Source organism: Barbus barbus (assembly GCF_936440315.1).
Source record: "Barbus barbus genome assembly, chromosome: 6".
NCBI lineage: Eukaryota > Metazoa > Chordata > Actinopteri > Cypriniformes > Cyprinidae > Barbus > Barbus barbus.
The window spans coordinates 9,349,252-9,473,695 of record NC_136734.1 but is presented as its reverse complement, the minus strand read 5'-3'; the positions used below and the strand labels follow the sequence as shown (position 1 = coordinate 9,473,695).

General features: G+C 37.5%; 8 protein-coding genes across 12 annotated transcripts; 2 read left to right on the top strand and 6 right to left on the bottom strand.

Moving 5' to 3' along the window:
- Positions 1-4,761: 4,761 nt before the first annotated feature.
- b4galt4 (UDP-Gal:betaGlcNAc beta 1,4- galactosyltransferase, polypeptide 4) lies at positions 4,762-22,688 on the bottom strand. 3 transcript variants are annotated; one of them, XM_079418290.1, is made up of 7 exons: positions 21,785-22,688; positions 20,865-21,323; positions 18,761-18,993; positions 15,944-16,131; positions 14,353-14,475; positions 14,070-14,174; positions 4,762-6,431 (listed from the first exon to the last, which is right to left on the bottom strand). In XM_079418290.1, the coding sequence occupies exons 2-7, from the start codon at positions 21,121-21,123 to the stop codon at positions 6,290-6,292; spliced, it is 1,050 nt and encodes a 349-aa protein (XP_079274416.1). In that variant the 5' UTR covers positions 21,124-21,323; positions 21,785-22,688; the 3' UTR covers positions 4,762-6,289. The 3 variants fall into 3 exon arrangements, with proteins under 3 accessions (XP_079274416.1, XP_079274415.1, XP_079274417.1); XM_079418289.1 differs by having other exon boundaries at positions 22,540-22,625; XM_079418291.1 differs by having other exon boundaries at positions 20,865-21,182; positions 22,540-22,620.
- A 1,577-nt stretch (positions 22,689-24,265) lies between these two features.
- Positions 24,266-32,281, bottom strand: casr (calcium-sensing receptor; the record flags this gene model as incomplete). The annotated part of the gene is made up of 6 exons (XM_079419041.1): positions 31,683-32,281; positions 30,396-30,702; positions 28,837-29,676; positions 28,464-28,694; positions 28,152-28,275; positions 24,266-25,410 (listed from the first exon to the last, which is right to left on the bottom strand). Exons 1-6 carry the CDS (start codon positions 31,877-31,879, stop codon positions 24,266-24,268), a joined length of 2,844 nt encoding a protein of 947 aa, XP_079275167.1. The 5' UTR covers positions 31,880-32,281.
- A 4,428-nt stretch (positions 32,282-36,709) lies between these two features.
- On the bottom strand, positions 36,710-41,876 carry eif4e1b (eukaryotic translation initiation factor 4E family member 1B). 2 transcript variants are annotated; one of them, XM_079419039.1, is made up of 7 exons: positions 41,652-41,876; positions 41,364-41,455; positions 41,164-41,259; positions 39,397-39,460; positions 38,712-38,825; positions 38,419-38,558; positions 36,710-37,618 (listed from the first exon to the last, which is right to left on the bottom strand). In XM_079419039.1, exons 1-7 carry the CDS (start codon positions 41,673-41,675, stop codon positions 37,504-37,506), a joined length of 645 nt encoding a protein of 214 aa, XP_079275165.1. In that variant the 5' UTR covers positions 41,676-41,876; the 3' UTR covers positions 36,710-37,503. The 2 variants fall into 2 exon arrangements, with proteins under 2 accessions (XP_079275165.1, XP_079275166.1); XM_079419040.1 differs by having other exon boundaries at positions 36,714-38,045; positions 41,652-41,832.
- A 7,697-nt stretch (positions 41,877-49,573) lies between these two features.
- On the top strand, positions 49,574-64,550 carry LOC306871689 (cationic amino acid transporter 2; the record flags this gene model as incomplete). The annotated part of the gene is made up of 11 exons (XM_079419784.1): positions 49,574-49,943; positions 50,700-50,855; positions 50,961-51,123; positions 51,323-51,459; positions 52,745-52,967; positions 53,474-53,610; positions 53,774-53,876; positions 54,822-54,949; positions 63,075-63,241; positions 63,901-64,009; positions 64,393-64,550. The coding sequence occupies 11 exons, from the start codon at positions 49,574-49,576 to the stop codon at positions 64,548-64,550; spliced, it is 1,851 nt and encodes a 616-aa protein (XP_079275910.1).
- A 4,671-nt stretch (positions 64,551-69,221) lies between these two features.
- LOC306871990 (uncharacterized protein) lies at positions 69,222-89,377 on the top strand. Its single transcript, XM_079420299.1, has 19 exons — positions 69,222-69,303; positions 71,537-72,077; positions 72,628-72,709; positions 73,472-73,518; positions 73,606-73,722; positions 76,003-76,128; positions 76,239-76,406; positions 77,678-77,799; positions 79,256-79,595; positions 81,984-82,062; positions 82,254-82,270; positions 82,387-82,509; positions 83,821-83,946; positions 84,544-84,687; positions 85,938-86,068; positions 87,515-87,626; positions 88,207-88,336; positions 88,594-88,715; positions 89,056-89,377. The coding sequence occupies exons 2-19, from the start codon at positions 71,544-71,546 to the stop codon at positions 89,104-89,106; spliced, it is 2,571 nt and encodes an 856-aa protein (XP_079276425.1). The 5' UTR covers positions 69,222-69,303; positions 71,537-71,543; the 3' UTR covers positions 89,107-89,377.
- Positions 89,160-103,010, bottom strand: tagln3a (transgelin 3a). The gene is made up of 5 exons (XM_079420300.1): positions 102,872-103,010; positions 102,154-102,383; positions 101,174-101,348; positions 96,745-96,847; positions 89,160-92,410 (listed from the first exon to the last, which is right to left on the bottom strand). Exons 2-5 carry the CDS (start codon positions 102,331-102,333, stop codon positions 92,227-92,229), a joined length of 642 nt encoding a protein of 213 aa, XP_079276426.1. The 5' UTR covers positions 102,334-102,383; positions 102,872-103,010; the 3' UTR covers positions 89,160-92,226.
- A 301-nt stretch (positions 103,011-103,311) lies between these two features.
- LOC306870840 (uncharacterized protein C3orf85-like) lies at positions 103,312-108,648 on the bottom strand. Its single transcript, XM_079418272.1, has 5 exons — positions 108,539-108,648; positions 108,041-108,124; positions 107,783-107,907; positions 104,442-104,527; positions 103,312-104,355 (listed from the first exon to the last, which is right to left on the bottom strand). Exons 2-5 carry the CDS (start codon positions 108,084-108,086, stop codon positions 104,280-104,282), a joined length of 333 nt encoding a protein of 110 aa, XP_079274398.1. The 5' UTR covers positions 108,087-108,124; positions 108,539-108,648; the 3' UTR covers positions 103,312-104,279.
- Positions 108,649-110,871: 2,223 nt separating this feature from the next.
- Positions 110,872-121,273, bottom strand: abhd10a (abhydrolase domain containing 10, depalmitoylase a). 2 transcript variants are annotated; one of them, XM_079418270.1, is made up of 5 exons: positions 121,123-121,273; positions 120,309-120,492; positions 118,087-118,198; positions 117,492-117,629; positions 110,872-113,300 (listed from the first exon to the last, which is right to left on the bottom strand). In XM_079418270.1, exons 1-5 carry the CDS (start codon positions 121,205-121,207, stop codon positions 112,959-112,961), a joined length of 861 nt encoding a protein of 286 aa, XP_079274396.1. In that variant the 5' UTR covers positions 121,208-121,273; the 3' UTR covers positions 110,872-112,958. The 2 variants fall into 2 exon arrangements, with proteins under 2 accessions (XP_079274396.1, XP_079274397.1); XM_079418271.1 differs by lacking the exon at positions 121,123-121,273 and adding an exon at positions 120,790-121,034.
- Positions 121,274-124,444: the final 3,171 nt, after the last annotated feature.

The window sequence follows — 124,444 nt, the reverse complement described above, 5'->3', positions numbered from 1 at the left end:
TTTTAAATAACTGTTCTCTATTTTAATATGTAATTTATTCCTTCAATACAAAGTTGAATTTTCAGCATCTTTAGTGTCACATAATCCTTCAGCAATTATTCTTATTTCCTGTTTTAAACATTTATTATTATTATTATTATTATCACAGTTGAAAATGGTTGTGCTGTGTAAAATTTCGTGGAAACCACAATACATTCTTTTCCCCCATCAGGATTCTTTGATAAATAGAAAGTTCAAAAGAACATTTAGTGTTTACTGTTACTTTTGATCAATTTAATGTACAGTGGGGAAAAACATTATTTGATCCTGTGCTGATTTTGTGCGTTTGCCCGCTGACAAAGAAATTATCAGTCTATTATTTTAATGGTAGGTTTATTTGAACAGTGAGAGACAGAATAACAACAACAAAAATCCAAAAAAACGCATTAAAAAAAATTATAAATTGATTTGCATTTTAATGAGTCAAAGTATTTGACCCCTTCGCAAAACAAGACTTAGTACTTGTTGGCAATCACAGAGGTCAGCTGTTTCTTGTAGGTGGTCACCAGGTTTGCACACATCTCAGGAGGGATTTTGTCCCACTCCTCTTTCCAGATCCTCTCCAAGTCATCAAGGTTTCGAGGCTGACGTTTGGCAACTTGAACCTTCAGCTCCCTCCACAGATTTTCTATGGGATTAAGGTCTGGAGACTGGCTAGGCCACTCCAGGACCTTAATGTGCTTCTTCTTGAGCCTCTCCTTTGTTGCCTTGGCCGTGTGTTGTCATGCTGGAATACCCATCCATGACCCATTTTCAATGCCCTGGCCCTGACGGTACATGGCCCCCTCCATCGTCCCTTTGATGCGGTGCAGTTGTCTTGTCCCCTTAGCAGAAAAACACCCCCGAAACATTATGTTTCCACCTCCATGTTTGACAGTGGGGATGGTGTTCTTGGGGTCATAGGCAGCATTCCTCCTCCTCCAAACACGGCGAGTTGAGTTGATGCCAAAAAGCTTGATTTTGGTCTTATCTAACCACAACACTTTCACCCAGTTCTCCTCTGAATCATTGGCAAACTTCAGACGGGCCTGTGCATGTGCTTTCTTGAGCAGGGGGACCTTGTGGGCGCTGCAGGTTTTTAGTCCTTCACGGTATAGTGTGTTACCAATTGTTTTCTTGCTGACTATGGTCTCAGCTGCCTTGAGATCATTGACAAGATCCTCCCATGTACTTCTGGGCTGATTCCTCACCATTCTCATGATCACTGAAACTCCACGAGGTGAGATCTTGCATGGAGCCCCAGTCCGAGGGAGATTGACAGTTATTTTGTGTTTCTTCCATTTGCGAATAATCGCACCAAATGTTGTCACCTTCTCACCAAGCTGCTTAGCGATGGTCTTCCAGTCTTGTGTAGGTCTACAATCTTGTCCCTGACATCCTTGGACAGCTCTTTGGTCTTGGCCATAGTGGAGAGTTTGGAATCTGATTGATTGATTGATTACTTCTGCAGACAGGTTGTCTTTTATACAGGTAACAAACTGAGATTAGGAGCTCTCCCTTTAAGAGAATGCTCCTAATCTCAGCTCCTTACCTGTATAAAAGACCCCTGGGAGCCAGAAATCTTGCTGATTGATAGGGGATCAAATACTTATTTGACTCATTAAAATGCAAATCAATTTAAAACTTTTTTGTTGTTGTTGTTATTCTGTCTCTCACTGTTCAAATAAACCTACCATTAAAATTATAGACTGATTATTTCTTTGTCAGTGGGCAAACGTACAAAATCAGCAGGGGATCAAATAATGTTTTCCCCACTGTATCTTTGCTGAATAAAATAAAATTACTTAAAATCTTACTTGATTGTTAAATGAATTGAAGTGAATGAATAATCATTGTAAAATAATACCAATGTTAATAAATAACAATGTAAAAAATGAAACTATGCTTCTATCTGTCCTTGATACATTACAAATGCTGTTTTACCAGTAATCCACATTTCTTCTAATGGCTTGTCCTAGCACACACAGCAATTATTAGTATCGACAGAAAGAAAAAGGGATCCTTTCAAATAAGACATAAAAAAGTCAGATCACTGATTAAAGTGTTTAGAGCATTAGAACAGACACTTTTTTGTGTCTAGTCACCATGTGCTAGAGGTTGTTCTTCTTTCTATAGGAGAATCCTGCATCATGTGACAGAAGCCAACAAAGGGCTAATTCAATCGAATGCCTGTCAGACAATCTCAGTCCATGATGTAATAGAGTGCAAAACTGCCCACTTTTTCAGTGGCCTTGGTTCCATAAGTGTTTTCCCATTTATTTTCTCCATGGGAATTTAATAACAAACTCTTAAGAGTGCAGAGAGACTGGGGAGCTTTATAGAAGCGGACAATCACAGCTACAATATACTCTTTTGCCGAATTCCAGTAATCAAACGCAAGTACAGAGGATGCATGAAATAACCTGAATGTGTTTTTGATACTGAGAAACCTTGTGCTCTGTTTGAAATCACTCACTATATCCCCTACATAGTGCACATTATAGGGTGTCAGACATTTTGTAGTGGTGTCCGATCTTGGTTTGGGGGGATGATGCCTCTCGGTTAAAAAGTGCAAAAGAACAGCAATTATATGAAATAGAAAGCTTTACAAGAAATGTAGAAGAAAGAAGAAATGAAAGATATTAATACTTTTATTTAGCAAGGATGCATTTAAATGATCAAAAGTGACTGTTCTTTTGAACTTTTTATTCATCAAAGAATCCTGAGAACAATTGTACACATTAGTTTTCAACATTGATAATAATAATAAATGTTAGTTGAGCATCAAATCAGATTTTTGAAGAATCATGTTACAAATTACATGAAAAAATTCAATTAGAAAACATTTATTCAATGCATGACATCTTAGTGTATTGAAAGTAAACTAAAAAAAACTAATGTTTTCCTCAAGGGACGGATTAGAATCCATTTTTCTACAAACAAACAGACACATTATTCCATTTTTTTTTTAACAAGACTTTTTACAGAATACACATTCTTTATTCCTTCCTATCTTGATAATACAATATTTAATAGGGTATAATCTATGAATTATTCAGTGAAACTTAGCCTACCTTAAATATGATCATTTTATATATTCCATATTAATATTACAATAAATGACAGTAGGGGGAGTAGTATTGCGCTGCAAATAAATCTAACATTTTTTGCCAGGGCTCGAGATGATGGAAACTGGAACCATCTCAATCCATAGTATAAGTTTTGCTGCTCGATACTGAAAATTTGTCTTAATTATGAACACACTGGATTGTAGCGCAAACAGTTTTACCATTTACTGCATTGTTATTCTTCTCGTTATTTCCCTAGTGGCTAATGAACCGGAAGTCCTGCCCATAGGCTTACTTCCGCGTTGAAGAAACAGGTGTGTAAAATAATTTTGATTTCCCCATCTATTTTAAGTTTGACAACAGAGCTAGATTCATATTTTCTTTTCTAATGTATGGAAGTATTTTCCCCCATTTTCTAACAATTTCTTTCTTTCATTATCCTTCCATACAAAGGCTTCCATTGTAGTATATCCAACATGTTATCAGATTAGGTCTGCAGAAGATAGTTGGATAATTTAATCAATGATTATCCTATTTTTTTCCTCTAATCAGCATTTTCCTTACCATTTTTATAGCTATTAATCTCAACTGTGTTCTTTTATTAGCTCCCGTAGCCTGTTTCTATACAGGCTTTACTCCAGTGTAGAAAACCACTGAAGAACCACGCTGTCTGCAACAGCACAGCAAAGATCACAGTAATGACCAGAGACAGGAGGGGATGGAAAGGGGACAGAGCCATCCATCGGGAGAAGAATGACTTGTTTTGAGCCCAGACCGAACATGTTTATGAACTGGCGGCCACCGAAAGTGATGACAAGCGGCTGCCAGTGCAGTGAGAGGCATAGCTCTGCTTGAATATTGTATTATTATTATTGTTCTGGGGTCTCAGTTTGGTTCTTTTGGTCCTAAATGATGAACAATGTCTACATCCATTGCCAATCTGGCTTTGTTCAGTTTATCTTCAAAGTACTTTACCTTTCATTTGTTTCTCATGTTTTCACAACTTTTATATCAGTTTTGTTTAAGTCTGTTGTTGGGCATTTTAAAATGTAAATAATACTGACAGTGTTATTCTTGACAATTTTCTCCAGACCATCAGCTCTTGTTTATATTATCTGACTTGCAATGTTGTTTTGAATATCAAGAAATGGGCTCTTTTTTTGCCTGGACGTTGGGCTTCTCAGTGGCGTCAGGTAGAAGGGTCAACTGTTTGTCCTCTGTTCTTGCAGATATTTCACTAGTCAGTTAGAAAATGAGGCAACACCGTTTGCTCCGTGATGCAGTAGCTTCACAATAACGTTACCAATAGTTTCCAAACAATGCAAAAATTAGTGTACCGTATATAATTTTAAGTGTTGTATTTAAGTCAATAAGATGAAATTTCCTGTGGTGTCTGGCACAATGACAGCAGATCCTTCAAGTCGTGCAAGTTGTGAGGTGAGGCCTTCGTGGATCGGATTTGTTGATCCAGCACATCCCATAGATCCTCAATTGGATTGAGATCTGGGAAAATGAACTTGTCATGTTGTCTTTGAGATACAGATCAGTTATTTAAATCATGGCCTTCCACAAAACTAGTGCCTGTGGTGACTAGTAAATATGCTTGGATCATATATTACAGCCAAAAAAAACTGCAATATTTCTGACAAAAGAAAAAAAGCTACCATATATGTTTAATGTCATTCTTTATTGCAGTATTAGCATCAATAAACTGGCATTTTCTCAATAGCCGACACACACAGGTTCAACACTGTATCAGGCACTTTCCATGAAAAGGGTACAAAACCTCTCGCAAAAGTTTCTTTTTCAACAAAGATTCATCAAACTGGAGTACTTAACCAAAAACCTCAAGATGTCAAACTACATATTATATTAGCATTTTCTTTTTTTTTAAATCACAATTTCAGGGGAGCTGGCTCAGATAAGAGCTATTCAGTGTTTTTAAAAGTAAATACTTCTCATGTGGTAATCTTAGGGTAAGAGTTTTTCTATTCCACAGAACGTGGGATTTCTACCCTTTGATTGCTTTACAAAAACCAGTGGGATACTTAGGTGTACCCTATTCATGCAAAATTCTCATTAATATTCACAAACCTTTGTCCATTATTTCTGCACTGTATAAAATACATCAAATGTTCAGTTACAACACCCAAATCATTTTTACAGCTGAGGAAAGAAGGGAGGGGGGGGGGGGGGGGGGGGGGGGATCAAATCATGATCATAGAAAATGTCACTTAATAGATCTTAATAGGCCATGCTGTGTTGCAATTAGTCCAGATCAATTTCTAGTCAAACTTTGTTTCTGAAAAGCTTCTGTATTATATGAATTGTACTAAAAGTTTATAAACTGAAGCAGACTCCAGTCTGTAATGTACTTTATCAGAATTTAAAGTGATCCATAAAATACAGTAGTGACAATACGTGAGCTTTTAAAAATGGAAAGGATCATGACAATAAGATGATATTATCCCAAGTAAACAAAAGTCTATTTTCTCTGACCTCTGAAAAAAAGCTAACACCACCCAGTTTTATGAGTGAACTGCCATTCTGTCTGAACAATGTAAAAACTTAACATAATTAACCCATCTACAGCTACATTTCACTGAAATGAATCTGAACTGATTAAACCAAATCATTGGACCCAAATACCTACTACAATATCTACAATTTTCCACCAGACCGATATTATAAGCATGTTCAGCTGGAATCATCAATCACAGAACATGCAGACTTGCTATAAAGACTCAAATAAACCTCCTCTGCCCATATACAATCATATCTATATCAATATTTAAGTCTACAGCATACATACCCATTAACCTGTCAGGTGGAGCTCTTTTGTGTTCCATTACTCCCAGCTGTTGTGCCATATTCTAACAACCTTAAACGAATACAAGTCATACAGAATACATTATATAAACCCATAACTTCGCAACTAGAGGTAATGAATATTGAATTTGTTTTAATTTCAACCCTGAAAGGTTTACATGATCAGACTAATTCAATTCTACTTGATTATTGTAATACTTAAAAGTAGTGTTTGATCAGAATTCTGGCCTTATTATCTTGCAGGGCCATAAAGAGTTAAGTTGGACAGATCCACAGTGCAACCTGTACACCTAGTACTGGATCTGCCAGGCACTGGTGAATGCTGGGTTTTTAATGCTAACTGTCTCTTGAATTTCAGTGTCCAAAAGCCCAGCTCAATGAGCATGCTCTGGCTGGCCAATGTCCGCGGTGATGTTGATGAAGAGTGGCGCACCGTGGACAGACAGAATCTTGTAGGAACAGGAGTTCAAACCATCAGTCTTCCATGCCTGATGAGTACGGCGTAGCAATTGCATCCTGTGTTGGGCAAAGTGAATCAAACATCAGATGCCACACTGAAAATACACTTTTAAATTTTAAAGTATAACATTCGCATATTCTTGATTTTTAAAAGGGTCATGAATTGAGAAATCAAATTTTCCTTGATCCTTTGACAGTTTTCTTTGACAAAGGCATTGTAAGCCTAAGTTGATCATAGCTCCATTGGTTTCAATGGGTCTACGATGTACGTGAGTGTTTTGAGTGAGACTTCTCTGTAAACGCCCACGATTGGCTAAAGCTTACGTTAAAGCTTACGATGCTTTTGAGAAACTCAAACCTTCCACGTTAGTCCAAAAACAGTTTTTATTGATACCAAGTACAGAAAATGGCAGATTTTGTCACATTATGATGTCATAGTAATAATTAGTTACATTTATATAGCGCTTTTCTGGGTACTCAAAGCGCTTTACATGGAAGGGGGGAGTCTCCTCTAGTGATCGACCGATATTGATTTTTTTTTATAACCGATACCAATTATTTGCATGCTTATGTGCCCGATAACCGATATGCTGAACCGATATTTATTTACGGTTATAAAGTAAATAAATGACTGCGTGAAGTAAGTCCATACTTCACTTTGGTTTTTCCTCCTTTCAGTCATCTTAACAAAAAATGTTTTGAGAATTAGCAGTCTTTCATGCAGGGCTCTAGACTAACTTTCTCAGTTGGTCGCACGAGCACATCATTTGGTTGCAATTTGTTTTTGCACATTTGATTAATCAATGCATGCTGATGAACTTTTATCATAGTTTATAGTTATATGGTAACGAAGGTGTTCAACATTCAACTCGTTCTTTTTCATTGCTATTATTTGTGATTTAAATTTTGTGAATTCCTTTTTTCGTGAGCTTTCACTTTCAAATTTGCGATCTTGACCTCACATTTTACAAGAAAAGATAATTGTCTGTTTTGCTTATATCTTTACACCCTTCATTTTTTAAGACCAAAACAAAAGATGGATTCATTGTTATTCTTAATTAAAAAGCACAACAACAATAAAACAGTACGTTGACAATGACAAACTAGCTTACATAACATTTATTTACATTTATTCATTTAGCTGACGCTTTTATCCAAAATTTATCAACAAAAACGAATAAGACGAGGCATGGCACAGGACACATCACATGCTGTCTTATATACCGAGTATATTACAGAATGTTTAGCAAACTCGGAGGAAGCAAATAAATATTAATATTTTTTAAATTAAGGAAAGCCTCCATAGCATAACGTGAAGTAAACAGCAAAGATAACAAGCTTCTCAAAACGAAAAGAAAAAGTAAAACTAAACTGGCTGTCGCTGACAGGACTTGCATGTTTTTTCTACAAGAACACCAGCATGTTCACCTTCTCTGGTTTAAGAAGCGTATTTTACTTTAGTTTGAAAACAAAATCCTCCGTTGCGCTCCGTCCGCGACGCGCCCCTTCGCGCTCCTGCTGACGCGGCGAGTATAAACCAGGCTCTACTGACGCGCTCGCGCTGAAGCACGTCCTGATATTGCCGAGTTAGACGTGTTCCTGGGTCAACATATTTTGTTGACCCTGGAGCAACATTTTAATCCAAAAATATAATCTTAACCATACACCTAAACCTAACCTTACCCATGAGTAATCCCTAAAATGGGGGTGGTGATGGCGCAGTGGATAAGACACATGCCTTTGGTGTGAGAGACCCGGGTTCGAATCCAGTGTGAGACACCAATGTGTCCCTGAGCAAGACACTTAACCCCCTAGTTGCTCCAGAGGCGTGCGACCTCTGACATATATAGCAAAAAGTCGCTTTGGATAAATGAATGATTGTCTTTGGATAAATGAAAGATGTTGACCCAGGAACATGTCGCACTCAGCAATATCAGGTTGTATATTGTGCGCTAAATGAATAAATGTAAATGTATATTGTGCGCTGTTAGCACCTCTCTTCACGTGATCAGTGAAATCTGACTCCTGCTATAATGTGCTGTGGCTGGCAGTGCGCGCTGTATGAAGCAGACGCTTTGGAGCAGCGCAGACCAGGCACTCGTACAAATGCGACCACGTCAAATTTTAACTCGCAAAAAATTACCATTTTGGTCGCAATCTAGAGCCCTGTCATGTAAATTTAATCTTCGCATTACAACAATAAAAAACATTTTATTTATAAATAGCTTTAGCAGCAACACTAATATTAGCAGTAAGCAAAATAAACGTAGAATGTCTAATGTTTTCAAATGGAGAAAATAAATAAAAAGGACAGGAGTCATATCAACTTCATTTTTAACTACAGTTTTAGTAGGTTTATAAGCTGTTTAATAGGCTAAAGAGTGAAGAATAATTCACTGGATAATGTTAATTCACGGAATAATATTCTCTGGAATATAACAAGCATTGTATTTTATTGCATTTCTCAACTGGCATGCTCTAAATTATGCTGCTGACAGCGCGGTTTATCTATGCATTTACACAGAACTATAGGCTACTCAAACTGCCATCGATTGCAGAGAATTTCCATAGTATTATGTTGTATTAATTTAGAGGTTTATAAACGAAATAATGGTTATATAGTAAGTGTTAATGCAATTTAGGCTGCTTCAAAAAAGTGAATCTTGTTAAAAGTTACATGCGGTGTCCGAGCTGGAGCATTTCTTGAGCATCAACCGCTGAGTGAACTGCAATATGAACGCGGCTTCACGAGACTATGATGAGCATATAGACAACAGAGAGAGAATTAAATTCAATGCTTTTATTCCCAACATGCAATCATTCATGGCTGTATTATTTAATTCATGCAAAGTTACGTCTTTATTTGGAGAGGACTTGACGGATTATCTACATGACTGCGACTTCACGAGACTAATAGACCACAGAGAGAGAATTCAATTTGCTTTTATTTCCAACATGCGCTAATTCATGGCTGTGCCAGGCAAAGTTATATCTTTATAGGCACAGGGCTTGACAGAGTATCTTATTTATCATATTTCTTAGAGCCAAGTTGCATAAACTACATATCAGGCATTTATGTAATACATCAAATTTGGGCATTAATGACTGTAATATTAAATAGTTTACTAACTACAGCAAATCAAGTACCTGCACGCCGTTGTTGTTGTCTCGTCTCCCCTCAGATGCGCTGCAATTGTGATCCTGCGCGCAATTCTCACAACGTCCACAAGATGGCGGTGTTTATCGGTGAATCCGATATACGATTATGGGAAAATGCTTAAATATCGGGAAATTGATATATCGGTCGATCTCTAGTCTCCTCATCCATCCACCACCAATGTGCAGCATCCACCTGGATGATGCGACAGCAGCCATATTGCGCCAGAATACCCACCACACACCACCTTATTGGTGGAGAAGAGACAGAGTGATGCAGCCAATAAGTGTATGGGGATGATTAGGAGGCCATGATGGTCAGATCAATGGGCGAATTTGACCAGGATGCCGGGTTACACCCCTACTCTTTTTCGAAGGACATCCTGGGATTTTTAATGACCACTGAGAGTCAGGACCTCGGTTTAACGTCTCATTTGAAAGATGGTGCTTTTGACAGTATAGTGTCCCCATCACTATAATGGGGCATTAGGACCCATGCAGACTGTAGGGTGAGCACCCCCTGCTGGCCTCACGAACACCTCTTCTGGCAACAACCTAGTTTTCCCAGGAGGTCTCCTATCCAGGTACTGACCAGGCTCAACCCTGCTTAGCTTCGGTGGGTAACCAGTCTTGGGCTGCAGGGTGATATGGCTGCCCATAGTGCTACAAAAGCCTGCATCAGCAGAATCAGATCAACGCCTACTTCTGCATCATTGCATCTTTGGCCCTACCCACTGGAGCGTTAGTGAGATAAGGAGAAATCAATACAGCATGACTGGATTAAAAATAACAATACCTTCCAAAAGGTATTTAGGTGCCATGCAAAGCACGCAATTTCATGAATTCAAATCAACACTATTCATGATTAGTTAATCTAAATATAGCTATAATAGTAAAAACGTTGTAAGTTTCCGAGAGCTCCAAATGTAACACTGATTATTTCGGTAACACTTTAGAATAGGGAACACATATTTACTATTAATTTAGAGTTTTCCCTCAAACTCCTAACTTGCTGCTTATTGATAGTTAGTAAGGTAGTTGTTAGTGTAGGTATGGGGTCGGATTAAAGGATCTAAAATATGGTCATGCAAAATAAGACATTAATATGTGCTTTATAAGTACAAAAAAAATGCTAATAAGCAACTATTTAATAGCGAGAACTGGCCCTTAAAATAAAGTGTTACCCTTATTTCATATGCACAGATGTTAGCCAATCGTGGGCATTTACAGAGAAGTCTCACTCAAAACACTCAGTTTTGGAGTGGTTTCCCCTTTAAGACTTTAGAATATAATCTTAAGAATAACATCTTTACATATATACTCTTAAATTAAGCATCAATGACCACAGTATTGCACATGAGGATCTGTTTTAAAAAGTCTAGATGATGACAAACTAGAAGAAAAAAAAACAACAACAATGAAACACTTAACATTTTCAGAGAGGTGTTTGTGTTGGACATCACAGAATATAACTCTAGCATGTGTCAAATTTATTTGAGGAGAAAACTGGTTAATTTTGAGCTTTCCTATTTAAAATCCTCATTGTTTCAATGTCACAGAATGCAACATTTTCTCACACCTACAGTACACTGATGACTCCTCTGTGTCTCGTAATTATTCATAAGAATGCATGTGCTCATTCTATAACACACTTCTCTTCATTATTCATGACATTTGTTCATTTCCTTTGACAGACACTTCAAACTGCGAGATCTCACAGTACACGAGAAACAGGTTTATGTTTTTTCAAGGCTTTTCTCTACTTTGTAAGAGTTTCTGCATAACATAAATGTTTCTATCTATGACAGAAACGTGATTCATATATACCATGAGTGTAACCGGTCTTTACACCTCCTTGATATAAAAGCTGCAAAATTACATTAATAAAGGGTTAATAAATAAGCAACAGTGTATTCATATACATTTTTGGTGCAGAGTACAAATGCAAACAGCTGTGCATTTATTTCGGTTCATTAATTCATAGCTGTCATGATAGGTATTTGTGGAATGTATGGCGAGATACAAAACCATGTCAAGTCACCTTTATTTATAATCAAAATAGGAAAATAGTCAATAATGTAAAAAAACAAAAACAAAGTCAGATTGTCTCTGCATGTATAATATCTTCATTTTAATAATGATGCTTTTAACTTAATGAGACTGAAATAAAACTGGCTGCATCAAAACAGTAGTGTCACAACTTGCTTACGTGTTGTGACATTACTGTCGGGTCCAATCATGCACAACGACTGGTTTACAAATTAATCCACGGTGAAACGCGCTGAACAAACATAATGCTCTACTGATGTGATTAGGCACATAAGCTTCAGACATTATTTTCTAATGTTGAGGCGAAAGAGATTCAAACTGCACAACAGCACATCTCAATCACCATCCACATACCAGTTAGTGAGCCAAAGTAGTGATGATGATAAGATAGTCTAATCTGTCACTGTGGAAGCGAACTTAAACTGAATTATTCAACCATGTGATGTCACAAAAAAGTTAACACTTCAAATGTAAAACACTAAATTGTTCCGTTTTCAAGTGTAATTATAAATCAAGAAAAAAAGACAGTAAAGCACTATACACATGGTAGAGAGATTTGATGAAAGAGAACATAGGCTACTTAGTGATGTGCAGATTGCTTTTTTAACATGTAATTGTGTAAACCACTTATTTTTAAATAGACTCACAAAAAAAATAAAAAAAATAAAAAAATAATTGTGAATGGTGCAATCCTTAGTAGACCACATGAGTAGATCAGTTTGGATGTTTTTATACATGTAAACCTCACTCTAGTGTTTTAATGTAAATTATCTTGCTATATAACTTCTCTGCTTGTTTTGTATTGTTTTTTAACCAAAGAAAAACTGTTCGCTATTAACATCTGCAAAATCTTCTAGGAAGTGATAGAGCATTCGGTGGGAAAACAACACCACAAGCATCAATAGAATTGCATTAGCAATAGAATTTATGAATTCAGTCATGTTTTGTTTCATCCTGTTTGAACAACTTACAGAAATCGGTTTGATAATACTGATTTCGGGGGAGTCGTGGCCTAATGGTTAGCCTAATGGCCTAACGGGGGAAGTGGCCTAATGGCCTAACGGGGGAAGTCGTTGCCTAATGGTTAGAGAGTCGGACTTGTAATCCAAAGGTTGCGGGTTCGAGTCCCCGGCCGGCAGGAATTGTAGGTGGGGGAGTAAATGTCCAGCGCTCTCTCCACCCTCAATACCACGACTGAGGTGCCCTTGAGCAAGGCACCGAACCCCCAACTGCTCCCCGGGCGCTGCAGCATAAAATGGCTGCCCACTGCTCCGGGTGTATGTTCACGGTGTGTGTGTGTTCACTGCTGTGTGTGTGCACGTTGGATGGGTTAAATGCAGAGCACGAATTCCGAGTATGGGTCACCATACTTGGCTGAATGTCACTTCACAATACCAATATCTCATAGTTAAAAATTCGAAAATCAAGTAAGATGGCACTGTAAGCTAACTTCCTAATCGCTCAATGAGTAACGCTATTAACTCAGTAGTCAATTTGGCAGGTTATGATTCATAAATTCACTTTGAATGCCATTGCTATCTTCTCTAGCACACTTCATTGAAGACAAGAGGCCAATTTTTCCTTTACATTTAATCATTTCGCAGATGCATTTATCCAAAGTGACTTACAAATGAGGACAATATATGCAACCAAACCAAGTGTCAATTGTTTTTTTTTTTTCAAATTTGTATTTTTCAATTTTCAACCCGCTGTCACTCCCTAGGCACCCGTGAAAAGCTGCATATCCAATATTTCGGCATATCAGATGCCAAAAGCACCCTGTTTGGGTCATGATTTTCATATTGGACTTGGGATTGAAAACGGGCTAGTTTTTTTAATGCCTGTCAATGGAGGAAAGGCTTCCATACAAGTGAACTGACCTTTGTGAGGAAACATCTGATCACTTAATTAATAGACTGCCTGTCCACTGATCTTCACTATTTTTCCATTAAACATTCATTTTGGAATGACCTTTGTGTTATATAACTGCTGTTTTACAACAGATGGCACAGAGAATTGTGTGACAGATAGGATTAAGTTTATGGCACTACTCTAAATTTATGGTGCAAACATCATCTTAAAACTCGTAAAAACCGAAAGCGATTCAATTATTCAATTGATGTGATTGATTCAATTATATATTAATCTAAATTGTGGATTTGTTAATATGGTTTATTTCTGATAATTCTGTTATGGATTCTTAATGGCTGGTAAATTCAGTAGCAGAACTGTACGAATGGAGTGCTCACATTAAAATTCAGTTAAGCTATAGTTTCCACAGTTTTAGAATTAGATTTTTTACTGTATTCATCTAACTCATATTTTTTAGTATGATGCTAAATACTAAGTAAGAAGTTATCACTGGATATATTGAGCTCATTTCCTTAAATTAATTGGGATTTGACAATGCATGCTCTCAAAATTGTTCCTCACCTTAGTTATGATATCTAATAACGCTAATAACACTTTAACATTCACACTTAAACTTACCTGTCTTTATTGATTTGATTGCCGCTGTCCCTCTTGTGAAAGACCATGGTGTAGCGTGCCACTTCCGGGGATGGACGGATTATTGACATTTTCTGCAGTGTCACCCTGAAAAAGATGGTTCTGTTAAAATCCTTAACAATGAGAAGACAGCAATGTTCTAACATGGACGATACTACATCAGAAATTTAAATCCATCATTTTAAAGATTAGCCATTTTGTGCAAGTCACCCACAGGTACTTGTGCACATCCTAAACCATCGTACCCGGCCTAAGTTCCTCTTACCTTATTCTCAGGTCGTCGTCCTCTCCACCCCAGCCCCAGTAGGAGTTTGGGAAGCCATTCACCTTGTGAAACTGATCCCTCGTCATGGCCGAAACTCCTCCAAAGTAACCTTTGTATCTGAGTCTGGACAAAAAGTGACAAAAGTATTTAACAAGTATTTACAAAGAACTATAGTATATAATTTTACAAAACAAATTGAAGAAATTACTTGGGGTATGTCATATTCAGTTTAGCTGAATGGCAATGGAACACGGAGAAGCTCTAAAACTGTAGAATGTCAAGGAACAAGCTACTTAAGTTTAAGATTTAAGTTTTACATGCAGAACAAAAACTGTTGCATACAGGGGGAAGATCATCTCCATAATGCTTGATACAACCCACCTGCAAACTATCTTAAAAACGGTGCTCAACAGTTAGAATGTGTAAATTGTTTCATTTAATTTGTTACCGCTTTAAATTATTATCTGAATCAAAGCAGTTTGTAATGGCATAAAGCTGTATCAAATTAATTTGGATATAAAAAAAAAAATATATATTTTCAAAACTTACACCACCGTGATGTGGAATTTTAGTAAGTTTGTAAGATCAGTAGTAACATTTAGTAAAGTAGTCTTGACATGCATGCAGCACCTACTTGCAGACTAAAGCAAAATATATAAAGAATCGTCACAAAATGTATAAAGAATTGTCATGCAGAATTTAAAGCAAAAATAAAGCAAACTTATTTTCCACAGATTTGCAGATTTTCTGCATACATGTTAACCATAAAGGGGTATAAGCAATATTAGCTTGTCAAAATCCATAATTCATAGCACAAACAAATTAATCAATAAGTTTCCACCTGTCCTGCCGCGCATTGCTGTAAACTGTATTATAAAGTGGAGAGGGATGAACCTGCTATTTTGGGCAGTGCACCAGGACTTTGACACTGTCAGATTTATTTACAAGTGCTTTAACAGTTCTGACATGAGGCCCATTTGGGCAACAGCGAAGGTAATATTTCATATTTGATTTGACGCATCATTCCTTTACAACCTACACTTGTCTGTCTTTTCAAGCTGCAAATAAGCACAAAAGACTCACTTTATTTTTACTTTGGACAAAATTAATGTTTTCCAGAGATTTAATGACACTACTAAAAATACAAAATATAATGTTTATTAGGGTGAAATATTTGTAAGTCCTAATAATTCCTGATTTCACCAGTAAATTATATTTACATAAATACATTAATTTACTGGATTTGCACTTTAATATTTTGAAAGAATGCAATCACTGATGATACTATTAGAATTATCTAATTACTTTTGCTCCGATATACAGTCTGGCACAGTCTTTGTTATTTAAAACGAAAAATATTTGAACCACTAAATCACACCACTGAAAAATGTTAAATGTAGTTAAACTAGTAGTGTCACTGCTTTTATTTACTCCAAGCACTTCTGTTGCTTTAGTATTTTAGAGAGAAACAGTACTGCTAATTGATTGACGTATTGTACATCTAACCCGGATGTTGTCTGTTCCAACAATGTATTGTAACTTGCCCTGGATAAGAATGTGTTTGTTCAATGAAGAAGACTACATTACTCACTTGTACCCAGTGGAATTTCTCCCCACTACCAAGTGCTTAGGCTGATCCTCACACATGTATAAATTATGATCATTCTCAGGAACTAGATCAACATCATGGAAGATGAAACAGTCCCAGCTGTGGTCTTTCAGAGCCTCGAGGTAGCCAACATTTAATAACTTTGCCCTGTTAAATGTAGCATCTCCAGCCTACAAGACAAACAGACACATATATTATACACACAGTAAAGGCTTGCAAATCTTCTACGTTGTGAGTTCCTGTAGATCACCAGGTCTTTTCCAACATTTATTTCATGACTTCAAAGATCAAAAAAGAACAATATTTTTTTAGGCGTATATAGGTGTTACAGTGACATGAAGAGCTGGAGAGAATTTATGGTTTTTGTAATGCTTATTTTCTTAAAAAATAAAATAATTTAATTATAAGATCTGAATCTGACCTTAACCGTTTCTACCAACAGAAAAACTGGCAGAACTTAAATGGGAACACCTTCATAACATGAAAAGAAAAGCATGCATATCTTTCACAACACCTTGAGCCCACCGTTTTTACTTTACCTAACCGTACATTTCCTCAAAATGAAAATTGTACAACTTAAAATATTCATATTACCAACATCGGCTGTTGGCACTTTTCTCCACTGTGTTGTTGAATGTGTCATAGGAAAAAAATGTTGCTGATTTTTGTTTTATAGTTAATTGTAAAATGAAACCAATTGAGAAATAATGTTGAATGAAGCTGAAGACTTCCTCTACAGTCCAAAAGACTCATAACCGCCCACATTTACTTTCAAAAATGGTAATTCACTAGTCAGAAACTCGGCTTACTCTGTCACTGTAATAATGAGAAGAAAATAATATACTATTGTTGAAGACAACAATTCTCTGTTAAATTGTTTTTATACAAGTAAAGAACAAAAAGAGTGTCCTTCCAAATGAACTCAATGTTAGGGATCAGAGTTTAATATTTGCAGTCATTTCAGTTTGGTCTTACCTAGGGCTGCAACTAACGATTATTTTGATAATCGATTAGTTGGCCGATTATTCTTTCGATTAATCGATTAATCGGATTAAAAAAATATTGACCAAAAAAAACACTATTCCACATTCTGCCCAATGTCCTTCAAACAAACGTGACAACTGAATGCTATGAAAACATACAGTGCTTAATTTATTAGACCACTTATCATAATAAAGAGAAAACATATTTTAGAAATTTGTCAAAAATTTGTTTAAATTTAAAAATGTTATTGTCATTTATTAGACATAATAATAAAAAATGGCCTCATAACAGCTTGCATTCTTGCTGGTATTGTTTATGTACTTTTTGACTGCAATTGGGTATCGCGAAAAAAAAATACTCAAAAAATACAAGAAAAAATAAGTGCTCTGGTTCTCTTTCATAGATAACAGCAATAATGATATTATAGCATTAAAAATAGCCTACTACTGTTACTAAAGAGCTTACACATATTGGAGTACTAACCAGTACAGAAAGCCGAAAAATGATTTTGGTTATCACCAATACTGTTACTTTAGAGCAGCAGTGGCACAAACCTTACATAAACACATTGTTAAAAAACTTACATAAATTTGTTAAGCATTGTAAAAATTGAATATAGTTTAAACCTCTATTAAAAATTAAAATAATAAAGATAATAATAAAGACGAATAAAAACACAAACTCAGTGTTAACCAACAGGTAAGAGTAATGTTCTGCAGGAACTACTTTGATCACAGTCACCTCGTCATTTCTTTATCCTGTAAAAGGCCGTTATGGAGCGTCTCATGTTTATATTCAGACAGACAATTACACGCTGTTATCCCTTTAAAGTTCCTACTCTCATAAAATATTCGCACTGCATGTTGACATTTAAACCTTAAATTAACTTTCAACAACAGATAATTCAGCACAGTGGATATGTTTGCGCTGAAAAGCCTATTAATTGTCTCCCTCTCTACTGTGTTCTGTCCGTCTGACGCGCGTGCGCGCGCCCGCCGCGCCGGCGCTCATTCGGTATTTTAAACTTAACAGACTGTCAGGACGGACCTTTATGCAAAAATGGAAATGCTCGCGTGAATTTGTGGCATTTATAGATAAGGATATGACCGTAAACTGAACGTTTTTGCGCTGAGGACGCACACGCATCTGTCAAAGCGCCTGACAGGGCAAGCCATTACTCTTATGCATTAACTTAAAGCTTAAAATAAATAATTATCATGTTTTGGGCAGCTTGGATCACGTGCTTCTCCGGCAGAATCTCATTCTGTTCCCTCCACTATTTTTAGATGCATTTTGTCCATAGAAATGCATTATTCAGTGCCGTAATTTGACTAACCAGCTGAAGTTGGACGTGCACTGTGGGCAGACCCGATTAATCGATAATGAGAATCGTTGTCGATGATTTTCATAATCGATAATAATCGATTTTATCGATTAGTTGTTGCAGCCCTAGTCTTACCAGTTTTTGCAGAATAGACTGTTTGGTGAATGTGTAACAATGTATTGCAGGCTTTGCAAACAGGCTGCTGTTTAAGGAAGGGCAATGCAAACTATAATGGAACCAGGAGCAAAGTCATAAGCAAACACTTATGCATTTCACATTTGAAGGGGGCATTTATTAAAAGGTATAGAAGTAATAAAAGTCCCTTTTTAAAGTCAGAGAGAAACTAGGAAATGCTCAAAAAAACAAAATTGTGTTTGTGGTACAAGAAACCCTTACTAACATAAAAAATGAAGACTGGACCCTCTGAAAATGACAACAAGGATCATATGACTGCAAAAACTCCTGCCAGGGCTAATGGGAGTCTTGCCCACCTGGTGAATGACATAGATGGCGTAGTGAAGCTGCTGCCTCTGTAAGAACGGGTGAAGGTGGTAGAGGAGGTAGAGCAGGTGCTTCTCTCTGTTTCTGTGAGGGATAAGGATGGCCACACTCTGCCTGGCCGTACAGTCATAGGGGTTATATTGACCCTCCACGACCTCCCCGTTTTCACTCTCTACCTGCCCTATCGTCAGCGAGGGATCAAATGACAGCTTGAAAGGGCCTCCTGTGAACAGAAACAGTCAGAAATAAATAAACATGTACACAGGCCCACAAGTAAGTGAAAGGCCCATGGACCAGGTGCAGTCCTTAAATACAGCACCAGCTGGGGCCCACATTAATTACAGGGCCCCATCTTTGGAAACAAGACCGAATTAGCAAACAGCTGTGGAAGGAAAAAAAACAGTGATGTGTAAACATTGACATTCACATAGAGGTGGTTGCGAGATTCCCACGTTTCTCTGTTCCAGTTTCATGGTTCAGATCTTCATCCAGTATTATCAGCTCATTTTGCAAAGACCTAAGGTTTTAAGTGTTATTGTTATGTTTCAAAATTACTAATATGCACACATACATACATATATATACACACACATACATACATATAAATAAACAAATATATAAATAAATAACAGTTCACCCAAAAGTTGTAAATGAAAATCATATTTAGGTCATGACTCCAAGTCATTTGTGAACTTATTTCCTGCTGGAAAATGGTGAGCTGTTTAAAATGCTTCAGTTCTAAAATGTTTTGCTCTGTGTGTGTGATGTCTATTTTTCTGTTGTATGTATGCCATTTGTCACCACACATTTCTATTTTTCTTCATTTTTCAAAACTTTATGGTATATTTTGTTATATGCTGGAATTAAGAGCAACTAGATTATTAGGTGGCACTTTAGATTAGGCAACACTATTCACTAGTTGCTTTATTAGCATGCATATTATTGGCATATTGGCCATTTACTACTTATAAAGCACATATGAAGGCTTTATTCTGCATGACCATATTTTAGATCCCTTAACCCTACCCAGTACCTAAACAACTACCTTACTTCATCAATAAACATCGAATTAGGAGTACGTTGAAAAACTCTCCGTTTTCCTAATCTAAAGTGTTACCGACTATTAAAAAGCTTAATGATCAAATAAATATATTGAAGCTTGAAGGAGTATAATTTTGTAATAAAATATTTGCACATCGGTACATGATCATATCTTCATCTAGGCTACTAATATTTCTTATTGTAGGAGGAGTATATTAAATAGCAGAAAAAATAAACATGGTACATCAGTCTGTACTTTTAATACTTTCACGAGGTAATTTTTGACCATAAACACTACAAGTGTGACTATTTTTAAGATCATTTAGCCTTTTGAATCATAGCCACTGCTTTTGTGCATGCGTAGCTAAATAGCAAGTGCCATGAAATTGATGAAGTTTTGTACTATTCTAATAGATAAAGTAAAAACATTCATAATTTTTCAGTCTAAAATGACTGAACAACAAAAAGTACTTTTACTGGTGTAATATTTTAGTGTATCTGTACTTTTACTCAGGAAGTTTGCATTTCATTCACCACTGAGGAGATGTAGATGTTGCAGCCAAGTTCCAAAGTGCACTGCAAATGTACCATAATGTAGTCCATAAGACTATAATCCAAGTCTTATAAAGTCATACGGTAGGCTTGTGTGAGGAGCACGCTACAATTTAAGTTCTGTGACATTATTATTATTAGAACAAATTATATTTCAGACTATAAAATAAATCATGCATTTTCCCTGGATAGACAACAGGCTGGAACGTTCTGCCTTTTGCATTTTACACTCTCAAAAACAAAGGAAAGCTAGGTACACATTTGTACCTACAGGGTTCAAACTGGTACCTTATAGGTACATATTAGCACCCAAAAAGGTACAAAAGTGTGCCTTTTGAAAAGGTAATTTCCCAGTGACAGCTCTCCTACCTTTATTTCTGAGTATATACAGAAGAAACGTTTCTACAGAAGAAAGCATTGACCACAACCTGTACTTCAAGCATAACATTTAATTAAGACCAACCCACAAAAAAATAAAAGATGAAATCAGACAACACTCACGGAGCAGGGGTGAATGCTCTGGACAGCTCTCTTTGGCAGACTGCTCTTCGATGCTCTGCATAATTTCTGATTCCAGCTCCAGCTTAGCAAACCCCTCAACGCTCTTATCTTCAGGAGGATTTGATCCCTCCTGTACAGGCTTAACTGTGTCATCATTTGACAACGTTGCTATCCATGCTACAACGCAAAGACACAACAGTAGAAGAAACAGACACTTCCCCTTCCGCATGAGCTTGGACATGGCTGGAAAGAGGCCCATGAGTGAAGCTTAGTTTGAGGTGAAATCCAGAGAAAAGCAAGCAGGAGACATCTGATCATCTGCTTGAAAATAAACAATCACTCTTAAAGCTGACAAGAGTTCCTCCAAAAGTCTCTTTCATTTGTTTTTTCATTCATTTTTTCACATGAGGGGAAATAACACATCAGCTGAAGTAAATTGTGAGAAGTCTTATGAAAAATCTGAAACGCAAAAAGAAAAAAATGCATTAGGGTGATATTACATGTTAAATATAACTTTTCTTGGCCATATATTTCTTGAAAGAGTACATGGATTATTGATATTTATAAACATGCATTTTGTCACACTGCAGTGCTATTGAAGGGAACAGAAAACACACTAAATAGTTGTTATAAACCACAAGAACGGACAAAATGTAATCAGTAGCGCATAGAAGAGTCAAAGCATGGTAAATAAATAAATCAAAACTTCATCTCTTTATATATTTTAAGTTTCCTCCAAACACACTTTGTCTGTACTACAGCTCTTCACACTCTTAGCATTCACTTATACTTCATATGCACCTGAGAAGCTTTGTTAACAAAAAACATGTTTGTTTTTTACAATCACAATTATAACACATGACACACACACACACACACAAACAAAATCTCTCGCTACTGCCCTTGCTGGCAAATGTTACCTGTTAGTCACATTCTTCTGGTTTTTCACCGGGAGAAATGCTGTTCTTTTTTCTTCTTACAGAGTTTGTCACCTCTATGCCCTTCTTCTCATGTTTCATGTTGACACACTTCACAACTTTAAGTCTTTTGTGTGCATTTCATCATTTGTTTTCTTTGTAACAGGACCTTATATTGTCCTTGCCACGTCAAACTATTTATTAAGTGTTTTTTGTTTGTTTTTGGCTAGTGTTTGCTAATGTGCTGCTGAAGGACCTGTTTTCAAATTATGTCGAATCAGTCACTTTTCGTTTGTTACGTATTACTTTATAGAGGAAAAAAATAACATTTAATATTATGGCTAGGTGGGGGTAAAAAGGATGACAACCCCGGGTCTGTAGTATAAGATAATTGCGATAATGTATACATTATCCCTTAATGACTGTCACTTGAAAAATGTCATTTGAAATCGGTTCAAAATTAGCATTTACGACATGCGCTTTATTACGACGTCTTGAGATCATATTTAAAATATTAATTATTTTGTTTTTATTTCAAATGAAAAGAAAGCGAAGACTATGCGGTACTTTAACTTAAATTAGTAATGTTGCATCTAGTAATGGGACTCTTTGACAGCGTGGTTTAGGTATATGGTCGCACATTCGACAAAAACAAATCTAGCGACTCAACTAACCCTGGTTTTCACTGCGCACTTCTTATCGGTTTGAAGACAACACAGACAATATAGGGAAAGTAAATAAATTTTTAAACGACTTACGGCTGTGAAAGCAGCTGCACTCTCAGCACAAGCCCCACCACTGCACTAAAAGACAGCATTTCCGCAAATAAAGACGCAAGTGGGACGTGATTGGCTGGAGACTGGTGAGCACCTGCCGGCAGATGCAGTAACTACACCATTCCGCCCCCAAACCCGATTTTCCGAGTTGGGGGCGTGTCAGTGAGAAAACGTGTCGGACGCAAAGACTAAAATTGTTGAAATTAATAAAATGATTAATTTTTTGTAATGTAAAATAAAATGAGTTTCAAATACACAATATTGAAATATACTACATTTTATACAAATTATATTTAATATCCAATTAAATTAATTTGCACTGCAATTTTACAATTTTCTTTTACAGCTCACTATTTCGGGGCACGTGAGTACCTGAACATGATGAATGATGGCATATGCTTAGCTTGAAATACTGCTCAGAATAGTGTGGATTTAGTGTGCATTACGCAGTCCTGGGACAGTCTCGTGTACTTCCTGTCGCATTCACGCATTCTCAAGTGGCCAAGACTGCAAATGTGGGTACTGGGACAGGCCCAATGCTGCAAGCAATTACAGAAGGATGTCCCCTGACCTTTAATTTTCCTTCCGAACATAATTGTTATTAAATCTCATTTCAACACATGCATTGAATGATTATGCTTTTATTAATCTTGACATCAGTGTTTGTGAGATTTATGCCATCTGAATTTAAGTTAGCTGATCCACTTGATTAAACAGAGCAAACATGCATTTGTGTTGTATACTTCGTCTGTTGTGAAGTAATTTTCCATATGCAATCATCTCTCAATATGTAACAATTTAGTAACAAATAATCCAGCAATTGTTTTATATTATATATCACACTGCTCGTCCAAAAAAAAGTCACCACCTGGATTTAACTAAGCAAAGAGGTAAGATCCTCCCATTGGATAATTACTGCACGGATGACTGTGTAGAGCAGGGGTGCCCAACCCTGTTCCTGACGATCGACTGTCCTGCAAAGTTTAGCTCCAACTCTAATCAAACACACCGGAAGCAACTAATTAAGGTCTTCAGGATCGCGTGAAAATTAAAGGCAGGTGTGATTTGGAGCTGGTTGGAGTTAAATTGTGAAGAGCTGTGGCCTTCCAGGAATTGAGTTTGAGACCAATGGCGTAGTAGAGCTTGTAATCAGTAGGTATCTTACCTGCTTGTTGAGCAAGAAAGCTAATCTCTGAGTCCGTTTCAAATCCTTTGCATTCTTGGAGTTGTCACCATCTCAAAAACCCAGTCCCGTGTTGTATTACAGGCTCTGTCACTTTCCCTTTTTGCTTGTAAGCAAACTATTAAAACTATTTTCATGGGACTAGAAATCACATGAGACATAAATCAAGTGTTTTTGTTTTATTTAACTGCTTCTGTTACATTTAAGGCATTTTGCAGATGTCTTAAACAGAGTGACATAAAAAGTGTCTATAAATGAATGCTGTGGTAAATGGCTCGCACACAAATGAGTCTTTTGTGTCAGTGAGTTATGGCAGGTCTAAGTTTTGTTGACAGAAATTAGTCCGTGCCTGAAGACTGGGAGGGGTTCTGGCTGTTCTCATATTCAGTAGAGGTTGCTTTGGGGAAAATGATAGATATAACTAATGTGATACCACCACCATGATGCCAAAACCAACCTACTTTAATCAAAAAGAAGATTTAAATTACAGTGGAAGTTCAATTATTCACAAACCAGTTTGTGCACTCATTTGACCGAGTTCTTTCTCGCTTCCTCGAAGCTTAAGGAGAAACTGACTGTTCCACTTCCAAAGCTCACCCTTGGTTTCTGACTATGTCTCCGTGTAGAGGGGGACTCCATTTCATTCCCATTGGTCTTCATGCTGATTGAGGAAGAGGGCGAGGAGGCAGAGGACCCACCCACACTGCTTGACCTCTTCCTGGAGGCAGAACTGTGTCGTAGCGTCGCTTTTGCTGCTGCTTTGAAAGCATGAGCTGCTGTGCTACAGCGAACCTCCTCAATTGTGTTCCTGGATGGTTTTAGGAGAATGATGTACACCTTATTGAAAAAGATACAGGCTAGCAAACTGAAGCTGGAGGCCAGAATGGCAATAACTTCAACCGCTGAGACAAATTTGCCATACGTGCTGAAGTATGCTGGGATGAAGGAGATCCAAACAATGAAAAAAATCAGCATACTAAATGTTATGAACTTGGCCTCTGTGAAGTTTTCAGGAAGTTTCCGAGACTTGAATGCAAAGAAGAAACAAACAGCTGCCAGCAGGCACGTATAACCGATGAGGAAGCCCAGTGCCATCATGGAGCCCTCGTTACAGGTGATAAAGATGATCTCATCAATGTCATAGTTCTTGTAACTCCCTGGTGGAGCATTGTACAACCAAACCACACAGATCATCACTTGCACAAATGTGAACAGGAACACCAGTAAGAACTGCAGGTTCAGTCCCCACCATTTACGGTGGAGACTGGTGGGGATTTTGGCTTCAAACACCAGTAGGACACGATTGGTTTTAACTAGAATGCAAGAGATGCATAACACAAAGCTGATTCCAAAAGCTGGTTGCCGTACACGGCACGTCCAGTCCTGTGGTTCACCTATGAATATAAGAGAGCTAGAGAAACAACAGATGAGTGAGAAAAGCAAAAGAAATGACAGCTCTCGGTTCGATGCTTTCACAATTGGAGTGTCACGGAATTGCACAAAAACACCCAATACAAAAGCTGTTAACAGAACCCCAAGAACTGCAAATAAGGCCAAAGCAATCCCAAATGGTTCAGTCCAGGAGAGAAACTCAATCTCCTTCATAAAGCAGGATGTGTGATTGCCGTTAGACCAGGAGTTGTTTGGGCATTTAGAGCAAACACTGGCATCTGTGGAGAAAAGAAAAGAATCAGGAAAAAATACAATATTCACACTGTTGTGATAATTACAGTAACACTCAATCGTACAATTATTCAATTGTTAAAGGGATCATCGGATGCCCATTTTGCACAAGTTGATATGATTCTTCAGGGTCTAAATGAAAAATCTATAACATCCTTTGGTTAAAATTTCTCAATGGTAGCGTAAAAAACTCTTTTCACAGCAACCCATTTTGTTGCATTTCTCTTTAAATGCTAATGAGCTCTGCTCACCCCCCCCCCCCCCTTCTGTGGGGTGATGAGATGTTTACTTTAGCTGCATTTAGCCACGAAACGTGCTACCTAGCACATTATTAGGAAAAGTGATTTACAAAGATTCATGAAAAACCCTTATACTCATTTCATCTGTAAGTGAAGCTGGATTACGAATAATTCACTCAAACATAGGCGCATTTTGGTAGATCGGAAGGTGCATTCCCTTCAAAAACGAAAGTAACGTTAATCCTCTGCAGCTTCAGCAGCTCAGATATCGGGAGTAAATGACGACTGCTATGTTCATTATTACAACCAACAACAAAACACCTCAATCGCTTAGGAGCCATTCTTGTCTACGTCCATGCTCCAGTGTCGAAACAATGGCAGACTGATGACATTTTACTCAGGGTGGGTCTAAGTTAAAACACCAGTGTCAATCAACTATTGTGAAAAAACATAGTCATAGTCACACAGCCAAGAAGCTGAGAACGGCTTGATTTTAAAAAGGGGATATTACTTATAGAGATTTAAAAAATACCACTGGGTGGATTGGTATTATTATTCATAGTTTTCAGTCACGTGACCGGCTCGAAGACTTGGAGGGCAAAACATCCATAAAACTGCAGCACAAGTGTCTCAATTGTTCATCTGTTTCCCAGCCACAAATATTTTGATCACCTCTCAAAAGAATAAAACAAAGGTATGTGAACTAAATGCAAGTTTTAGCCATTTGCAATCCATATTAAGCAATATTTCAATCATAAATAGTGCGACAAAACGTTGTAAAAACACAAAGTGCCGTAATATATTTAAAACAGTACAGTTAAAAGATCAAATTGAGTATTCACAATATTAATGAAGCATAGTTTACACAAGCAAACAGATGAGGCCGGAAACATGAACGCAATCCACTTAACGGTTCAGTGTTTTCCTTATAATGGTTTTCTATGGGAAACCTTTTAATGTGAAACTTTGCACATTGCGTTTATATGCGTTTATATTCTGGGTTCATCTGCTTGCCTGTACAAAATATATATCATCAATAAGGTGTTTACTGAATTTCGCCTTTTAATATCTGCGTTTTACTACATTATTACTTGATGCAATCTGCGTAAAAATAGCTGGCGGTCAGTGGAGCAAAGCTTCTTTTTGTGATATAATGTGATTTCTAGGGTGTGATATCACATGAAAACTATCAATAGGGTGGTTGTGTACACACTGTCAACACATTTATGTTCAAACAACATGTAAAAGTTAGTTTTGCATCTGATGACCCCTTTAACATTAATTTATGCTTCAGTTAACAATGAGGAATATATATATGACCCATGTTTTCGATGTAAAATGCAGAAACGTTAATTCATGCGTTCATGACCTCAAGGTTAGATTTTAGATTATTATAATGCTTTATTGGGTGGTTTCTCTGTACACTTAATAAACAAGCTCCAGTTGGTCCAAAATGTAGCAACTACAGTTCTTGCTAGAACCAGGAAGTATGATCATAGTAGCCCGGTTCTGTCAACGCTGCATTGGCTCCCTATTAAACATAGTATACAGTTTAAAATCTGGCTAATTACTTATAAAGCCCTGAATGGTTTAGCACCTCAGTACTTGAGTGAGCTCTTATCACATTATAGTCCTTCACGTTCGTTACGATCTCAAAATGCTGGCCATTTGATAATACCTAGAATATCAAAATCAACTGCGGGTGGCAGATCCTTTTCCTATTTTCCTATTATTCCTAATATTATTCTGTTTCATTCTTATTCTGAGGTTGCCATAGCCACCCAGATCCAGTCTGTATGCAGATCCGATGGCCACTGCAGTCACCCAGTTCCAGTCTATGTCCAGTCCAGATGGTGGATCAGCACCTAGATGTGACCTCTACAGCCCTGAATGTCAGCGGAGACCATGTCAACTAGATGAGCTCCAGAGACAGATCCCCAGCAAAGACCTCGTCACCTAAACCACAGGAACCAGAGTCCTCTGCTCTATCTTACTTTGCTGCAGCCTGGAATTAAACTGCTAGTTTCATCTGGCCAGAGGAGAACTGGCCCCCAACTACTGAGCCCGGTTTCTCCCAAGGTTTTTTTTTTCTCTCCATTTCTGTCACCAATGGAGTTTTGGTTCTTTGCCGCTGTCACCTCTGGCTTGCTTAGTTGGGACACTTAATTTCCAGTCAATTTGATTGCGCAGATACTATTTGAACTGAACTGAGCTGGACAATGAATACCTATAATACATTGCACAGTCTACAGGACATTTGCCCTCCAGGAACAGGATTGGACACTCCTGCATTATACCCTTGACATCACTGAATTGCTGTTAAGAGTTGTACAAAAGGATACCGGAAAGAAGAAAGAGAAGTGCAGTAATCCTGTTTAATTAGGACTAGAGATAAACTCTGCTCTACCATTGTTGCTTCCACCAGCAAAGAAAGTGTTGACAGTCTTCTAAAGTTCTATATAAAGTTGCTAATTCCTAAATTTGCTAACCTTTATGATCACTGTACTCCCCATCTGAGCACTCTGTACACTCGAAGCAGCATGTGGGCTTGCCATCAATAATCCCTTTTCTGGTTCCAGGTTCACACTCATCACTACAGTTGGAAAATGGTACCTGGGAGAGAAAAGAGAAGCAATATATTGTCTCAAGCTACAGGTCTATACAACAAGTCACATTTGTTGCTGTAACTGACTGAATAACGATGTGATCCTTTGGGTACTCCATTAGTTAATGAACCCTAGGCGAAATAAATAATCTAAGAGGCAAGAAAACTAGGAACTGTATGTTCTATGCTTACTCACCTCAGTTAGATGGCCGTTCCACAGTATCATAGTCTTGTCAATGGAAAGTTTGGCCCCATTCTTGTTATGTATACTGTAATAACCAACCTCCTTAAATACAACAGAACCATCCTCAGGTGATCGATGCCAGTTTATGATCGTATAATTTGCTGAGAGCTCACTGCCATTGTCAAAGCGCACCTTCTCCCCTATGCTGTTTATAAAGTTGAGGTGTCTCAGTTGTTTCAGAACCTTTTAGAATAAAAAGAGGCATGTGAATATCATTCTGTTACTATCTTAGAAAGAGGAGAGCAGAAGGGAACCTTCTGGAATACTGCAACAGAAAATTCTTGTGCAGCTCAAAAATATAAATGTAGCATGATAAGTAACCCACCTGCCAAGCTTCAACTTTCCTAATGTCTGCACAAGAACCATTAGCAAACAATCCTTTTCCAGGTGTGCAGGTTAATATGTCCTGAAGTGCCTGTGCTATGGCATAAACAGCCACATACACATTATAAGAAATTCTTAGGTGTGTGTAGTCCAGGTACGGCGTCTCCACACTTGCGATATCTTCTTCACCGGTGCACAGTGGTCTGAAACTTGTACTGCCATTTTCACTATCCTCATTCCTTGGACTATCTTCTAAGTAACAGTTAAAAGTCTCCTCCCAAAATTCTCTCACAAACTCATTATGGCTGGACTTCTTTGGATGCACTTGTTGTAGGAATTCTTTAAAGCCTGGTATATGGCCAGCCCTCAGTGCAAAGCCAATAGTTCCTCCCATGACATCAAGGTACTCTGGCTTGGCAACCAGGCTAGAGCTGGCCCACGCCTCGCTTGCCAACCAGATACGGTCTGTGACGTTTCTCCTCACCATCTCTTTAATGAGTGGCTCAATATCTGGTCCACTAGCAAACACGGCAATAACTTTAGCGGTTGAGTTTTCGATGCGGTCCGCCAGGCGGCGAATCTCAGCTTCATCAATGTATTGTGAAATTAAAACATTAAGATCGATGCAGATGTCCCTGTGAAACATTTCGTTCTCAAACTTTTCAATACCCGGACGGCCATATTCATCGTCAGAGGCTATAGCAATCACCCAGTTCCACTGGAAGTGGTCAATGATGGCAGCCATGGCAATAGCCTGATACTCATCTGTGGGGATAGTTCTCATGAAGGATTTGTACTGATTCTTGTTGCTTAAAAGTCGACTGGATGAAGCATAGCTGATCTGAAAAACAGAAGAGGAGAGGGACAATTTTAAGACAATTTAGTTCTTATTTTTAGTGTATTTATTCATGCAGCATTTTTTTTAAATAAAATGACAGCTCATATTGACCATACCTGTCAAGTAAAGAAAAAAAAAAAAAAACAAGTAGCATGTATAATACCTCATTTTGACAAAATTGTCCTTTTGTGTTCCACATAAAAAATGGTTTAGAATGATGTAATAGTGAGTCATTTGTAAGGCAAGACACTAAACCATTGTTTGTTCATGCACTGACCACTTTTGAGATTTTAAACTAGTTTTAGATTCCAGCTTGGAAACATCCAAAAAATAAAAAAATAAATTAAGTGCACTTTATTTAATTGTGTCTGTACATTAGATTTTAATTACAATATATATTTTATAGGCAGTTTTCCAAAATGAGTTTTTTTTTTTTTTTTTTTTTACTTTAAGTTAGATGCAGTTTTATCTAACTCTTAACCTGGCTTTATGCAATGTCCAAACTTCTATTCTGGAAATGTATGCAAATTAGAGTGTATTTAATTAAAACATCTAATCTGCATATTATTCATAACATTTCAGAAAACTTGTAATATAAAACTATACTGTAATATGTTTTTTATTTACCTGCATTTAACAAGCATATTTCTTACTTCTTGTAATTGTTCACAAAAACTATTCTAATTAAACACTTAGAGATGGTTTGGAAATTGCAAAACAACCTGAGGAATGTAGAAGAGGCCCAGAAGGTCAGCCACTGCTGTAGATACTGCAGATCCAGATGCCCCAACCACTGCAATGGTTGATGGGATGTTCCCTGTGCAGTTACAGAACTCATCCAAGTTGAGTGAATCAATCTTGTTCTGTGCAACAAAGCTTAGCGATGCCTCAAGACCTTTCGAGACAGTGTTACATGTGTCAAATATACGGTAGCCAAGCGTGATGTTTGGAAGAAGAGTAGAGCTGTTGTTGATTTCTTCTATAGCAAAGATCATAGATTGTAGCCAACGGAATCCACGAAAATTATATCTGAAAAAGAAAGTAGCCTATATTTCTACAGCATAAAGACTGATACTTTGGGCCACGTTTATTTTTTAGGTAAACAGCAAGGACTAGTACTTGGTTAGAACTGACAAAAAATATTTAATATGACATGACAAAAGCAAGGCTTTTAGAAAAAGACAAACACTGTAAAATTGTTAAGTTCTAAATAAAATAAAGATTAGACAGTGGCTATTTGCACTAAGTACAAATAGCAATAGATTCTACACTAAGTGAAAACAGCAGTATCTTTTTAGCGATATGCTATTTTACACTAAGTGCAAATAGCTATAGATTCTATTCACACTGTTAAAACTATACTACTTATTGGAAATAATGGCAATTATCTGCATCTCATTATTGTAATACATTATAAAACAGTATGCAATAATGACGTATTGATTGTAAATTATCATTTTAATTCAAGTTATTAAATAGATGCCACCTTATTGGGACAATAAATCCCTCCCTGCACCTAACCTAACCCTACCCGATACTTTATTTAGAATTTTTGGATTATTTCATTAATTTTTATTGAAAATAAATGCCTACAAATTGATATGCGATTTGAAAAGTGAGAGAGAAAAAAAGCCACTGAATCCGTTGTTGCATAAGCATCTTTTGTAATGTTAACTAGCCCAATCACACGTTGGTGGGCGGAGTTAGTGTCAATTAAGTGTCAGTAGCTTCAATGTGTTACTTAACGTTTCTTTGTTATTATTTGTGAAATTTACTAGTAATTTCTGAGTGAAATTGCGTCTACACCAAATTTGCTTGAGTGTAGGTTGTTCTGTTGTTAAGCTAACAAAACACTGGAAAGTTGTCTTTCCAAACAAACTTGTAGTGACTTAAAACAGGACAACCTATTGAACGGACCTCAAATTAAATATGGCTTTCTAAGCTGACTGAAATCCTTAAGAGTATCTGAAAATCAAAGATTGGAGAAGCTGATCATGTTGTGTTTATACCTGACACACTCAGTTGACTCGGGCCTCGCTGCAAGATCCTGGTCTTTGGATGCCACTCCAAAGTGTATTGGGAAAAGCCCCCCTAGCAGTATGTCACCTGTCTTCTGGGCCCTCTGGTGTGGGCCATAGATAGAAATTACACCGCTGAAACCCAGCAGAACCAGGTAGTGCCAGTAAAACTTCAGATGAAACCTCATTGCTTCAGTTGGTTTCTGAAGCGGTCTTCATGGGGCAAGGTAGACGTTGGCAGAGCGTCACGTTTTGGAATTTCCACTAGTTTCGTCAATTGCGTCTTCTGTCAAAAATTATTTTAAAATGCTCTTCTCTTAGTTGATGAAATCAACAGACAATATGCATAGAGCGTCAGACGGACCAACACATTCTTGAGCGGGGAAGGAGCTGAGAAGTCCACCCGCATCGCTGATCATAGATGGGTCTATTTGCAGAGATGAAGATTCTTTTGTTCCTTTCTCCAGTAAATGTCTCTCCTGTTCATTATGTGACGGATGGGGGAAAACACAGCCCATGAAAGTAACTTAAAGTAGCTAGTGTTTGATTTTTGATTCACCACACAGTATTTGGTTGAATGCTGGACATTCCTGGACAAAAAAACATAAAAGGGAAACTTAGTAACATGAACAAAACAGTAAAAACAAAGAATGTTTATATTTATACAACAGTTACAGTAGTTCCGGTCTTTGAATTTGATTGGCCGAGCACATAGAGTGCAACAGTGCCCACTCACTTTTTCAGATGCCTATATACACACACACACACACACACACCACAAAAAGCATAGGGCATACAAGCATACAATGTCATTTGTAGTAGACCTTCATATGAGTGTGTGGCCACTAAAGTGCTCTTTTGCTTGTCATGATTCTCTGATTGGTGGAGATGTTTGCATAGACGATATAGATTATCATCAGGAATTTCACTGCTGAACATGATTATTCTTTCCAAAAAAATGCTGAAACATATTCATTCCATCACTCGACATCCTCATAGCTCACAGTAGGTCTGTCTTTAAAGGTTTATATATAATCATTCAAAATCAATTCCCCTATGGAGAAAATTAAGACTTTTTCTTCCAGAACCCAGCAATTGAACTCTACCATTGCACGAGTATTGATATTTTGCCCGCAGATACTTAGCACTGGAACTTTTCACCATTTGCACCTTCTAGACAGGCTGTTAGTCTGTGCAACAGTGGTGTGGATTTTCAGTGACTCTTTCTGCTGTCTTGCTTGTGAGCTTTTGCCAAAATATCACTAAATATGTACATTTCAGAGCATTACATTGTGGGATATAATACTCTGGATAGTCTGCTCTGTTTTATACAACACTTTTTAGCAAATGTAGTTGTCACAATCATTGCAGGAGTGCCTGAGGAAAAGATAAAATCCAAAACAGAGTTTAATAAAGATCCACACAGTGATCCGCAGCAGGTACAGAAACAATACAACTTCCAAAAACAAGACCGGACACAAAACTCAAGTAAAGGTTGAACTTAAATACATTAACAAATGACACACAACTGAACAGAATGAACAAATGACATTAGTAACCATGGCAACACAAAGAGAAGTGGGAAAAGAACTAAGACAACTGTGAAACTAAAGAAAACAAACTAAAAGTCCTACTAACTAATATATTCGTGATGTGGTGTGCCAGCCAGGGGCCTGTTTCATAAAACAAGTTTACCAAATAAGCCAGGTTTATTTCAGTCCGACTTGGTTCAAAATAAGTCAGAATTAATATGTATGAAAACTTGCTTTATATAGTGGTTCCCACAGCCTATATGGGCCGGAATTGGAAAAAAAAATCTTGGTCTTGGAAAATAAAAATTGTATTGTATGCAAATTGTATGATATCCAAGGTAAACATTTCTAGTAATTGTGCAGTTAATTCTCATGTTGTATTTTCAGAAAGTGTTGTAATATTTGTCAAATAAATTTGTCAATCACACTGATTTCAAAGGATTCATTAGTTTGAATATACATTGATCCAAAAAGATAGCATCTTAGTTGACAATTCAGTATACTTTATTTCTGACAAAACATCCCATGTTTCGGTAATGACAGCACATTTTTGGTAGTGACAGTAACGCTTTGGTAGCAACCACATCACGTTACAGAATTTTACTAAAACACTACTACAACATACTAAAATACAAAACATAACTGTACTAAAATTGTTTATTTTCACCAAATAAAGGATTATGTGTTCCATTTTGTCACTACTGAAACAATGATATAAAAACTAAATATTATGGAATAAAAAAAAGTGTGCTTAATTGCAGAAAAATGGTGTTTAATAGTGACATTCCTTGAAGTTATAACCACAGATTTTCAGACTTTTGAAAACAATTTACCTCAAAATGATGAGACCTATCTACTCACACCTTGTAGCTAGAGAGTGGGACACAGGAATATTTCCTGATCATAAATTTAGTTCAAATCAGTCTCGGCCAATACACTAAAACATACACCGTTTCGTAGTGACATGAAAAATGCGGGACTTTTTTTTTTTTTTTTTTTACATAAAGTTTGATCATTTACAAATAATTTTTTTTAATGTCACTTTTTAAAAGAATCAAAAACATACTTTTAAAAACAACAATGGAAATTTTTTTTTTTTTTATTATTTCAATATTTTCATAACAAAATTTAGGGGTTAGGGTTCGGGACAGCCACCTCCCAATTGAAAGTACCCAAAAAATTATGATTGTACTGCATGTATGTATATATACTGTATATATATATATATATATATATATATATAAAGCTTACTAATATTTCAAATATTATTGTAGGTTTCAATAATACTTGGTTTTTAAATGGGTTTTTTTTTTTTTTGGTTGTGGGACAGCAGTTTGGACCAATTCTGTAGAATGGTCCAGATACTTTAGCCTTTGATTCAAACCATTAGCTCCACAGCAGAAAAATGTATTAGCTAAATTGAACTGACCCTTGTGGCCAAAACCACTCCCTATTTTATTCCCTATATACTATTTCAAGTGTCAGCCATTTTGTAGTTGTGCCCAGATTCTAAGTGAACAACTTCACTCACTAAATTCATTCATTCTGCATGAGAAAGCAAATATGAACAAGAGATGCAGTCTGACTTTATTTTACTCCTGTTTTTAACATTTATTTTACACTAGCTCTAGTTTATGTTTATATATATGTATATATATACACACACACATTTTTCATTAATCATTCACAAATACTTAATTAATAGCATTCAAATGAATAGACAAATTCTATTGACAAATTTTTTAATTAAATTAAATGGATAAGGTAATAAATGAACTGTTGTTTCATAAGCATTAACTCCGCTTATGCCAAGTGTTTCACTAATTAATTCACAAGACTGTAAGGAAGAAATTATAATCTGGTGTAACTATTCTTTGTAATGTTTTCAAAGCAATACAGTCTAAGGGCGCAATCACCATCTTATCTGATCACAAAATGCTTGAAAAGCAGATATTCATAATACTATTTATTTTAACTTAAGGTCAGTTCCACCATGTTGGTGGGAATCACACTTTTGTTCAAACTAGCCCCATGGTTTTTCTTAAGTTGTAAGTTAGAGAGACAAATCCACATGGAGTTCCACATGGCTAACCTTCCCACTGCTGGATCTGTGTGATACTATGGCCAGTTTAGACTCACTTCCCAGGTGTAGCGTTTTAGAATCCAGCTAATTAACTCTGGAAATATGCTCCAGCAGGACCTGGCTATTCCACAAAACACTGGTCATGTCCCTGGAAAAAAGGTTAAGGGTGGTTTATGTAAGAGAATGAGGTGCATGAGCTGCGCATACAGAGCACACTGAATAAAAGTTTCAGTTAAGTTTGATGATAAAAATGTAGGTTTTTGTACAGCGTCTCTTAGAATCTAATTGTGTATTAATTAAAATACAATGGGTCTTCGCGAAACTGAAGTACTGCAACAAATCATTTGTCCGCAAATTGTTGGACTGTTGTAATAACGGACTTTAAGAAGGGTTTTACAAACTTACACAAAGTTTCATGAATGAGGCCAAAGGACAACGCAGATGATTTCATTAAAAACCTCTAAATATAAGACATGCCAGACTTTGTGTTATAATGAACCCACACACAGGTTAACGCCTAACTTCCAAAAAAAAAAACGAAAAAAAAAAAAAGCGTAATGATCAGTACTTGTATATTGTCTTCTCCCCCACACAAAAGCAAAAATCACATTTTTTTTCTTAAAAAAAAAAGGGGCTGATTATAATTAACACTTTGGCTTCTTTCACTACTAAGCATTAAAAACAGATGTGCAAAACAAAGGTACTTACCTTATTAAAAGCATCAAATCATGAATTCCATACAAAGAGACAAAAGTCAGATCATTATTCACGATTCCCAGTGAATATTAAGAATTTATAACAGAAGCAACCAACTCCCTGTAATAACCGAACCAAATATTGCATGCTTTCATGTTTTGCCTCTAGTTCTGATGTTAGATCATTTTTTGCGTTCCTCCATTAACTCTGAGCACTGTGATTGTGTGTGCTGTTCCTATGAGAAGGGTGAAACATTAACCAGAGAGATCAGTCCATTTCCTCTGGCTGGTTATAATCATCCTGTGGTCACTCCTATTTCAGTCACCTCCAACAACATGGCTGAAATCATTCAAAATGGTCAACATATTTCCAGTCCAAACAAATGCAATGCATTTTACAAAGCAGATTTGCACATGTAAAGTAGAAGTGAGTCTAAAGATGATTGCCTTTTGAAAAAAATATCTACTTTCCCATTGTGGGAAAAACAAACTGGATCCATTAATAGCCATGCTAGTTTTAAAAGTGTTAATCCAAGCTTCCCTTACAGCTAATCTTAAAATGATCACGATAGGCAGGAAGTATTACACAGAATTCATAAACCTATTGAACCATTTTTTTTTAGGATTTAATATAATTCATATAAACGTACTTGTAGTTAGGATCCATAATCTAATCAAACAAGAAAAAAACGAAAGTAAAACATCCAAGCTTGTCAACATGTTTGGGATTTATTTTTCAATTGTGGTGCATCAAACAGAGGATTAATACAGGACCAATCACGAGTCACTAAAGATTTCTCAAGCACACTTTTCCTGTCCCAAATATGGTTAGGAAAAATCTGCTAAAAATGAGAAATGGTCTCTAATCGAAATACTACTTTACACAACATGCTCAGAACCATAAGGTTTCAGAACATTTATGCATTTACACATCTAGGAATGACCTAAAATTAGAAGTATTTAAGATACCTAAAAGAGATTTCCTTATTTCTAATAAATCACACAAGATGCTGTCTGGAACATTCACAAATTATGATGGATAACATGTAATGGATCATCAGGTTTTTGCAGTAATCTGTGGTGTCCATGTCAGCTCAAGTGCTGCTGCCATTAAGTAAATCTATCTATACAAGTGGATTCTTTGAAAGGCAGTTCAGTATGTCTTTTAAGACTTCAATTTAAATTAGGAAAGGACTTCAAAAGGAAAGCCAAAGTATTTTCTCTTTACACATGCATGAAACCACAGAAACATTTGCAAAAGTACTTTGTTTTAATTTTCAAAGAAAAAAGGTCTTAGCAGTTTAGACATCCCTTCAATAGCACAAAAAGTACAACTCAAACAAGTTCAACATTTACAAAGTCTTGCATATTATGAAGGTGAATTTAAATGCTACAAGTTACAGCCACACATATAAAGTAACACAAAATATGAATACAAGATTATTCTTTTACCAATATAAACATCTAGGCCTCTGCAACAGCATTAAACTAATGCCCACTTTTTAAACAACAAACTTGTTTTTGGTTATGGAGTTGCTCTTAGTTGCAGTGTCTGCATGGGCTTGATATCCAATGACAAGTTTCTGCGGGAGCCCGAGACTTTCTTTATACTTCTTACTGAAAGGGAAGTAATATGAGGGAAGTGAACAACTTGCCGAAATCCTAAATGACTTTGGAATATCACCAAAAAACCCCAGTGTGTTTATCTTTTCAAAATACCACCATCACACCTCTTTTGTCTCAGTCCATTGGCTGCCGATTGCTGCCCACATTAAGTTCAAGGTACTGATGCTTTTCTGGAGAACAGCCAAGAAATCTGCACTCTTCTACCTACAATGCTTACCCCTGAGTTCTGTGGTCTGAAAGTATGTGCCCTAAGCAAAAACAAACCCTAATCTGCTCTGACTATTAAACAATTTCAGAATCCATCTTTTAGATCTAGTAGAAAACAAATGTGTTCACTGTATAGATTCAGTCCACTGAGAATCTTGTAGTTGCACAATATATCCTAGCAGCAGAGGACTGCAGACCGCTCTCCATCTATCTGATATGATGGATAATTAGCTTCATTAGGTTGCTAGGCACAAATTCCTGTTCCATGATTCCATTAATGTTTATAGCACCATGAGTGGTCAAATGCTTACATCTGGCTCTGCCTGACATTATTCAAAAGATGTTCAAATCTATAAAATCAAACACACACACCCACCCACGTAATATAACTTAATACTATACAATACAATTGAGCATCTTTTGAGCAAACTTAGGCAGAGCAAAATGTAACCAATCACAGAATCTGAAGTTCAACAAAGCATCATAAACACTTTGTACAACATATATACCGCTTAAAGTTTAGTACAGGTTAATTTACAAAAATGAGCATGCTTATGTTTGAATAAAACTCAAAGCATGCTTACCCAATGTATGTCACTGTCTCACAGTTCTCAGCATTGGAGGTCCAGATGGCAATTTTGTCCCCTTTGGCACGAATATTGATTACACTTCCACAGATATCCCGACTGAAGGAGCCAAAGCCCTCTCCAATAAGACACAACAGCTGCCACAAGAACAAATATGTATTCAGTGTAATCTTTCTTTTGCAGTAATTGAAGCAACTTCCTTTACATGATACAATGAGAATGATGTGAATCACAGCAGACAAAATAAATTAAATCCAAAGGTTAAACCAAGCAATTATATTTTCTCTTACCGTTTCCAGCCAAAAATGGTCAAGTTCTGTGCGTCTATGCTGCTTGGCTAGAGTAATCAACCAGCGGCCACCGCATTTATTACTCCGGTCTTCCCACATGGGCTCAATGCCATCCTGTAAAGCAACAAAGAAAGTGCTTTACAAAGAGTCATTATATAAAAGTGTAATCTGAATTATTCATAGGCTTAGTTTGATGATTTAATCCATTTCAACACAGCCCTAGCATATCAACAGAACTGACTTTAGACAGATATGTGAACTGTCAAACATACTTTAGTCATCAACAGGACAGTTATACAGAGCCGTGTTTCCCACAGACTTGGACTCTATTTGTGGTGGCATATATGCAAATTCACTCTCTGCCAGCAAGAGGCGCTTTTAGAGCAAGAGAGAAAGAGGTTTCCCCGGTATGGCTGTACACAAATTAGCACTCCGCTCACAAACGCTGCTTTATCAGACATTACATGCAAGATGAAATGAAAATGACATCTAAAATTCTTCAGTTTTCTTTCAGAAATACAGTGATATAAGAACACCCACACGGGCTGCACAGTGTTTCGATTGTGAAAAAAATCTATTTGTTTTGATATTGTGGCAGGCCGCCACAAATAAATCAATGTATGGGAAACACTGCACAGTATTAAAAAAAAATAAAGTAATAAGCAGAAAGGTATGCCCTGTTCACCTTGAACATAGAGTAGTCACAGCCAGAGGAGAGTTTGCTTGGTGGCTGCATGTTGTTGTATAATCTGAAACAATTGAAAGGGAATCAGAAAAACATACTTTGAAGATGAACTTGACAAATACTGTAATATTTAGAGAAATTTAAAAACGTCTGTCGAGTGTAAAGTTTGAGGCCTTCCAGTAAAAAAACTAGTGATTTTTCAAGTCGCCAGGTTTCTAGGACTATGACCATAATTATATTTCTGATTTGCGGAAAATACGTCATTGTGATTTCTCTAACGAAAACAGATTTAAAAACTGTGATTCTTAAGAGCTTCAGGTTTGCTGTGGTTCTTACTGGGGAAGCATAATTTGGCCAAAAATCATATTGTGTGACTGTGATTTATCATCTCATATTGCTGCTGCACAGATATCCAGGCAGACAAAAAGACAAAGTACACACACTCCACACAATTGCAATAATTGCTTTTTAAGACTGTTCACTAGGTAAATAAAAATAGACTGTGAACATAGCTTGATTTGCATCAAGAAATAGAAATGTTAAAAATCTAAACCTCTAAAAGGGCTTTAAATACATATAAATGTAGAGTAGCAATAATGGGACAAAAAAAAAAAAAATGTATAATATATATATATATATATATATATATATATATATATAAATTTAATGAAGTTACGGTATGTGTGCCCCCATCAGGCTGTTAACATCACAAACACAAAAAAAATCATTTTAAATTGTAATAATAATTGTAGAAGAACCCATTAACCTGCAGAGAGCTCCAGTGGCCAAGCAACTGTTGAACTTGACCACAGGATATTAAAGTAAAATCCTTATTTTAATATTGGCCTTAATATATTTTGATTCAAAGGGTCCTATTCACCCACTTTTCAATATCTGGCCACTGTTTTATGACAGAATGCTAATAGAAACTATAATATTTTGAACAGTGTGCATATTAAAACATGCAAAATCAAAGTGGGTGTTAAGACGTTTATTTAAAAATTCTCATTAACAAACATATAGGCCAACTAAAGAAAATATTGTTTTATATACATAAGAGATGTTTTCGTATTGCCTATTGTTCTTTAAACAATGCGCTCTCTGCGTTTAAGTGGTAAAAAACTGCCAATACCAAATTTGTGATGATTTTCATGCCGGTGTTAAAATGGTAAGAACTATTATACATGAGAAAAAACAAAACACCAGGTTAAAGTTGCAAACACACTCTATTCTATGAATGAGAATACATTTCATTAGTCTGTAATGAACTTCCAGTGCTCTGTCTGGCAGTGGTTCCAAAATGTTGTAGTTTACTCCAAGTATAAATTGTAATTGATGAATTTGAGGAACTGGTTACTGGAATTTAAATCACATAATTGTGCATAGTTATAATAACCATTAAAGCTTCTCCTGGTTGACAACCGATTTCTAAAGACTTCTCATTACAGATATGGTGAAATGAGAGGTGCACGTGAAAAGAAAAAGGACATTTTTGAACAGTAGTGTATAGTTACAAAACATTACAAATCTTACTGATACCAAACGTTTGAAAGGTACAATACTTGCATGTCAACTTAAATACATTTAGTTGACTATATCCTGTACTTACAAACCTCCATGAATGAACCACTTTTTAAAAAAAGCAAATGTGCAGGCAACGGAGTTGGAAACATTGTTATAGATACAACAATACATAATATTCAATAGTTGTCCTGGACAACTGTTTGCCCAGTTTATTACGATAACGGTAGTGATCTTAAAACTTACGCCCAGAAGTCCTCAACTGTGTCGAACTTGGTGATGAGACTTAGATTGTCTTGCCACATTTTGTTCTTATCATTCTTGTAGAACCAAAGACCCCATCTACACACAATACAACATCATGACACACAAGAAGAGCAGTGGGAGCAAACACAGCAGAGAAAACGCTTCAAGATTCTTCAAACGTTAGTAGTCTCTGAACACACCTGTTTTGTAAAGGGTGCTTCATATAAGGGCCCTTCAAAATCTTTGTTTCAAATTTCAGTTTTTCAACCTTCCTCCTCGTTACTTTGTCAATCTGGTTAAATGTAAAAGAAATGATTGACGGGGGACAAACGCACGTCGTCATCTTCGACGCCGTGATATCGCTTCACTAACTAAACAATAGATTTGATAAGTTATTGCAGGTAAAATAAAACAAATGTTGTTAGACTGACAGGTGTGTGCACGGTGAAATTAGTACTTTAATTATATTTCGGACAGCACATGCTCACCAGCTGTACAGCGCACGACGCCATGTCAATCCTGTAGCGCGCGAGAGAGTGACTGCTGCCTGCCCAGCGCGTGCATTTATAAGTTCAGCGATGTTCTAAATCGATGTTTTTTAAAGAAAATAACTATTTTGACTATTGTACATTCAACTATCAAACTTTCAAAATAACATAAAAACGAATCACTTATTTTATTGTTTCCAATCCATTTAATGGCTTTTCAAACCTGATTGGGTATGGTGGTAGGAGCAGGATAAATGATTATAAATCAATTTTCCCTTTTTCTGCTGTTATTTATTTATTTATTTATTTTTTCCCTCCCCACTCACTATATATATTTATAAATGTATAAATTATTTTTTATATATTTGAATCTGGAGTATTGTTCTGAGCACAGGAGGTATTGGGATAGTAATGTCATCATTTGTATAAGATGAAGAGAAAGTCATGTGAAATGATTCATTTGAGCACAACATGATAAACACTCATGATTAGAACATTTATATGATCACCTGATTAGGTTTTTAAAGTAGAAATGTTGCAATAAATAAAAACTAATGGCAGGTCATGTTGTAGGACACGTTTTGTCTCATCTGAGTGCAGTATGTTCATCTCACCACCAGAGGTCTCTGTCATCCGCACTTTGAAATTTTGACAAACAAAAGTAAAAGGTTTAGGAATCCGAGCATTACATGAATAAATAATTCACAAACAAGACAAAAACAGTGACATTACACAAATCACGTTTAAATTTGTCATTTTTGTCCAGGTTTCCCTGTCTCCTCCTCCTTTACTTGGTCTTGTCTGTTTCCGCATCCTTCTCTTGCCTAGTTCCCTGGCTTCCTCCCCCTTTACTGGTTCTGCCTGGCTGTCTGACTCCCTGGCTCAGTGGACCCTCCTAGCCAGCCACCGTGGTCTTTGGAGTCATGGCCTCAGCCTGGGACTTGCTCCGCCTCATCCCTCCAAGCCCTAGCTCCAAGCTTCATCATGGCTCCTCATACTCTCTGCTCCACCATGGCCTTCATCGGGTACCAGAGACCATAAAAGAGAGATGAATAGAAGCAGCAGTGGATGGAGCATAATAGTTAATTTTGACCTCATGACCTCCGTTCTGGAACATCGGCCAGCAGGTCAGTCAACTGGCACATTGAATTGAGTGACTTACTTGCTAGATGTAATGTTTCTGCTGCAGTTAATTATGTATAGTTTATGTATTAAGTTAACTACCGGCTAACTTTGATAGACGTTTACTAGCTAGCTATTGAGTATCTGGGGTTTCTTAACTTTTGTTTTGTCCACATTCAGGGACAGGTTGTTGCACCTCCTCTCTGTAGCTGATCATTATTGCAAGGAATTCTGACGAAATTTGTTCATATATATATATATATATATATATATATAACATAATTGACAAGTATAGTCAACTCAAAAGAAACAAAGTTCTAAATAATATTTAATTTTCCCCTACTACCCCTAAAATTAAGTTTGAGTATTTGAGTTTTGAGAGAGAGTTTTGAGTATTTGAGAAAAGAAAAGAAAAGAAAATTAATGCAATAAATAAGAGCATAAAGCAGATGAACCAAATGCCAGTTACAGTCAGGGTCATATAATGACCTGCGGTCTGTTATGTAATGGTTGCATGACAGGGAGAAGTTGAGGCGAGGTTCTACGGGTCTTTATTGAAACAAAAAGTATAGGCAAGCCAATAATTTGCAATTATCCAAAAGGTAAATGCAAACATAATAGCTCTGTATAACAAAGTCAATGACCAACTACTCAGTGAGCAAACAGAGGCCTGTATATACAGACTGGGATTAGTGGAATAACTCAGAATTAAGACCTGTCAGATGTCATTTATTAGACAGATATATTGCAGACAGGTTCCTCAAATGTCTCATACATCACTGGTCCTGTGATTATGAAACAAGTTCATTAAACAAATAAGAAAAGGAAAGTTCTAAATACTCAGTAATTAATTTAAACTCATTTGAATGATTTAAATCCCCCTACTCAATACACCCCAGTAAAAAAGTAATATATTTAAAATGCTTTATATTAAAATAAAAAATACTTTTTAAAATACTTTTATATTTCATACTAAGTATTGTGCAAATCTATTAATATATTTACTGACAGATACTGATATAAAAATTATAATTAAGCTTTATTTAGCGTACTACTTGTGCACAATGCACATTTCTTAATATTAAGTCTAAAATGTGTTTTAATGTCACTTTTGATGAGAGTTGTATGATCTTTAAATAATATCAGTCTTTAAATGCAAAAAAATTAAAGTGTACCTGAAGTGTACTTGCAATAGTTCCACTTTAGCACAATCAAATAAACTAAGCATATCTTTAATTGTTCTTCAGCACTACTTCTGCACAATTAAAGTGTATTAAGTACAAAATTAGTTGTTCTAATTTAGCAGACTTTAAGTATACCAGTTTAGTATACTAAAAATACAATTTCAGGGCATTTTATTAAGTATATGAAATGTATTTTTAGTATACTTAGCATGAAATAAAAGCATTTCAAATACATTTAAGTATATTTATTTTTCACTAGGGCAATCAAATGACAGTTACAATAATTGTCGGTCAGGGTCATATACTACTTGCGGTCTGTTATGTAACGGTTGCAGGACAAAGAAAAGTTGAGGCAGGGATCTAAGTGCAGCAGGTCTTTATTAATCAACAAAAGAAGGTAATCCAATAAATCATAGTAATACAAAAAGCAAAGGTAAGAGTTTGCAGTAATCCAAAACGTATATGCAAATGTAACAGCTCTGTATAACAAAGACAGTGACTGACAACTCAATGAACATCACACTGGGATAACTAGGAATTAAACAAGACACAGATGTAACAAATTTAAAAAAGAAATAAAACATAACATACTTAGAAACTAAGGACAACAGAATAGGGCCAAAAGTCCCAGTATAGGGGTGCCCAGTCCTGTTCCTGGAGATCTACCTTCTTGCAAAGTTCTGCTACAACCTAATCAAACACAAATGTGCTATAGTTACACTCTTCATATCACAGTCCTGCAAAGATGTCAGTTTACTCACAGTTGCTGTCCTGCACCAAAGTATGAGTGCAGTTGAAGTCAATTCATACTGAACAGAAGGACACAGACCAACGGCAACAACCAACCGAGTATAGTATGTATGTAACGTTATGTTACAAAAGGATTCATCATGTTCAGTTTGTGAAAAAAAAGTACTGACCAATGGCAACCGATGCCGACAGGGGTAACACACTGATCAGTCAAAACCAGACAAATGTATCTGTTGCTGTTTGTCTGCATCTGTTGGTGTAGTGTGAATTGGCCTTTAGATCAAATATATAATGGTGATTAAGTGCGATCTGGATATATAAGTGAATAGTGAGACATTTTGCTAAATAAAATGAATAGCATGAGAAAATTATGTTTGTTGAATTTAGCATATTCTGTAATTTCAGTGTGGTTGAAAAACTTTTGGAAAACATTTGAAAACAGTAGTGTGGATGGAGAGTATTTTGAAACAAAACGCAGTTTTCAAATGTATTCGGATTAATAGCCTAAGATCTTCTGGAGGTGTGTTGTTGCAGGGTTGGAATTGAACTCTACAGGAAGGTAGATCTCCAGGAACAGAGATTTTCAAAGTGTGGATCCGTACACAATGTCATGCAGGAATCTCCAATCTTCTGGAGAGCTACAGTCCTGCAGACTTCATTTCCAGCCCTGCTCCAACACACCTGCCTGTGATTATCAAGTAAGGTTTTTATTTTACTGGCAGCTCTCCAGGAGTAAATAATATAATCTCTGTAATAAATAATATTGCCCACAACCCATTACGTTTTGGATGAGGATTCATTCCAGAACTACAAACATAAATAAAAAGAACTACAAACATGGATGATGTTTGTGTAATGGACCGTTATAGAGCAAGTAAGGATTATTAATCAATATCTAACCATATGAAACAAATATTATATATGTATCTGTTATATTTCCTCTTCAACATCAAAACTTGTGTAAGGATACAAACAGCACAATAGCAAAACTTATAGCCATGTGTCCATTAAAAAACAGGCAGATTAACATTGTTTTCTTTGCTAATCTGTAGGAGGAGTGTGTATTTGAGGGTATTAACTGTGACAGAATGATTGACAGGCTCTTTACAGTGACAGAATTCCTGTAACTATGCGACAGAGCACAATTTTATGACGTAGTACATCCCAAAGCTTGCCTATTCTTCTGCTACACACTCAAAAGTATCTGATTTTTCCCCTCAAAAAGAGTATATACTTTTAGGGCAGTAGAATAAGCAGATGAATTGAGAGCCTTAGAGGCAAGTTCATTAAACTCAGAAGAAAATTAATCATTATTCATCAATATTAATTCATTTCAACTCATTTGTATGATTTTCCCATTCTGAATATAAGTTTAGGCATTAGGGTTTACAGTGCATCTCATAAAGTTCCTAGTTTGCAGTGTATATATAGAGTGTATGTATATATAAAACCCATATGTTTGCCAGTCATTGACTTTGTTATACAATGCTATTATGTTTGCATTTACCTTTTGGATTACATTTTTTTGTTTATTATTAAAGACCTGATGCGCTTAGATCCTCACCTTAACTTCTCTTTGTCCTGCAACCGTTACATAACAGACCACAAGTATGGATCTAGCAGCAGTTCATCTCATCCTCCTTACCCAGGGTGAACATCTCCTTGAGGACCAAACAGTTATGGCTAACCAGATATATGCTGGCCTTAATAAGCCCCTTAAAATCTGGTTGTCTCTTGATGGCTTTTAAGGGACTTTGTGCCAATTTTTAGATCTGGCTCTCTGGATAATTGGATCCCCATTCAATGTGGGCAATGTAAAGGCAAATGACATGCATTAGGGGATCCATCATTACAGATTATTAAAGAAAAATGAATGATTAGTCTTTTAACTTCACATTCTAGTTGGCATATTAGACCTTTGGTCATTTTCTGAAGGGTTTTTTACTTTAGTTTTGCTTCTTTCAGCAAATAACTACATAATTCCACATGATCCCCTTACCTTACAGTGATTCTGAGAGTCACAGCAACTGTCTACTAAAAAATACAACACGTATTTCCTTAAGCACGTTTACTTTAAAGACGAAAAAATTCTCAACACACATTACAAGTCAGCTTGACCGCACCTGTGGTAAATGGGTTGTTAAGTTGTAAACTGTCACAGTAATAATGATTATTCTACCTTTGCCTTGTTGAACATGAATGCGACTGATTCACATAAATACTGTTTCCTAATACGTTTTGAATGTGGCAGTGCAAAACCACCACTAGTTGCCAGTGCTTCATTTTAATAACAGGTTGCCATCTTTTGGGAGGCTATCACTAAATATACAGTACTGTTCAGTATGTTATAGACTGTACCTTTGTGTGAAACCAAACACATCATGCAACTAGTGTTGCTTGATAAAACACAAAACTTGGTGCCATGGCTTCTTTTGGACGGACTTTCTTTGGGGTGAAGAAACGTAAAAACTAACTGGCCAGTTATTGTCTGAAGTTACTCAATATTACTTACGTCTTTGCGACTATTGTATAAAGCAATATGAAACAATAAGTCAAGAAAAAAAATATTAACTCGTCAATTGCTTTGCTCTGTGGGAGTGAAAACCCAAGATTGTCTCCTGCGGCAGTAATACTAACAGTGTGGTAGTTTGCTATTCAGGATATAGCCATGGACTTCAGCCACTGATAGTATAATAATAAGAGTCAGCAAGAAATAACAGATTTTGCCCCTTATCTTTTTAAACAGCCATAGTATCAGATTTGACAGTGAACGTCAGTATTTTCTTGATTCATCAGCCAGTTATCTTTATTTCCTTCACTCCTTGTTTTATTATACTGTACATATGTTAGAGAACATTAGCATATTTAAAAAAAAATGTGGTTCTTTGTCACGGCAAATTAATTTTAGCATTGAATTACTTTCCGGTCTTTAGTCTCTATTAGTCTTTAAGATTAAATATTGTTTTGTTTTTGTTTTTTTCCAAGCACGACTTTATTTAATCTTTATAATCGTGAATGAAATTGCTTTTTTGGATGTTAGGAGATGAGGAGGACATAAATATTGGGTCAAGTCGTTTTCTCCTTTGTGCTGATGTTTGTCTTTTACCTGTAGGCGTTCTTTTTTCTTTGGAAGAAATAACCTTTTGGCATTACGAAGTATTACTGAAAATATTAAGTAAGCACCTTGTTGATTCTGCACGAGGTCAACATTCAACAATGTCATGACTGTTGTTTTTTAAATTGCTAATGTTTTTTATTCTACAGCTTTTTAAATCATAACCTCCTCACTATATACTTTTAGAGTTCAGGCTTACAACTGCAAAATAGTTTTTTATGAGTGATCTCTTCTCCAGAAATCACACAATTCTTCTAAATGTCTCACACAATTCTTCAGAGTCTGTCAAAAATGACACATGGGTGGTTGGACACGTGAGAGTTTACAGGAGGGGCCCTCTGATATAGGCTGAGCTCAGGAACTCTTGGCCCACAGCACTCACAGCACAGTCACACCTTCACACACGCCTGGATTCTGAGCAGACAGGTAAGCTACTTGATCACTAATGTACTAAAAGATACTGCAATTAATGTGAAGATAAAGATGCTTCTATTTGAATATTTGGCAAGGGTTTGTTTAGTATTTTATACTTCACAAGACCCCTTAGATTTTAATAAGAAAGAAATGTTGAGTGAAGAGAACATCATAAAAGCAAGATAACAGTATGTGCCAGATATTCTGTGCATGTAAGTTATATGACTTGAACAATTTAGTGCTGGACATTGTTAAAATGTATTCTATCAACTGTAATAAAAAAATGATGAATGAAATTACAGTTAAAGTTAACTGATGTAAACAATAAAAGTACAGCTGTTTGTAGCCATTATGCCCCAAAATGTTCAACTAAATGAAATTATACATGTTCTGAGCATATGAAAGCATTGTTCTTTTTATGACTTTATTTTTATTTTATTAGTATTTTTTTCCCACTCAACTCCTCTCCGTTTATTTATTTAACTTTTTTCCATTCTTGTTTTTATTTTTTATGGTTTATGCCTTTTTATAAATAGATTTTAGAGCTGCATTTTAAGTACGATAGGTAGTTCTTCTTCTTCTTACCCTCTGCTAACTTATTTGCATGAAACTCATTTCATACAAAGCGTGTAATTTTGAGTGTTTTAAATAGGCATATTATTTTTGAACACTTAAAATAATTTAAAAGGGACTAAAGAAAAAGGATGGTTGAAAATGAACTTAACATGGGTTTAAAAGAATGAATTATAAAAGAAAGACAAATATATAAAAAATATAAATAGACATATAAATAAAAAAGATGGACATTGTAATAAAACAATGAAGAGCAAATGCTTTACATCCCTTTGGTTATGATTTAACTTTCCCCCCCTTATTTCCTCTTTTTTTATTGCCATGTTGTTTTGATTTTTTTAATGGTTTTTATGATTTCCTCATAAATAATTACTGACCCAAAAAGTACTTTGAGCTGCATTTTATATACGAAAAGTTGTATACAAATAAAATGTATTATTATCATCTCCTGATCACGGAAGCACTGTGTACATTTAAGTCTTTCACAGCTGCACACTGAATAATTAAGGCAAGGCATGTTTATTGACATAACTCATTTCATACACTTGGCAATTAGTGGACTTAAAAAAACATAACTGATAAAAATGACTAAATGGGTTTAAATGAGTGAACAACAAAGACTTACATGGTAAAAAATAATGAAAAGCAAATGTTTGAAGTGCAACTGTTGCAGAATGCACAGGATGAGAAATGTGTTTCTCTTGAATATATCTCTTATTAACACATGATAGACACATATAATCACCTATATTATTTGTCTCAGGATGTTCTGTGACAAGGTGCTGTCCTTTTTGAAGAGCCTATCGAGGCGAAAGCCACTGGAGCCTGATGGTGAAGAGTCCAACTTCAAGCGTTGCTTAACCACACTTGACCTAGTGGCCCTTGGGGTGGGAAGTACACTTGGTGCTGGGGTCTATGTCCTTTCTGGGGAGGTTGCCAGAACAGTAGCTGGTCCCAGCATCATTGTGTCATTCTTCATTGCAGCACTGGCATCTGTGTTTGCGGGCTTGTGTTATGCAGAGTTTGGCGCCCGAGTGCCCAAGACTGGCTCTGCCTATCTGTACAGCTACGTCACTGTCGGAGAGGTGTGGGCTTTCATCACCGGCTGGAACTTACTGTTGTCATACATCATAGGCAAGAGCAAACATTTAATGCCCAGCATTAACAGTACATTCAAACAGTATGCTTTATTTGAGCTGGCTGTTCAATAACATTGACAATGCCCATTACCTAGATATTTGAAGGGATTTAGCCAAAAATGAAAATTATGCCTCCACTTTTCTCACTCTCATGCCATTCCAGACATTATTGAACAACTGTTGTTGTTGTTTTGTTTTTGCCCTTTTTAAAGACTGGAAGCATACATCTCTGAATTGACCCTTTGCAAAGACTCACCAAGTCTTTGCAAAAGTAACTCCGGCTCCGGTTGTCACAATGAAAAAAAAAATATACCACAGATCACAAAAGCGATATTTATGTATCCTTCCTCCCTGTACTTCTGTGGAATGTTTCCTCGAATCACATTCATCCGCATAGAGGAGCAGAGCCGGAGCACAACAAAAACAATGTTCTTCCACAGAATGCAAGTAGTTCTAATTTTTAACCGCTATTGGGCAAAAAGTTACATAGTGTAGCTTTAGTCTAAAAAAGATGAACTCGCATTGCCTTTAGCAAACGCAGCTCAGCTCGAATAAGATTTTCCATAAACTATTTAACATTCTCCAATCATTTTAATCAGTGATATTAATCTTAAAAGTTATTTCATGATATTATGCATGACTCACTAAATCATAAATGCCTATAATTATATTCCCTTTAAACCTTCTTATAAAATGTTTGAAAACCACTCTCAGTTTTTATAACTGAATTGCTTGAATGACTTTATGACAGGGACATCCAGTGTGGCAAGAGCATGGAGTGGCACTTTCGATGACTTGATTGGAAATAAGATTGCCAGTTATTTGAGTGAAAATACACCAATGAATTTACCCGGCCTTGCTCCCTATCCAGACTTCTTTGCTGCTGGCCTTATCCTGGTTTTGGCAGGCAAGTAAGATTTTCAGTAAATTTGTTGTAGTGTCAATAAATGAGTTATGTTAAGATACAGTCATTTTAATTGGCATGAGTTAGATTTACGTTGACCGTTTTTAGGTATCCTTGCATTTGGGGTGAAGGAGTCTGCCATTGTCAATAAGATCTTCACAGCTTTAAATATGGTAGTTCTAGTTTTTGTCATCATTGCTGGATTCATCAAGGGGGACATTGGAAACTGGCAGATAACAGAGGAGGAAATTTGGAACTACACAATAACTGCGTATGTTGCTTGATTTATAAAATTTACAGAGCTTTTGTGGTAATGGCAAAACTGTTGAATGCATGTTTTAGATAAACAGCTTTAAAAATTAAACTGGGAAACTGAGAGACTGTTTAACACACGTTATAATTATTATTATTATTTTTTTTTAATTACCACAATACATTGAAATAATTTTTAACATTGCTATTTTGTTTAGAAATCTCTCAACCTCAAATGAAACTTTATCCAGTTTTGGAACTGGAGGATTCTTTCCCTTTGGTTTTGAGGGAACTTTTGCTGGAGCCGCAACCTGTTTTTATGCCTTTGTGGGATTTGACTGCATTGCAACCACAGGTATGAAAACGCTAGGCACCTGCACACATACACATTCCTGTAGACTGAGCACGTAATACCCATGCAAATGACGTCACTGTTTTAACAAAATTGTGTTTTTGTAGTTTACACAGAGACAACAACCATATTGTTTTCAAAAACTTGCACTTTGAAACCCTTTTTTTTTCAGGCCCCTAAAATGTCATTGTAAACACCCGCTCAGCTGACCTATGCTGCATCCCAATGTGCCTACTTATACTACTACCTTAAACACTCTTTTGATGAAGAAAAAGTACACACTTTTGAGTATGTAGCAGAAGTGTAGGCACATGTAGCTTTGGGACATACTATCACATCATACAATTGCGTATTTAACATATGCTTTGTCGCACCTGTTACACGCACCCAGTCACTGTAAACTTGCCTGCCAATCATCTTGTCACAGTTAACATCCTCCACATTTCATTTAATTAATTAAATGTATTTATTATTTAACTTTCTACCATATTGGAAAGAAAAGTAGCAGCACGCTGATCTGCCATCCGCGAGTCAACTCTCCTCATATTTTCTGCATAATGATTCATTTAAAAGTTAATGGCCGAACGGATGCTTAGAAAAGTTCACATTGTTGTTGCAGATGAAATATAACACAGATAACATTCAATAAATATGTTTTACTGGGTTAAATGTTGATTATTAGTAACTCAAACCATCCATTGGTCACACCATGTTTGTAGTTTTTTAACACTTTTTTCATGTTTGTAGTTCTGAACCAAATCCTTCACCAAAGTGCAATGCATTGTGGGGCATATTAGCCATTAGAGTATGAATAGATCCACACTTCAAAAAACTACTTGAAACAGTAGACCATCTGGGGACTTTTGACATACTCTTTTCAGCATAGCATGCTTTGGGACACACTTATTCCAATCTCACACACTATTTAGGATGGATAGTATGAACTTTCGGACGCAGGGCTAGTTTCCTAGTGTGGGCCTCTTTGTTTCCATGGTTACCTATTTTTTCCACCTGTTCTTGTTAATTTACTCATTAGGTCCTGTGTATTTACACCCCTGTTTAGTTCAGTTATCATTGCGTGAATGTCCTCCTGGAGATGATCTTGGATATTTCTGTTTGTGGATTAAGGACTATTTAGATCGAAAGTCATTTGTGTTGGATAGTTACTTACAACAACCGCTTCAGAAGTCTTGGAGCATAGTATTATTAAGGTATTTTTCAATACCTTTTTTTCCATACCTTTTCAGTATTTTTACAGTCTGTGTGTGTGTGCATGTTTTACCTTTAGGCGAGGAGGTCAAAAACCCTCAGAAGTCTATCCCTATAGGAATTGTGGCGTCTCTTCTCATCTGTTTCGTGGCTTATTTCGGCGTTTCGGCTGCTCTCACCCTTATGATGCCCTACTACCAACTAAGTGTTCAGAGTCCCTTACCTGTAGCCTTTACCTATGTTGGCTGGGATCCTGCAAAGTATGCTGTGGCTGTTGGATCTTTGTGTGCTCTCTCAACAAGGTGATGCAAGACATGTTGACCCATAAGGCACTATAAAAAGCTGTGTTGCGTGATCAGTAAGAGGATAGAAGAGAAGATGCTAATAAACTAAAAAGGAAAGCTGTTCATCAGTTTGGAGAAATTAGCATCCTAAAATCAAATGTAGTACACATAGTGCAGGACTCTATTGTCAAACACAGTTGTCAAGGATTAATGTTGATGCAGGATCTATCAGAAGAAAAATTAATGATTTAACATGTGTAGTGGATATAGTCAAAATAGTCCTCTTTATCATTAACAGTCTGTTTTATTGTTTGGTTCTTTAGTCTACTAAACCACCAGTATATCCAGGTTCACTAGGTTCTCTAAGGAAGAGAGAAGTTAGTTCTTTAACTGTACACAGTAAAAAGAGCAAATATGAGAAAGTAGCAAGTAATTTCCTCAAAAAGTACAAAATAGTAAAATAAATTACAGGGTTTAACTAAAGAAACAATATTGTAATGCAATATTTGTTTACTACTCGACAGTCTGCTGGGGTCCATGTTTCCTATGCCCCGTGTGCTGTTTGCTATGGCCAGAGATGGACTGCTATTCAAACCATTGAGTAACATGAGTTCCAGACAGAGCCCTGTCATCGCTACAATTTCTTCTGGAATAGTAGCAGGTAATTCTCTTTGAGAACACATGCCAGTGATACACCATGATAAAAGTAACAAATCTATATAACATACCTTGGGTAACATCAAATCATAATAACCACACCACCTTCTTGTCTTCATTTAGTTTTTGCCTCTGTTGTTCTATTAGTGAACTATTTGTGTTTTTAGCAATAATGGCCATGGTGTTTGACCTGAAGGCTCTAGTAGACATGATGTCTATTGGAACGCTCTTTGCCTACACCCTCGTAGCCATCTGCATCTTAATTCTTCGGTAAGCTTCAAACACAAAACATAATATAAAGAATAATGAACAGTATTGTAGATTTTATGATTGTTTATGCCTAATTCGCGAATTTTACAAATCACACAAAATATACATTCACACCGAAATATGTAATGTTCACATTTTCAAGACAGAGTTGATGACACAAAGTTTTCAGCAACTATTTCTCCGCAGTAATCAATAATTTGTCACATCTGATTTGGGTTTTATTACTGTTCAAGGAATTTTATTTGAGTTTCCTTCAAGCTTATTCTGTTTCTTTCCTCCTGTGTTCTGTGTTTACTTCCCTCTGTGTATGGTTTTCTCTTGGACTACTTTTATTTGGATTATATTCATCTTGTTTGTCTAATAGATTGCTGCATTTAGATTTTTATGATGGACTTAAGCCTCTCAAACCATGGCTGTCCACTGATGCTCCTTGAGGGACGCTGTGTTAATTGTCCAATTTGGCCCCCCAGTTAAACACTTCACTGTGGGGGGAAGGGAACACAAACACCCTGTGGCCACCCAGAGCCTCATCACGCCTGTCACAGACAGAATCTGAGCATACACCTATGACGACTATGGACCCTCGGTTCATCTCGAAGCCAGTGCCCATGTTCAGTTTGTCCTGGAGCCAGCCAATTATCTCCATCTTTCAAGTGCTATGTTTTGATCCACACCTCAGTTTCTCCTTCGCCTCCCTTCCTACAATAAAGTCGTGACGTATTGTCACGATTAGTGACAATACGTCACGATTAGTGACAATATTGCATGATTAGTATTTCCCCCAAAAGATGTGTTGCCTGTGATAGTACTGACAATGCAAATGCACAATAAATCAATTTTCACAATATTCAGAGAAAACACAAATGTTCAGGCAGCAGTGCTTAATATACATTACTGACAATAATAACAGTTGTGAACTAAAAGAAACAATTTTTGTCCACACAGGTACCAACCAGAGACAGCTGAGATCAATGAGAAACCAGAAGTTCAGAAGAAATGGAATCCTTTTCGCCCCCCTAAATATGCCTCTGCTACAAGTTCTAAAGCTGTGTCTTTGCTAACCATACTTACCAGTGAGTTTAAGTTTTTATCATTGTATTATCAGTATATGCAAATTAGTATGTAATATACAGGCAAACCAAAAATTCAGACACTAGATATACGTTTTGATATCTTTTTACTAATGGGTGCAGGACACTAGTTCATTTATGTAAGTGAGGATAGGAAAATTAAGTAAACTGTGACACATTATACCCAAAAATTCGTCACACAGTGGACTACCAGTAAAACTGATAAAAATTTGGGACCAACAATTATTCAGACACTTTGACCTGACCATGTTTTGCTTAAGTGTTTTTTATATAATTGCTAATGCGAACTTTTTACCCCACAGACTGAACAAAATTAGCATTGCTTGGTAATTGGTTGTCCTAAATTAATAGTATCTAATTGCATACTTAAATTTGACAGCTGACAGCTATTCAACCTAATTCATTACATGCCTATCTATCAGAGTTGTCTGATATTATCAAGATGTTTTTTTTTCTGGCACAGTTTAAATTGTAACGGAACGGGTCTGACACAGATGGTAAGTGGAGTAACAAGGTGTTTATTTACAGCGTGCAATTGTGAATAGCAAACGTGAGGAGTCTTCGGATGTGGTGAGTGTCTCTTCGTGAGGTTTCAGGTGAGCGGAATGTCAATAGTAATCAGTCTTTCTGATCTTACAGATCCTGGGGGTTCGCCGCGGCTGAACGGCTGAGAGATGCGGAGATCCGATCGAGCCAAGCGGAACAGACGAGGAAGAGGACTGGAATGGAGAAGACAGAAGGTAAGTAGGGACAGGTAAGTAATCGCAGGTAGTAATACTCAGCTTTGTAAGGTAGCAGAGATGGTCCATGTGGTAATCCGGTTACGTCAAGATCGGACGCTCAAGTGAGCTGAGGGAAGTGCTTTTATGAGTGAGGTGATGGGAGATTGATGAGGTGCAGGTGCGGGTGATGATTGGAGATACAGGTGACAGTGATGAGTGACGGGGAAGACGGGCCATACTGTGACATTACCTCCCCATCCCGGACGGCGCGTCCCGCGACGTAACAATAATACCGGGAGGGGGGGGGGGGGGGGTGGGCGCCCTGGAGGCTGGAGCAGAACCTGGACAGGACAGGGAAACCTCCAGGGCGGATCAGGAGCCTTAGGAAGCCAGGGCAGGACTGGAGGCTCGGGAGACCTTGGTGGGACTGGAGACTCGGGAGGCCTTGGTGGGCCTGGAGACTCGGGAGACCATGGCGGGACTGGAGACTCGGGAGGCCTTGGCGGGACTGGAGACTCGGGAGGCCTTGGCGGGACTGGAGACTCGGGAGGCCTTGGCGGGACTGGAGACTCGGGAGGCCTTGGCGGGACTGGAGACTCGGGAGGCCTTGGCGGGACTGGAGACTCGGGAGGCCTTGGCGGGACTGGAGACTCGGGAGGCCATGGCGGATCAGGAGACTCGGGGAGACATGGTAGATCAGGAGACTCGGGGAGCCATGGCCATATTTTTTGGGGAGCCCAAAGGGATTCATGAGGCCATGCGAAAAGAGCCATAGTGGCCCTGACCAATGTCCCTAGCAAGGCCACTATGGCTACCAGGATTACAGGAATATAGCCCCCCCCCCCAAAATTTCTTTGGGAATGTTCCCCACAAGGGGTCTCACTGGAGGAGCGGGCTCTGTGGGGCGCTCTGGAGGAGCGGGCTCTAGGGGGCGTTCCGGAGGAGCGGGCACCCGAGGGCGCTCCGGAGGAGCGGATTCTTGGGGGCGCTCTGGAGGAGCGGGCACTTGAGGGCGCTCTGGAGGCGCGGACTCTTGGAGGCGCACGGGAGGCGCGGAGCTGGACGGAACCTGCGGAGACGAAGGAGAGCTGGACGGGACCAGCGTAGACGCAGGAGGGCGTTCTTGCAGCGCGGACTCTTGAGGGCGCTCTTGCAGCGCGGACTCTTGAGGGCGCTCTTGCAGCGCGGACTCTTGAGGGCGCACGGGAGGCGCGAAGCTGGATAGAACCAGCGGAGACGAAGGAGAGCTGGACGGGACCAGCGGAGAAGCAGGAGGGCGCTCTTGCAGCGCGGACACTAGAGGGCGCTCTTGCAGCGCGGACATGTGAGGGCGCTCTCGCAGCGCGGACATGTGAGGGCGCTCTCGCAGCGCGGACATGTGAGGGCGCTCTCGCAGCGCGGACATGTGAGGGCGCTCTCGCAGCGCGGACATGTGAGGGCGCTCTCGCAGCGGGAACTCAGGTGGGCTGGACGGGACCAGCGGGAACCCAGGTGGGCTGGACGGGACCAGCGGGAACTCAGGTGGGCTGGACGGGACCAGCGGGAACTCAGGTGGGCTGGACGGGACCAGCGGGAACTCAGGTGGGCTGGACGGGACCAGCGGGGATCCAGAGGAACCCTTGCAAGGGGCAGGCACTGGAGGGCACTTGCGAGGCGTAGGCACTGGAGGGCACTTGCGAGGCGTAGGCACTGGAGGGCACAGACGAGGAGTAGGCAATGGAAGGCACTGGCGAGAAGACATGGGAGAAAGAACGGGAGCCGAGAACTCCGGAGGAAGAGCCTCATCCATTAACCCCTCGTCCTGAATCTGAGGCGTGGGCGGTGGAACCCTTTTCCCCGCTGCTGGCTGGGTTCATCGCCCTTTTCGGCGGCATCCTCCTCGCCGCGGGCGGAAGCACAATTATCGCCGGGGATGGCGGACCGTTCCTCACCTTCTGCGGCGGTCTTCTCCTCGCCACGGTTGGCGAAACTATAGGGTTGGGCAGGCGGGAGGAGCCGTTGGCGAGGTATGTGGAGGATCCCGGCGAGGAATGAGCTGGGGAGACGCTGTGCGTTCCTGCTGGAGCGGAATGACGAGTCTGGGGAATCTCCTCGACTTCTTCGTCGAGCCCATTAAGGAAGAAGACTAGGTTAATAAGTTCGACCAAGGAAAAATCACCTGTGGGAAGCTCACAGCGGATAACCTCGTCATTCAGCCCCAGCAGGAAACGCGCACCCAGAGCTGCGTCGTGCCAGCTCACCCGGTTGGCAAGCTCGAGGAAAACCTCCACATATCGCGCCAACCTCAGGCCGCCCTGCCGCAGCCCGTACAGCGCGACTTCCGCTGGAGACATGATGTTCGTGGTCTCCGGTGTTCGTCTGGCTTTCTGTCGTGGTCCGATCTTCTGTAACGGAACGGGTCTGACACAGATGGTAAGTGGAGTAACAAGGTGTTTATTTACAGCGTGCAATTGTGAATAGCAAACGTGAGGAGTCTTCGGATGTGGTGAGTGTCTCTTCGTGAGGTTTCAGGTGAGCGGAATGTCAATAGTAATCAGTCTTTCTGATCTTACAGATCCTGGGGGTTCGCCGCGGCTGAGCGGCTGAGAGATGCGGAGATCCGATCGAGCCAAGCGGAACAGACGAGGAAGAGGACTGGAATGGAGAAGACAGAAGGTAAGTAGGGACAGGTAAGTAATCGCAGGTAGTAATACTCAGCTTCGTAATGTTCCTGAAACAGGCGGGAGTAACTATGACTCTCTTAGTTACATGGCCCGGGCGCCTCCTCGTGGCGACCGCTGGATAGGGAGGGAAGCAGAGGTAATTCCAACTACCGGTGGGGGTTGTCAAGTTGGCACCTCCACATGTGACCCTCCTGAACTAAGATCCGGGCCATCCCAGTTGGGCCAACCACCCAACTGGGATTTACTGCTGGTTACGGAAAGAAAAAGAAGAAATAAAAATCCTGGTCCCTCTGGTAACCAGGATCTCAGCAGCGGTGAGATGGTTAGTGAAGTTGGGATGATTTTGGGAGATGGTTCAAGCCCCATAGCAAATATTAATATCTGTAAGGATTGTAGCATGGTGTTTCCATCCCTGAGAAGTTTGGGTATGCATAGACATCATCGGCACCCAGTGGAAGTTAACCAAGAAAGAATTATAGCATTTCAATTAAAGCGGAAAGGATGGACAACTAAAGAGGATGAAGAACTGAGGATTAAGGCCGACTTAACTTGGAGGGAAGGTATGAGAAAGAAAGATCATTTAACTCATTTACATGTTACCTTCCCTCATCGTTCTATGGAAGCCTTAAAGAAAAGACTTCAGATCCTGAAATGGATACCCCATAGCTGTCAGAGGACATCAATGTCAGTGGAGCCAACTCCGAGAATGGAGGTAGAACATCTACCAACTCTAGTTAACATTCAGCAGGAGTGTCATCCAGGATCCAGGACCGCTAATAAGCGGGGAAAGATATCGAAGACCTGGTCGGAAGAGGAAGATAAACTGCTGATGGAGGAAGCATGGAAAATATGGGTGGAGGGTATGACAAAACGAGAGTTGGCGGAAAAATTACATCGGTGCTTCCATGTTCGGACGGCAGAGGCAATACGAAAAAGGTTGCAGAAATTGGATTGGAGGCCATCGAAGGAAACTTTTCAAGGAGAACTATCGTCGGAAGTGGTAATCCCTAGGCCAGAACGATCTCCTGAACTCCAACAGGAAGAGTTGGGTTTGACGTGTAGGGTGGATCAGCCACTACCTCTTCAGAAAGATCTAGTAACCCCAAGATTAGCTCAAGTAGTACAGGTGGAATCATGGAGGAAAGATATGCTGGAGAAAGCATATCAATCCTTGGAAGATTTTAGATTCCAGCCGGACAAATTTAAGAACTTGATTCGGGATTTACTGGAAGAGCGGAAAACAACAATGGAGGGGGCCAGAATATTTAAAGAGTATGTGGCCGAGGTCTTTCCGAGAAGATGGTTGCCAACAGCCCCTAAAAGAACCGCGGCGATTAGCCTAGGTCAAATAAGCAGCTGAGACGCGCAAGGTATGCCAGCATCCAAAGGCTGTATAAACTGCGTAAGAAGGATGCTGCTAAAACAATCTTAGAGGGGCGGTGGAAGGAAGCCTATAAGGGTCAACAGGAAGTGGAAGGGATGGAGGACTACTGGGCAAATATCTATTCGGGGACGGGTCCCTCGGAAGATGAAGTACTAACAACTGAAGGGGTGGAACCAAAATGGGAAATATTATCTCCTATAACGTCCGAGGAGATAACGGGGGCGTTGAAAGGTATGGGTGGGACGGCGATGGGGATGGATAGGATGTCAGTAAAAGAACTTCTGACGTGGCATCAGGCGTCCTTGGCTGGTTTCTGCAATATGATTCTGGCCTTAGAGACCATGCCTCCAGCCCTGGCTAATGCCAGGGTAACATTCATTCCTAAAGTCGAACTCCCCGAATCCCCGGGGGATTTTAGACCTATCTCTGTCTCCTCGGTTTTGACACGAGTACTCCACAAAATACTAGCAGGGAGGATGCGTGAAAATTTTACGTTTTCTCCTTTGCAGCATGCATTTTTGAAAAGGGATGGATGTCTGGAATCAAGCGCCCTACTGCAAGCACTGTTTCGAAGAACCCATGATGAGGTAAAGCCTATAGCGATGCTATTTTTAGACATTGCGAAGGCCTTCGATACAGTTGCACATAATACTATCTTGGAGGCAGCAAGAGTTGCTGGTGCACCAGACCCTTTGATCAGTTATCTGGCAAATCTTTATGAAAACACTGAAGTAAATCTGGGTGTGAGGATGACTAAATGTGGTAGGGGCGTCAGGCAGGGCGACCCCTTGTCACCTCTCCTATTCATTTTGGTTATGGAGAGAGCGGTGAAAGCAGCTTACCCCGAGTTGGGGGTAGAGATAGGTGGACAACACATTGATGTCATTGCCTATGCCGACGATCTGGTTTTAATAGCACAAAATAGTAATGACCTCCAATTGAAGTTGGAAGGACTCGGTAGAGCACTGGTAGGGATGGGTATGGTGTTGAATGAAAGGAAATCGAAAGCCATTACGATCCTCAAGGATAGAAGGCGGAAATGCTTATTCTTGGCACCCCAGGTCTATTTTACCAGCGAGGGAGAAATCCCGGCGATGGGGGTCTTGGATAAACAAAAATATCTGGGTTTGGACTTCACCTGGAAAGGGAAAGTGACACCCAAACACACTGGGTACCTAGAAAAGATGCTATACGAACTGACTGCGGCCCCCCTGAAACCATATCAAAGGCTGGAAATCCTGAAAATCTTCCTGGTCCCGAGGCTAGTCCATGAACTGGTTCTTGGAGGGGCCCATAGGAACACCTTGTTGAAGATGGACAGGATGATAAGAGCAGCTGTGAGGAAGTGGATTAGACTGCCAAAGGATACTCCATTGGCATTCTTGTACTCATCCTTTCAGGCGGGGGGTCTGGAGATTCCCTCTCTAAGTACTTCAATACCTTTCTGGCAAAGGTCGAGAGTTATGAAGCTCTTGTCTAGCTCTAGCCCGATTGATAGGGCAGTGACGGAACTGTCATCTTTCCAAAAAGCTCTGGTAAGAGCGAATAGACCTTGCAGGATTGGGGGAGAAGTAGTTACTGGCATAAAGGAAGCCAGAGAGGAGTGGGCGAAACAACTAGCCCGATCGGTGGATGGTAAGGATCTGGTAATGGAGGATGTGGATGCAGCAAGTCATTTATGGCTTGAAAAACCAGCAAGAGTCTTTCCTCGACTCCATCTCCGGGGAATTCAACTCAGGGGTGGGGTCCTGTCTACAAAGGCAAGAGGGGCAAGAGGAAGAGAGAGGTGCCCAGAAGATCTACGATGTAGAGGGGCTTGTCAAGTCAGGGAGACTTTGAACCACATCCAACAAAGGTGTGAGATTACCCATGATGCTAGGTGTGCAAGGCACAACCGAGTGATGAGGAGACTGGAAACCATGTTGAGGAAGGGAACCTCTACAACATGGGTCGAGCCCATTATTCCTACCTCAGCATCCTTTATAAAGCCGGACTTGCTCATTGAGAAGAATAGCATCTCAACGGTGATGGACGTTTCTATTGTCGCAGGAGTGAGGATGGAAGAAACGTGGAGGCTGAAGGTTCGGAAATATAGTACACCAGAAAACACGAGGGCGATTACTACCTGGTCGCGGTCCCATAATCCTTTACAGCACTTACCAGTGATCATATCTTATAGGGGATTGATGTATGGTCCTACTGGGAGAGCACTTAGGGAGTTGGGCCTGACGAAGAGGGATTTATCGGACCTTTGTTTGTTAACAGTGGCTGGATCCTTGAAAAGCTATGATTTATACATGCGTGGGACTTGAACCCAAAAATTCATGCCACAAGAATGACCCGCTCGAAAGAGCGGTGAGGAATTCACCAACTAACTCACCATTAGCGTCTCTTTAGACGCCAAAAAAGGTAATAGTGGAATAACATCTCCACAGCTATTGCAAGGCAATATAACAAGTTGTCAATAGCAGAGATGGTCCATGTGGTAATCCGGTTACGTCAAGATCGGACGCTCAAGTGAGCTGAGGGAAGTGCTTTTATGAGTGAGGTGATGGGAGATTGATGAGGTGCAGGTGCGGGTGATGATTGGAGATACAGGTGACAGTGATGAGTGACGGGGAAGACGGGCCATACTGTGACATAAATCTTGTTATATTTTATTACCATGTTCTAAACTATAGCAAATAAGCTGTGATAATGTGAGAAATGTTGAAGGTGTCTGAATAAATTTTGGTTTGACTACATGCTAGAGTCTAGAAATATTATCATTCTTGCACAGTCACAGAGAATGATGGGAAATGTACTGTTGTTTAGTTGCACAAGCCTGTCTTCTCAAAAACCAGCTAAATAAATAAATAATAAATCACTTAAAAGTAACACGCAAAATAAATACAAACTACATATGCTACTTTTTTATGATTTATTACCAATTTACTGCAGCCATAATTCTTTGGAAAAATACCTTAAAATTAATGGAAATTCCAAGCCTAAAGAAAATCCTAAGTAACTACTTTTCTGGAAATTATGACTGCATGGTGGCATTAAACTTGTAAATAAAATCATTTCGACACGAATGCACCACTGATAGCAATAATTAACAATAGTTTTAGCAATTTTATGCTACAAATGAAAAGCCACTACAACTCTTGATCATATGAGCAGGTGCGCAGTTAAAAAATGGAAGCAAATTATCATAACTAGCCAATGTCATATCAGGACAAGAAAGTGAAACATAACCAGATCAACAATCAAATGCATTTAATCTAAATGTATGCTGAAATGATTGCATGCTAACTCTCTCTTCTCCACTTCATTTTTACTTTTAATGTGATTTCTAGTTGTGTTTGCTGTTATCCTGAGCGTGATCATCACAAAAGGTGTACAAGCTGGTCTGATTGAGGAGTGGTGGATGATTCTGATTATCACTTTGGTTTCGGTGGCTTTTTTAATTACTATCATTATTATTTGGCAACAGCCACAGAATGGAACCAAAGCTGCATTTATGGTAAGCTGACACTCACTGGTTGAAAAAAGCAACAACATTTTTTACAACATTTTAGCAACAAGTAATGCATAAAATGTCCATAGATGTGTATTCTAACAGTGGTTCTCAAGTGGTTTTGCTTCGGAGCCCAGATTTTTCATTCGACAGCCCAAAACAAAATTACAAAATAATTTATCAAGAACAAAAATGTCATTAAAGTTCATTCTTGAAATGTATTAATATTACCATGCATAAGTCAAAATAATTCAATTTTATCAATTTTACATTAACATGGCTTACAGCAGAAATTAGCTTTATATCAATTCATGAAATAAACACTGGGCCAAATAATGAAACTCTATGCAATTTTTATTTTCTTAAATTTATCCATCACCTGGCAGTATAGCAAATTTTCATTTAATTGCAATTAACATGCAGTTAAGTATCCAAAAAACATAACATACAGTTCGCACTGAAGTATTTCCTATTAAAGTATATTATTTCTAAGTACATTTTTTTTTTCTTTTTCTTTTTTCAAGTATGCTAAAGTGTAATTTTTCACCAGGGACATTAAACATTTTTGGGTTGCGATTGAGAACTACTGTTGTTAAGAAAATTGACATGTTCTATGTAGAATTAGTTCTTTGGTCTTAAGAAACATTTTCACGTTTTTTCTGTAGGTCCCACTTCTGCCACTACTCCCAATTTTCAGTACATTCATAAATGTCTACTTAATGGTCCAGCTGGGGGGTGAAACCTGGATTCGCTATGCAGTGTGGATGGCAGTGGGTAAGACAAAATGACTATACAGTCCTATATACAGTTTATATAGCACTGTCTGGAAATGAGTGTGTGAGGATGTGGTTTGGAAAATAAACCTTATGAAACTATTACAATCGGAATTCAGTATTGCAATATTATTTAACAAGCTTCAAACTAAAGGCAAGGTTATATGAATAGACAAATATACCATGTATCATTTTAAATCTCCAAGTTAATGACATATCCAACTGTTTCATTTATGATTAATTTACCTTCACTGGACCAGGATGAATGAATATCATTGGCAGGAGTGTTTGTACCAATATTATCCAAACTTTTGACGTGTGCACAATTCAGCTTTAACCAATCATTGTATATAATAAGTGTAATTGTATTTTCTAACGAAACAGGCTTGCTCATCTACTTCTTTTATGGAGTGCACTTCAGTGTACAGAAGAAACGGAACCAGTCTTCCAAACATCCCGTCAGTGTTGAGACAATTGATGTTAAAATGGAGGACAAGAAAAAAATGGGATCTACGACACCATCGCTACAAACCAAGTTTTAAAGCCAACGTTAATACCTAGCGCCTTGTTCCTGAGACAGAAAAACTACAATATGATTTTTGTTTTGTACTGAAATTTGAATTAGTATAATGATGAATTCGTAACAAATTATAAAACATGAGAAAAGTGTGAAACTTAAGGGTATACGCTGTATATATATATATATATATATATATATATATATATTACAATTAGGTACTGCCCCAGTGTCGGTAGTTATTAATGAGCTTTTATTTTATTATATATTTATTATTATTGTTGTTACTAATCATAAGGCCTATCAATTACACAAAAAATCAGGTACCACTTTGCATCAACCAATGATATTTCTCTTTCTTTGCTACCTCTGGTATGTTCAATGTTCAATGGAAAATGCATATAATTGGCCTTAGCATCCAAATATAACTGCACACCACATTATTTATATTTAGTTATTATGCTTTGTGAAAAGAACAATATTTTTTTTATCTGTAAAAAAACAAAGTATGATTTTTTTTTCTAGTTGAACTTGAAGACGTTGTCAAATTTCTTCATATGGCTCTACTGTGGGCATGGCCTGTCTTATGTAGTATAAAAACATTGGCCTTTATTATGACTTATTTATCTCATCTGAGTGTACTCACTGTTGAATCACATATTGAACAATGTTTAAAATAAAATTATTTTTTCAGTATGCCATTCATTGTTGTGCACTGCAATATGTAGCAATTAATTTCCTTTAGAATAAAAACTTTAAACTGTGGATAATGTAACTGAGTATACATTTAATATTACACTCAGAGTGAAAAAAGGATTTCATCATAAGCCTCACCTGTCATGGTGTGTAACGGAGGACCCAGATACAGAACTGCCATTTATTGCCAATAGAGACAATGGCAGAGATAACCAGGAGCAAGAGAACAACTAAACTGGACTATGCTGGAGAGAAGGTGATTTATCTGGACTAGACAGACTGACAGCCAAAGAAGAGAAAAGAACAGGACTAGACAAATAATCTGTAGAGAAATCCAACAGGAACAATTCAGACCAACTGGAATAGGCCACAAATTAACCAACTCATCAAACGATTCATCATCTGAGGTCCTCTGCGGGGTCTTCTCAGGTGTTCGGTCATCTCAGGTCTTTGTAAGGGCTGGATTCAGACTGAAGCTTGTTTAATTCCTATTTACCTCGGGATGTCAATCCCGTGGCAGAAACAGAGAAGCAAATAGAGACAAAATTAGCGTAGCTGCTATTTCAACCAATCAAAAATGATGTTTAACTCAAGCAAAAGAATGATAATATGTACTTGATCAGATATAACTGAAGTACAAGGTTATGAGATACATTATGTGAATGATTGGCTAAAGAGATGCGTCTTTAATCTAGATTTAAACAGATAGAGTGTGTCTGAACCCCAAATATTATCAGGAAGGCTATTCCAGATTTTGGGAGCCAAATGTGAAAAAGCTCTCCAGAGTTTTGCGACCTTAAGGAGTGTAATGGATTGTAGCGTGATAGAAGACTAGTTAGATATGCAGGAGCTAAACCATTAAGGGCCTTATAAGTAAGTAATAATATTTTGTAAATGATACGGAACTTAATAGGTAGCCAGTGCAGAGATTGTAAAATTGGAGTAGTAATATCTTATTTTCTTGACCTGGGGCCTGTTTCATAAAACAAGTTTACCAAATAAGCCAGGTTTATTTCAGTTAGTCTGACTTATTTTGAACCAAATCAACTGACAATAATTCAGACTAACTGAAATAAACCTGGCTTATTAGGTAAACTTGTTTTATGAAACAGGCCCCTGGTGAGGACTCTAGCAAATGCATTTTGGACTATCTGTAGCTTGTTTATTGAAGATGCAGGATAACAACCTAGCAGTGTATTACAATAGTCCAGTCTAGAGGTCATGAATGCATGAACAAGCTTTTCTGCATCAGAAACAGGTAGCATGTTCCTTAGCATGGCAATATTTCTAATATGGAAGAATGCTGTTTTTGTATGATTCTCAAAAGTTGCTGTCTATAATAACTTTATAGAGGAAGTGACAGTACATCCATCTAGATGCAAATTGTAATCTAAGAGATTCTGTGTACTGTTTTTTTGGTCCGAATTAATAGGAGAAAATAATTTGTCATCCAATCTTTTATATTTTTTAAAACACTCTGTAAGCTTAAATAATTTAGATGTTTCATCTGGTCTTGTTGGAATATATAGTTGAGTATCAGCAGCATAACAATGAAAACTAATACCGTATTTTCTAATAATATTACCAAGGGGCAACATGTATATTGAAATAGCAGAGGGCCTAGGACAGATCTTGTGGCACTCCATACTTTACTTGCATTAATTGAGATGACTCACCGTTTAAATAGACAAAGTGATAACGATTGGACAGGATCTAAACCATCTTAAAGCCTGCCCTTGAATACTTGTATAGTTTTGTAATCAGTCTATGAGTATCTCATGATCTATAGCATCGAACGCAGCACTAAGATCAAATAAAACTAACAATGAGATGCAGCCTTGGTCTGACGCAAGAAGCAAATAATTTGTAATTTTAACAAGTGCAGTTTCTGTACTATGATGGGTCCTAAAACCCGAAATTTTTCATAGATATATTTTGTCTGGAGGAAGGAGCAGAATTGAGCAGACATGACGTTTTAAAAATTTTAGACATACAGTAAAATGGAAATTTGAAATGGGTCTTTCATTTGCCAGTTCACTAGGATCTAGTTGTGGTTTATTAATAAGAGACTTAATAACCACCAGCTTGAATGGTTTTGGGATGTGATCTAGAGATAACGACGTATTAAGGAGAAGAGGTTCTTCTGCTACAGGTAACAACTCTTTCAGTAATTTAGTGGGTACAGGATCTAATAAACATGTTGTCTGTGGTTTATTTAAACCACCAAGGTAAAGCATGACTTAAAACTATTGAGAAACATGTGAATGAGGAAGAGAATGTGTGTATACATCAGGTGCTTTGATATAAAAGCATGTGTTTATAGCATCTTCAAACTCATGCTTTCTCTTTCCTTCTCGCAGTTCAGAATTGAAATGAGGGAACATTGATTATGGTACTGAGAAGCACCCTGTGTAATGATATCCATGGTTAAAAAACAAACAACAACTTTTGTTTCTACCTTTATTTCCCTAAGTGGTAATGTAGGACATAGGAAATGTAATAGCACCACTACATAGTGAAATCCAGTATGTGCACAATAATTAACTCAACAACAGCACACAAAAACATATCTTGAATTTGTGACACTGTTCTAGTTTAATATGCTTTTAATATAGGCAATACGCCTACAATATTTTTTTCCCCCTAACAGAATTTGCAATCAATATAATGCTTAAATGCTGAAATGATTGCCTACATCTAATGCTCAAGGCTGCCGATAAAATGACCTGCCAAATGCTAAAATAATTTGCCTGAAATCAGTCAGGATAGTTGGGCTGAATATTACTGCACAAAAGAGACATGCGTGGGAAGAGAAGAAGACTTAATCATGAATGTACACATGCTTAGTATTGGTTAGTACTGGTAATGATGCCCCAGGTCTCATTCTAACATTACATGCACTCTTAAAAATAAAGGTGCACAAAAGGTTCTTCACAGCACTGCCATAGAAGAACCATTTTTAGTCAAAGTTTCTTTAAAGAACCATCTCTTTCGTACCTTTTTATAATCTGAAGAACCTTCTTTCGCCACAAAGAACCTTTTGCGAAACAGAAAGGTTCTTCAGATGTTAAAGGTTTTTTATGGAATCATTTACGAAAAAGGTTCTTCTATGGCACCGTGAAGCACCTTTATTTTTAAGAGTGTAAGACTAAGCATAGCCAGCACCTGTACGTCTAGTAATGAACTTTCCTCCTACTATGAAATGTCATCTGAACACTCTCACAGTGACTGCTGTGAATTCTTCTAGCTGCCCTCTTGACCCATTACTGTCTAAATTCCTTAAAACAGTGTTGTTTTTTTATTACCATACATCATAAGTATTGTTAATAATCCACCTGCAGGTAAATTTTCCAAAGTTTGGCACAGCAGTCATGACAATCATTAAAGGTTTTGGTTTCTGAAAAAAGCAATCTTGTCACTTCAGTGCTCAGGAATTACACAGGCTACCTGTCTATTATTTCCCTTAAAAAAATATAATAATAATAATAATAAGTGAACAGGATGTCCAGACAGAACCATACAGAGCAACTATAATCTTAAAACATTCAAATCTGGTTCTAGGTCCAAACTCCCAAAAGAATCAAGCAGAAATTAGGCCTACTGATCTGACAGGTTTAATTAATCTGCTTAATAAGAACTATTAGAAAACCTGTCAGTCGTTGCTCTCTAGACCTTGAGCACTGCATTTGACAGATAATCACAAGATTGATGATTACAGAACTACCTAAACTGGTTTAGGTCCTACCTACGTGTCTTGTGGTGCCTAACATTCATTAAAACTATGCTGCTTTTATGACACTTTACTTGGTCCTTGCACTTAATTCTCTTCTGTCTTTAATTGTTTTACTACCATTCTATATTTGCCATTGTTGAAACTTACTTAATGAACTCCATTATTTACTGGTGCCCATATTAAATCATCTTTGACCCTTTGGTCCCTCTGTTCTTTATACTCCGGAGAGGTAGGTGGCAGTGTTTGCACCATTCGAGTGAGTCGCAACCAACACATTTCAGAAGAGGAAATCCAGGGGTCCTGTCGATATTTACAATCGATCAAGGAGCGCTTCTTGACGGATATTTGGGTGATTATTAAAACTGTTTGTATTGTTTTGTTGTGTAAGAGCAATTATAGAATGCTCTTTTGTAGTCGTTTTATTTGTTATAGGTGTAATGAAATAATCAACAGTGCCAAAGTTAATCAAACCATTTGGCGAAGTTACTGGTAACAGTTTATTTATCAGCGTGCGACACGTTTCTTGCTCGTGTTTACATCTGCGCCATCACGACAAATGTGATTGCTTTGGGCAGTTTTATCGTTTGAAGATGCTTTTGACAAACATTATATTTAGCAATGGGTTAGCTCTGCGGCTAACTGTACCAAGGAGGTTGGTTACGGCCATATTTTGATGGTTTATTATTCTGAACAAGACACATGCACGGTATATTTCATGTTAAGGTGCAATTTTAACAAAATAATAATGCCCATAGCCAATCCCAGAAATTCTTTTAAACCACAAAACATAAGAACATTCCTCAAGCCTGCCACATAACACCGACTCTAAAAGGGGTTGGGCCATGACTTTGTAAGCAGAGAGATCCTGCCATTTTTAAGTTAAGAATATCCAAATTTAATATTTTTCACATGAATTTAGATGGGACCATGCAATTATCGCTTCTTGTCTTGTAGATTGGAAAGCTTTATAATTTAAAGTTGTATATAGCTGCAAACTCCAATCTTGTGACGTGTTAATTGTGATATTAACAAACCAGCATATATTTGGCCTTTTAATATTATATCAACATTGATTAATAAGCATTGTCTAGTTAACATAAGCTTTAACTTGTGTCAGTTTGTTAATCTCTACCAGCTATGTGACGTGATAATCATAAATTAAATAATTTGGTTTCAAATGCTTTTGTGAATTGTGATTCTGTTTATTAATTTGCAGTTAATACATACAGCAAATGCGCCTCTTCTATGCATGAACATGTTTTTAATTTTCTGAATTCAAATTAATTTCACTGTGTATTTTTTATGGTATGGTGATACAGAAGTCCTGGTATCACAATGATGAAAAAATTCTCATTAACAGAATGAAAATCTCACTTGTCCACCAAATCGCAAACAGATTTTTTTTTATATATATATATATATATATATATATATATATATATATATATATACACGCATATAAATTATAGTAATTATACATTATATAATTACCTAATTGTATTATATAATACAAATAGGTAATTATATCTTAAATTTTACCCCTCTTTAGTGTACATTTATAGACGGTATACAGAAATAATATGGTAAAGATTTATGGTAAACTAAAATATATTCAGAGCCATTTCTATTGAAGCTAGTACGTCATGTTTTTACATAATTTTATAATTACACATGTAATGATGTTGTAATTTAGTACATTTAAAAAAAATATTAGGCTAACTTTAAATATAATTTCAAATAATACACTACAGCCAAAATCAAGTATGTTTCATGCGCTTTAGTAAGTTAGTCACATCAAGTGTATTACACAAAAGATTAGTAAAACAATGATTGAATATAAATCATTAGCACAAAGTGCACTATTTAAAATTTGACCTAAATGTTTACAGTCTTGAAAGTGTACTCTCTCTGTGACTGTATAGACTTGGTGCCACTGTCAGCCTAATCACATTAATAGCAATAACTATAAACAAATATTTTCCAGTACTTATATGGTCAGTTTGGTCACTAATACTATTCTTCAAGTGTTAACACATCAACACGCTCTTTTTTTGGCCTATTCTGTGTAAATCAGTGTAAAAACTATATACATGTTGTATAATAATCATGCATGTTCTGTTTGTATTAGGGCTGTGCAATTAATAGAATTCGATTATCATGGGCATTTCGTCAGTAAAGCCGGTTCAGTGATTGGCAGGAAATCGCCATCACCTGCTTTCAAATGGAGCAGGAATTACTACACAGAGCTGTAGTTCACCGACAAGATCGCAGACAAATCGCCTTCGATTATGAACACGAAATTGCCTAGCTTGTCAGTGAATTACGGTTCCGTGTAGTAATTCCCGCTCCATTTGAAAGCAGGTGATGGCGATTAACTACTAATCAAGAAACCGGTTTTACTGACTAGATGCGCATGATAATCGAATTCGATTTAATTGCACAGCCCTAGTTTGTATTGTTGTAGTATAATTATCATCTCTGCTGCCGCCATCTCAGTTTAAGAAATCCATAATCAAAGTAATAGATTTGTCTTTTCTGTTCTGACTGTGAAATCTGCCTGTTTCTCTTTACTGTCTGTAAAGGTTAGCGATGGACACATTGGATGGCGGTGCCAGTGAAGTCACAAATGAAGCTGAGACTGTTGGTGCGCAGAGCCTGTATACGACGCTTGGCTTGTCATCGGAAGATGTGGATGCACTTGCTCAGATTCCTGAAAGTGAAATCAGCGTAGAAACCCTCCCTTATCTAATCATGCAGCTCAAGGCGAAAAGAGCCAATAAAGAGTCAGCTACCGCAGACACTGATTACAGAGACAAGTCCAGAACTTCACAGGACAAGCTGAACACACCCGAAAGATGCACCAGTGACAGATGCAGAAGCCCCTTGACTTCCAGCTCAGCGCGGCGCTCTGGAAGCCACGGGAGCCATGAGCATCATGTGAGAGGGGATGGGCATAGGAAGGTTGAGAGGTACACAGGAGGAAGAAAAGACCAGGGCTACAGGAAGTCATCCCGAGAAAGACAAAGCGTGGATCATGTGACTGAGGAGACGGAGTCTGGTGACATCCCAATGGTTTTCCCACGTAAATGCACGCTTTGCAAGTGTGTGGTGAATTCCATAAAGGTAGCTAGCAAAAAATAAATAAATTGAGTACCACAATTAAAGTAAAACAACAAAAATACCTAGAAATGATTAACATTTTGTAAAATCACATATTAGGGATGGGTGTTGTGACCAATGGTTCGAAAGAGTTTACTTTATGGGTAAAGCTATCCATGCTGCTATCAGCGGGTAGTACTGCTTAACATTAAGAAGTGAGGGAATACAAAAATAGCCAGACAAGTCAAGACAAGGCAGGGATGATGTGAAGTGGAGTTTTATTTTGGTTCCTTCATAGATATATTGTATGCATATTGGAGATTTTAAGGCTTCAGACTTGACTCATTCAATCATAATTTTGAAATGTTTTTCTTTTTAAGTCCAAATAAGTTCAAAATATCTCAAAAACAAAAGTATTTAATTTACTAGAATATCCAAAGTTAGGCATTTTCATTTAGACAAATATATTATACTCATACCATGATGTATGGTTTTCTTTCTGGATGAAGGTGATTATCATAATCTGTTGTATCATAATCCTAAATGCTTATTTTTTTGTTTTCTTGACTGTCAGACATGGAAAGACCATCTTTCAGGTGTCCGCCACAAATTACGTGAATCAGAACGAAGACCTAAAAGACCCTGCCACTCTGAATGTAAGAATAATAATTTGATTACTTCATTATTACATTCATTACTAACACCACCGAAATGGGTTTAGTGTCTTTTAGTTTGTGCCTATTAACTTTAAGGTCATCTGCAACAAGCTAGCGTACTCCTAGAAGTTGACAAATGTAGGAAAATACAGCAAATATACAGTTTTCCCCCCTTTTCTTGAAATTTAACCACAATTTACATTTATTCATTATTCATTTATTCAATTGCAGACTCCAAAGTCACTTACAAACGAGGAATACAACAAGTGATCCAACCTAAAGAAGCAAATAACACAAGTGCTTGTAGTTTTAAACATCGGCTAGTATAGTACAAGCTAGAACAGAGAGGGATTAAGGGGAAGTGAAAGTATAGATATGTATTTATTTATTTATTAAGATGCAGTTAAGTGCTCACAGAAGAGAAACCAAAAATATTGATCTTGTAAATGCCTCTGTATAGGTTCATTTTTGTCCATTTAAATGCTCTTGTAATTGTGACATAAGCAAAAACCTATTGGCTATTTATAAAATGCCAATTCCTTAAGTATAATTTTCTCCAATTTCCTGTTTAAACAGGAAATACATCAACATATGAAAGAAAACTGGCTCATCATGCCAATTCATAGGGTTTTTAAGTTTTAAAATTTAATTATTTTCATTTTAAATTTCACTTGTCCAAGTTATTTTATATATAGTACTGTATACATTTTTTATAACAACTAAATTGCACAAAATTTATAAATTTAACTTTTTTTGTTTAAGGGGATCAGTACATGTCCACCACATCAGACCACCTCTACCCTCCTAAGGTAATTTAAGTTGTATGCTGTTTTATGTTCATTTCTGTTATTTTTGCACTCAAATTGCTTTTTTTCATGTTGTTATATTATCCTCAGTCCAATACAAGAGTGGTAGTTGCCAAGTTTCCTATGGGTGCTGTGGCCGTGGGGGAGCTTATAGAGCTTGGCAAACCATTTGGCACAATTGTGAAACACCTGGTGTTCCCAGCAAAGGTAATTACAGACCAGAAAGACATTATACATTTATTCTCTGTGGTGAACCATTTTGTAATTTCATAACAAATTTGCAACTTGGTTTTGCCCACCAGTGCTTTATTCAGGGCTATGGGGGGAAAAAAAAGATAGTCCTACATTTACAAAAACTTGTTAATATCATGTTCGAGTTCATGAGTTCACCTACCAATGGTATGAGAGGAACACAGCTTTCACTCATTATTTATGCATTACTAGTCAATCAGAAGTTTTTGATCTTATAAGCAAAAGATGCGCATAGTATCCAATTGCAGAGTCACACTCAAGTGTATTGTCACAACCCTAATGTTGCGGTGATATAGCTCATAATTTTCCAAGTGTATGAGATCTATGAGGTCAATCATACAAACCCGATTCCAAAAAAGTTGGGACACTGTACAAATTGTGAATAAAAACAGAATGCAATGATGTGGAAGTTTCACATTTCAATATTTTATTCAGAATACAACATAGATGACATATCAAATATTTAAACTGAGAAAATGTATCATTTTAAGGGAAAAATAAGTTTATTTTAAATTTCATGGCATCAACACATCTCAAAAAAGTTGGGACAAGGCCATGTTTACCACTGTGTGGCATCCCCTCTTCTTTTTATAACAGTCTGCAAACGTCTGGGGACTGAGGAGACAAGTTGCTCAAGTTTAGGAATAGGAATGTTGTCCCATTCTTGTCTAATACAGGCTTCTAGTTGCTCAACTGTCTTAGGTCTTCTTTGTCGCATCTTCCTCTTTATGATGCGGCAAATGTTTTCTATGGGTGAAAGATCTGGACTGCAGGCTGGCCATTTCAGTACCTGGATCCTCCTTCTACGCAGCCATGATGTTTTAATTAATGCAGTATGTGGTCTGGCATTGTCATGTTGGAAAATGCAAGGTCTTCCCTGAAAGAGACAACGTCTGGATGGGAGCATATGTTGTTCTAGAACTTGGATATACCTTTCAGCATTGATGGTGCCTTTCCAGATGTGTAAGCTGCCCATGCCACACGCACTCATGCAACCCCATACCATCAGAGATGCAGGCTTCTGAACTGAGCGCTGATAACAACTTGGGTTGTCCTTGTCCTCTTTAGTCCGGATGACATGGCGTCCCAATTTTCCAAAAAGAACTTCAAATTTGGATTCGTCTGACCACAGAACATTTTTCCACTTTGCCACAGTCCATTTTAAATAAGCCTTGGCCCAGAGAAAACGCCTGCGCTTCTGGATCATGTTTAGATATGGCTTCTTTTTTGACCTATAGAGTTTTAGCCGGCAACGGCGAATGGCACGGTGGATTGTGTTCACCGACAATGTTTTCTGGAAGTATTCCTGAGCCCATGTTGTGATTTCCATTACAGTAGCATTCCTGTATGTGATGCAGTGCCGTCTAAGGGCCCGAAGATCACGGGCATCCAGTATGGTTTTCCGGCCTTGACCCTTACGCACAGAGATTGTTCCAGATTCTCTGAATCTTTGGATGATATTATGCACTGTAGATGATGATAACTTCAAACTCTTTGCAATTTTTCTCTGAGAAACTCCTTTCTGATATAGCTCCACTATTTTTCGCCGCAGCATTGGGGGAATTGGTGATCCTCTTGCCATCTTGACTTCTGAGAGACACTGCCACTCTGAGAGGCTCTTTTTATACCCAATCATGTTGCTTATTGACCTAATAAGTTGCAAATTGGTCCTCCAGCTGTTCCTTATATGCACATTTAACTTTTCCGGCCTCTTATTGCTACCTGTCCCAACTTTTTTGGAATGTGTAGCTCTCATGAAATCCAAAATGAGCCAATATTTGGCATGACATTTCAAAATGTCTCACTTTTAACATTTGATATGTTATCTATATTCTATTGTGAATAAAATATAAGTTTATGAGATTTGTAAATTATTGCATTCCTTTTTTATTCGTAATTTGTACAGTGTCCCAACTTTTTTGGAATCGGGTTTGTATATTCATGAAAACAAAATCAATTTGAATAAGGAAAGCAATAACTTTGCCATAGTATCTTTTCAAATGTTAAAGTTGCCACAGTCATTGCATGCCTTGCATGTGCTGCACTTTGTTTGTACAATTTTGTTTTATTAGGTTATGTATTAAAATTTGAAAGATAATAACAATATTGTTTGAAAAGTGAGATCTCTGATTTTAGTCCTTGAAAACCAAAAAAAGTAGTGCTTGAAAAGTTCTTTCAAAGTCCTGGAATTTCATTTTGCAGTATCTGTATGAATTTTTGTTTGCTGGGTAACAGGGATTTTTGGAGTTTAATTCTCACAAGGAGGCTCAGAATATGGTCAATCACTTCCAGTTGAAACCAGCCTTCATAAAGGAGAACCCAATAATCCTCTACTTATCACCAACAGTGGAAGGCATTCGTGTGAGTAGGAACCCCACAAATCACACCCTCTGTACATAGTTTAACAATCTATCCATTTATCATGGATTTCCTTGACGGTTACGTTTTGTTTGCATATGTTTGATTGACAGACATCACCCAAGTTTGATATGCCTTCACCAAAACGAACAAAACGTTCAAATGCGCCTTCAGTGGTTTGTTTTTCACGTTTGCCTACGGGGGAGGGTGTGGAGGCTGAAGTGCTGGAGCTTGCAGGCATGTTTGGTGAGGTGTGGCAGTCAAAGTTCTCTGACTGTAAGGTGAGGATTACCATCTTGAAGAACTTGTGATGTCAACTTATGTAGTGAAACTCAAGAGACCTTTTAATGTACAGACTAGGGCGGTGGAAAATGTACACTAATCAGCCACAACATTCAAACCACCAGTCAAATGTCGTCCCTCTCGTAATGTCAAAACAACCCTGATGCATCAAAGCATGGACTCCACAAAAACTCTAAAAGTGTCCTGTGCCCTCTGGCACTAAGACAGATCCTTTAAGTCCTGCGAGTTGTGAGGTGGGACAGTCGCGTACCCCCCAGGCATTTAACGTCCTTCTGCGTACCCCCTCTCTCACACTGTAGTCACAAAATATTTTGAAAATGTGCACATGTAACACACATACCTTTGTAAAATGACTCCGTTTTAACAAAAACATCATTTGTATGCAACCTATCGTAATTGTTTTAATAAATTACTGTTTAATGTAATGGGTGCTGGATATAACTCTGCGATGTTTGGCTGTATCGGAGAGAGTTAAATTGTTCTCTTTGGACAGTCTGTGTCAGTATTGTTTTTTATGCCAGTAAGTGCTGAGAACACAAAGGTATGTTGTCACGAAGGGCATCAAAGTCTTTTACAGCGCGATTTGCAGCTGCGACAAAACCTGCCACCCGGGAGGCAGCTCCCAATTCGAGATGCAATTCTACATTTATTTACCTATTTGCCACATTACCTTTTATTTTATTCCTCACTTGCCTGTGAGAAAGACATGCTCAGTTTAATGTTATTTAAAAGTGCGATATAATAAATTTTTACGGTACATTTCAGTATTTTGTTTACGTATCCCCTCCGTCACATACCCCAGTTTGAGAAACACTGCTCTAGATAATCAGTTGGATTGAGATCTGGGGAATTTGGAGGCCAAAGCAGCTCTTTGAGCTTTTTGGTATGTTTCTTATACCATTCCTGAACATTTTTTGCAGTGCATTACCCTGCTGATAGTGGCCACTGCTATCAGGAAACACCATTGCCATGAAGAAATTTTTATGGTCTGCAGTAATATTTAGGTGCGTGGTACATGTCGAAGTAACATCCACATGAATGTCAGGACCCAATTTTTCCCAGCAGAACATTGTCCATAGCAAAACACTGCCTCTGCCAGCCTGACAGTGCATATATATTGATACTTCACTGAGATTATGCTGTTAAATTGAATCAGTTTGTGAAATAAACTTTTTCAATTAATTGTATGCATTAATTTTGTTTGTTTTCCCCTGTAAAACGAGTTTTGAGTATGTCTATGTGTGTGTAGGCCTTGATTGAGATGGTTGACTGGCGTGATGCTGACATAATGGTGAAGTATTACTACAGTAACCCACTGAGGATTCAGGGCAAAAGTGTTAAAGTGTCCATGTCACACATCACAACCCTGAGGTAAGAGGATTCAAGATTCAAGATTTTTATTTGTCACATACACAATTATACAGGGTATAACCAGCAGTGAAATGTAGGTCAGGTTCGCTCCAAGGACAGTGCAATTATAAAGTATACAAATATTAAGAAAAAGAAAAGTAAACAGGTACTTAGACCAGTGTGTTGTGGGTAGGCTTGTGACGGTATCAAATTTTCAAGTTGCGATGATTGCTAAAGCTTTTACTTGTGTTATCTCGGTATTGTCATATGTCAAGTGTTGTCATAAAACTGTATGACAGGTGTAATAACTTTTTTCTTATAACAAAAAGTACTGAGTGTTTAAATACAATAAAGCAATACACAAAAATTTATAAAGTAAACAAATGATTTAAACAGATTAAAGTGGTCATATGATGCGATTTCAAGTTTTCATTTCTCTTTGTAGTGTTACAAGCTTTTTGTGCATATAACACGGGTCAGGTAAAAAACAAATGCATTCTGATTATTTTCGGCTGGGTCGCAGGTGGATAAGATAAATCATTAATGATGCAAATATTAACTACATTTTATAAAATATGAACGTGTTTTAAATACATTTTTTTCATCAGGCATACTTTTCGTTTGTGTGTGTGTGTGTTCGCCTGTTCAGAAAGATGCAGTGACAGAAACGGGTCACTGGTATGGGAGGAAAATACTTTGGTGGTGCTTTGGTTTAAAAAATAAATAAAAAACTATACATGTAAATTGAGATATAGCTTGCACTTAAAAAGACTATGGTTTAATTAATTAAATATGAGCGCTGCAAGTTTCAAAGTCAGGTGCTGCTGCCCCTTGGGAAAATTAATTGCCCACCCCTGGTTTAGACAGTTAGTTTAGATTCTGCCGTAAAGCAGCTCAAGACAACAGTGTCATCATTTAGCTCAAATCAGTTCAGTGTTGGTTCAGTTCAGATCAATAACAATTAAAAAATACTTCCTAATTTGACCAGTGTTTTGCATAAAGGCATGAAAATGTCAATTCCAACTTCTCAATTGATGTAATTTGTGTGGTCATTATGAAAGTGTTTGTTAAACTGTAGTCATTGAGTCAATCCACTGGTCAAAAAAAGTCTGAGAATTCTGAAAAATTATGAGAACTGTCAAAAGTCTCCAAAAATTTACAAAAATGCCATTATCTGAGAGCTGCACAATAAATTTTTTAAAGATCGCGATCTCGTTTCAAACGCCCACTCAATCTTATTTCTAAATGACAACGATTGCAAACAAGATTTTAATTTAGTTTTCATTTATTTATTCTTGATTCATATAATTTATAAGTGTTGTATGTTTGGGAAAATTAGGAAATAATGGAATCATGCCTCCATTAGCTGAATATGTAGATGTTTTGATTAATCACAGATGCTGTCTGTAGAGTTTAACATGCATTTTTAAAGATTATTTTAAATGCTTCCTTAACTGAAAACTTTTTTTTTTTTCAGAGAAAATAGTCCAGAGTCTGTGACCAGAAAATCTGACTCAAGTAAGTACAGCAGACAAAGAGAAGAGTCTACATCTAGCAACAAGGACAAAAGCGACAGCTCAAACCAGGAAGCCACAGAGAAAGAAGAGGTGATGGAAAGTAAAGACAAGGTTCTCGATGAGGAGGGAATTCAGTTGGAAGATGAACCTGGGCTGCTTGATGAGGGGTCAGAAGGCATTGTGGTTAAAACGGAGGAGAAAGAAAAAAAGGAAGAGGAGGAAAATATGGAAGAGGAGAAACCTACCACTGCTGAGGAGGAGAATAGAGAGAGAGGTTCAGAGCAGAATCAAGAGGAAGAGGTGAGTTGATAGAAGGTGAAGTGTGTAATTTTTTTCAAATTGTCATTTTGATCAAATAAATGCAGTCTTGGTGAACAGAAGAGAATTCATTAAAAAATCAAGTTCAAGTTCAAATGGAGTTAACAAGTTTTTTGACCATCGAATGACGGAGATGGAGTGTTTTGCCTGTCACTAGAATAGCTGTAACTGTTATCTGAGACCGCAAGTGCATCGCATTATATGCTTTCATCAACTTTTACAGGTTAGGCTATATAACGTTTTTTGTAGCTATATGGGCGCTTAGTTTTTCTTGTTGTTTAATACACTTGGTCAAAATCTCAAATTAAGCGCTTATGCACAGGATATTTAAAACGTACAAAAGTAGGCTATATTGGCTAGACAGCAATATAGATTAGATTAGATTAGATTAGATTCAACTTTATTGTCATTTATGCAGAGTACAAGTACAGAGCTAATGAATAGCACACAAGCACACAAAAACATTAGCCTTTAGCCAACGTACATAGTGTTTGAGTAAAGAAAACGCTGTACTATTCAAACATCAATTATTTATTTACCCTTTCATTGCGAAAAAGTGGAGATCTGTCTCTTCTAGGCTGTGAGCGGCGCGTCAATCTGAATGGAGGCGGGGTGAAGTTACGAGGTTTCGCTGAGAGATGATCCAGGCGTTACGAAGTTTTACTGACAAGCTAATTTTAATGCTTATCATTGGTTAAACATTTTTAAAACCCTCTGATTTAAAATAATAATAACAAATTATAATAGAGATATGAAGTTTGGATAATTTTTCACAGCACACCTGACTGGGCTTGGGTATGGAAACTGCCATACTCTGCCATTGGAAACGCAGCCTGTGCTTTGGTGTGAAGCAGCAGCAGTAAAATATATAAATAAACAAATACATCCAGGCCAATAGGTGTCAGTACAAAGTCCAAAACCACTTGTACTAATGGAGTGAAAAAAGTCCAGCCTAAAAGTATTTAAAAAAAAATTACATTTAAGAAAACATGTTTTGCATTATTTGCCCTTAAAGGTGCCATAGAATAGAAAACTGTCTTTACCTTGGCATAGTTGAATAATAAGAGTTCTGTACATGGAAATGACATACAGTGAGCCTCAAACACCATTGTTTCCTCCTCCTTATGTAAATCTCGTGAATAAAAAAGACCTCTGAAAAATAGGTGAATCGGAACATAACACCGACTGTTACGTAACAGTCGGGATCACTTATAGTTATGCCCCAACATTTGCATAGACCCGCCCATGTTCTATGCCAGCCGCCAGCCGAACCATCAGAAGTTCTGCAGGTATTGTGAAGAAATACGAGCGAGGACAACCGCGAAAATGGCAGATCATGGAAATAAATGTTATGATCCAGGCTGTGCAGGGGGTGTGAAGTGCAAGGATGGGTGGGTGTCTGTATTCAGAAAGGCACGGAAAGCAAATAACGCGTTCTAATAAAATAACGCGAGCTACTAAAGGGACATGGTTAGCTCCTTGCTAGCTGTAGACTGTTACAGTACATAAGATTTCACTTACCACATAAACGAGTAAGGGGAGATGCCTGAGGATGATAGCGAATTATTTACAGATCCTGAGCACCACTGACAAGTATCTGATCTTGTAAAATGTGTGGTAATTGCTGCCGCTCCATAATATAAACGCAGTTTGTGCGATCTCGAAACTGAAAGTAAAACGCAATCGTGCATTCCAAAGCAGATTCAATGCCCACAATATTAATAACGGCTCCCTGATGCCCGCATTTTATTTACAGTCTAATTACCCAATGATATAACTGTGCAAGAAAGTACTGAAATATATATTTTCCCTGTGTTTCCTTCCTGCTGTGTGAGCTAGCACTGTTAAACAGCCAATCAGAGCAGAGCTCGACATTATTATTCATGACCCTTCCAAATAAGCCAATAACAGACCGTTTCATTGCCCTTACCTAAGCCACATACCTTTTATGCAGATATCAGAGAACAATTTTTTATATTGTATCAATGCATTCTATGGCACCTTTAAGAATGATATACTGAATTATTGACCCATGTGAATTAACTTCACTAGTTTCACAACTGTCAATAATTCTGAATGCAGAATGGAACCCAAACAACCACTAACTGTAAATTTATTTCAGTCATATGAATTCAGTCAGATTTACCTACAGCGTGTAATTTCTGTGTATCACAGTGCATTTCTATGTTTTTTGCCTGACAGCAAAAAAAAACAAAAAAACTTTTTTCTTTCACCATATTTTCTAGTGTTATGGTATATGACTTAAAAAAAAAAATATATATATATATATATATATGCTGAAACAACATGAACATGTTGATGGCATCTGACTAAAAGCAATGTTTGTGCTTTTATGTCTTATTTCTCTAGAGTGATTTGGATGATGCAGAATTTCCAGAGAACATAGAAGATTTTGTGACATTAGATGAGCTGGACAACAATGCAGGAGGTGATTCGTTTTGATTAAATATTAACATAATAAAAAAGATTCAACGCATGCATTTATGAATCGTTCACTAATGTGCATTTAGAAAACGGTGAATTTTCATTTCATGCCGAATTTAATTTCAAATCATGTACATTTCTCCTACAATGTACTTTAAGTCTATGACAGTAACACTTTTCCCCTTTTTTTCCCAGATTCTTCTGTGCCAAAGGTAAGCATCACATCTCTCATTTACATTAGATGTTGAATGTCTTAGGATTAAACATATGTATTTCAGTTCAACAGTATGAGCAATATCAATGTGTATTTTTCATTGCACAATCACAGGATAGAAAAGTAGTGGTGATGTGGCCTGTAAAGAAGACTCCTAACTTGATGAAGGATCTTTACAGTCTGTCTGCACCCTTTGGCAGTATGGTGAAGCATTCTTTATCCACATTCAAACAAGAGGTAAAGATAAGTGATGCATGAAATATCAGCAGCCAAATCTATTTTTTGGGGGGGGGCTTGTTTTCTGGTATATAAAAAGGAGTCAGGGCTACATTTATTTGTTCAAAAATATAAAAGGCAATTTGTATTATGACAATTTAAATTAAATAAATTATATTTGAATATGTTTTAAAATATAAATTATTCCTGTGATGCAAAGCGGGTTTTTAGCAGCCATTACTTACAGTCTTCAATGTCACATGATCCTTCAGAAATCATAAAAAAATGCAGCCTTGGTGAGAATTCTTTCAAAAATATTTTCAAAAAATTAAAAGATCTCGATGACACCAAACATTTGACTGGTAGTGTTTATACTCTATTATATATTTATTATATTTTTACTCATTTAAAAAAAAAATTAACAGCCATATTTCAACAAATTGAAGTAGAAACATAATTATTTTATTAAAAAGTTGATATAAAAACCACCTTTGTGCAGTTTAAATGTTTGTACAACAAAACATATTTATTAGAATGTTGATTACAGAATAAATTTGATCGATTGATTATTACCTAAACTATTAACTGACTGATGATAAACTCTGATTTCAGTTTCGGTAAAAAATAGATTTTGGTACATTTCTAACAAAAACATTAATTTTCCAATTAAATGCAATCTTTGAACAAAACAAGTGGTTTTTTGAATTTCCCAAATAAATCTATGTTTTCAGTGGATCAGTAAAAACATTTTTGAAGTTGTCTAGATTATTTCACAATTTCTAATGATATCACATAATATATTAAATAACGATAATATGTAATAACTGTAATATATTTTATCATTTTAATAATACAATGGTACACAGGACTCTCCTCTTAGTGTCTGAAACATATGTCTATCTCATATTTTATTTGTGTGTGTGAATTTTATTAATTTGATAACACCTTAATCTGGCATATTAGTTAACATTTAATAATTCTGGTTAATGTAAAAAAAAATTTTTTCAACAAATACCACATTATAGGTTAAAAACAAAGGATAATGTTTGCATTAGTTAATGCATTATGAGCTAAAAAAAGAGAAAAAGAATTGAACCTGAGCTTTTTACAGTCAATGCTCATAACACACTGTAATCGCTATCAATTAATCATGCAATAACTGAAACAGCCAAAACAGCAGTTGTTGGTTCTCTTGATAGTTATTGTGTCTTCTATCCAGATGTTTTTAACTGCTACCACATTATATGCTTTCAATTTTACTAATCACAGTTCTCATACAATTTTCAGGTTTTGGCTTTAGCTGGTAATGTATGTTTGTTTGTCTTCTTTTAGGCTATGATTGAACTGGAAACAGCTGAAAAAGCCCAGGAAATGGTGCAGTTCTACAGCAAGCACAAGGCAACAATATGTGGCAGGCCGGTGTCTGTTTCCATGTGCCTTACCATGAAAACAATAGAGGTATGTGTTTTTGCTTTGTGCTTTTAAATTGCAATAGCATTTCATAATATTATGTTTTTTACTATATTTCTGATCAGATAAATAAAACTTTGGTGAACAGCCATGCCAGACTTCAAAAACATTCAAAAATCTTATTTATTCCTAACTTTTGTTTGCCAGGGTAGTCATATCACTGCTTCCCTTAGCAACTTCACTAAAATAAAAGAGAGAAAAAAAACATTTTGTGTACTTTTCATCATGTGCTCTCAAATGTGTGAGCTGTTTACTCCAAAGAACACAGAAGAAATTATTTAGAAGAATGTTAATGCTGCTACACATCCATGAGATGAGCAACATCAAGAAAAGTTATGAATAGAAAAAATGATGGATCAAATAAATGCAAATAAAAAAAAGTCCATATATAGATAGAATATTGGGCAGAAGGGAAATAAACAGATTAGTCAATATATGTTTTGAAATGACTTGCCATGTAATGGCCAAAATAATTGAAAGATAAGGATATTTTGGGAACACTTGAGGATATTGTTATTCCAAATGTAAATATTACCAAATTCAACTAAAATGATTGGTGGTTTTAATCCTTCACACCATGTTTAGAGCCCTAGTGGGAGGTCCGTTTTCGTCAGCTGTCTTCCTAGCCAGAGGTACCTACGACAGAAATACACCGACAAATCCCTCTTACAACTTACTAAACCTTTTGGAAAACTGACTGGCTACTCTCTGCACAGGTATCAAGGAACGGTACGTAAACGCACATTTCCCCTCATCACTATCTGCACTGCAAAAAAAAATAAAAAATCTTCTTTCTAGTCAAAATATCTAAAAAATTCTTTAAGATGCAAAAGTAAAATATTGTAAGTAAAATATTCTTAAAGGGGTCATACGATGCTTTTTTATAGATCTTTATTTTGTGTATTTGGTGTAACAGAATATGTTGACATGTTTTATTGTTCAAAAAACATTATTTTTCAAATACTGTACATTATTGTAGGTCCTCTACACCCCTCCCCTCTTTCTCAAATGCTTCGTTTTCTTCAAAGTCCCTCCTTCCGACAAGCGCAGTCTGCTCTGATTGGCCACCTGGCTCAGTGCATTGTGATTGGCCGAGAGGGTAACACAGAGCCGCGTGACAGACACAGTGGTGAAGCTCGTATGTGTTTGCACACAAGCCGCTGTTATGTGACCGTGTCTCCCTCTCACACACACACACACACACACAAACGACACTGCGCTGTGACTCTCTCTCTCACACACACACACACACGAGCGTGCACACACAATGCGCTAAATTCAGCATTTAAACAGTCAATAGCAAATACTTAAGCTAATAACAAAACATAGTCGCTGATTCAGAAGCGCCAGATTGTCATAGCAAAGTCGAAATTACCTCCTCTCCTAGGTTCACGAAACGGTCGTCCATAAAATGCGTTGCTGTTGTAAGTAATCTTAATGATTCCTAAATGCAACTAGGCCAAATAAAGTGCTTTTGCTTTCACCTAGAAACACACAGCGTCTCCCTGACATGGCTGCATCAACACTACTGCGGTTACTGAAACCACGCCGCCTTTCTTTGCGTGAACATCTGGGCGGCATTACGCAAACATTTCCACATCGTGACGTAGACGTGGGGGTGTGTTTGAATGAGCCGTTTTAGGGGGCGTGGTAGAGTCTTAACTTTGATAAAGAATATCTCTTTGGTTTTGAGACTTTAGTCTTTGCAACTTCAGGGATCTTATCTATGCACAATAAGCTTGTAACACTCCAAAGAGAAAATAATTTTTGTCATTTTGCTTATCTAGTAAATGCATTTTAATTTAAGAATTTTTAAATATTTTTACTAGAAACAGGACAAAAAATACTAAGATAAGCCTTTTTTTGCAGTGTGTGATGAGCAGCAGAGCAACATTTGCCAATATTGACTTTTTCTTGAGTGCCCTCATAACTCTTTCATGCTATTTGTTTTTCCTGTGCCTCTACTTGTTACTTCTCAGTGTTACATGCAACTGGAAAGTACAAAGGCAGCTGAAAAAATGGTTGCACAGTACAGTCGGAGGCCTTGCAAATTTTGGGGGTCGGTGCTGAAGGTAGCTATGTGCAGGAAAGGGGATTCTCTGATTCGCTGGTAGGTGAATGTGGATCATTCATTACAGTGGAGTGTTGAAATCATGTTCTCATTAAAACCTTTGCTAAGTAGAGTGGATACACGAATGAGAAAATACATTTCCATTGTTGACTTGGAGGCAATAGCAAGAATGTACAGTTGGCCCCAGACAGTATTTGAGCACACTTTAAAATGTCATTGAAGAGAAATCTGCAAACAATTCCTGCTGGAGTAGTTTTCAGAACTAACTTCACTTTTCTGTAGTACAGGTCATTAAAGGAATAGTTCACCCAAAAATGAAATTTTGCTGAAACTTTACTCACCCTCAGGCCATCTAAGATGTAAATGAGTGTTTCTTCATCAAAACAGATTTGGGGAAATTAAGCATTTCATCACTTGCTTACCAATGGGTCCTCTGTAGTGAATGGGTGCCGTCAGAATGGGAGTTCAAACAGCTGATGAAAACATCACAATAATCAAGTAATCCACACAAGTCCAGTCCATCAATTAAATGCTTCCTCTAGTAAAAAGTCCATCCCCTGTTGTCCTCTCAAATCAAAATCCACAGACGTATTTGCTTAATATAAGCATATTTCCCTCCTGATTTAGACGAGACAACTTTTTCACTGGAGGAATCAATATTATTGGTAGAGGACTTGTTTTTGTCAGAAGCAACCACTGAAAGTTATTAACATGTTGATGATGAATTTGTTTCTAAAAAAAAAACATGCAGCTTTTTGCCTGACAAGAGATTAACTGATGGACTAGAGTTGTGTGGATTACTTGTGGATCATTGTGATGTATTTATCAGCTGTTTAGACTCTAATTCTGACGGCACCCATTCACTGCAGAGGATCCATTGGTGAGCAAATCATGTAATGCTAAATTTCTCAAAATCTCTTCCGATGAAAAACAAACTAATCTACATCTCGGATGGTCAGAGGGTGAGTACATTTTCAGCCTATTTTCATTTTTGAGCTTTTCCTTTAACTGTGGACATATTCAGATATTTTGTCTTTAGTTAGACTAATTTTTGTTGTTTTATTTGGAACCTAACAGAATGCTTTTTTCATACATTTTGTTTGGTTGTGCTATTTTATTATTATTATTTTTTTTTATAAATGCCACTGACATTTTAAGTGACATTAAGGTGACATCAGATATAAGGAAACATTATAAACTACTATGTAAAAATATTATCAGCAATATGAATGATTGCAGGTGTGTATAAACATTCTTTGTAACTGACTACCATAAATGTTTTTTACAAAATGACTTCAGCCAAATGCAGACCCAGACTTTCATATAAAATTGGAAACTAGGAAAACCATCTTAGTGCAGAGAACATTTTTGATGTGCTGCTTTTGCATGAGTGTGCATGTAATGTAACAACCATTGGGAAAGTAACAAAGAAATTATTATTTTCTATCTGTGGTGACATCTTCAATTTATGCTCTTTTACTATAGGAGATACCCTGAAAATGCAGAGGAAAGAGGGTTAAAAAAGGAAACAAAAGAAATGAAACCAAGCACTGAGAGGACAGAAAATGACCAAGTAATCAAGACTGGAGCAAAGGAGGTGAACATTAACATCTTGGACACATTTGACTAAATCTGTTTTTGTGCTTTAAATAGAAATATTTTGATCAAAAGAGTCATGCTTAAATGCAGAAGGGATACTCCAAACCCGTAAAAGCTTTGTTCGTCCTCTGAACACAATTTAAGTTCCAACTGATGGACACTTGGGGCCCCCATGATCCTTTGCACTGATTCTTTGCGTGATGACGGCACCTCCGTATAATGACGCGGAAGGGCACTTCAAAAAACACTTGTTTGGTCCCCTACACCCTTCAGCCCTTTGTAGCTCTCACTCCGGAGGGTAAACCCTTTGAAGGGATTAGGGCTTCATAAAATTCAGATGAACCACTGATGGCAGATGGACTATTTCGACAATGTTTTTTTATACTTTTCTGTGCCTTGACAGTGTAATTTACTTGACAGTCAATGGGACAGTCACAAGCCTCCTGGTTTTCATCCAAAATATCTTAAATTGTGTCCCGAAGACGAACAAAGCTTTTACGGGTTTGGAACGACATGCGTCATGCATATATGATATCTCTATCTGTAAAAATCATATAAGAGAAAATATGTGTGTGCAGAACCAGCACAGTTCTTTACCGGATTGTGAAGGTGTTGGTGGGGATCCAGTTTGTGAAAGTAAAGATTCAGAAGAGGATAGTCAACTGGACAAAACCCCTCTGAACCCTTATCAACCAGACCAAATTGTGGGTAAGTCCATCACAAACTTGCTTGTATTAGGAACTCCGTTTGGCGGAACTAAATTAGCTCCTACTTCAGAGTAGGGTCTATATTGGCTATAATTATTTGACTATTCAAATTTTGCTTTACATACATTTAACACAAAAATTTGTGGTATTTTTTTATTTTTAAAGTGCTACATAAACAACAAAAATGAACAAAGAATTTGAACAATTGCCTTTAATGTCTATTTCTTCAGTTTCTATACCTATCTTATCTGATTTCAGGTGTGAACTACGTCATCCCAGTAACTGGTTTCTTTTGCAAGCTGTGTAACACATTCTACACTGATGAGAAGAGAGCAAAATCAGAGCACTGCCGCAGCCTTGAACACTACAACAACCTCAAGGTGACTGCAATAGAGTTAGAAGAGCGATAATAAAATGTTATATTCATAATGTGACACCTGTTACCACATGTCAGTTGAATTGTCTGGTAAAGTTAACATGAATATATATAAAAGTAAAATAGGTAAATATGTTGTGAATAAATAGCTTCTCTTTATTGAATTCTGTTAAGGAATATCTAAGACAAATTATGACTAGTTCAGACAAGTGCCATGTGCTATGCCATCTATGATTCTGCACGGCACAAGCTGCCATCCTATCTCCCTGCAAATGAAACGACATGCCTCCTATGTGTCTTGTCCTGGATATGTGGATGAACTTACATATCGTTTTGATTTTCAGCTTAAACATGCTGAAGTGGTGGAAGAGGCAGATGGACACCCAGATGGCTGAGTGAAAGAAGACAAAGACATTGAACTTTTGATCCATTGTTTTTTATTTGTTTTCATTCCAGTTAGTTTCCATATTCTTTCTGCTCAAATGTTTTGTTTTTCAATGTGTTACAAGAGTGAGTGAGTGTGTGTGATAGGCAGATTTTGTGGACAAAATTGTGAAGCCATTGTGATGGTTTGGATGTTTAACAGTAAGCAGAACGAACATGTATATCAGGTAAAGGAGAATGTTATGCTAAGCTCTTGAAATAAACTCACGTTTGTTTACTGTCACCTGTATGCATAGTATGAAAGCTTCTCCATTACTACCTTGATAACAGCAGGTTACCTTTAGTTATGCAAGCCTCTTCAGTGGTCATGGCTGGTAATGAAATACACTTGTGAGAGTGCAGGTTTACTTTGACATAACACTGAAATCTAAAATGGTTAAACCACATTATTAAATTATTTGTAAAGAAATTGGCCCCTGAAACTATATGAATGTATCTCACCACAAACTAATATACTAGACCTTGCAGCTTGTGTCTGTGAAGGTCAGAATTAAAAGAACATGCAATGATTTGCACAAGTAGAGGCACATTTGTGAATACAGTTGTTCACTTTTGTGTAAATATATCAACCAATGTTCCAATTTAAACAAAATGGTCTGGTGACGCGTTTACCTTCCACAAACACGCAAACAACTACCAGTGAATAGTAAGATATATTTGCAACAATTATTGAAATGATAGACACGTGCACACAATTAAAGATTGAGGCCAATATCATCTAGTCCTCGCTTTACAATAGTCAATGTTGAATAATAAAAATAAATTCTACATTCCAATAAATTTTAACGAAGACATTTAGTAAATAGCAAAAAAAAAAAAAGTTTTTTTTTTTTCTAATGAAACAATGGATTTAAAATCAAACCACAAGAAACAGATCTAAACAGCCAAACATTTCAGTCATGACAATTGGAAAATATTTTGATTGTCAAAGGTACTGTGTATAGATACAAATGTGAAACTTCACAATAAATAAATATAATAATCTGCAATACAGTCCTAGCATCAGAAGCACATTTACTTTACATGCATGTTAATGCATAAAATTAACAAAAGTTGAAAATAGCTGCATTTAAAATTACTTTTAATAAATGCCACATTCAGTTTTACTTGATTCAGACTCTTAAGCACACAATTCTTTTCTCCTATCACTGGAATGTATCCACCTTTTTCTTCAATGTGGAAGTAAGCCTACACTGAAAACAAAACAAGATTTACTTAATTTTTATTTTGCAAGTTTTTGCGCGCGTACATTTTAAGTAAAATGTATTTAAGTAAAATCTTCTTAACTAAGTTATGTAAAATTAGCAAAGGAAATAAGTAAATATAACATGGACAGTCAAGAGTTTGATAAGTAATTTTTACTATTTTAAGTTCAATCTGAAATACTTGAGTATTTTACCCATGGCTTCTAAAATTTACTCAATCAATGTAGCACTGGATAACAACCATGCTATTAAAGCATGTGATTCACTCACAAACGTGTAAGTAAGCAAGTAGACATTTATCATATTAAGATAACATGTCCACTCAATAGAATTATTACCCAAATGAACACAGAGACCTCAATACTTGGTACACCATACACAATGATGGTGACAATCAGTGGATAGTGTTTGAGTATGAATGGGTCATTTTGAGTAGAAAATCAACTCCAGATGTTACTAAACCTAACAACAAAAGCAACCATAAAACAGTGTAAATGCATCTCGAAAACAGCAAACCAAGGTTAACCTTATTAATTATTCATGCCCAAGTGCATGATGGGAACAATGGGATCATGACTTTGATATTTACTTAAGAATCCTTGTAAACATAAACAATTCCAAGTAAAATATACGTTTATATAAGTTCAAACTTTAATTTCTACGATCTTAAATTGAGTACTAATATAGAATTTACTTTAATTTTTTCATTCTTGCCTGAACTAAATTATTTAATTTAGAAATTACATTTGTTTTTCTGTAGTATTTACTTCACCAAAAAAAAAACAATTTTTTATCGGTGTATGGACGAGTTTTTCTTTTCATAAGCCGCTATCGGTAAATAACGAGAAGAATAGCAACATGCAGTAAACGGTAAAACTGTTTGCACTACAAACCAGTGTCTTCATAATTAAGATAATACATTAAAATAATATGGTAAGACACACCAACTTTCAGTATCAAGCAACAAAATGAACTGTTTTGTACAGCTAAAAATAGCTGGACATGGATGAGACCGGAAGCTAGACCCATAGAATTTATAAATAGCTGCGGCCATTTTTACAGCAAGAAAAAGGTGGATAGCATCAGTTCTTTGCAGTGACATCAGAAATTTCTGCACAACGACATTTTTTTGAAGACATTATAGAATGACCTGAGTCAATTCGTTTGGCGCGTTCTGCTAGCAGGAATAGGAACCTTTATAGTTGGTATACATCAACAATAATGTACATTTTGTAGCAACTGAGCACAGTATCACTTTAATCAAATACATTTATATATTAAGCACTGTTTATTTTGTATATCTTGAGACACTGATTGGTTACATATGGCTTTAAGTAAAAATATACATTTTTTTTTCACAATGTTCCTATTGCACACAGCATGCACAACTCGTTCAGCCTAACTCGTTGAGCACGGGCTTGCAACAGCGATATTCTGGGTTTAATCTCACAGTACACAATTCCTTAAATGGACTTTTATGTTGCTTCGGGTAAAAAAGCATCAGCCAAATGCGTATTTATAAATAAACGTTAAACGTTCAAGTACCAGATTGTCAGCTTACCATTCTTAAAGGGCTACATGTTTACAGAGATGCACATTTCATCTATAAGAGTTGAGCCTTTTGATACTATATTCAATTTAAATGGTTTATTTTTGCACATTTTGGCCTTGATCTGGAGCTTGCCTGAGAGACAATAACAGCTGGCACTGTGGGTGAAGGGACAACACACTAATGTGTGTAATTCAAGGACTGGTGTAAGCAGCAACAGTCCACAGTTTATATACACACACGTACACATTCCTCCTAAAATTGGAGCTCAGGCTTTTGGCTCCAGTACAGATTTTAAATACCAAATTGTATGGTGTTTAGGGATTGCTCTGATCTCCATTGTGTCGAGGAGAGTCATACCGCATGATTTGACGTGGGGTGCCGTACCCAACCATGCCAGATTGAGATGCTCCACGATTGCTTCCCATCTGCAAGCCGATAAGACTGCGACCTTGACGCAGCTGCTCCTCGGAAAACTCCCTCTTGTGGACCTTGGCTTTCCTAAAACAAAATAAAAACATTAAAATGCAGGAAGTGTGTGCTAAGAGGTTGCATGAGATGGAGTAGATCCAGACTTCTGATTGTTGGCATAAAGTCTGGTCCAATTTTCAAACAACAGCAAAGAAATTTGTGTTGATTTTCTCTGGTCTTTTGAAAAATAACAAAAAGATTGTTTTTGTCACTGATAACATGACAGAATGTTCATAATGTATTTCAAAGATCCATTTCCAATCCTTTTGTAATGTTGCGATTATGACTCTTGCACACTACAGGTTGTGTTGAAACACTGAATTTTAAGTATAAATTAAAACTTTTTTCCTTATCTTCCATCACTGATTTTGGTCTTTAAGCTAGTCCCAGACTAAAATGCGTTTGAGCTGTCTCAACTGAAAATATCTTGCTCTGACATATCTTAAAATACAGGTGCATCTCAATAAATTAGAATGTCGTGAAAAAGTTCATTTTTTCTTGTAAGTTATTTCAAAAAGTAAAACTTTCATATATATATAGATTCATTGCATGTAAAGTAAAACATTTAAAAAGTTTTTTTGTTTTAATTTTGATGATTAGAGCTTACAGCTCATGAAAGTCAAAAATCAGTATCTCAAAATATTAGAATATTTGAGTTTCAATTAATGACCATCCCTACAGTATAAATTCCAGGTATCTCTTGTTCTTTGAAACCACAATAATGGAGAAGACTGCTGGCTTGGCAATGATCCAGAAGACGAACATTGACGTCCTGCACAAAGAGGGTAAGTCACAGAGGGTCATTACTGAAAGGTGTGGCTGTTCACAGAGTGCTGTATCAAAGCATATTAAATGCAAAGTTGACTGGAAGAAAGAATTTGGGTAGGAAAAGGTGCACAAGCAACAGGGATGACCGCAAGCTTGAGAATACTGTCAAGCAAAGCTGATTCAAACACTTGGGAGAGCTTCACAAGGAGTGGACTGAAGCTGGAGTCAGTGTATCAAGAGTCCCCACACTCAGACGTCTTCAGGAAAAGGGCTACCAAGCCACTTCTGAACCAGAGACAACATCAGAAGCGTCTTACCTGGGCTGTGGAGAAAAAGAACTGGACTGTTGCTCAGTGGTCCAAAGTCCTCTTTTCAGATTAAAGTAAATTTTGCATTTCATTTGGAAATCAAGGTCCAAGAGTCTGGAGGAAGAGTGGAGAGGCACAGAATCCATGTTGCTTGAAGTCCAGTGTGAAGTTTCCACAGTCAGTGATGATTTGGGCTGCCATGTCATCTGCTGGTGTTGGTCCACTGTGTTTTCTGAAGTCCACAGTCAACGCAGCCATCTACCAGGAAATTTTAGAGCACTTCATGCTTCCTTCTGCTGACAAGCTTTATGGAGATGCGGATCTCATTTTCCAGCAGGACTTGGCACCTGCCCACACTGCCAAAGGTACCAAAAGCTGGTTCAATGACCATGGTGTTCTGTTGATTGGCCAGCAAACTCGCCTGACCTGAACCCTATTGAGAATCTATGGGGTATTGTCAAGAGGAAGATGAGAGACACCAGACCCAACAATGCAGATGACCTGAAGGCCGCTATCAAAGCAACCTGGGCTTCCATACCACCTCAGCAGTGCCACAAACTGATCACCTCCATGCCACGCCGCATTGAGGCAGTAATTAAAGCAAAAGGAGCCCTTACCAAGTATTGAGTACATATAGAGTAAATGAACATACTTTCCAGAAGGCCAACAATTCACTAAAAATGTTTTTTTTATTGGTCTTATGAAGTATTCTAATTTGTTGAGATAGTGAATTGCTGGGTTTTTGTTAAATGTGAGCCTAAATCATCACAATTAAAAGAACCAAAGACTTTCAATGCACACAAAGTCTGTGTGCATTGAATTTATTTAATACACAAATTTCACAATTTGAGTTGAATTACTGAAATAAATGAACTTTTCCACGACATTCTAATTTATTGAGATGCACCTGTATGTCAGTGTCATTGTTATGCGTCAAGATTTCTTCTAAGGCATTTTTGTAAAAGTTGCTTAAACATCTTAATTTAACGAAGGCGTAGTCCTGGCTTAAGCTAAGCCCCGTTAGTGAAAGCGGGCCTTTCTTACCTGCCTTGGCTCAGTCACATTCCTATTGATGGCCCATTATGGGAGGTCCTTTGTCTTTTAGGTGTGAATCACTAAATATTCATGGCCGTTGTCACTCCATCGCATACGGGCATTCTATCAGAAATCATGTTTTACAAATGTTAAATCAATTTGAAGAGTTCGTTTGCAAAAACCGATAACTCCATTTTTTTTTTTCTTCAGAAATCACGTTTTTTTTATTGTGCATTCCAAGTAATATCAATCAACCTGCAGTTGTTTTGATTAAGTAATAATAACTAAACAAATACAAGCAATTTACAAAATTAAAGTTCACTGAAAGTATTTATTTAAAAAACAAAAAACAAATATGATCATTTTACATATTAAAAGTTTGTTTTATAGCAAAAGCAGATAACTCATGTTTTAGAGTTAAAAAAAAGACTCGTTTGATCTTTGTAATCTCCTCAGATGACAATGTAGATGCTTGACAAACGTTGTTGTGATCATAGATTTATGGATGTGATTACATGCAATACACTTTGGTGAGCTTTTCCCTCACCATTGTAACGTGTTGCTTTTTCAAGGTTCCATGAAAATGTTTCAGCTTTTATTTTCCTTTTATGCCCTGAAGAAGATATCACAGGTTCATCAAGTTCATCGAAATTATCCATCCCCGATCACTTTTAGTCAGCTTTGATGAAACTCCTCTCAGCTAGCACGTCTTTTCAAAGTGAAAGTAGCCTTGTCACCTGACCTGAATACAGCGTGCTGATTTGCTAAAATGTATTTATCGGCTTCTGTTCAAAAACAACAAGGGCGCTTGTCGACTTCAGCAGTAAAATGTGAACTCACGATGCCTTGAAAGTGGACAATACAGGCCTTTTTGACAAAATGGGTTTAGTCAAGTCAAGTCACCTTTATTTATATAGTGCTTTTAACAATACAGATTGTATCAAAGCACTTAATATCAAATTGGAGGACAGAGTGTCAGTAATGTATAATAATAAGATTAAACACTCAATTTTCAGTTAAAGGCATTTCATTATTAAATTCAGTGATGTCATTGTCTAGCTCAGTTTAGTTTAAATAGTATCTGTGAAATCAAATTGACGATAATCGCTAAAGGGTTCAGGTTTCAGATCGTGCTATATGTGGAGAATAATGTGCAGCAATCAGCTCTTTTTTTTAAAGTGGCGTTTATCGGTTTTTGCAAATGAGCTCTTCATATATTGTTTTCTGTGAAGGAGTGAACAGGATCATTTTCACATTATTTTGTAGCAAAAACTCTAGTCTACCTCATCCAGTTCTCGGAAGTCTTGTGAACAAATATTCTGTATGTGTTTTATGGCCTTATTTCAGTGACTTAAAAAATTTAGTTTTTCAATAATCACGCATAAACATTGTTTTCTCAAAAACACAAACATGTACTTTCATGCTGCTCACATATTATTGTAGCCCAGTTTGTGCTGAATACAGTGTTATCAGACTTTAGCGTTAATATTTTTTTAAGCATATCAAAACGCCTTCTCCACAATGTGGTGCCACTGGTTATCTTTGCAATCTAAAAAAAATCTGATGCTCAAGACAAGAAAATGGTATATAAGCTCATTTTTGTCACATAAGAAAAAAATCATGCTTTGGTAAAAACATTATCGGCATAAAAGCCTGAAATTATGAGATACAAAAGACATAATGAGATATAAAGTTATTATTATGACAACATTAAAACGTCATGTAAAAAATCTTATGATATAAAAAGTCATTATGACAAAAAGTTGAAAATATGAGGTGAAAAGTTAAAGAAAATTATATCATACTCGCATCTTTTTTATCTCATAATCATGAGGACCTCGAGCTTGATGAGTTCACACTCTAATTATAATGCATGACTGACTCAAAGCCAGCTAGAAAGCCTCTGCAAAGACTGTACCCACCAGGTACAAATAAAACATTTTGATTGGCTGAAGAATCTGAATTTAGATTCTATTCGTTTGCACAGTTGGCAATTCTGCACAGGCTGTGATGGCTAAGTTCTGATTATATAACCTTTCACCACTTTTAATTTGTACACAGACAAAGCCTCAACGGACATAATCAGGAGCTGAAAGTGACTGTATATACATAGGAAATTAAAGATAAACTATTTTTTTTTAGACTTTTTACACCAAGAAAGAAGGTTTTGCTGCAGAGGCCCAGAGAGTTTCCTGACCGGGGGTCTCAGTCCATATATGGGCAAAGGGTGACACCCTTCTTTGTCCAACTCACCTATGAAACCAGTCTTTGTCTCCACGGTAATGTCCATCATCCTTTGTCAGAGCTTCACTTCCCAGAGCCATCAGTGTCCCCTGGACTGCAGCCATATCCTTTCCTTTAAAACAGAGCAAAGAGCCTTATGAACATGATACCTGTGACATAGTGCTTGCCAAAGGTATTTTGTACAGTCCTATATACACCATGTTAATGACAATAGTTAAATCAGGAGTTCTCAACTCTAGTGGTGTAGTGGTGCCTGGAGAAATGGGTATACTCTTAATTTATGCCCCCAATTTTTTTTAAATGGCCCGGGAAAGGATGAATGACCTGTGTCATAAACAGTGAAATTGCATATTTAGTTCACTCCAAAATGAGCCAGTAATATTTGCACACTTTCACTTAACTTCTGCTGCTTGAGTACGGATCATTATGAAAATAATATTATCCACAGAAGAGGTGCAGATTTTGCAATAAATAATTAAAATAAAAAAATATATAAATAGACTGCAGCAACTGACATTTTCTCAGAACCTCTAGTCAATTGCATGCTATTTTGTTTAGTTGTCTGTTCAGAATTGTGGGAGAATTGTGATCTCTATTTCAAAAAAACAAATCATTTCAATCATTTCAGAAGTGAGGGGACAGAAATGTCAAATATAATAACTTTTTTTTGTCTAATTAACAGGTTTTATTACGATTATTATTATTTATTTATTATTACCTCATGCTTTTAATTGCCTGAGAAATCAAATACACTGCTGGACAATAACCAATTATTTATAATATTTTCCCTGTATTTCGCTAATGACAATTTTATGATTTGTTTAGCCTATATAGCTACTACTTTTTTCCCATTTTTATCACAGAATAAGGCAGAAGATATATTTTGTAGCCTAGTAGCCTATCTATTGCCAAGTGTAATAAATGCTATCAATTAGCACTGCATTATTCAGAATTAGATGCTTTTTTATTACCTGGAGATGACTTGAAAAACACACATAAACCATATTGTCGCAATCATGTGTTTGCTGTCTTCACGTTTCTTTCATTCAGCTTAGCTACACTAGAGATAGCTTTGGCTACAGCGATAGCTGGATTCTTGCACGTCGTGACTCAAGTTAGTGTCATCCGGCTTCGAGTAGCCTATAAATGAAACATACACTGCATGAGTGTGTTTACGTCTCGTTCCTGACTGCATCACTGTCTTTACTGGATGTTTTCAGGGAATATTTGCATTTATTCACACGCGAGTGGATTAGTTACTCATATGCTGGACTGTCATAATTTGGCTAGTGCAGGACACTACTGAATGATGTGCATCAGAGGGGATTTAGAAGTGGGTATACGGAATGCCGACTGATAAAGAAGTGGGTATACGACGTATACCTGCGTATACCCTCCACTACACCATTGTGTGTGTGTGTGTGTGTGTGTGTATATATATATATATATATATTTGTGTGTGTGTGTGACCCTGGAAAACAAAACCAGTCATATAAGGGTCAATTTTTCACAATTATACATCATTTGATTTAATTGATTCACCTGAAAGCTGAATAAATAAGCTTTCCATTAATGTATGGTTTGTTATGATAGGACAATATTTGGCCGAGATACAACTATTTGAAAATCTGGAATCTGAGGGTGCAAACAAATCAAAATATTGAGAAAATCGCCTTTAAAGTTGTCCAAATGAAGTTTTTAGCAATGCATATTACTAATCAAAAATTAAGTTTTGATATATTTACGGTAGGAAATTGACAAAATATCTTCATAGAAGATGATCTTTACTTAATGTCCTAATGATTTTTGGCATAAAAGACGAATCAATAATTTTGACCCATACAATGTATTTTTGGCTATTGCTACAAACATACCCCAGCGACTTCAGACTGGTTTTGTGGTCCAGGGTCACATATATGTACAGTGGGGAAAATAATTATTTGATCCCCTGCTAATTTTGTAAGTTTGCCTACTTAAAAAAAAAAAGAAGGGTTAACCATTTTTATGGTAGGTTTATTTTAACTGATAGAGACAGAATATCAAACAAAAAATCCAGAAAAAAAGCAGCATACAAATGTTAAAAAAAGATTTACATTTTAGTAAGTCAAATAAGTATTTGATCCCAAAGCAAAACATGACTTAGACTTGAAACCCTTGTTGGCAAGGACAGATGTAAGACGTTTCTTGTAGTTGGTCGCCAGGTTTGCACACATCTCAGGAGGGATTTTGGTCCACTCCTCTTTACTGATCCTCTCTAACAGCCCCAAAGCATTGTTTCCACCCCCGTGCTTGACTGTACGGATGGTGTTCTTGGGGTGATAGTCAGCATTTCTCTTCCTCCAAACACAACGAGTCGAGTTGAAGCCAAAGAGCTCAATTTTGGTCTCATCTGACCACAGCACATTCTCCCACCTTCTGTGAATCATTTAGATGTTCATTGGCAAACTTCAGATGGGCCTGTACATTGCCTTCTTGAGCAGGGGGACCTTGCGGGCGCTGCAGGATTTCAGTCCATTGTGGCGTAGTGTGTTACCAATGGTTTGCTTGGTGACTGTGGTCCCAACTGCCCTGAGATCATTAACAATCTCCTACTGTGTAGTTCTGGGCTGATCCCTCACCTTTCTCATAATCATCTTTATACCATGAGGTGAGATCTTGCATGCAGCTCCAGACCGAGGTCGATTGATGGTTATTTTGTATTTCTTTCATTTCCGAATAATCGCACCAACAGTTGTCTCCTTGTCACCAAGCTTCTTGCTGATGGTCTTGTAGCCCATTCCAGTCTTGTGCAGATTTTTGTTTGATATTTTGTCTCTATCAGTTAAAATAAACCTACCATAAAAATGATAAACCCTTCTTTTTTGTAAGTGGGCAAACTTACAAAATCAGCAGGGGATCAAATAATTATTTCCCCCACTGTATGTATGTACATAATGTTTTTTTTTAACTACGTATACTGCGTTGGGCTGACCAAGACTTATCACAGCACTTTATTGCTCTTTTGTTGATTTTGATTGCTTCTATTGTCTTCATTTGTAAGTCGCTTTGGATAAAAGTGTCTGCTAAATGACTAAATGTAAATGTATATTACATATTATATTATGCTACATAATATAGACATAGTTTATGCCTATAGACAAAATCGCTAATGAGTTAAATAGTGCCAGGATATTGTTGATAATAAGCCCATTTCTGTCCTTTGCATGTTGTCAGAGATAATGAAAATGACTGGACTGAAAATAGTAGAAATAACATTTTGTATGATCTTCAGTCAGGTTTTAGACTTCCACTGAGACATGCATGTTATATATGACTGATAGGATAAGAAAGATAGTTATTAGTGGTAAATTATGTAGATTATGTTAGATATTAGAAGGTTTTTGATACCATAGAACAGATCATTCCATTTATTGGCTATTTGGTGGGTACAATCTTATCTTGAAAATAGAAGTCAGAGAGTAGATGTTGAAGGTATATTGTCTCGCTTGTTACCAATTACCTATGGTGTTCCTCAAGGAAGCGTTTTAAGTCCTTTATTTTTTCTAATATAAATTATATTAAATTGGTAGAACCCTTCATTCAGATGATGCAGCAATTTTAGCATCTCATCAAAGCAAAGGGGTCCTTGAGGATAGAAAGTCTTGTCAGTTACAAGAGGTCTCCACTTGGTTTTTGGGTAATAAACTTTCCTTACATTTAGGTAAGACTCAGTCCATTCTCTTTGCCTTAAGAGAGAAACTGCATAAGAATGCTGATTTATGATGAAGTTTGATGATAAGTTGTAGAATCAGAGAATGTTGTTAATTACTGAGGGTGTTGTCTTGATAATAATTTAACAGGTGAATGTATAGGTAGAAATGCTCTTAATAAAATATGCGGTGGAATTCATTTGGATTTACTGGATGTTCATACCTAAAGTTGTTGTCAGGTGCATCAATACAACCACACTTCAATTATGTGGCCTTTTTGGTACAGCAGTTGTTCAAATTAGTAATTTGAGTATTTTTTTTGGTCATTTAAAAAAAATATATAGTATGTGATGGCAGTGTTATTTTAAAATTAGTATAGGATAGGGATATTGGGATAACACTGAATACCACAATGGAAATAAGCCATAGGTTTTATTCTGTTTATTTTATCCTCAACAATTTTAAAATTGTATGGGATATTTGTGTGTTTCTTGTATAGTTTTGTAAACTTAACAAATAAGTTAAATCAGATCAAATCAAATCATACTTTAGGTAAAGCACTTACTTCTGTGGGCCAAAATGTCTTCACTATTTCAAAATGAATTAATGAAGTGAAACCTTTCAAACGTGAGCGAAACCTCACTAGTAAAACGATGATGTTCATCTTTAAATCTACTGATCACAGTTTGGGTGCTGGTTTAGATATAGTGGAAGGATGATGTGTGTGTGTGTGTGTGTGTGTGTGTTACCTTCCCAAAGATCAACAGTTTGGAATATGTCTCCTCTATTGACACCATAATCTTCAGCAGCCTGCAGGAACTGAGAAATCTTTTCCATTTGTTTAAAGACCATACTACTTTCTGTAATTTTCTTAATTGGTTCCTCACCACTGGGATACAGACTGTTGATGAGCTGGCAGAGAATCTGGGAAGGGGTTAAGAGACAGGAAGAGCGAAGAGGAAAAGGAGGAACATATTTCATTTAAGTTCTGCCAGGTTCTAAATAATGCATCTTAGTGATTACTAAAACAATAACTAAGAGACAGAAAGGTGTCTGTGTCTTATAATTATAAGGTATCCTGTAAAATCGCTCCATCTCAGTTTTTGCATATTATTAAAATAGCAGGAGCAAAATTACAATTAGTGCTTCACAAATTATAGTACAGTGTTTCTCAGACATGCATAAATGGCACTCTATTTCTGGTGAATTTGTGTATCTATGAAGTGTGTGTCCATGCATACTTGTTCAGCTAATATTACACAAACTTTTTTTCAAAAATGGCAAGGATTTTTTATTTTTTTTCCCACAAAGTGAAGTACACTTAATTTGATACCAAATGTCCTGAATAGGTGAATAATATTACTGAAAATACTATTTTAGCTATTCTACTTCCAATTTTTTGTCAATTGCTGTTTCTTTGTGATTAATTCTAAAATACTAGTATTTTCTGAGTGAAAAATTGTTTTCAATTTTTCCCACATTCACAATGCCTTTTCCTTATACAGTGTCATAATCATGTCATACGATTATTTTATTATTCCGCAATGCGATTATCATTCCAGATTATGATTCCAGCTCTCAGATGTGTAAGATGTAGGGAAAGGTTAATTCAACTGTTTAACGTTCCCCATGTTAAAAATGAGTTGCTGACATTAATATAACAATTTGAAATGACCTCTTAAACACCTCCCTATAATTTCCTTGCTCCTATTCCTTATTCAACACCTACTGTTCCATTCATGAGCCATTTCTGGAAGTTCTGTTTGCCAGGTTCAGGTCGCTCCAAGTCGCCTCCACACTGGGCCAGGATCCATCCCACAAGCCGAGCCTCCAAATCCGCATTGTATTTCTGTTCAATCTTCTCTTGGACGTCACGGCTGAGCCCATAGCTTGGTCCCCTGTTTGCCATGGCGGCACTCGGACATTAACACCAACCTACACTGGTAAAAATCTCAACCCCTATAGGGTGGAAACAAAACACATGGCTTTTATTTCTCATTTTAAAGCACTATATGCCTATAGACTAAAACAGATTGGCTACAGCTTAGTCTGTGACTAACCATTCTGACTGGAGAGTTCAACTAAATCTCCAATGATTTTTTCCCGTTCCTGTTTTTCTAACTAGAACTTAATTGCATTGCAAGTATTGATACATTTAATTTGTTTAGCCATACAAAAACTGATGGGCTATTTGTCCTCCAGTGGGTGATATGCAACAAACGTCGCGTGAGTCCCTCCTAGACATGAAACAGCAATAAAAATGATACTGACGTTGTTAAATAGACTACAATGACCGCGTTTCCATTTGATCACGAAACTGACATAAACGCCAACTTGTGTCCCATAGACTCTAGTTCAAAATGACAACAGGCAATTACATCGCTAACCGATTGCTTAATGTGCCCTAATTTATCCACAATGCAGTGAGATATTATGCATCTACTCACTAGTGATGGAGGCTGTTTGTTGTTGTCTTCGGCCGTGTAATGTCCGTCTGTTGGCACCATGGAGGACCATTCGTATGTATGGGGCAGGAGAGGAGGGGTGGGACGCAGCTCAGCATCAGTCATTACGTGGAAACAGCCCAAGAAGAGCATCACGCATCATCCTCGCTGATGGAGCTCTACAGTGTTGCATAACAATGAAGGTTGCGCGCATCACTGGCGCGACATGTTGCAGTATGTAAAGCGCGTCTAACAGTGTGTGTACATAGAAAAACAGGCCATGATCATGAACACGGTATCATAATACAGTCGGGGGATGATGCAATAATATCGCGCGTGAATTGCTGCGATCTTTAGGCTATACAGTCCTCAAATGAAGAATGGGCTTTTGAAATGCCGGTATTTATTTATAAAGCTCTTTTTAATAAATCCAACAAACGTGTAAATGCAAAATTCTTTATTGTTAAGTAATTGCAAATATCAGCCTACATAACTGAACATTTAAATAGGAAGTTAGCAAATAATACATAGGCTAGCTAATAGGATCAACTTTTTCAGCATCAAGAAAACAGCTTATATGTAAAAAAAAAAAAAAAAAAAAAAAAAGGAATGCGTATTTCTAGTCGTTACTTTTTTTTTGTTGTAATAACCTTTTTGATTTTTTACAGTTAACTGTCAGTCAGTACAAAATAGTTTAAAATAATTCGCATGTAGTGCCATCTATGGAACGCTAGGTGGCACTTAATTAAACCAACAAAAATAAAAAGGCGAATAAATAAATGTTCAAATATAAAAACATTTAGTTTGTTTGATTTGTGGTAAAAATGAAAAAAGTAATAGCCTAATAAAATGAATTGAAAATTCAATTTAAAGAAACTTTGTACTAATACTTTTCTAGCGATTATCGTCAATTTGATTTCACAGATACCATTTAAACTAAACTGAGCTAGACAATAACATCACTGAATTCAATAATGAAATGCCTTTAACTGAAAATTGAGTGTTTAATCTTATCATTATACATTACTGACACTCTATCCTCCAATTCGATATTGTTAAGTGCTTTGACACAATCTGTATTGTTAAAAGCGCTTATATAAATAAAGGTGACTTGACTTGACTTTTTTCACAAAACATTTGCCAAAGGCTTTTTTTATCTGATACATATTTAATAATTACCTAATACATTGATAATTGATTCCTTCATTTTACTTTTAAGTGCTCTCCCCTAGTCCTTCATACTGTATAAGCGCTTAATACTATGCTGAAAAGCATTGCTGCAAATTAACTGCAATCTCTGAGAGAACTCTGCTAAAAATTGGCTGCTGCTCTGCTTACAACCCTGAGATCAGCAAAGCAGCCTCAGCACTCGCCATTGACTTAATCAGTCGATAGTTTTTGTCCATATCAATCACTGTTGGCCTGTGTGTGCATCCAGCTGTGCTCTTACATCCCTCAGCATGTCCATGTAGAGCCTATTGGTCTCGCTATGGAGAGAAAGAAAGCATTTATTTCCTTGGTATTTTATTGAATTGCTCTCAATACCATAATTTAAACTATTTAGGATACTCACTCAGCCAGAGAACGGTCAAACACCAGGTTTCCCATGTCCATGTAATACTGTGCATTTGTTCTCAAATCAGTCCAGTATTCATTTGCCTGGCACATAGACAACATGATGCTGTGATATACTAATTACTTACTTAGCCTAATGTCATTAGGCAAATTTATTAATTATTTTATGTGCTGCACTGTATTTTAATTTGTTTTCCATTCATTTTACTATTGCATATATAGGCTTTTAAAAATGTAAGACTGATTATGTCTTAAAGGAATAATTAACCCAAAAATTAATACTTTCAGCAGTAAGGGGCATGTCTACTCATGATCCGGAGGAGAGAGCGCTCAGTGCACATGACGGACATTAGCCAAGCCAAGCGACGACAGAAAGATAGAGATGGCGGATAAAAAAAACAAAAGAGGAAAATGTCTGCGGAACAAAAGAAGGCTTACACCGTGAGTACACCGGACAACGCGCCGCAACAGCTAAAGTATGTCTACACTGGATGCAACAAAGCGACCACTGAAAATCATTTGAAATTTGGGACATTATGTCATAAATAGAACGCGGCAGCAGTTTTCTGTTGGGGATTTGACGTGTCGCGGCATCCAGTGTAGACCGCATCACTGATTATAATGAGTTCTATAGTATTTTGCTCGCGTCCGATGTAGGTTGTAAATATCGGATCAGCTTTCCAGCACTGGAGAGAACTCAAAGAGCGGGAAGGCCTGCGATCGGACGCCGATGTTGCTTTGTTTCTTCTCAGTAGGTGAGTAACATTGGTTTTGCTTTGTTTCACAGAACTAATCGTTGCCTGAGTTGCATATGTATGTGTGGGGCGGAGCTATCAAAATAGGGGCGAGACCCATTTGGGGTAGGGGCATGTTTGTTTTGGTGATTTCAAATATCAACATTGGCTACAGAAATCACTTACCCCACTTTTAAGTAGACTGATTAAATAACTTTATAAAGCAACATCTTAATTCAAACATCCAGGATAAATTATCCAGAAAATTATATTTCATGTTTAGAACCTCTAATAAGAACGTCTCTGAAGGACGGAGATGAGACATCACGTCGGTGACCGACTAATTGGGATCTCGTCAGAGAGACCTATCTACTTCGAGTTTAACTAAACGAGCCAATGGACATTGGCATGCAGTATTTCACATCTGCCTGCCACACACCGCAGCGTGGGTTTAAGAGGCAGCAGGTGCACTGCATTAATTAATGTTTTTGCTGAGTTGAGCAGGAGACCCGGCAGCTCAGCTGTGGTACAGCTCCTGTGGCAGGGAATGAGGGCTACATACGTAACCGAGACTTTCCCTTTCAGTAGATCACTCAGAGTCACGTCGGTGACCGATGAATTGGGATCCCTACCAAAGTGCCACAGGAGCTGCCCCCTCCAGTGCCCTGTGTAGGCCCCCTGGTCCTTCCTATAAGGCAGACGACAGGACTAGGCTCTACCCTGAGAAGGTTGACTACTGCTGTTCCTCAAGCAACCCAAACAGTAGGACTTGGATAACACTGGGAAAGCATGCCCTTCCACCTGGAAGAGGCACACTGCGGAGTCTCCTCCTCCCAGAGAGGGTTAAATTACATTTGCTCATGTGAAGTAACCCCGTAGGGCCCTATTGCACGTGGAAGTCTCTGAGATGGCTCAGGCTGCATTTAGAGACGGCAGAATGTTGTCTGCCAGGGAAACATGGCCCTAGTAAGTGTACCGTGGAATAACATATGGGATCTCAACAGGGTCACTCACATGGGCACTAGCCTCACACCAGATTTCAAGAATTCATTGGCTGAAGGCCTGGTGCCGGACACTCCGGCACGTCTGGCCGCTGGATTGCTGGAGGACTCGACAGGGTACTCTCTGGAGATTGTAGGCATTAAGGACGCCGCAAGCTGACTCTGAACTGGGCCTCTCAGTGCCACTACCCATTTGAGGTGAGAGCACAGTAGGAAACCGGTTTGACACGCAGGCTATACAATCTATCGAACATGTTAGGAGTTGCCCAGCCCACAGCTCTACAGATGTCTTCTAGAAAGGCACCACGAGTCAGCGCCCTGGATGATGCAACGCCCCTAGTGGAGTAAGCACGCAGCCTGAGTGGGCAGGGCACACCTTGTGCTTCATAGGCCAAGGTGATGGCATCCACTATCCAGTGGGCCATCCTCTGCTTGGAGACAGCCTTCCTCCAGGGGCAGTGCTTGCAGGTTCACCATCTGGTCCCTGAAGGGAGTGGTAGGAACCTTGGGCACGTAGCCGGGCCGGGGTCTCAGTGTTGCACTGGAGTCAGCCGGCCTGAACTCAAGGCACGATTCGTCACCCAACAATGCCTGCAGGACGATGCTTCTGCTGAAGCGATAGTAAGTGCTACCTCTAGGGGTAGGTCACCTAGAACCACCGCGTCCCGTCCAGGGACCACACGTATAGGTCCACAGGGTGCCCCGTCTCTGAGAAAGCAGATCCTTCCTCAGAGGAATCGGCCAGGGAGGGGCTGTCACTCGGAGCATGAGTTCCAGGAACCAGGACCTGTTCCTCATCCTCCCTGATCTTGCACAGTGTCTGTGCTAGTAGGCTCACTGGAGGGAACGCATATTTGCGCAAGCCTCTCTGGTGAGATTCCAATTCGTCGGTAACCGACGTGACACAGAGTGACTGGTTAAATGGGAACAAATAGAACCTTTTTACCAGGCTACAGAAAAACCTTGAGGGTTCTTTTAATTAATGTAAATAGTGCTATAGCAGGGCTGTCAAAACTCTGTCCTGGAAGGCCGGTGTCCTGTAGAGTTTAGCTTCAACTTGCCTCAACACACCTGCATGGAAGCTTCTAGTATGCCTAGTAAGAGCTTGATTAGCTGCTTCAGGTGTGTTTAATTAGGGTTGGAGCTAAACTCTGCAGGACACCGGCCCTCCAGGACCGAGTTTGGACAGCCCTGTGGTATAGCCTTTTGTGAATTGGACCTAAAATACCCATTACTTGCAACATATTTGGATTCTCTAAAGCAGGGGTGCCAAACCCTGTTCCTGACGATCAACTGTCCTGCAAAGTTTAGCTCCAACTCTAATCAAACACACCTGAAGCAACTAATTAAGGTCTTCAGGATCGCATGAAAATGAAAGGCAGGTGTGTTTGATTAGAGTTGGAGCTAAACTTTGCAGGACAGTCGATCGCCAGGAACAAGGTTTGGCACCCCTGCTTTAGAGAATCCAAATATGTTGCAAGTAATGGGTATTTTAGGTCCAATTCACTCATACATTTCACTCATCACAACATACAATCAATATAATCAGCTGATCAATGCAAGTAGCTTTTACCAAACACATTCAGTCTGAGGCTAGTGTTCACCTGCTCCTGTATGGTGTAACCCCATTGGTTCTGGGCATAATTGGGGTCCCAGTAGCCAGACTGCCTCTTTAGACGTAAAAATTTCTTGGCCTGCTCCCCCTTCACAAATGGAGCAGCAAATGCACCTATGAGAAATGTAGATTGTTGATTTGTTAACAAAATAAGTTGAATAAAATTCCCATTTACATGCACACAATAAGTTCTTTGTAATGTTCTTTGCTATATACAGGCAAAATTAAATTGCACTGATTAACTCACCACTTATGAGAGTCATCAGAATCACTATATGCCGCATGCTTTTCATTTGTGCACAAGCAAGGAAAATGTCTTTGTGGTCTCTACCTAAATAAATTCAATATGCATTGTCAATAAACATTTTAAAACTCCGTATGACAAAGCACGCTGTCTAACTGGTATCATAAACATTATTGAATACAATTACACTATAGTCATCTCACTCAAGTTCAAAGAAATGTAAACATCAAAATATGCACATTGAACAGTATTTTGAAGAGCTGGCTCCTAAGAACATACTTAAGTAACCAGCATTACACTGACCACAACCATTGCAAGTCACAAGTTCATGCAAAAAAGGCACACATAAACAAAAATGGTAAAAAAAAAAAAGAAAAAAGTCTAGATTCATTATGTGGCACAAGCTGTATAAAAGCAACCCGAATTGACCCATGCTATCACTTTCTCCAAAAGATTTGCTGAAACTGTAGTTTTGAAGTATTGCAGTGTTCAGAGTTTTACCTGTGCTGTTGGAGGCTGAAGTCTGCAGAGCAATGATCACAAGAGGCAGCGAGTAGAATTTGGAGCTGTGGTGTGAGAGCGAATAGAGCACTCTTTCAGAACAGATCTGAATACACAACTCTGTGGGAAATGTGACCACGGATATTAACTCCAACCAGAACAGCATCAACATTCATATATCTTAAAGTAAATATATCAGTTTAGCATAAATATACACTACAGGCCAAAGGTTTAATTTAAGATTTTTAAAATGCTATTAAAACAGTAGTATTGTAAAGTATAGTTACAATTTAAAATGACTTTTCAATATTTTTAAATAAATGTAATTTATTCCTGTGATGCAAAGGATTTGGAATAGAAATCTTTTGTAACATTATAAATGTTTATACTGCTACTTTTCAACAATTTAATGCACTTGCTGAATAAAAAGTATTTTCTCTTTTTAAACAATCTTCCCCCAGACTTTTGAATGGTAGTGTATCATGGTTTCAATAAAATAAAATAATCAGAAATGTTTCTTGAGCATCAAATAAGCATATTAGAATGATTACTGAAGGATCATGTGACACTAAAGACTGGAGTAATAATGCTGAAAATTCAGTTTTGTATCACCGTAATACATCACATTTTAAAGTAGAAAACAGTTCTTTTAAATTGTTATAATACAGTTGTGTTCAAAATAATAGCAGTCCAACATCACTAACCAGATCAATCACTGTTTTTGGTAGAAATTATATTTCTACATGGAAAATATTTTACTAGTAGGTGTGGTAGAGTAATAGAAACCCAACAGACCCAACAGTCATGACATGCATACAGTTGATTCTGTGTACTTGAATTAATTGAAAAGGGCATGTTCAAAATAATAGCAGTGTGGAGTTTAATTAGAGAGGTAAATCATTCTGTGAAAAAAGTGGCCTTATTTAAGGACGAAGGCAGCAAATGTTGTACTCTGCATTTCTCTCTGAAAATCTGAGTAAAATGGGTCGTTCCAGACATTGTCCAAAAGAATAGCTTACTTTAATTAAAAAGTTGATTAAAGAGGGGAAAACAAGAATTCCAGAAATAAAGAAGAAAATAGAAAACTACCATTTGAATGGCAGCCAATGATCAGCTCCAGGGTGATCAAAGAAAGTCTAAATTTACCTGCGAGTACTGTAACAATTAGAAGACAACTATGTGAAGCCAAGCTATCGGCAAGAAGCCCCCGCAAAGTCCCATTGTTGAAAAAATGAAGAGATTACAATTTGTCAAAGAACACACTGACTGGCCTAAAGAGAAATGGCGCAATATTTTGTGGACTGATGAAGCAACGTTGTTCTTTTTGGGTCTAGGGGCCGCAGAGCAGTTTGTCAGATGTCCCCCAAACACTGAATTCAAGCTACAGTACACTGTGAAGACAGTGACGCATGGTGGCGCAAGCATCATGATATGGGGATGTTTCTCATACTAAGTGTTGGGCCTATTTATCGCATTCCATGGATCGTGGATCAGTTTGAGTACATTAAAATACTTAAAGAGGTTATGTTGCCTTATGCCGAAGAGGAAATGCCCATGAAATGGGTGTTCCAACAAGACAACAAACACATTAGTAAGCGAGCAGCATCTTGGTTCCAGACCAACAAGATTAACGTTATGGAGTGGCCAGCCCAATCTCCAGACCTTAATAGAATACTTGTGGGGTGACATCATGCGGTTTCTGAGGCAAAACCAAGAAATGCAGAGGAATTGTGGTATTTAGTGCAACCGTCCTGGGCTGGAATACCTGTTCACAGGTGCCAGACTCCATGCAACACAGATGTGAAGCAGTTCTCAGAAACCGTAGCTATGAAACTAAATGTTAGTTCAGTCATTCTCAAGAAAGCTAAATCTTCAAGAATTTTTCTGTTTATACAGTAAATGTTTGACCTTGTAACGAAAAATGCAGACACTGCTATTTTTTTTTTGATCAGACTAATATTCCTTTTTCTTCACTTTCTGTAAAGTAATAACAAATTTGCTCATTTTTTTTTTGTTTTGTTTTGATTTAGAATAGAATGTGCAATGATCCCAATGCATTTGTGTGCATTGAAGTAAAAGTTAAGGATTTTGAGCTTTACTTTTTAAACACACTGCTATTATTTTGAAACACAACTATGTCACAGTATTACTCTATAAAAATCAATCGTAATTATTCCAAATGTTTTACCAGAAGACAAATTACTCTTTTAATAAAAAAAAACCAAACATGGTTAGAAGGTGGCTTTTTCATATCTGCCATATGCTTATAGCTTTTAAAGGACACACTGTGCAGTTGCAACTCAAAATAGAAAATCAAATGCCACAGAAAAGCTGCAGTCTTTTACCATCCAGTTTAATAATAAAGACTTATTTTTATACATGATGTAGATTTATACATATTTGAAAACATTATGTGATACATTTTACAACATTTTGAAATGTTTAATATGAGCTAACAGAAATTCGGAAGGCTTACAAATGAATGAGATGATAAAGCATTTAATGCTGACAAAGAGAGGGGAAAGGTGATAATACTTGTGGTAATCAAACCAGCCAATCCATTCTTGCATGTAAAAATGCCTGTAGTGATTTTCCTTTCAAATACACCCAAAGAGAGATCCAAATATAAGACAGAAATACACCAAGTGATGTGTCCCATCTTGACCTTATTTTGGTGTACCTTCCTTCTAGAAATCTAGAAAACATTTTCTTTGTCCAAGATTGCTCATAATTTTGGTCCGAGTAAGCAGCTCACAATAAAATCTGCATATTCTCATTAGCTTTCTAACTATGTTCTGCAGAAGTGTATCCCTCTGGTAGTGATAAACAAAACATGCTCTCATAAAATGCAAGACAAAGACGCTGAAAAACAACAGCTACTGTCCTCTGAGCACTTCAGAAAAACAAAATTCAAAGTTGGAAATCTTTAAAAAAGAAAAAAGAAAAAGAAAGGGCCCTACGTGACATTACAATTATGATCACATTAAAATGTAACCGGAAACAATAGTAAAAAAAAAACAAAACAATGCAAATTGGATGTGGAGTTCTCATTACTTTACAATGGTTTAGCATTTTGGTTTGTGATGAAATTGAACTGATGGTAACACTTTATAAAAAAAAAAAAGTTTCATTTGTTAACATTAGTTGACATGAATAATAAACAATACTTCTACACTTATTAATCTATATTCTTTTAAAATTAAGCAAGGTTAATAAATTCTGTAAAAAAAATATTGCTCATTGTTATATAATGCATTGAATAATGTTACCAAATGAAACCTTATTGTAAAGTGTTACTGAAGCAATTAATCACTGAAATTCTTGCCTTGTCATAGCTCTTAAATCGCAATAATGCTTATGTATATTCAAACTTGGCACAATGCATTTCATTACATTGAGAGGGTAAGATTTTCAGTGAATCACAATTTAAATGAATAGTTCACCAAAATATTAACATTTGCTGAATATTTACTCACCCTCAGGGCATCTAAAATATAGATGAGCTTGTTTCTTCATCAGAACAGATTTGGAAAAATGTATCTGCAGTGAATGGGTGCCATCAAAATGAGAGCCCAAACAGCTGAGCAAAACATCAAAATAATTCACAAATAATCCACACAACTCCAGTCCATCATCTAACATCTTGTGAAGCCAAAAGATGCATGTTTGTAAAAAAAAACAAACATCAAAGGCATTTTAACTTTAACCATTGCTTCATGCCAAAATATAAGTCCAAAAGTACAAATGAAAAAGTCCATCCCCTGTTGTCCTTTCATATCAAAATCCATGGAAATTTATTTAGATTTACACTATTTTCGGTAGAAAATGGTGCTTGATCTGTGCATATTTACTACTTTTTCACTTCAGAAAGCAATATTAAAGATAAAAATACCTTATTTTAACAGCGTTTTGCTTCACAAGATGTTAATTTATGGACTGGAGTGGCGTGGATTACTTGTGGATTATTGTGATGTTTTTATCAGCTGTTTGGACTCTCATTCTGATGGCACCCATTCGCTGCAGAGGATCCATTGGTGAGCAAAACTGTTCAGATGAAGAAAAACTCTTGTGCATTTTGGCTGTCCTGAAGGTGAGTAAATTCTCAGCAAATTTAAATTTTTGGATGAACTATTCTTTTAAATTTTGGCCTGTCCCTTTTACAAAGCTTTTGTGCGGCTTAAGGTCACTATAGAAGGAATATAGCACACAAGTTAAAGCATGCCAGCGCCTGGACATTGTACGGTGTTCCATGGAAGTCAGTCATATGGCTCTGGAAAGAAATGAGAAATTTTTGCTGATTCTCATTCAATTAATTTGGCTTCTTTCTCTTTAAAAGCCTAACCTCCAAACCTGATACCTGATACACACTGCTCTCCCCATTCCAACTAGTCCATCTTTCACACTGTCCTTACACCCGTTCTCACCCCAATGTGGTTAATTTATCAATAAGGTCATCAATAGTGTACACCATGAGCTTAATATCATCTTTATCTGACATGCGATGTTGCCCATGTTTGCGTAGAATGACATCTACGTCATTGCTGAGTACTCGCTCTGCGACCTGCATGGAGACGTGCCAGGGAACGTCAGAGTCCTTGATCCCGTGAATCAGACGAACGGGGCAGGAAACAGGGATGGGGCTCTGGAGTATGCAGTGGTTCTCCGCCTCCTTCAGAAAGTCCATGCTAAGAGTGTAGAAACCCTCTTCATTGTGCTTGGTTGGGAATTTCCAAAAGCCCTGTTCCTCTATCTCTTTCTTTGTCTAATGAAAGGTAAAGAAGTTATGGATATATGGAGTTATATGACATGGCAGAATTATCTTTATATGGCAAGTCTATATATATCAGAGGTTTTAAAACACTTCCATCCCCTAGCAAGGCATAAAATAAGGTGTTGTTTCTAAATTGATGACTGGTCTTTATTGTCAGTGTTCTAAATATAATCTCTAGGTAAATATGTACTTTATGCTAAATACCATTTAAAATACTTGCTTTTTTAAAGTTAATAAGAAAATATTTCTGCTCTCAACAAGTAATGTTAGATATGTAGTCTGTGTATATTTGGATAATTCGTTTTTCAATTTGAAATAAAATAAGCAGAAATGAGAAAACAGCACTTTTGTTCCTTTCTTTAAAAAAAATGTTTGATTTTATTTGTTCAGGTTCATTGGTAGTAAAATAAAATAAAATAAAAAAATAGTTTTTAAAAAGTTGAAGAAATGTGATACACAAGTTATACTTGTCAGGGCAGGGTCTAGATACAGCTTCATTAGGCATAGGTTCAGCAATCTATGCCTGCAACTGCAAGAACATTAATATTTATGCCATAAACAACTAACGTACCTTGCATTTGCCCCAACAATCACCGTTTAAGGCAGGGGTCACCAAGTTCGGTCCTGGAGGGCCAGTGTCCGGCAGAGTTTAGCTCCAACCTTAATCAAACACACCTGAAGCAGCTAATCAAGGTCTTACTAGGTATACTTGAAACTTCCAGGCAGGTGTGTTGAGGCAAGTTGGAGCTAAACTCTGTAGGACACTGGCCCCCCAAGATCAAGTTTGATGACTCCTGGTTTTGACCTATCAGTAAGCCCCGCCCTCCCTTAGTTACTGTTGCTCCCTCGAGCAAACAAACGGAGCTGCTCACTCTCTTACAATGACAGCTGTCAGTCTAAAAACCTTGTCCCACAATATTTTTTTTACAATTTTGGACACCGAAGGGCCACCATTCAAACGGGAATTAAATATGCCTTGGAGGGATACATCAAATGTTTTAAAATAAATATGGTGGGTAACTCGAAGCAAGGGTTAACAAACAGATCACAATGCAAGTGGAAGAAGTCTCATGTTATGGCCGTCACGATTGAGGATGACAACATGCAGGATCAACACCGTTCATGCAAGTATGCAGTGTACAATTAAATTAATGTACATTGAACAAGTTTAATATGGAGATGTAGACCTTCGTTTATGTGGTTTTGACCTAAACTGTACATGACGCGAGAACAGTTCGCTATTTAGGTTTGTACTTTAGCATGGACTTACTAACTTAAACGTTAGCTAGTTTTAGCCAGAGATACTTTGCTGAAGCACAAGATGACATTAATGTTCTGCTCGAGGAGATGAAAATGGTAACTTAATGCGAGTATGACAACCAGAAAAAGTTGAACGTTTTTGTCTTCATTGGGGGTGAAAGCTCAGGGACATTTTGCTGTTTTGTTTGGGCTTAGGAAATGTAATAAAATAAATTCTATTGCCCATCCTCTCAGGATACCTGGAATCAGTGTTACAAGAACCCCAGGCACATCGTTTTACTATTTTTGTAGCATAAACGCCATCAAACAGATGCGACCTTCAGATCCTCCAATGTTTCTCTATGGCGCTGAAACCTAAAGATTCCGTTCCTCGTGCAACTGATACTCGATTGCCATTGGTTCATCTGCACTCGAGGGGAGGGGCTTACCGATAGGTCAATTCACACTGCACCACAGACTCAAACCAATGACAACAACTGTAGAGTACAGTACATCACTTCTCAAATGTTCCAAGGCTGACAAACGCAGATTTAAAGGGGTGGTTGACTTTTTTTTATGTAGAAACTTGATTGTGTTTATGGGGTGCAGTCTATCATGTGTTAATACTTAGTTTTTAAAAAACATTATTTTTCACATAACTTACCCTTTTTCTACACCTTCCCTTCTGCTTTGAATGCTCCAATGAGTTCCTGTATTTATGAAGTCCCTCCCTCAGAAATACACCGATCAGATGGCTCAGTGTATTGTGATTTGCTAAACCGCCTCTAGTGCATGTCTAAGAGTCACACCCCCTCACCTCAGGGGCATGTGATCTGGTATGCCATTGTATTGTAAACAATGGCGTTGTCAATATTGCTTATCGATTTGAGCCTGAATGAGACACAGAGGATATTAGTGGAGAGGATTTTGCAGAACCTGTGAAAGCACACGACTCTTAATGGTATGTTTTTTGTTTGTTGTTGTCTCACACTTTTAGATATGCCATTATTTGTAAATGCTACTACTTATGTTAGCTTTTAATATACGGTTTTATCCTGATTAAAGACTTAATACAGCACAGCAACTGCGTGCGCGTCCATGTTTAACGCTTCTCATAGCTGTGTGAAAAAATATCTGTTTGTCTATACACAAAGTGTATAATTGGAACACAGTTTATTGGAGCTGACGAGCTGATGATCAGGTGAGAGAGAGAGAGGTGCAGAGCACGGGATACGATGAACAGGATTAAGGAACTGCTGCTGTAGAACACTGATTCTGAAACTTGTGAATTGTCAATTGTTAAAAGACAGAATCGCAATTCATATATAAATAGATTTTTTCGTGCACCCCTAGTTTTGACCGGCGATGTTCCCGGGGGCGGGGTTTATCAGGGTTTGTGACATCACAAACATGGGAGTAACATTTCAAGTATACCTAGTCCTATGAGCCATTTTTTTAGGCATTAAACTATTAAATTTTATTTTATTTTACAAGACGATATATCCATTTGCATTGAACTTTCAGCATTGTAACTTTGTAGATATTGTTTATGTCCAAACAGCAACATTACCCACTAACCAACGTTAAAAAAGTGAAATCGCAATCAACCACCCCTTTAACATGACCAATCAGCCTTTATGGTTAGACAAAACAGCCTGTTTTATTTAGCTGTGAAACTATCAAAATCTGTGTGGCAAAGGTGCATGACACACTAGACAGCACACAGAGGATCTTTGTTTGTGGGAAAGGGATGTTTCCTGCCCGCCCACATGTGGTAATCAAATATCATTTGAGTTGAATAGTAGTTGTATAGTACTATTCACTATAAACATTGTTCCAAAGTGGTAGGACTAAAAGTAGCCAATACCTTGCCAATTTAGGAGAAACTTAGAAATAATGGGAACGTCAGTCCTAATTTTAGAACTCCTAAATTTTTGCTCTAAGAGTTTTTCACAAAAAGTTTTAATGCTTAAATCGGGAACTAAATCTGTGAAATGTTAGAGGTAGACAAGAGGACTCCTAAGTCACTAAGACCAAATCACAAACAATCCTAAAATGTCTGTTGCTGGCAATCTGCAATTTTAGGAGCACTTCACAATAATTTCCCTTTACTGGAATTATGTCCTTCTTTTCATGTACAAGTTGGGCAAGAAGTAAACCATAATGAACCTTTATAGCCTATTCCACGCTCAAGAGGAGAAGGCAGAAAGAGCATCCTGTTGTGAGTCTACACAAATAGAGGTAGACCCTTTACAGTTTCAAATGATGTATTACTCTTATCTGTATGAGCAAAAATGATGGTGGATTTTATGCTGTTTAGACTGTTATCAGGAAGAAATGTCAACTGACGCCTCTGTGCGCAAATAGCTTTCACACAAACACTTGGATATGCTCTTAATAGCGCACACTTATCTAGGTTAACATTAGAGCGAGCGGCCATGTAAAGTTGCTACAACTTTTTGTTTTATTTTTCAAATTATAGCCATATTTGAGGTCGATGAATGATAGGCAAACATTTACCTCATTTTACAATATTTCTATGATTAAATCATTGACAGTGACCCAAAAGCAACTTTGTGAATAGGTTTAACTCTTACCTGAGAACTTTTACTGCAATTTAGGTGAACTCTTAGTGCTAAGAATAAGATAAAATGTTTTCTGAACTATTGTCTGGTACAGATCATTTCTGTGGAGCTACATCCTTCAGGGAATAAAAGTATAAAAGGAAATATTGATATTTTTTGAGAAACAAAATGTAAAACTCTAATTCAATGCCGAGCCGACGCTGTAATATGAAGAATAGTATTAGTGATATGTGCTTGTACAGTGCCATTAGTTACATTTACATAAGTACACAATTTGGAACTAATTACTGGTTTTATTATTATTATTATTTGACCAATATTTTAAATGTTTACAAGATGGCACTGAAGATTTTCGTACCTCTATTGGTAGGGAGTTGAAGGCTGTGACGAAGTGATCTGCAGCTGTCGAGATGCCCACTAAAGCAGCTGTCTTCTCTGGCCGTGCAAGAGCAGCTAGCAACATCAGCCACCCACCCATGCTGGAGCCCACCAGAATCTTGAACACGAAAGAGAAAAAGGGGAAAAATAAAAATAAAAAGGTCCTTTTCCAAACACTTGTCAAAACCTTTCTATAGTGGAAAACCAGCAATGTGAACATGGGATACTGGTCATATCAGACCTGTGCTATGGACAGTTGAGCTAAAATAAAGGCAAACATGTCATTTATATATCAATCATATATAAAATTTAGCCATTCCCCCGATTACTTGTGCTGAAATAGGGACAAAAGTGAGTTTTTTAGTGATAAAATAAACATGGAATCTGACTGCTTCCTGTAGACTTCATCTCATGGCAAAATAAGTCTATGCTAGAGTTATGTATATAACTTTATTAATTTGTATTCAAGTAATCGAAGGAATATTTGTGTAGGTTTTTTTTTTTTTTTATTTAATTTAAAGTAAAATTGAATTTGTTCAGACTATCCAGTGTTGTCATGCTGTTAATCCACTCACCTGTGGCCCCTCTACTAGTTCATCCAGTACATACAGGACATCTTTCTTCCAGGCACCCATGTTGTAGTTACCCATTTCCCCTTCAGATGACCCACAGCCAGAATAGTCAAACCTACAAGAAGTACATTTACCACAATAGTAAAAGAGTTAAAATGTCAAGAAGACACTGTACACTGATTATAGTGACACTGTAATACACTGTAATACATTTTATTCGCTAACTGCCTAGTGCAAGTTGTCTGGAAACATCATGCTCCCTTACCATTATGGGTAGTTGCATGTTCCCGGTGGCAATATTTATGTAAACATCGGGGTTAGTGATGTCACAAACCCAGGAAGAAGTTCATTGTAGTCCCTACCTATGAGGTTCCATTTGTGCCAAAAACGAGACGACTGCTTTGTGCTTTGTACTATACATTTGTCTTTGTCTACAGTCACTGCCTATTTGATCAGGTAAATCAGTATATGTTGGCGTGTATGTTGTCTGTTGACGTTGTCTTAATCTGTCGTCCTGCCTGCTTTTTCACTGTTGTTTTTTACTGTCGTTCTTATTGTCGTTTAGTTCTGTCGTCGTGTTGTGTCGTCCTAACTGTCATGTTGTTCTGTCGACCTAACTGTTGTCCTTTTCTGTTCTCTTGTTCTGTTGTCCTACCTGTCATTTTATTCTGTCGTCATAACCTTCATCAGCGTGGTAAAGTTAGTTTCAAATTTCATATTCAACTAGGCTGCTTTAGGAACCGTCTGCAAATTTACCTGAAGTCCAACAATTCATTCAAATTAATGTTTACAGGACAATACTAAATGCCTAGTGGGCAAACTGACTAAATATATTTGGCCAATATCTCGCCTTAGACAATACTTCCAATATCTCCCTTACTGTCTGTACAGTACACAAATATTTTAATGAAAAAATTAGGCTACTGTGTTTATTTTTCCTTGATGTTACAAAGGTTGTAGGGTGTAGAAGACAGCACACAGAAGACAGGTGAAATTTTGCCAATACCTGCTTTACTGGACGTACAGTGCACAAATATGTTTAGAAAAACACTAATGTAATTCACCAAAAAGGCTTTTTTTATGTTCCAAAGGTTGTTGTATGTACCTAGTTACAAGGCTACAGGTGAGAGTTTGCCAATATCTCCCTTACTGTATGTGCAGCAATATTTTATGAAAAAATTACAGTAATTTACCAATAGGTTTTTTTCATGTTCCAAAGTTTGTAGTATGTTCTTAGATACAAGACTGACTTACTACATGTGAGATTTTGCCAATACCTCCCATCATATATGTACAGTACACAACTATTTTCATAAAAAATTACTGTATTACAACCTTTAGAACATAAAAAAAACAACTAGTGGGCAAAACTGAATAAATATAGTACAGCCTTTGGAACATGATAAAACCCTCTTGGTGAATAACTGTAGTTTTTTTTCTAAAACTATTTGTGTACTGTACATACAGTAAGGGAGATATTGGCAAACTCTCACCTGTAGTAAGTTAGTCTTGTAAATAAAGAAAACACTACAACCTTTTTCTAAAAATATTTGTGCACTGTGCATTTGTACACTGTAAACCCTTTTGGTAAATTACAGTAGTTTTTTTAAGAATATTTGTGTACTATATGTACAGTAAGGGATGTATTGGCAAAATCTCACCTGTAGTAAGTCAGTCTTGTAACTAAGAGTGTACTACAACCTTTGGAACATAAACAAACCCTTTTGATAAATTACAGTAATTTTGTTTCTAAAAATATTTGTGTACTGCACATAGAGTAAAGGAGATATTGCAAAATCTCACCTGTAGTAAGCCAGTCTCATAACTAGGAATGTACTACAACCTTTGGAACATGCAAAAAAATAAAAAATTGCGTTCATTAAGTTTTATGAAAATAATTGTGTACTGTACATATTGCCAAAATCTCACATGTCAGTCTTGTATCTAGGTACATACAACAACCTTTGGAACATGAAAAAGCCTTTTTGGTGAATTACAGTAGATTTTTTCTAAACATATTTGTGCACTGTACATCCAGTAAAACAGGTATTGGCAAAATTTCACCTGTAATAAGTCAGTCTTTTACAACCTACAACCTTTGTAACATGAAGAAAAAAAACACAGTAGCCTAATTTTTTTCATGAAAATATTTGTGTACTGTACAGACAGTAAGGGGTATTTATTTTTAAAAGTACTTGATTACAAATGACTCTAGTGATAATTACCTGAAGTATGAGTGACCTAAAGACTTGCAGAACTCTTCTAAAGCTTCTGCTTTCTGTCCACCCATGACAGAGGCGAAACCAGGCAAGAAAACCACTCCAGGACTCTTCCCTTTCAGTTTCCTGTAGGCCAGCTTTGGTAAATCAGGCCGTGTAGCATACTGAATCGTGGTCTTGTGTCGAACACCTAAAACACAGCAAAAACATGTATGATCTCTTTTAATGGTGTATGAGATTCAGTGGTTGTCATTTTAACAGTACATGCAAGGCAATATGAGAGTGATATTCTTTTACATTCTACTGAATTCTGTATCTTCTGAAAAAGCATTTTTAACAAAGCTTTGAAACAAAGTATCCTATATTGTAATGCTTGCCAAAACAGTCTGTACATAAACGAATTGTGATTGATCTGCTCTCTTGCATTAATTTGTACAGTATATATTTTCTTCCTTAAAAGCACTGGTACTATAAAAAGCGATTTAACTTGATAATTGTCGTTGGTGGCGCTTGGACAGGACATCAAAAACAAATGTTTTCTCCTCTGTTGTATCAGCCATGTTCAATAGCAGGCTTGTAATCTTCCGCCTTGTAAGCTCCAGTTCACACATAAATCACTAAATCGAAAAAGGTGAGTTACACCAGGACACCATAATGCTGATACTACTACTAAAAACTGATACTACTACTAAAAAACGTATCCCTGCTTCTGTTGATCCATATACTAGACACGCTGGCCACACCTCCACATTTATAACGCCCCCTGGCCGCAACACATCGAAGTTCTTGCATTATCTCGTTTTGCAAGAGCTCATCTTACCCGTAGAGATGTGCTGGAGAGCGATGAATTTCCGGACGTTTATTTTAAGAACCTTTGAGCAATTTCTGAGCACAGTTAACGCCATACTGCCCCGCTCTCTGCGGAGATACAGAGGTTGACACAAGAATCCAGTCCGAATAGTGTCCTGAAGTAATCTGAGCCCTGACTGCACTTTACTGCCGCCTACTGCCGCGGAGCGCCACAGCGAGCATTACTAATTAGACAGATTTGCTGTTTTCTTCTTATTACTATTTTAACATTTTTATAAATCTGTGTGAATGTGGAATCGGATCTCTATAATGTTGCCGTTTCCTTACCATTGTTAATATTTTGGCATTGTGTAAATGTGAAAGTCTGTAATTTCATGTTACCAATGCTTTGACAATCTAAATATTTTCCCCATGAAAATAAAGCCATTTGAATCCTGACAGATAGATAGATAGATAGATAGATAGATAGATAGATAGATAGATAGATAGATAGATAGATAGATAGATAGATAGATAGATAGATAGATAGATAGATAGATAGATAGATAGATAGATAGATAGATAGATAGATAGGGCCTATAAAAAGTCTTCATACCCCTTCATTTTTTCACGTTTTGTTATGATGCAGCCTTATATTAAACTGCTTTGAATTACATTTTTTCCCCCTTAATTTACACTCCATACACAAGAATCATAATTATCTTTATTGCCAGGTATGTTTGCACATACAAGGAATTTGTTTTAGTGACAGTAGCTCCACAGTACAACAGGACAGGACGCAGATAATAATAATAATTTAAAAATAAAATAAAAATAATAATAGTAATGTACAAATATACAAAATGGACAATATGCAAAATAGCACAAACGCTATACAAAATAGACAATTCAGTATGTACAGGTATGTTAGGTGCAAATTTGAAATGTAATAAGTATGTGTGTTAAATTAAAAATAAATACAAATAGAAAGTATGATAGTGTTGTGTGTTTCATGTTTATTGTTAAGAGTTCAAGTGTTCATGAGATGGACTGCCTGAGGGAAGAGACTGCTTCTGTGTCTGGTCGTTCTGGTGATCAGAGCTCTGTAGCGTCGACCAGACGGTAACAGTTCAAAGAGGGAGTGTGCTGGATGTGAGGGGTCCAGAGTGATTTTACCAGCCCTTTTGCTCACTCTGGATAAGTACAGTTCTTGGAGAGTGGGGAGGGTTGTACCAATGATTCGCTCAGCAGTCCGGACTACCTTCTGTAGTCTTTTGAGGTCATATTTGGTAGCTGAGCTGAACCAGACAGTTATAGATGTGCAGAGAACGGATTCATTGATGGCAGAGTAGAACTGGTTCAGCAGCTCCAGTGGTAGGTTGAACTTCCTCAGCTGACGAAGGAAGTACAACCTCTGCTGGGCCTTTTTCACAATAGAGTCAATGTGAATGTCCCACTTCAGGTCCTGAGAAATGGTGCTGCCCAGAAATCTGAATGACTCCACTGTTGTTACAGTGCTGTTCATGATGGTGAGTGGGGGGAGAGCAGGGGGGTTTCTCCTGAAGTCCACGATCATCTCCACAGTTTTGAGAGTGTTGAGCTCCAGGTTGTTAAGATTGCACTATACAGCCAGCTCCTTAACCTCCTGTCTGTAAGCAGACTCGTCACCATCCTGGATGAGGCCGATCAGTTTGGTGTCGTTTGCAAACTTCAGGAGCTTGACAGAGGGGTCTTTAGATGTGCAGTCATTAGTGTACAGAGAGAAGAGCAGTGGGGAGAGAACACAGCCCTGAGGAGCTCCAGTGCTGATGGTGTGGGTGTTGGATGTGTATTTCCCCAGCCTCACTAGCTGCTGCCTGTCTGTCAGGAAGCTGTTGATCCACTGACAGACATAGGTTAGTTTGGGCAGGAGGAGGTTTGGGATGATAGTGTTAAAGGCCGAGCTGAAGTCCACAAACAGGACCCTCACATAAGTCCCTGGTCTGTCCAGATGCTGCAGTATGTACCTGCAGGCAAACTGCAGGGGGTCTAGTAAGGGTCCAGTGATGTCCTTCAGATAAGCCAAACTGACTTCATGACCACAGATGTTAGAGCCACAGGTCTGTAGTCGTTAAGTTATCTTGGGTTTCTTTGGGACGGGGATGATGGTGGAGCGTTTGGAGCATGAGGGGACTTCACACAGCTCCAGTGATCTGTTGAAGATGGGGGCCAGCTGCTCAGCACAGGATTTCAGACAGACTGGTGTCACACCATCTGGGCCTGGTGCTTTCCTTCTCTTGTTCTTTTTGAAGACCTGACGCACATCATCTTCTCTTATCTGCAGTTCAGGTGTGGGGGAGAGGGGGGTTGCAGGAGGTGTGAGAGAGAGAGGGGAAGGGGAAGTGGTGTGTGCCCAAGTATGGTGACCCTCTGTACAAGTGTACATCCAAGTGTACAAGTGCCATCCAAGTGTACACACAGTAGTGAACATACACCCGGAGCAGTGGGCCGCAGTTGGGGTTCGGTGCCTTGCTCAAGGGTCTCACCTCAGTCGTGGTATTGAGGGTGGAGAGAGTGTTGGTTATTCACTCCCCCCACCTACAATCCCTGCCGGACATGAGACTCGAACCCACGACCTTCGGGTTACAAGTCCAACTCTCTATCCATTAGATTAGGCCACGACTGCCCTGGGAATGGTGTTTTTTCAAACCTGCAGTACAACTCCAAGTGTGTGTTCATGTATCTTCACTGAGGAGAGGATTGCGTCTGGCCACACCAGCATAAAGGCCAGATTGGTGGAGTGTTGCAGTGATGTTTGTCCTTCTGTAGGTTTATCCTATCTCCACATACTCCACATGATCATGGAGTTCAACCAGAGTGACCATCTTCCAGTGGTTCTTGGTCACACTCTTACCAAAGCCCTTCTCCATTTGCTCAGTTTTTGCTCTGATATGCATTTTCAGCTGTTAGACCTTTTATTAAGAAGTGTGTGCCATTCCAAATCATACCCATTCAATTGAATTTGCCACAGGATAACTTCACTCGAAGTGCAGTAACATCTACAAGCAATATGCATGCTCCAGAGCTAAATTTCAACTGTCCCAGATAAGAGTATGATTACTTATGCAACGGGATCATTTAAGTTTATTTTTAATAAATTTGCAAAGACTAAAAACCAGTTTTTTTTAGATAGATAGATTGGTGCGTTGGACAGAAATATAGATAGATAGATAGATAGATAGATAGATAGATAGATAGATAGATAGATAGATAGATAGATAGATAGACAGACAGACAGACAGACAGACAGACAGACAGACAGACAGACAGACAGACAGATTGATTGATTGACAATCATTGTGTACTTTTTGCGG

What these genes read in the sequence shown, in the direction of transcription:
- LOC306870840 (XM_079418272.1), bottom strand. Translation starts at nt 108,086, where the DNA reads ATGAAAAGCATGCGGCATATAGTGATTCTGATGACTCTCATAAGTG. An exon ending in TCTGATGACTCTCATAAGTG is followed by an intron (nt 107,908 to 108,040) that starts GTGAGTTAATCA and finishes CATTTCTCATAG; the next exon opens with GTGCATTTGCTGCTCCATTT. An exon ending in GTTACACCATACAGGAGCAG is followed by an intron (nt 104,528 to 107,782) that starts GTGAACACTAGC and finishes TCTATGTGCCAG; the next exon opens with GCAAATGAATACTGGACTGA.
- tagln3a (XM_079420300.1), bottom strand. Translation starts at nt 102,333, where the DNA reads ATGGCAAACAGGGGACCAAGCTATGGGCTCAGCCGTGACGTCCAAGAG. An exon ending in AATGGCTCATGAATGGAACA is followed by an intron (nt 101,349 to 102,153) that starts GTAGGTGTTGAA and finishes ACCCCTTCCCAG; the next exon opens with ATTCTCTGCCAGCTCATCAA. An exon ending in GACAAAGACTGGTTTCATAG is followed by an intron (nt 92,411 to 96,744) that starts GTGAGTTGGACA and finishes ATTTTGTTTTAG; the next exon opens with GAAAGCCAAGGTCCACAAGA.
- eif4e1b (XM_079419039.1), bottom strand. Translation starts at nt 41,675, where the DNA reads ATGGCGTCGTGCGCTGTACAGCTG. An exon ending in CGTCGTGCGCTGTACAGCTG is followed by an intron (nt 41,456 to 41,651) that starts GTGAGCATGTGC and finishes ACATTTAACCAG; the next exon opens with ATTGACAAAGTAACGAGGAG. An exon ending in ACAGTTGAGGACTTCTGGGC is followed by an intron (nt 39,461 to 41,163) that starts GTAAGTTTTAAG and finishes CAATTGTTTCAG; the next exon opens with ATTATACAACAACATGCAGC.
- LOC306871990 (XM_079420299.1), top strand. Translation starts at nt 71,544, where the DNA reads ATGGACACATTGGATGGCGGTGCCAGTGAAGTCACAAATGAAGCTGAG. An exon ending in ACCTGGTGTTCCCAGCAAAG is followed by an intron (nt 73,723 to 76,002) that starts GTAATTACAGAC and finishes GCTGGGTAACAG; the next exon opens with GGATTTTTGGAGTTTAATTC. An exon ending in TGCACAGGTATCAAGGAACG is followed by an intron (nt 84,688 to 85,937) that starts GTACGTAAACGC and finishes GTTACTTCTCAG; the next exon opens with TGTTACATGCAACTGGAAAG.
- abhd10a (XM_079418271.1), bottom strand. Translation starts at nt 120,913, where the DNA reads ATGTGTGAACTGGAGCTTACAAGGCGGAAGATTACAAGCCTGCTATTG. An exon ending in CCACCAACGACAATTATCAA is followed by an intron (nt 120,493 to 120,789) that starts GTTAAATCGCTT and finishes GCTGTGTTTTAG; the next exon opens with GTGTTCGACACAAGACCACG. An exon ending in TTAGGTCACTCATACTTCAG is followed by an intron (nt 118,199 to 120,308) that starts GTAATTATCACT and finishes TACTTCTTGTAG; the next exon opens with GTTTGACTATTCTGGCTGTG.
- b4galt4 (XM_079418290.1), bottom strand. Translation starts at nt 21,123, where the DNA reads ATGGGCCTCTTTCCAGCCATGTCCAAGCTCATGCGGAAGGGGAAGTGT. An exon ending in CCATCTATGTCATTCACCAG is followed by an intron (nt 16,132 to 18,760) that starts GTGGGCAAGACT and finishes TTTGTCTTGTAG; the next exon opens with GCTGGAGATGCTACATTTAA. An exon ending in AATCAAATCAATAAAGACAG is followed by an intron (nt 6,432 to 14,069) that starts GTAAGTTTAAGT and finishes TGCCCAACACAG; the next exon opens with GATGCAATTGCTACGCCGTA.